At 34.4% G+C, this 144,179-nt stretch overlaps 1 protein-coding gene across 2 annotated transcripts; it reads left to right on the top strand.

The window, feature by feature from the left end:
* Positions 1-31,742: 31,742 nt before the first annotated feature.
* Positions 31,743-89,352, top strand: CDH10 (cadherin 10). Of its 2 annotated transcripts, none has more exons than XM_062499562.1 (11): positions 31,743-31,973; positions 54,864-55,158; positions 65,186-65,305; positions 65,924-66,091; positions 71,024-71,211; positions 74,433-74,686; positions 76,277-76,413; positions 78,724-78,845; positions 85,277-85,385; positions 87,353-87,604; positions 88,474-89,352. In XM_062499562.1, the coding sequence occupies exons 1-11, from the start codon at positions 31,743-31,745 to the stop codon at positions 88,965-88,967; spliced, it is 2,370 nt and encodes a 789-aa protein (XP_062355546.1). In that variant the 3' UTR covers positions 88,968-89,352. The 2 variants fall into 2 exon arrangements, with proteins under 2 accessions (XP_062355546.1, XP_062355557.1); XM_062499573.1 differs by having other exon boundaries at positions 88,480-89,352.
* Positions 89,353-144,179: the final 54,827 nt, after the last annotated feature.

The following is a 144,179-nucleotide window of genomic DNA, read 5'->3' on the forward strand; positions in this document are numbered from 1 at the left end:
ACCAATAAATTTGCTATGGGCTTTTCCCTACCATACTATTTGGTACATTGTTTACTGTAAAGGAGAAAAACTGAAATTAGAAAAGTAAAAACCATCTTCTCATGAGAAGTTTAAATATGCCTGAGTAAAACATTATGAAAGCTGACTTCACTGTGCATAAGGATGCCACACCATAGCACACTTTCATTGGCTCTCAATAGTATGTAACTATCAATGAAAGGTCATAGAAACTAAAGGTACAGTTCACTGAAACATTAGGTGATTAAAAAGCACACATGTTGTACATCCTGCACTTTCAAATCCACTAATGTGAGCACTTGCTTTTTGAGAAAAAAAAAAATTAAAGTTCCTCTACTGTCTAACTTCTGGAAAAACTTAAAAGCAAAAAGAAAGAAGCGAAGCAGCAATGGTATTCTGAGCTCATGTTCTCATATGAGAATGTTCTCCATATCTCTCTTTAGGCCAAAAGGATCTCCTATATCAAAAGTTGATTGTTTTTTGCTCCTGGATGTACATCTCTTCAGCTTTGAATCCTTGGCATGGTGACTTCCCTAACATGGTCATTTGCCTGTTTCTGTGGGTTAATGATTCTACAAGAGAGCAATTACAAAAATAAATCATCATCTCTGGGAGCTGTGCATATTATACTTATCATTGCACACAGGGGAAAAAAAAAATCAGTTGAACCTGAGCACCTTTTTTCTTTTGCTCTGTTTTCATCTGGTGAGAATCCAGAACACTACTCAACGAAAAGCTATTGAGCTTATATGTTCTTTCTACTGGCCTATCAGTCTATGAAGCCTTATACATATTTCTTTTTACATACAGTCTTCCTGATTATTAAATGTCAGAGACAATTACCTCGTGGGGGGGGGGGGGGGGGGGGAAAGGGGGTGTTTACAGTACAGGTAAAACAGGGACAACCTTTATCTGAAACAGGGCTTGCATTCTAGGAAGTGGAATGCTATAAAGTTTCTTCCTTAATTTAATTAAGCCTTTTATTACTTTTTCTGCAAATCCCACTTCCATTTCTTGTCTTTATTAATTTAGACAAAGTAGATTATGTTTGTAATTTTTTTGTTAAATAAGTGTGTCTGTCCAGCAGGAGCCATAAATCTCTAGTAGCATCTCAGAGGTACTTCCTAGCTCGTCACAGGGCATCTGCTCTGGAATATAAACTCAAGTCTGGAAGTGTGCACCATGTACCAAAAGGCTGTATCAGGGAGATACAAAGATTTAGGAAGTTAATTGGATGTAATGAAAAGCAACAATATTCCATCACCTACCACATTACAGATCGGGTTTATTGTGTCACCCTATTGCAAGGTTTTGCTTTACAACATAAAGAACATGACATACCACCACTTATCCAGAGCAAAGCATGATCCTTAAAGATGACTGCAATCCTCATGAACTCTGCAATGCTATAATATCCAGATTTTTTGAACATGAAGAATGTGTACCAATGTGATTTGCAGCACTATTAGCAAGACTCAAAATGCAGTATCCAAGAGGACTGTTAATTTTTCTCCCACAAACTAACATATATTGAATATATATAACTGAACTTTTTATTGCAAGCATCTACCACACTTAAGTGGTTCGAATATTTCCATCTGTTTAATGTGTGCGAAAATCATCTTACTAATTGTCATACTCTCCTAATAACAAGCACAAATAAAACAGACATATACCTGTGTCTAGGAAGCTTAGAAGCTGTGCATTCTGTCATTAGTTCCTCTAAGTATCACAGCCTTTTTCAAGAGAGTTTTGAACTTTCCATATCTTACACAAAAGGCAAAATATATTGAGTAAATATATGAGTTTTTAAATGAGAGTGAGAAAAGATACAAGAATCCAAAGTATGTGTGATTATTTGGAGTTAATATAGAGAATAAAGGGAGGATGGTTAAGTTTATTCTGATTTTAATTCCAAGAAAAACTATCCTGTAAATATATCAGTTCTTTCTCATTGAAGCAGTGATTTGTCATTTCCCTGATGCCTTTTTCATGGTGCATGAAACTGAGAACCATAAACGCACATCCATTTTATCTCTGTGTCGCCAGAAAAGTAGTTAAAAGTAGATATTTATATTAGATATTAGGAAGAAATTCTTTACTCACAGGGGTAGTGAGGCGCTGGAAGAAGCTGCCCAGTGAAGCTGTGGATATCCTATCCACACTATTGGGTGGCATCACTGCTCATGGTAGGAGGGGCTTGGAACTGCGTGATGTTGAAGATCTTTCAGGTCCCTTCCAAGCCCACCTTTCCTATGACTCTATGATAAAATGTCATTGATCCTATACATCATGAACATTATAGGAATACATTTACTAAAAGTTTATATAAGCTAATTAGATTGATAAGATTTACTTCTTAAGCTAATGTTGGGTGTACATTTGCTTGTTTGTTTTTTAAATGTTGAGATAATTCAGAATATTACCTGGACTTTCAGTTTTTAGAAATAATTGCAAAAAAACCCCCAAAAATAAAAAGAATAGAAAGAAAAAAAAAAACAAAACAAAACCCAAATATATTTAGCATAAAAAAATCCAGACATTATGAATTGAAGCAAGCAAATTACAATATTTCAGTTCTTACTTCCTTTCCAACTGTAAGAATAAATTTTTATAACAAATTATTTGAATAAGCTTTTACAAAAGGTTTACATCATGCTATAGATGAAATTTTAATTATGAGTACAGATACCTTCTATTTTTTTTTGTTTCTTTCATTTAGTATGGGAGAGGATTTTTGCATGTCAATGCCATTGCATGGTATATTATTTTTTCACACATTATTATTTTGATTCTGTGGCATAAGATATGAAAAATTACTACCATGCTCTCCTTTCTGCTAAAAAAAAAAACCACTTAATCAGAATAGTCTTGTATTAAATGGTAAGTAATAGTATAGATGTCAATTTATGAATGGGTTAATGGGGTACACCTAATTACTTTGCAGCCAAATCCAAAAATTTCCTTGCTTCTGAGATTACAGTAGTACTACATTTCATTATGACATTTAATTAATTATTTATATATTTTAAGATCTACTTGAGCATATTACATCCACGGTCCCTAAATGTACTTCTGTTTCCAACTTCTCATGGCCAAGTTTTAAATAGTATTTTTGTCTCCTAATTCTATTTCTCTCAGGGACCATTTCCACAGGCTTCTGGCAGAAATTTCTAGAGTCAATAAAAGAGTGGGATGTAGAACGCTATCATGAGAACCATTTTAGGGAAGTGTGATTTTTTCCCCTCTGTTGGACAAAGGTTATTTTCTGACATTAGCTTGCTGAGATGTGCTCTTTCCCTGGAGTGACAGTATGGTGCTCATGGTGAAGATAGTACTGAAGCTGGCATCTTGATTAAAATGGGTGAACAGAATCTCAGGCATGTTAGGTACATTTGGTTCTCTCCAAGACTTGGGGGCGTTTTATTAAGCTTCTGATTAAGAAGTCAAAAGCAATTGTGCTATATTGGAACTACTTTCTTTTCTGGTAGTCACAACTGAATGGAATGTGAACAGAGAGAGGTAGATGGATTTTCCTCTCTAATAGTACTCTTTTATCAAATTGCTTATACTATTACTTCAAATTTCCTTTCTTAAGTGGCTTCAAACCAAATAGTGTCCTGATCTGTCTAATTAATTTGAGAAAACTTTCTTAAGGTGGAAATGTATTATTGTTGTTTGTTTATTGGTTTATATTATTTATAGAGTCTTTAATCATTCTGATCACCAAAATAAACTTATCTCTTCTCTAAAATTTAAGCACCAAACAAAAAACAACCCCCCCCAAAAAAAATCATGATGGCCTGGCATTAAAAAATTAATTCCTGGACAAGTTTAGGAGCTATTTAGATGTCATTATAGTCAGTTAAAGCTGGGCTCATAGTTATGAGGAAAAATGTGATGTCATACCAGTATGATGACAGAAACAAAAGAATACTTTAAAGTATTCAATTCTATCTAAGTATACAGAATTCATCTTAATGATTCTAATGTTTAATCAAGTGCTGACTTCTCAAGGGTAATCCATTAGTGCTTTAAAATATATGAGCTAAAATTAAGTGATGGGCAGGAAAAAACGTTTGAAGGTAGCCTAATATGTTTCATTGCAATCAGAACTACTGGTGTTGAAGATCAGGACAATACTGACACAAACATATTTCTTTTATAAACTTAGCATCTCTTCTTTAGAAGAAAAATCTAAAGTGACTTGAAATTTATGGTGGAATTTGTAGCTTTATTTTCTGAAATAATGGGTTTCTTTATGGTTGGATGTTATAAATCTTTTTTAATTGTAGTTTTGCTGGAAATTTAATAGATAAATGTGTTGCATGAAATAATTGCCAGTGAAGTGATTATGGTTTGAATTTTTTTTGTTCTACATGGGACTGTAGGGTTTGGTTTTAGTTTGGTTTTATGCAGCTTGTGTACTCTAAACTGTTCATGTCATATAGTAGTACTCTTCGTACAGGATGACCTTTTGCTGTGGGAATAAAAAAGCATTCATTTGACAATATGGAGTCCTACAAGGTAGAAACAGGGTTTCTTCACTTTTCACATGCCACACAGATTTGTAGAGAACTCACTGAATTTGAGATCAATTTTTTTTCTCTCTTTTTTTTTTTTTAATTGCATTTAGGAGGGAAAATTGAGTGGAGTGAAGGAATAATTCATAATGCATAAGATGCTGCAGTTTCATAAATTTTCTTTAGAGGAAATGATATACATTGTTGATGGCTTTGGAGTTATTTTCTCTTGTGTCTGTTCAGTTTTTATTAATAGACTGGATATGCTTTTCCTTCCCCATCCTATAGAAGAAATATATAGTTCTAAATGTCCACAGCTAGTCCTTTGAAATTTGTAGGAAACTTAAGCTTTAGTATAACAATTTTTTTTCTCCATTAACTCTGTTAGTTAGTAACTCTGCTCTGTCTGGATTCTGTGGTAAGTCTCTACATCTCAGTAGTTTGTCAAAGTAAGCAGAATGATATTCACAACTTGCTAACCAAATTGAAAGTTAAATATTGAAGACATTTCTTGTGCAATTCCCTGAAAAGTCTTCCTTTTTTTAGATATGAACCTTAGGAATGGGGATATTTTTAATCTTTTGGTGCCATCTCGTGGCAAGAGGATAATTATATGAAAAAAAGAGTCTTTTCAGCACATATTTTCTAAGATCAGCAAAAATGTACCTTGCTTTGGTGATAGATATGTATGTATCAATTTTAATAGTAACTGTAAAATAGCAAACTAATTCATGCATAGGACAAAACTGTCTTTGGTTTTTTGGTTTTCTTCCTTTTTTAAGAGCCTATAAGTATCGATTTGAGAAATCTCATGAAAATTGACTGTCATTACCACACAGAAATAGATTTTTAGTCTGCTGCATTAGATCTCTGTAGCGTACTTAACTGGTTCAAGGCAATTGTCAATATATTTTTATTATTGTAGTGCATTACATCTCTGTAGAATGCTTTAATACTTAGCTAGCTCAAGGCAATATTCACTTCAGCATCCTGTAATGTTTAACAGAAAGCCAGGGTCTGTGATAGCATTCTTGTTTTTCATTTTATATTCTGTTTTTGGCATGGGAAAATTCATATCATCCTGCATCCAAAAAAAGAGCAAGAACAGTGCAGGAATGTTGTATATTTTCCTGGGATTTTCATTTGGATTCAGAATAATGAGTAGTTTTTCATCTGTGCTGAATAAATACTGGCTTAATACGTGGGGGTTTTAAAGATAATGCCTGTAGGTATCTGCAATCAGTACAGATCATGTTCTTGCTCAGTTTCTGAAGGAATTTTCTATGAAATAGTCCATATTTGCTTACTTATCTCTAACTTCTGGTCTGATGAAAGTTTCTAGATGCAAATATACTATTCTCTGTAAAGAGCTGGGAAGAGAATCAAGATGTCTGTCCTGGTTTTACTTAAGCTGGGGGTTCTAATTCTTTCAAAAGTAAGGATATTTTTATTCTTAAAAAAATATAAAATTTTAATCTTGTTCAAATAACATCCAAATACACTCTAGTTATTGAAAATCAATGTCAGATTATTTCCTTGTGAGTTATTATAACATCTTTCCAGCTGAAGGAGGAAATACTGTCAATCAAAATTAGTACCAAATGAGAAAACTGTTTTAAGATCTCATCTTTTCTTTTAACACCAGATGATTCCATTATTATCTGTACACATGACCAATACTGTATGTACTATATACTTTCTATATTTGCACAGAAAGTAAAAAATATCAGAGGGATAAGAATTCAAGATATATTTTCTAGCAACTGTATGGTAAATATCAAAATGTTAGTCACTAGAATTTGATTCTTAATAAGCAATCACTAGCTGAGGTGCCACTGTGATAAGTTCAGTGTACTGTGATAAGTCAGTCAACAGGTGAATCATTCATTTTCATTCGTTAGAGATTGTGTGATTTCTCTGATTAACTAGACATAAAACACCCTATCAGCTAGAATGAAGAGAAAAATCATAACATTAATTTAATAAGATACAGAATTTCAGCAGTTTTATACAGGTAGGTGATAATGTGATTATTTCCTCCTCATGCCAGTAAAACTCTCTTAACAGTTAAGTATTGAATGCTTCTCTCTCTTTCTATATCTGCCTCCTGCAATAGACTACAAAATGAAAGTGATAAGTCAGCCTTTCTTACCAAAAGAAAGAATTGCAATTGCTTATTCCAATGAATTGACAAGATGTGTATTCCTTTACAAGGCTGACAAATCTAAATATGTGTCATAGTTTTGATAAAAATACAGACAGAAAAGTGTGAAGCTTAAGGCCTCACAAACGAAATCTTAAAAAGTTTTCTAGAAAGATATTTATCAACAATAAATCTTCTTAACTTCATATTCTGGATTAATATCCGTTAATTTATGCATGTCAGCATAATTTTTTTTCTGTTCCATTTAATGCAAACTTACTAAAGTAAGTAATGCAAACTTACTATATTTTACAGAATATAAAAGAGGAGGAAACTAGAATTCTGTTATATGTTTTGGAGAGTTTCTTTCTACTTTTGGTTTAAGGCATTTCTAAAATTCACTTTTTTCGAAAAGCTTCAGCTAAGGCAAGCAGTATGCTTCAGCTGAAATGTGGAATGAGACAGGCAAAAAAGCAAGCCAGGAACAGAAAGATGATGCAGCATGTCATAAGTCACCAAAGATAAAGTCTCCAGTGAGAGGAGATTAAGAAAATTTGCAGACAGTGTTATGTGGATAAGAGGGAAGCAAAATCAGTTTAAAGGATGAAAAGAATATTTATATAGTTAGGAAAATGTATTAGAAAGATGAAATAATTCAATCTATCAATATCTTCTTTGAAGTTAGGGAGGGAAGAGGAAACATGGTCAGTTGAAGTGATTCTTCCTATTTGTGGAGCTTCTGGAGATGAAAAGTTAATGATTTTGTGATTTTCTTCAGAAAAGCCTGGATATATGTATAGCACAATTTCAGAATACATTTTTTAAAAAAATTGCTAGACTTTCTTCAAATTGCACCTCTTGAACAGCAGATTTTGCTCTTTCAATCCCAGTGTGCATAATTTCGTTAGAATTTTATGTAGGTAAATACATTATTTATGCTGGAAACTGTTGGATCCTGTGTATAAAGGGGAGACTGAAAAGTGTCTGTCATTGAACTTGTCTAGATAATCAAAAGGAAAAAATGATTTTTAAAACTGTTTCTGGGGTTAGTCTGTCATATGAGGTTGATTGCTGATCTGTGGAACATGTGTATTTAGTGTGTTCGCCTGCCTGTCAAAATTATTTATATCTAGTGTGACGACCAGTTAGTCTAAGCAACACATACCTTAGATGTGGCAGTGAAATAAAAAAAAAAAATCATCCTGCTGTACAACTGCAGTAGCAAATAACTGACATGTTTCATGGACCACAAACCTACAGAAAATTTGAAACAAGACATAAAGGTCACAAAAGCACAGGTTCCTGACAATCACATGTGCTGTTCTTACATGCACAAGGTAGCTGTGCCATCTTTTCAGACTCCTGCAGAAACAGTCCAAATGAGTTTGCAGCTATGGCTTTGTCCTTCGGAGGTCACAATTCTTAGGACAAACAGGGAAGGGCTATTTAAATAGAAAAGAGAGATGCAAAATTAAAAGTAGTGACACTGACGTAATTTTTTGGCATTAGGTTAAACTTATCTTTGCCAAAGTAAACTTGGTTGTTATCTGTGAAGATAAACAGAGAAACCTAGGTATGCATTATCTACAAATAAAACACTTTTTTTTTCCTTCCCTACATTTTACAGTGCAGAAATAATTTAAACTGTCTGAGGTATGAATATAGAAACAAGACCAAAAATTTAAAATATCTCTTATTGGGCAGATGTGATGAAATCAATATGCTTCAGAAATCAAAAAGTGTTTTCCTGCAATGTATTTATATCCATTCACTCTGATGTAAAGCACTATGACAGACTGGCATGGGGATAGCTGTCACTTTTTAGCATTGTTAAGAGAATTCAGGAAGAAAAAGGCAAAAGAAATTGTAGTGCCTTAAAAATGGAACAGAAATTTCCAGCCTTAAGAAATTTTAAAATTTATTTTTCCCATGATGGTTATGATTTAACCATAATTTTTAATAACCTTACAATGTCTTGTGCAGGGTAGAAACATTTTCAGAGAAATTAAACCTTTATGTCTCTAGAAGTGTCTCTCTAATAGCATTCAGTTAAGTTCTCCTTAGCCAAAGGAAAAAAAGACACCTTTATCTCCAGATATTCCAGAAGACTTTATGATAGTTTTAGACCAGCCTGCTGCTCTGTTCTAGCTCCTTAGGTGTTTGTGATATCTGATTTAGGTGGGAAAGGAATGGTGACAATGATTGACTCTCCTGCTTCTGTTTTGTTAGTCCACATTGCTATTCACAAGGACTGTGGATAGCAGTCCACAGTCTGTCTTGCCACTCATTAAAAAAAAAAAAAAAAAAAAGAAATCCTGAAGGAGATTAAAGAGGAGTTAATCTGCCTCTTTCTGTGTGTTTTGGTACTTTTTTGAAAGACATTTTGGTTAACAGCAGCAGTCAGGTGTTGTTGTCAATTAGGCCATGCTTGAAGTACTGGGTGCTTGCTCAGGCAGAAGAGTCCTGGGTGTGAAGAGCCAGGAGACCCAGGGCTGGACAGCACTGCAGAAGCTCCTCATTGTCAGTGGATTTCTGGTGCCCTCTTCATAACAGGGAAGGAGTTTGCCTCCAGGAAGGACTTAAAGCCACGTCCTACTATGTATTGCAAACCTAGAGTTTGTATGCAGGAAACCACAGAAGTTTGGGAGCCAGGTTCTGTGCAGGAGAGACCTCAACAGTTCAAAAATTACTTAAGGCTGTGTTTAATTTTCATTACTGTTGGTAGGATTTGATCAGATATACAAAGTTCAGCACTTCTAAATTTTGTCCAGATATGCACACACCTGTGTAGTGGGCAACTTCATCCTTAAGCAAAGCTGTGCCTTGCTCTGAGACTAATTTTCTAACAGAAAATAATAATAAAACACATCTGTATTTCTGAAATTAACTTTTTCTAACTTCCAGTTAACCCTCAACCTTACATATTTATCTCAGCTAGTGCTTAGTAGTACTATATTCAGAACTTACAATTTTTCAGACACTTCATTGGTTTCCACCTTAATTTTAATAAAAGGGTAATTTGAATTGCTCGCATAATTCCTAGAAGGCAGTGACTTTTTTCACAGCCTTTCAGTGATGTCCAATAAGTATTTGTCAGGAAGTTGATTTAATTGATTTAAGGACCACAATGAGCAGCCTGCTTTAGTAATAAAATGGAGAGGACAGTTGGAATGATTGAATTTTATAGAGAATTCACATGATCAGAGCTTCTCCTGGAAGAGAAGTGCAAAATGAGAACTTGCACTGAGCTGAACATTCTTATTGCCTAGGAAGCGCTTAATTGCACTTTTGCTTCAGGGTACATTGAACAGAAATTTTCACATCCAAAGCAATATACAGAATTATATATTTAATAGATTACTAATAAGTTACCTAACTGAAATACTACAGTGTTGTAAGTCAAACACTGCCAAGTAGTTTAGAATTATTAAATCTTCCACATAGGACTATAATATAAAATTATTAGGGAAATCAAATTACAAGCCTTTTTAATACACATATCATACTCCTAGAATTTTAAACATAGTTGCATTAGCCTTTATATGTTTGTGTTCATAAAGTTTCCAAAATTATAAGCAATGTTTTTGTAATGTTGCTTTTATTCCAATGTGGCTCAGCTTTTATTCAATTCTTGATCACTGGCTTTCTTTCTTGGCTGTGTGGGTACTGGTATTTCAAAGTGTTTATTAGGTGCCTTGTTATTTGCTTAGGACATACTTCTTATGTTCATTGCTTTTCACTTCACATTTCCTGTCAATCACAGATGTTTATCTTTCATCTGTATGATGTAATATAGCAAATTAACAACTGAATGCTTTCAAATTCAATTAAAAATTGGATGCTTTGAAACAATTGCGCTTGTGAACAAATGGTTTACTGCAGCAGGTTAAAAGAAGTCTGGAGTCCTCTGTGAGGAACTTTATTATGTAGCTAAAACACAGAGCACTTGTATTTTAGCATCAAAATATATTAATCTGGGCATACAAAACTGTTGCAGTGGACTGCTGAGTAATGTCATACCTCTTTCAGGGCAACCCTTCCTGGGCTGCATTGCCAGGATCCACAAAAATTGGTTAAACTTGAACAGACCTCATAGGAGCAGAAATGCCCTGAAACCATATAAGAGACCACATGGCACAGTAGCAAGAAGAAACATTAAGAAATTTTTCAGACATCAACAACCGTGTGATCAGTGTCTTTACATCTATCCATAAGAAAAGATTATCTCTAGGTATCAGTACACACATACAGATTATCCTTGGAGACACTATGATACTTTGCATATGCTTACAAATATATTTTTTTCTGATGTTTAGCCATCTGCTAGTTTTTAAACATTGATTTTATGGTGTACTTTGGTGCTTTTAAGAATATTTAATGCTACTAAGGGTGTTCATGATGTACAGCTACAGTTCCTAGATAATTTTCTGTTTATAAAGGCTAGTATTTATGAAGATTTAATTAACAATAAAGAAAAGTCAGGTTTTTATCATGTATCAGTTACCAGTTTCTAATAGGTATGTGAGGTAATGGGGGTTATTGGGCTGCAACAGTGTTTATGCATAGGCACTGCCCTCCTATCTATCTATTTGTGCACTGCCTGGTTGTTTGTAAAACAGCAAAGGCTGTTTGCAAACAGCTTCAGAATTGCTGAAGAGTTTTAGGCTGCTTTTTGTCCACTTAATGTATTATAATTAAAGAATACAACCACAACCCCTAGACTATATCTGCTCTGCTTGCTTTGCAGTCCTATTACCTCCTAGAAATGTGCGTTATATGAATGCTTGGGCAGCCCATGAAGATTATTTAGTGAAATATAAATCAAATAATAATTCCACAACTGGTGTGGCTATTTTTTTGTTATGAACTCAAACAAAACTAACAATCAGTACTTAGCCTAGAGAGAGAGCACTGCAATTATCATTGTATAGCAAATAAAACTTAAGTCTTGATTATTTGGTATTATCAGAAATTATGGAATACAGTTATGAGTATATGGGTATATAGATCCTGTGCTATAATGCTTGTGGAAGTGTTGAGGAAAAAAGTGTTCACTGAGGAGAGAAGAACCAGGATGTCTGAGCTGTGTTTTGAGAGGTGAAACACATAACCCAGGGTACATATGATGCACAGTTTTCTGAAGATGTGCATCTTTACCCGTTTAACACTACACAGGAATGAAAAGCAAACAAAATCTTTGTATAGTGTGTTGGTGTTGGGTTTCCAGCACTAAGTAAGATCTGTGTAAACTGCCAAGTTTAGGTGCTTGGATTTTCTTGTACTTTTGGAAGTCTTTCTGTGGAATTCTTTGTATGGAAATATTGGAAATATGGAATATGGCCTGCTATAGACTGTCACAAAGATAAGACCTTTGTAAAACCAAGACTGGGGAGTAGCTCACAGAGTTTGGAAATAACTTGTCCTAACTGAGGTTCATCCCTGTCCACTGGCTAGGTATTGTATTTGCACGCTTAGGTAAAATAACATGGCAATATATAATAAAATAAATCTGGGAACTTTGAAGTATGATGAAGTAGTTTGCCAGTTTAAGAAAATGTTGGTGGTATTTTTTTTTTTGTCTTTTTTTTAAGAAGTTTTGTGTAAACAATATTGATTTGTTTTCTCTGCTTCTTACCATCATGGTCTCTTAGGAAACATGACATTTTATGTTTGATGCTAAATGACATAGCATATTAGAACTTAGTGTGATTTGAAACAGCTGAAATATCTAAAAGAACCAAATGTTATATTGGAGGCAGGTCATTCTTAACAGCAATGTGATTACAATTTTCATAGGATTTTTCCTCTTTCAGACAGCATTTCTTCTGCATGCTTAGAATCATTCCATCTTTCTTTCCTTGAAGACACAGTGGGTACATAAGCATTAACCATTTTGTGTTCAAGCCCTTGGGCTGTTTCCTGTTTCCAGTGAGTTTATAAAGTACTTCTGAAAATCCAGTAGTATAAAGGCACAACTGTAAAAAAGCAAACATGAGGTGAGATACTAGTAAACAAAATAGAAGCCAGCATTTCATTTTTCAAATTATGTTTAATCCCTAAACAGCTGTGAAAACCACCCTACAAATATTGCCTATTTTACATTGAATCTACATTAATGGAACACTTTATTATTTCTGTTTTCACAAAATAGGGCCAATATGATTAAGATTGGCTCAAAAACTTGGTTCTCCTTCTTTGTTCAGTTGTTTTGCGGATGTGAAACATATCTGAAAGTATATGTTATGTAATAGCCTTTTATAACTTTTTTCAGTCTAAATAAAATGAAGTTCAGGGTTGGTCTTCTGGGTATAGCACTTACAAGATTAAGGATGGATAGAGGTGGAAAAGGAAGTTAATCTGCAAGACAGTCTTAAGAGATTAATTGTACTATGTTAATGTGTGCTAGTTCTGTCTGTAGATGTGATTATCATAAAAATTACAACAACAGCAACCAAAAAAAAAAAAAAAAAAAAAAAGAAAAAAAAAGAAAAAAATCACTGAGCTGGGATTTGTGGTTTGTTTTCTTTCTTCTTCTTCTTCTCACCTACAAATCATTTTAAACATTACTTCCTGCACATTCAGTAGATATGGATAACAGATTAACCCCTGTCCAAGTCGTCCATATTTAAGTTGTAAATTTTTCTCCCCGCTCACATGCCTTTTTTTCTATAATGTAGAAGCACCAGTTTGTTCACTTGTCCATGACAGTCATGAGAGTTCCTCTCCTCCACACCTCTTTTAAACTGTGGCATTCGCAATTAATTTATTATTTTAGCTGAGCCCTTCCCATTGTTGCTTGAGTAAAGAATATATACTTTATTTTTCTTACAGGTAATAATCCTCCTTATATATCAGTTTCTATTTTTTTTTATTATTTAATGCAGATCATGCCTGCCATTAAATCATATTCAGTGATCTTTGCCTCACAAGCATTAAGATGGTTGACATTTAGTAATTTTTCTCTGTCCACCAGGCATGATAATTATTCAATCATAGGAAAAATTAAGAGAGGAACTGGAGTGGAAAATATATACTTTTAATCAGAGAATGACTAATTATTCTGAAGCTGCTTCAGCCAATTCATGTTCTATACTAGTGGTAAATTCATTAGACCCATGCTTTGAAAACCTGTAAATTGCAGTGAACAGTGTGTGGTCCTTGAGAATGCCTGATTCTCATGCTGAGCTGGTTTTATTTTATCAACATGTGAATGTGCTGCTGCTGGGTTGCTGGGTTTTGTAATTGTCTTATCACTGAGTCATCCCATAACTTAACAGTTGCCTTGCTTACAGCTGCACACCTTGTCCAGTGTTGTTCCACTCCCTTCAGGGGGAGTTTCCATCACTTCTCACCTAGAAATTGTTTATGGATTTCTTCAGTATCTTATGTGTCTTGGTTGTAAAACATATTGTAATGCAGATAATGGGATTGCAAAAGGTGGCCATTCACTTTAATTAATCTTTCCTGTTTAATGCAGTTATCATAACATCTTGCTGCCCATATAAACTGTATTTATATATATGTATATATTATTATAGCTGTATTAGCTACCTGTCCTGAATTTATTTGTAAAAAGGAATGGTGCTGTGATCACACACTGCATTCTCCAACTTTGTTCAATTTATGTCTAAAACACTGTTCCTCCACTGAGTATTGAATCAAAACTTTCAATCTTGCTTCTGTTCCCAATTCTCTTACAGAATTAATTAATCCTAGATATCTCAGACTTTTCTTTATTGTGTCGTGACTTTGTCTTCTTTCCCGGTTATTCCTTCATACTCAGATTTGAATATACAATGTATTTTATATTTTTGAGGTGTTTGCTTCACCATGTTTTGAATGAAATTACGGTATCTTAGCCAAAGTCTATTCTTTACTCCATTTTCTATTCTACTTTTGAGGTACAAAAGCTTTTTATTTGTGCCATATATTTTTTTCCAAATATTACTCTTCCTTTGGTCTTCTTGTCTTTCCTGCACATAATATCATAATCTTCCACTCCTTTGGGATACTGCCCTAGCTCTCTTTTGAGCTTTCAAAACAAAAAAAGGTTTGCTCAACTGTGCTTTTTGTATTAATGTACAGATGTCAAAGACATCTGATTAGCTGCCTAATGCAGTACCTTCTTCACCCTGACTTGCTATCACCTGCTCTTTTTATCCTTCTTGAACTTGACTCTTACTTATTCTATCCTATATTTCCTAACCATGCCTAAATAACATGTTTGTGTTAGCATATCCGTGTTCATCTCTAGAATCCTTTTTACTAAAGTAGTAAAAAATTTTTCCTTCCTTATTCCCATCCAGGTCCCCTAAAAGACATCATCTTTATTTAATAACTCAGTGAAAAATTTCTAAGTGAGGTAGGCAAAGAATTCCAGGTGACACAGTCAGCCACAGATTTATTTCTAGAATATTATTCTGTAGATCTGGAGGGTTTTTGAGAAGGTTCCCCGTAAGTTAATGAATAAAAATATTTGTTAATGAAAAGAGTAAGGTGTTTTTTACAGAGGTTGATACAGTGGAAAAAGCTTGCAAACCTTGCAATGGATGAGCATTTGGAGCAAACTTCATTGATTTGCATAGATAAAGCTTTTGGTGGGGAAATTGAACGGGAAAAGTTTATGGAACAGGATTTGGAAAAACCCTGAGGCACAGAGATATTGAGGTAGCTTCTGTCCAGTTTCAGAGCAGAAGGGACTCACATGCAGCACTTGTCAGGGCTGAGGATAGAAATGACAGCAGCAGTGCTGCTGCTGATCTGGTTGCTCTGTGACATGACTCCTTGCTGACCTCATTGTCTGTCAATGGTGTTCGACATCTTACCTCATGGTTGCCAGAAAGTTGCAACATTTTCAGCAGTGTGATAGTGACTTTCCATCATATTCAGGGATGGACATTAAAAAAAAAAAAAAAATCTCAAAACTGGTATACTTTTTGTAGGTTTTGTATTTATTTTCTTCACCGTCATAGAACTGTCTGCCTTAAAGAATTCCACTGAGTAACGTGAAGGAAGGATTGCAAATTGGAAGGTTTGCTTATAGGCACTGGAAGAAATTACACTTGAGTTCTTCAATCCTCACTCATACAACTGTTATTAGAGATGAGATATCTGTTTTACTCTAAAATAATGTTTTAAGAAGAGGGAGAAAATAATTGCTTGACATTTTCACTAAGTTTTGCTAATGTGTATGTATACGTATATTTCATAATATTGTAGTTCTGTGCTTCTCAACACCGAGGAAAAAAATCCGCATAGTTCCTTTCAAAATCATAGTATACACTTTAATACTTATCACATTTTCCTTTGAGTAGCATCACTGAATATCTTTAGCAAGTACACTTTAGTCACTGAAGTAGCTGGCTTTTTGTTGCTAAAACTGAGAACAAATCCTTGACATTCTTATAGTAACATAAGGATAACACTGTCACTGACATTAGATTCTTATGCTACTCAGCCTTTCTCAAACAGGTGTTAGAAAGAGGAGTAAAAGAAACACCAGAGGTAAAAAAGAAGCTGTGGGGAAAAGAAAGGATAGTTGTCAACATGCCAATGAAAATCCATTTTCAAAATATTGGCTAGAGCAAGTAACTTGTGAGTGACACTGGATAGAAATTGGAAAAGTGAACACAATGAGTCATAAGAATAAAAACATTCAGTGGGATGTATTACCATTTAATTTATGTAATCTTTACAGTCTCCTAAGAATAATTTTTGCTTTCCATTTGAAAACATTGATCTATTGGATCTTAGTAAATTGATGCAGGACCTCTAGTAACCTTCCTCCTATATTTGTCTAAAATCCTAAATTTCTTGTAATCGATTTCTTTCCTGTAAAGCAATCTATAAATGAAAATAGGAAATAAAACATTCAGCACTGCTTCTTCCCATGCTCACACTAGCATGGGGTCAATGCCTTTTTTTCTTCTCAGGTGCAACAAATGATGTTTGTAGCAGTATGACAGAGGTCCAGTCTGACATCTACTTTTCAGCAGTCAGAAGCTGGATGCCACCCTGTAAAAGCTATAAAGGCAGATTGGATAAAATAGTAATTCTTTATCTACTACTTAAGTCATGGTATGCATTGGATGGAAATGGGTTTGCTTCTCCTGGAGTAATTTTGATAACACATGGTCAACATTTCCTATATTGACAATTTCTAGAATTTTGTTGTGTAGAAAGTATCTGAATATATATATATATATATATATATATATATATATATATACACATATTGTAGTATGTGTACTCTTGTAGCAGTATCTTTATGGATTTATTTCTTGGCCAGCTTTTAGACATTGGTATTAATAGAAGATGGGTGATTCAGATTTTTCTGATGACTTTGTAACCCAAGAATTGTAAGGGGTGTTTATCACATATAGACATGTCTATCACATTTTGTGATCTTCTATGGCGTTTTCATCCCTGTAAGTGCTTTGAAGAAATCTGCTGATAAAAATGGTTCTTGATATCCAAGAAGAGTAACTTTATTGAAGATAACTTTCTGTGAGGGGAAAAAAAAAAAAGGTATGGCTTTTCTGGCTTAAACCTGGTAGGGAGTAAGCACCACACAGCTGCTCTGTCATTCCCCTTCCTGTGGGATAAGGATGAGAAAGGGAAGGATAAAAGTGAGAAAACTCATAAAGACAGTTTAATAGGGAAAGCAAAAGTTGCTCACACAAGCAAAGCAAATGAAGGTAATTAATTCACAATTTTCCATGGGCAGGCAGTTGTTCATCCATTCCCAGGAAAACAGGGTTCCATCACGTGTGGCAATGATGATGTGAGAAGACAAAGTGTCCCCCACTTCCTTCTTTTCCCCTCAGATATATTGGTGAGCATGATGTTCTGGTTGTGTCCCCCTCCCATCTTCTTGTGCACCCCCAGCCTTCTCACTGGAGGGGTTGGGTAAGGACCAGAAAGTGGCCTGGATGCTCTGCAAGTGCTGCTTAGCACTAAGGAAAATTTATTAGTCCAAAATATAACTTTATAGTGTCGAGAAAATATATGTAAAATATCTCAGGTATATATCTCTATATATTTAAAATTTTCAAATTTTAAATGGTTTGCCTTCAAATACACAGAATTACCAAATTTCTGTTGTCCTAAGAACAGCTTTTTTTCCAGCCAGTTTACTTAGATATCTGGGTGCTATGTACATCATTATCTTTTAGCTTATGAGGCTGGAATGGAAGTATATTTAGAATTGAAAAGACACTTTGAGAACATATTTGATTCTAAGAATTGGAATTAGAGGGTTGTTTGTTTGTTTGTTTGTTTGTTTGTTTTCCAGTCTTCTTGTTTTTACTCATTTGTGATCTAGACATCTGGTAAATTTACAGAAGAATATTCTGTAAAGAAAACTGTGCCGATACTGCCTAGGACAGTGTCACTCATTCAGAAATGTTATCAAAATACTGCATATAATATAGCACAATGTAGGAATAAGTCTCTCTAAAAACATTGTAGCACTTTTAAAAGTCTTTAACTTCAAAGATCAGTATATCATTAATCACTGATAATTCCTTTCAGTTTAAATAAAGACTGATGCTAAAAAAAACCTGAAATTAAATTATTAGCTGTCATATTTTAGTGAAACAGTCCTTTGTTCTAAGGAAACAAAACCACAAAACTCAGAGACCAGATGGTAATTGACAGGCATAAATTATTCCTATACTAAATTCCTTGTATTACTCTTGCACAATGTTTATTCAGTCACATTAAGTACAAATAAACCGGTTTTTTTCACATAGAAATATATTTTGAATTCTAGTTGATTTCAAATTGCAATTAAACTATAAACATTTGGTTTCCAATGAGAATAGTATTTTATTCATCTTAGATCCAAAATAAAAACAAAAAGGAGAGATAATTAGAAAATGCAAGTAATTGTTTTATGAATAACAATTCCAAAACCAAACAAACAAACAAACAAAAACAACAACCATACCAAAACAAAACACAAACCAACCCACCAAACCAAAAATAGTAGAAAATTACTTTTGTTGTTGGTCTGCCATCTATACTACTTAAGGCAATCTCTACGTACAACAATAAAACTATCTCAGATGAATGCCAAGGTCTGGGTAGTTTCCCCGTCATTGTCCCATTTTCTTCCCTTTACAGCTCTTTAAAGAACAAGTTTTTATCTATAATTACATGGGATTATTCTAGGCTTTCTTAAGTCAAATCACTGTGTCCATTCATTTTCAGTTATTCTGGAATATCTCTACTTTCCTAGTTCAAATCAATATATATGCACATACACCACTATGGGCTAATAATTTCTTTTAATTTATATAATGAGTCAGACTTTTTTTGCTTGCTACTTGGTCCCTCTCCTTGCAAATGTCATTACTTTGGAATATCTTCATGTCTTACACCACGGGTGCTGCTACTTCATTACTTTCCATAAGCAAGATTTGGGTGTAGAAAAGGAGATACAGGGTGCTGATTCTCTACAGTCTTTTTTTTCCTTCTTCTTCTTACTCTCCATTTTGTCCTGTTTGTCAGTATGTGCGCTATTAAACTATTGATTTTCCAGACATGGAAACTGCTGAACAGACCTGCAAGTTGCAATCCCTCATGCAGAAGTTACAAATGTCCTCCTGAGTTTGCCTTATTTCTCATACGTTTAAAAAAGAAGGGCTGCTTATGCTTGCCCTGATAACTTCACTCCATACTCTGACACATAGGTTTCTTCATTTGGCGCAGCAAAGCAGATATTTTCCCTATGGACTAAGGAGATTCTACTTGTTATTCCATTTTGTAGTTGCTCATTAGTCCACAATCAATTATGTCAATGTTCTATTACATGAGTTATACAGCTATAATAACTTCAGTGTATTTATAGCTCTCCAGAGCATAGCTTTATCCTACAGGTAGGAGCTTATGATTGTTTTCTTGTCTACCACATGTCCTCCTTACTGAGAAGACAAATGATTTCACTTGACTATAAGTAAATCTATTGCTAGTCATATATTAATGACCTCATCAAGGAGGCTTGGAAAGGGTACACAAGCAGAGGATACAGAATAAAAGCCTCTCAGAAGAAGTTAAATGAAAGGCTGCTCAGTATTATATGCTGAGATTTCAAAAGGTGCAATTTGCCTTCTTGCCTGTCACATACTTTCTCTGCAATCTCAGGTGATCTAGAATAACATAATATTTTATTATTGTGTTCTGTAGAGTCAATAGAAAAGAGCGTATTCATTTTCTGTATCAGAGATGAAGCAGTAATGAATGCCATAAAGATTGATAATGTTATTGTAACTGTAATGATCCAAGATGTTACAGATGAGGTATAACTCTTCTAATAATGTCAAAATATTTTGCTAGCTTATCTGGATATATTTGGAAAAAAAGGAAACCATAATCCAAATTTTTCTTTCAGCCATAGAAAACCTTTCTATCTGAAAAACAAAAGTGGAATTTATACAGAAGTTGAAGAAATTTTAATTAAATAGCTATCAATTGTATTAATTCTGTGAAAAAAATGTATATACATATATATTTGCCACCAGTGAAATAGACTGGTATGAAAATAGTGCTGTAGAGAATAACAAGAGATGCTTATCTCTCAAGGGAAAGAGATATTTAGTTAGTTTATAACCTGCAGACATACAGAGGTTAAAAGGGAAGGGAGAGAGAATATGATGCGCAGTAAAAAGATAAACTCATTCGAGTTCATTGTTTTTGTCTCCTGGATGAGTTTTGAAGTTCTGTTCTGGGTTTATCTTTGAAATGTGTTTTGTTGTTACCCTTGAAAATCAGGAGAGAAAGATCAGAGATGAAATAATTGTTTTTTAATAAAATGTCTCTAGTGGAAACTGGATGTAGCCCTTACCAATTACTCATGCAAGGTCATTTCTAGTGCAGAGTGATTGCTGATTTCCATTCATGTATTTCTCAGAAAAGCACACAGCAAAGAGTGTGAAATGTATAACATTATGGGGAGGGGAAGAAAAAAATAGATCAGTGATTTAGTTCTCCAGAGAAGTGTTCTGGTTGGAAAGAGGTTTTCCTCACATTATTCAGGTGGGTATTACAAGTGTTTTTCAGCACACTGATTTTTTTTCCTGAAATAATTTTTAAGTATTTGTTCTTTTCAGGTAGTGTTCTACATAGATGATATCTGGACAGGAAAAAGTAGGCATGTCCTAATTTGGCTTTTATCACAAATTCAGTGGCTCTCTTCAGTCTGTCTCTGCAACAGTCCAGTATTAACTGTTTCCTCAAATGCTCTGGTCAACATCAAAAAATGACAAGATATAGAAGGCCAGCAAACCAACATATATATATATATATATATATATATATATCTGTATAACCATCAAACATCAAAGATGTATCAAAAGAAGTTGTACAAGGCAAATATGCTCTTAAATGCCATCAGATTTGTCCAGTGAATATTTCTGAAATCCACAGGTTTAACTGACTTTTCTAGCTCAGCTTGGTGGTCCAACAGAATCTTTTGCATTGGCCTGATGTCTTGTACCTTGAAGGCTGAGACATAAACATAGATTGTCTAAAGCTAGAAATATACAGGTACTGCACAAGGCATTCAGAACACATTTGATCCAAGTAATTTATCTCATCAATGTCTACCTGCCGTTTCTCATACAGCAGTTTTACTAGATGTATAAAATATGTTTTCTGAGCATGATAAGCACTCTTGAATGCCAGTGTAACTGTAGTATAGTTTTGCAGTACACAGAAACATTCTTAAGTGAAAATTTGCTTGCCTCCAAGGTTTCTAATTGACCCATGTATTTCATCTGTTTATCATGCCCATGCTCATGTGTTACCTAAAAGCAGATATCCTTTCACAATACCAGTCAAGACACATCCTTTTCATTACTGAGATATGCAAATAAAGGTAAATTTTATTGTATGATTTGCAGGTTTTTACAGTTAATTCTGCTGTAAAACTAATTTTGAAAAATGTCAGATGTAGCTTGCTGTGTACTTTTTTAAAGCAAGAATCATTTGGGAAGAGGAGCTTTTCTTGCATACCTCATACAACAGCTGGTTTCACATTGCATAGGCAACAGTAAATATTATATTGCCTAAATTGAAAACACTTAATCATGCTGCAATGTACAGTAGATTGTCTAATGTGAGGCACAAGAGGTTGCACACTATTATACACTATAAATGCATCTGGTATATTCTTAAGAGATTTCTTGTCATGGTTTGACATTTGTAACAGCTTATGAACACATTTATAAAAAAGGATCTATAATTCTGACTCACTAAAGGTGAAGAAATTATGATCATTTCATCCAATGACTGCAGACTAGTATAAGGAATATTAACACTCCCTATAATTTTTTTCCCATAATATCGGGTCATACTGGTCCAACAAGTTGTTCTTCCCCCATAAGGAGACTTTTGCTTTGCTAGATAAACTGAGAACAATACAAAAAGTCAGCAGAATTTTAGTATGCTAAAATAATTATAAAGGTGAAACTCCAGGCACTCTTAGAAATATTTATAGGAAAAAAATTCAAATGCATTGGAAATGTACCCTCTTGTCATTCAAGATTTTTTTCTTCCAAGTATGAGGGGGTTTTTTTAAATTTGTCAATAATTGAATACATTTTGCAATACTTGCACTTTTATTCAAATAAATGTGAGAAATAAAATAATATTTTTAACTAACTTTCTTAAAATTTGACTCTTTTGTTAATTTAAATTATGATTTTTTTTTTGAGAAATGGTTGCTTCCATTTCTTCCTGACTGCTAAGAAAGAATGTAATCCTTCTGCTATCATCTAATTAGCAAGAATGTGACTATCCATGCTGCAGGCACAGGCACTAACACAAGTTTGAGGAGCCACTGTGTAGACATCAATGAACACTTTATTAAATTACACAGTTTTCTAAGCAGGCACAGTCTCTCAATGCCCCAATTCTTTACGCTTTAGTGAACTGCCTCTGCTCTCTGAAGCTGTAAGGTTTCAGCCTAAGCTGAAGATATAAACTCCTGATGAGATTACAGTGAGTTTTTAGATATTTGGCACACTTCTGTGCTTATTCTATTTCCCTAATAAGGCTTAAAGTTTGCTGGCAGGTGAAAGCATTGGATAGCAAAGGCTAGGAGATTTAAAATTCCACCTTCCCTGAAGGAAAAGAATGTCTTTTTCTTAACTGTTCAGCATTAGTCATTCTAGTTCACCCTGCTCAGGCAGACACTTGAGTACTGGGAGGAGGAATAGTCACCAGGTCTCGATATTCAGTGATCTCTAAGGTTTCACTCTTGGCAAAATTCATAAGGAATTTTCTGCTATTTTATTTCCAGAAAAGCCATGGTCTGTCAAAGATTAAATGTAAGGAATAAGAAAAAGAAAATAGGGCTAGGGCTAGGGCTAGGGCTAGGGGAGGGGAGGGGAGGGGAGGGGAGGGGAGGGGAGGGGAGGGGAGGGGAGGGGAGGGGAGGGGAGGGGAGGGGAGGGGAGGGGAGGGGAGGGGAGGGGAGGGGAGGGGAGGGGAGGGGAGGGGAGGGGAGGGGAGGATCAAATGCTAAAATGCTATAACTGGGTTGTGATTTTAGTTAGGTTTTATAGTATATGAAGTATATTAGGTTTTATAATTATAATATTTTTGTATATTAGGTTCTAATATATGAAGTAGAGGACTACCCTCTTTGTAAAAGATAAAAACTGCTAATGATAAATATGGATGTTTCAGAAGACAGCATGTCTATAGGCTAAACACAACAAGGATAATCATTTAGGAAGATATACATGAACTGCATTCATGTTGGAGGGGGAAAGAGCTAAATTCATTATCTGGGAAGTAAAGAAGACAATGTATGGGATAAAGACAACTACAAAATCTTATGGAGGGAAACTCAGAGGACTGGCAAACGGGAGAGAACCATGTGTCTAGGACTATCATTTGATGTGGAAAAGCATGTTGTGCTGACTGGCAAGCAAGAGAATTTCAGTTCCTTTCAACCTACAAAAGCAAATCTAAAGCCACTTTTGAGATGAAATCAGATAAATGGAAAAGGATGTAGTTGATATGAAATGAACAATCCATACTCATACAGGAGAACAGGGTGACCAGTGGTAGCAGTGGTCACTGGTAGCAGTGGTGCCAGACGCAGAAAGATATAACGAAAAGAAATAATGACATGGAAAAAGAAGGGATAGAGTTCAGTGGGATGAAGTTTGAAAACATCTTGAGAAGTACTGTGGTCATACCAGCTGCAGGCAGCCCATTTCAGAAAGAAGTTTGCTCAGTCTGTTCTTCCAATCATTAAGTCACATCTCATTTCAGCTGCTGACTATCCCTGCAAATACATAGGAATCTTTTGTTAATGCTTAACCTAAATCACCATGGTTGTGAAAGAAATAAATTACTTAGACTATCCACAGATAGTGTGCATTGAAAAGAATTTCTTAATTTTAGTAAGTGGTTCTAAAAACGACAACCACAGCCCTTTTTTCTTGTTGTTTTCTTTCTCTATACTGGGTAATTAGGTGTAGATGTTCTTTCCTCAAAAATACTTTTTTTCCTAAGTGTTTTGTGGCTATCCTGACATCTAATAATGTACATGTTATAAATAATTAGATGTGTGCTCAAACCTGAACACTGAATTTTCAATGAGGCTGAATAGAGAGGAAGGAATATTTAATATTTTTTAAGAAAAATACTCCTGTCCACATATCTTCTTTCCTTTTTTTTTTTTAAGTTAACTGATAAGAAATCCACTATATTGAGATTTTTCAGAACTATTATATTTCTCCATTATTATCTCCAGAACTTTGTCTAGGTAGCTGTTGGGAGTACAGAGTTAGAAGCAGAATGGCAGGGTGGGATGGTAGATTCTCTCATGTGACCTTGCATCTGGGAGTGCCAAGGCCTGGAGAATACCAGTGTGGGAAACCCCAATTATTAAACCTACTGCTGTTAGTCCTCTGTCTGTTTTGTCAAGTAGAATTTCTGTGTGGAGATGTCGGTGTTTTGAGAGATTTGGAGGTGGGCTCGCAGACCTGCTTGAGCTCCCTGGGAGAGAGAGCAAAGCAAAGATCATAAAAAACACAAAAGACATCAGAGCATGGTAGTAAACTGCATGTACGCAGGCTCTTGACAAATGTGTGCAAACAGCAGGGCTGCTGTCCATCAGGATGGACTGAGACTGATAGTGCCTGCATTCCCTCTTGGCTGTCTCTGCTCAGTGTTGCTTCAGGATCCTCTGGTTAGTGAGTAAAGAAGCAATTTTACTCTGCATTTCAGACATGGGTTTGTAGTTGTTCTGTGTCAACTCAACACAGTAGTTTATTGTTGTGCAACCTAATGTGATCTTTCCACTTTTATGATACATCCTCTAAATTTCAAATAGTGTCTTTAATTTTTTTTCATACTTTTTTTTTCCTTGAGTTTAGCATGGATGACTTATACACTCGGTAAATTTAATAAACTAATTCTATACTTGCTCATCTTTATCATGCAGAAAAATATGGGGTAGCTACCTGTGGAACTTTAACTCACTATATATAATCAGATAGGAAAGAGTCATCTCAAAGAGAGAGCAGGGTGCCATATGTAATGAAATGCTCTGGCTACCACAAAAGAAATTATAAAGATTCAAATAAATTTTGCATGTTCACACTTCACCTACCATTTTGTCACTGCTGCATGTATAACTTCTCCCACAAAATTTTAATGACAGTAGTAAGTTTAACTATGTAGAAAACTACTATGATAGTTTGGTACTCTCAATGTCTTACTGTGTGAAAAGGTGTATTCATTGTATGTAGAGAGCTAAGAATTATTGTTGGCTATCCAGGTAATCTAATTAACACACAAAATCTTCATTAATAAACAGTCAAAATTGTTATTCTAGATAGCATACTAATATCTTATCACTTTGGGGGCAGACAAAGATGGATACAACATTTCAAAGTTCATGCAGCAGTAGCCAAACTTTAATGTTCACAGCTTATATTTGCATGTTTTTTTAAAAGCATTGTGTTTAACTTGCTCATTGGTTAGTAGCTGCTTGTGTGCGTACATGCTAACATCTTTCTTCTTTGCAGATGTTTATACTTTTTCTTCACAGATTCTCACAAGTTCAGGCTTCTTCTTTTAACAGGTGTAGAATAGTTTTCACAAGTGATGGCTGACGTACATGCAGATTCTCATGGGACAGGCTGATCGAGTCAAAGTCAAAGTTCTGGTGTGTGTGAAGCTTTCACAGGCCTGCTTTTAGCTGTCACAATAACTTTTGCCTTTTTTCTGGTCTTCTGCTCACCCTTTGAATGTCCCACTCTGTCTTAAACCTGAGAGTTTCAGTCTTCCTTAAGAAGACAAGGGAGAACTTTTGGTGAGGCATCCAGAGAATTTTAGAGGGTGGAGGGCTGTTCTTCACAGCAGGGGAGCTGGGAGGAGTAAGTTTTGATACCTTTTCTCTCTTGAGTTTAGCATTAGCTTGGAGTTATATTTTCCATGTTTCCGATTTCCGTTTGCTTAATTACAGTTATGGATATCCAATTACTAAACTACCAGTAATGGAACACAGATTGCATCCTTAACCTTCCACTTTGAATTTAGTATAGTGCATGTTTACTTTTTTTTTAATAACAGTTAGGTTTTTAAATACATAAATATACTTAAAAATAAGACATAAGACATGGTTATATATAATCTCCTGTATCCCCAAAAAATCAGCTTTTCTAGCAAAAGTTGTAATGTTCAATATTTCATTTTCCTTTGTTTTCTCTGCTTGTTTTTCACTACCTTTCTCCCCATTAATTATGAAAATAACAGACAACACTCCTTTGAATGAAGTAGTTTTGATAATTTGGAAATACTTTTAGAGTTGCAAATAATCATACCTAATCCCTGAAATGTAAGTTGTTGGGTTATTTTGGTTTAGCATTGAAATATGTATATTCAACTCAAATTCTTAAGCAGATTAATGGTTGAAGGACTTCATAAAGAAGACTGAATTTAAAAAGTTCAAAGGTATAACTGACTACTTTTCAAATTCCTGTTACAATTTAATAATTTGAAGTGTGGTCACTGTGGTGTACAACGGTTCTGCTGCAGGCTATGAAATAAGCAGCTTATTGACAATTTACCAATTATCTTCTTAGTTCAGAATCAAGCAATTAAATTATGAGTTACTTCAGTTGACTTCATTGGGATATAATACATGAAGTAAAGAACATAAATTTATAACACAAGGAGTGATGAGATTAAAATCCATTATGAATTGACCATTTGACAGACCTAATTTGTCTGCTTCAAATACTCTTAAAATTCTTCTTAAAAATTTATTCCTTCCCCTTAAGGGATATCTTACACCAATAGGTTACATATACAGAGACAAAGATTTGCTGTGTTTTGAGTTCCAGGCTCTTGCAAAGCTGTCTTTTTAATGTACTTGCTTCATTTCACTATGCTCTAAAGCATTAGAACTTCTGATTTTGATAGAAATGGCAAATAAATTTACAAAACTAAACTCTCTGAGCTGAAGGCTTTTCTGAGGCTCAGTGAAAATACAGCTTTTGCTGTACTTAGCTGTCCTGCTACTTCTACTAGCTTGTTAAATAGTCCCTATTATTTTAAATCCTATCTGGAGGTTTGAATTTCATTTCTGACATCATAAGCCAGGAACCAGAGTTCTAATGAAACAGAGGCACTTTAGCAAGTTGCCTAATTCAAGGAAGAACCAAAATGGTAGGAATTATGCCTCATGGCTGATGGCCATAGGGACTTTGGCCATAGGCTGAAGGCTGTAGGAACTACGATAGAAGGTCTGCAGAATGTGGTGATAACTTTATACCAGTGGCTGCAGAGGGTCCAGAAATTTGGAGAAGTCAGAGAGAAGGCAGAGAAAGTAAGGAAAGTTTCTCACTGTGGCTCTCTGTAAGAATAGCACTATTGGCATCAACTCTGCAGACCAAGAACAGAACAAGAAAAAAATATGCTCTGCTTACTTCCAGTGTAATAAAATTAAATTTTGTTCTCTTCATGAGATTCCAACACAGTTTAATCTAATTTTTCAGAAAGCATCTTCAGTTCCAAAGATACCTTTCTTTTGTATAAACATAGCAAAAACACTTGAAAGACAAGAGTAGAGCTGTGAATGGCTCCCAGCTGAAAGAGAAATGGAGAAAACAGGACCGGTATTGCATAAATATCTTTCCTTAAAAAAGCTTTTTGAAATGTTGCACAATTAAAATTCAGTTCAAGTCTGACCTAGGTCAAATACAGAAGAAAATTCTTAAATAGCATCTATCCCACGGAAATTTTTTGTTGCTCAAATTTGCTCCTCATAAGAGAAAATTTCTAAATTTTTTTTTATTCAAAACAAACTACCATAGTCCTATGATCTGTATTAAAATTTGTATTTTAAATTTGGTTCTGCTGAATTCCAAAAGCAACTATACATGAATGCCAAAAAACAGACAAAAAGAGGACATAATTTAATATAGAAATAACATCTCTGGTGTAAAAGTTCTATCTCCTGAAGAAGTGAGTGGAACTTTGCCATATGCATTAGTTAAAAGCATTCATGGCCCATCTTATACAGATGTCCAATCTTACAAGTGTCAAATGGCATGTAGTATGTTCTAGTATTGGAAAGAGGGGTTGCATGAATGAGAAGCAATATATAGTATTTTTCAGATTTTGCTAGAAGTTGAAAATCACAGTTGAAAATCACATTTTGAGCAGCATTAAAACATTTTCTTCTAAGTTCTGAGATATATAGAAGTGATCAACCTGTGGAAAGTATTGCCTAATGGTTTTAAAACTGTTACCTGAAAGCTAATGGTCATTTAACAGCCTCAGTGATGATTGTTCCATCTCTTGCACACTATAAATTGTTTCAAGAAAACTCATTAAAAAATACTACAGAAACAAGAACCTATATAAACAAGAGTACAGTTGGGCACATTGTTCTTCTGTAGTAATTTTATTGTAATTTAGAAAGATATTACACAGACATATGGGCATTACAAATAAGGATATTACATAAAAAAATGAACATATCTGATAAATTTTAAAAAGCTTTTATTTTTTTGGTTTTTTTTTTTCTATTGTGACAAAAATTCGAGAAGTGATCTTCTGGAAGAAGAGGTAGGGAGACATTTGGTCAGAAAGATTGGTGAAATATTTTCATTTACAGCTATATAAATTTATTTTAAACTCTTTAAAATATATTTTTTAAATAAATGCTTGAAGCCAGCAGAAGCCAACTCTTCTGACTTCTCAAACCCTCCTGTAAGAGAATTTTTTTGCCAAAAGTTTGACAGTTTTCCAAATAGTTTCCCAGGGAATTATAAAGAAAGAAAAAACAACCAAACAACCAACAAACAAGACCACCAAAAAACCCCAAGCACCAAAAAAGTGAACAGATGAAAAATGTTTCTTCCTCCATTGACTCTTCCAGCATGGAATCCAGATATGCAATCTAATACAGAATTCAGATTTCTGTTTACTTTCTTAGTTATATATTAAAAGGTTTCCTTAATCTAATTCTCTTCAAATTTTTCCTTTATACAATTTTTTTTTTTTTTTTTTAGTTTGGTCTATTTTTTCTATTTCACTAGCTTATTTTTAAAGGTAAATGTTATTGCTTTAGAGTAGGTTACTATCAAACTCATCACATTTGAAGCAGGAAACAGAACTCCCAACAGGAATCTCAAAGGAGGGAAAAGGCCTTGCTGGTACGCACGTCCATTAAACAGCTGTGCTTGCCAAGTCCACGTACATTAGCTACTTTTGTGAGTTTAACAAATTTCATCTGAGCTTTCATTCTGCTGACCTAATTTAACAAGAAGGAAATCCAATAACAACCCCTAATATTGAAGCATTATTTCCCAGGAGACATTTAACAACACTTCTACATCAAATAATAATGTGTGGATAATGGAATGCATATACTGATGGAAACAAGAAAGCGAAAAAACTCTCCCTCCCCCCCACCACCCACACAAAAAGAGAGAGTGAGAGAAGGAAATTCTCTATACACTTTTCAAAAAAACTTAATAGTTTTTCAAATTTTAGGGAAACTGAGAGAGAGTATTTCTTACGGTCTTTGAGAAGAAACATTTCTAATTATCTTCTAATAAATCTTAGCCCTCATCTCTCACTCAGTATACTTTTGTCTCAAAAAAACACAAGCGTGAGTTGTGATAAATAATTTCCAAGGTGGAGGACCACTTCTGCAGTTTGTACATGCTGATATAATTCAGCACATGTAGCATATTCAGCAGTAGTGGCTTATATTAGAACAGATTGTTCTGTGTTTAATCAAAGTTTACAAATGAAGTAAATATAAAGTAAATTTTAGGAGAAAGGGAAAAGGGGTAAATGAAACTATACATAATTTGGTGTTTGTTTAGACCGATGGAAATGGGTATCTGTGAGTTACTGAGAACAGAGCTGGGACCAAAATCCTTAATAGCAGTGGCTTTGAGCCGTTGTTTCCCCTCTCTCTGGGAGAGAGGAGAAAATGTTCTCCTTAGTGAATATAACTTGAAGGCAATAACTGGTTCCAGAAAAGAACCTGTTCAGTTATTAACATGACTGCACACAAACATGCAGTTTTTAACTATGTTACTATACTTCATAATGTACCCACTTTAAAAATCCTGAAATTTTATTATAAGCTCTTTTAATCAACACAGACTTACTGGAAATAGTTTGAGTAACACATATCAAATTGAAGTAACATAATATCAAATTGAAGTACGGGAAGAATTTCTGAAATTTTACATAGCTCTACTTTGAAAAATAGAAATATTTAAGATGATAGTGAAATATAGTATAAAGTTATTGAAAGAAGAGCACATGTTGCTTACCTATTGAAATCAGCAAAGAGGAGAAAAAACAACCCAAACTTATTACTACTTGCAGTTTTTGCCACAAGTGGAGGAATAATCAAGGAAATGCAACAACCATCCCTGTTTATTCTGGGTATGCTAGGAAGAATAGCAAAACCACTCTGCTTAAAGTTTGCAGACACTACACCCTATTAAGATGACAAATCAAAGTTTTTTATAATTTACTAGAGGAAACAATTACCAAATGGTATCACTAACAACTGCTATTCTTTAAATGCTGGTATAGAAGTAAAGTGAAGAGAACTTGACTAAATTTCTCTCACTGAAATAACATCTCATGGTTCTGTTCGATGAAGGAAGAAATAAAATAAAGCAAAGAGAAGCAAAAAGTGGAGACAATAAAAGGCCAGCTGGGAGAGGCTTGCCTTCTCCCTGTGATATCATTTCAAAACCACAAGATTAAATTCAGTATTTCAGGACACTTGGAAAACAGGCCTTCCTATTTTTAAAAAAATGTTTCCTACAGTTTAAGGCTAAGCTCACATCGCTCCATATTGCAAGACCATCTCAAGAACTTTTTCTGTTTAAAAGTTTGCTTCTTGTCATGTTGGAGTTCTTCTGATGCATATGATATTCCCTTTTACCATTTAAAATACCTTGGAGAACTGGTGTTTTACCATTTGTAATTTCTAAAAACTACTTTGTGTTAGAGTTTTGTGTCTCCTGATACTAAGATTAATAAAATACTGGGATTCTTGTAAATGAAATCGGGTGGAAAACATTTGAAGCAAAGGCAGCAGTATTTAATGTGTAAGTTTCAGCAATATTAATCCTACAATCTAAGTAAAGAACACTCTTAGAAATTTCTAAATTGATTTTTTTTAAAATGACATTCTTACTTTTTTTTTTTAAGGAAATATTCTTACAACAGCTACCTGATTTATTCAGTGTTTTTTCTCCCCATATGGATTACATTTATATTTCTGACCAGAAGGCTTTCTATGCCAGTATGTTTTCTACATGAAGTGTATGGTAACAGTGATGTTGGACATTAGGGAGTGAATGCATTTCAACTTACATTGCCTCTTCTCTGTTTTCTTTCAGGATTTGCTGATTGTACACAGTTCAGAGATGAGCTGCTGGAAACTGCTTGGCTGCATCAGAAACTAGATACGTAGTAAACAAGCCAAGAAAAACAAAACTTTATGCTCCACTGCCGACCGGCTTGAAGAGCATCAGCAGTGGAGAACTATGACAATACAGCAAGTCCTATTACTTCTGCTGCTCTGGATGTGGCTGCCACATCCCTGCCATACAGAAATGCTCTTCACAAGGACTCCTGATCTCAGACCCAAAAGCTTTGGAGGACGTGCTTTAGGGAATGATGGGAAAGCAATTCACCGCCAGAAGCGAGGCTGGATGTGGAATCAGTTTTTTCTTTTAGAGGAATACACAGGATCTGATTATCAGTATGTAGGCAAGGTAGGTTTCTTATAAGGTTTTCTGTATTATTTTCAAATGCTCTTATCTTTCCACAGAGTCTTACATTCTGTGTTTTATTCTAATTTGTAAAAGCAGATTTCCAAGAAACAGATACACTGTTTCTCCTACTAGAATCACTAACTTAATGTTGCTAGCTAGAGCTACTGAGAAATACTCGAAGGAAAGAAACTAAAATATTTTTGACAGATTTTCTTGTTTCAGCACATCATACCTACCAGCAGTCCACCCAGTATGTCTTCATAATCAAAGCATAACATTACATAAATCATTATAAAATAATTTTCCAAAACTGTCTCTGAATATTTCATGTTTCATACAAGATATTGCTTTCTTTTTCTATGCTAATGTTTGAGGAATTAAACCTATTTTGAATAAAAAATATTCTTCCTCTTTACCTCTTCCTGAAAATCAATTAACTGCAGGGAGCAAAGTTCATTTGCAAGCCATGTGATAGAAATCATGTGGTTAGGAAGTGAACTGCAAGAGAAGGTAGCAGAATGGTGTATGTGACTGTGTAGCATACTAGAGGTACACATAAATGACACTGAAAGTGTCCTTTAAATTCTTTTCTGTTGATGTTTAGGTTTTTTCCCATGCAATTAATTGAAAAATATATCATGTGTAATGCCATAATAATATTCAAACAGGTACAAGATGTTAATTCAAAATAATAATTTTATTGAAAATGAAATTTAGTGTCAGCAGTAATGGGCAAAACCTAGCACCAATGGTTGGTTCTAAACAAAGAAATTAGATATTCTGTAAAGCAGATTTTCAGTATTTACGTGGTTTTGAACCTGAAAAATACCTCAGTGAAATACTGACATTTTGGAAATCATGGAATCACAGAGAAGAGAAGATTGTAAGACAAGTTTGGAAACCATCTAGTCCAAACCACATGGTCAAAGCAGGGAAAGCTTGATCTTCCCCGGGACTATGTCCTGTCAGGTTTTAAATAGCTCCAAAGGTAGAGACTCCACAATCTCACTGGACAAACTATTCAAGTGTTTGACCACCCACTCAGTAAAGGATTTATTCCTACATTTAAAGGGAATCTCTTGTATACCACATTGTGCCTATTGTTTCTTGTCGTGTCACTGAGCACCACTGAAAGGAAACTGGGCCTGTCTCCCTCACTTCTTCTTGGCAAGTATTTATATACATTAATAAGGTCTGTGCTGAGCCTTCTTCAGGCTGAACAATCTCAGCTCTCTCGGCATCTCCTCATATGAAAAATGCCCTAGTTCCCTACTGAACTTTATGGCTATTTCCTGGACTCTCTCCAGTAGTTCTGTACCTCTCTTCACATGGTGAGCCCGGACTTTGATACAGAAGTACAGAAGTATCGCGCTGAGGCAGAGGAGAGAGGAAGGCTCATCTTTCTTGATCACCAGGGGATGCTCTACCAAATGGAGCCCAAGGTGCTGGTGACCTTTGCTTCAAGGGCACATTTCTGGCTCCTGGTCAGCTTGCTGCTCAAAAGGACCCCAAGGTCACACTGCAAGACTGCTATCCAGCCAGGTGGTCCCCAGCATGTACTGGTTTGTGGGAATATTATATTATAAAGCACTTAGTGGAAGAATTAAGGACACTGGAAGATTTGTGAAAGGAAACGCTTATTAAAACTTTAGAAATTTAAACATTAAATAAAAATTTAAGAGTGCAGGCTTAGAAATGAGTAAGCCATATTTAACTTGTTGTTTTGAGTCCTTAATATTAGGTCTAGCATTTAAATACTGCAGCCATTTCCAAAGCATGCTGAGTGTCTTGTAAACTGTCCCTATGTTTATTTCCTACAATTGTCAAGTGTGAAGTCACAACTCCCAAGTGTTCTGAAGCAAGTAGGCCAGTTCTTCAGTCTGGGTCAGGTTGATAGCTTATGGAAATTGACCTTGACCACAAAATAAGAAGAGTCACTATATCAAAACACTATACTATTGTATTGAAAGTACATTGCTTTCAACAATCCTAGGAAATAAATAGCTTTCCAGACCACCCAGAACTTCATATTATTTAAGAACCTTCAGAAGCATGCTGATTTTTTTTCCTATTGTATTATTTTTTAATATGTATGTTTTTAAATCATGAAATGGGAGTGGTATTAACGTAAAATTTTCTTACAGTCATAAATAAGTGAAGGAAGACTCTTTAGAGGGGAAAGGGTTAAAATTGTTAGACTTACTCACCTGCATTACAAAAAAAGCAAGCTGTTGATAAACATTGAACTACCTTGGCTGAGAGAAAATAAGTGTTTTCAAATGTGAAGTGGTGAGTAAAAATAAGTAAAATGATGGATTAAAGAACAGCACTGAGAAGAAACTTGATGAGCAGTTAAGGCAGCCTTTTCATTTAGTTTGCTCTGTTTAGAATGAAACAGTTGTTATTTTGAGAAAGCAAACTTAAAATTAAATAGTATATAAAATTGCTCAGTAGTAATTTTCTGACAAGTTTGGGAAAAGGGTAGAAAGCACATATAAAATGAAGAATATCATAGCATGATATTTGTATAGGGAGAGGTTTGCACAAAGGAAGCTTATGGGATGAAATATAATTATATATGGAATAAAAACGTGATTGTTACATTAATTATTTATTCTGATAGTTCAAAATCTCAAAATTATTAGGTAAATAAATAATTACTAATTACATTTTTTTCTGAATAAATTTTATAATATCTATGTCCTTTCCCTTGTTTTTGCACTTGCCTTTCCAATGGCCATCTCAGTTCTCTACTCAAAATATTTCTGGGTGTTTCCTTTTACCTGATTTAATCCAGAGACAAAATTATTTTGGTAGGTGAGTGACATAAAATACCACTTTCCTGTTAATTTCTCTGCAGCGTGTTTGGAGGTGGAGTTTGGAAATTTTGAGAGATGATAAGAGCAGAAGTTAGAACTCAATGACTCATGGCCAATGACTAAGAGAATTTTTGTGCAATGCCAGTGGAAGAATCAGCAGAACTCCAAAGCTAATTCATCTGTATTTATGCTTCCCATCTTTTGCTGTCTGATGTCATGACTGGTATATTTTTTTTCTGGTTTGTTAACCTGCATCTAAATATATGTCAGAGAAACTTAATAACTGGAAACTTAATAACTGAATATCACAATACTCTTGGAACAAGTACAATTCACAGTGCAATGTATGCACTCATTTATTCATTGTTTGGGTCATCTTGAGAATGTTCAACTAGAATAATATGATGGAAATGGGGTTCAATGAATTAATGAGATACATAATCCCATAGCAACTGAAGCATTTCTTCTTTAAGTCAACTCTCTGTGTGAAAAAGTGGCAGAGTACATATTGACTGGTTTTCAACATTCCCAGGTTTCTTTAGATCAGTATTTGTTATTATCACCAGAAAGAGGATGGTCATCCTTTCCTTCATGTAACACACAGCATCCTTAGAACAGACATCAAAATTATGTAAGTGATTTTTCTATATTTAGAACCTCAAATAATAATTTCAACTGTATTTCTACTAAAGGTTGAAGTAATAAAGAAAACTATGTGAAAAACCAAACATATATATATATATAGTACAATTTGTCTTTGAGGTACCTCTGCAAAAATATACTAGAAGAAAATCTGAATAAAAGTGGTCTTCCTAGTTTCAGCTAAACAATGCAGGAATGTTCTAAAAGAAGTGTAAACCTCATGTCAGAAAACTATTAATAATATGGAAAGTTGATTAATATTTTTTTTCTATTTCTTAGTATAAAGTTTCAAGGTCCATTTATTATTTTTCAAATAAAGTGCTGAAATTAAAAAATATGTATTTTCAAACCTGTTCTGAAAAACTTCAATTTACTTTGAGTATATCCAGAAAAAAATAATTATTTTAAATCTAAACTTTATTTTCTAGTAGTTGTCACCTAAAGGAAGCACTACTGTCTACCAACATCTTAATACAGTCATTCAAAAATTACAAATAAATTCTTTATTCACATCAGAGTTCAGCTCCTCTCTTATCGTTTCAACAGATCCTGTCAACTGTTTAGTTTTGCAGACATTTTCCCAACTTAGCTTTCTGAGATAAATATTGACTTTTTCTAGCAATTTCCATTATAGTAGTTTTATTGCATAAAGGATCAACTGACACAAATATTTCAGCACATTGAGAGACTGAAGTTCTTAGTAACACTGCAGTGCTTTTTAGTATCTCAAGGGATAATTTATCATATATTTGCACATAAATGTATATAACATCTGTGTGTGTCATATTAGAACTCTTACCAGAAAGGATTATCCTGTCAGTATTCACTATCGCATGCTTGTAAGTGTAGTCATTATCTTTGATGGTGTAAAGAGCAGAGCATGCCAACTTCACTTAGTTCTTTTCACTTCGAGAATCCCAGCACAGACGTGATTCTGAGGAAAAGACTTAGCAATCTGTACATGCATGACACGTTTTCAAGAGCAGCAGTTACAGTTTTAGTAACTGTCTACTGACACTGTGGATGATGTACCATGTAACAGTCATCAAGATGTAAGCCAGTGAAGCCTCAGATGTTGCTTATATTTTTCTTTCTGATGAAGCAACTACCAAAAGCACTGGTTTTGGAGAGGGTAGTACAACATACCATGTTTTGATTTCAAAGGTTTCATCATCAGATGTGACACATGCCATAAGAGGTCCCAATGAAGTGGTGCTATTGTAGTGGTAAGGTGAAGACTTAGCAAATCCTTTTAAAAATCCCTGCATTTTGATTCCTGAAGAGGGTTTCTACCATAGTTTCTTCTTTTGTAAAGACCTTTGCTGCTATGAGAGACTAAAAAGTAGGGTTTTGAGTTGCAATTGCTAATGTACAGGCTTAATATTTGATGTGAAGATCTGACTGAGAGATATAAAATGCTTTTCCTTTCAGGTGACAGTAATCAGCTCTGTGGTACTGAAGTTCTGTAGAGGTTGAATTTTCAGCTAGTGCAGATTCTCGTGGCAGAGATCAATAAAAAAGAATCGAAAAGGATGGAAGATATTCTGCAAACTGAATAAATGAATAGTGATCTGTCAAGGTGAAAGAGGGCAGCTAGTCCTTTAACAGTTTCCATGTGAGGTGTTCTTGGTGCAACTCTAATGGAAGCAAACCCCAAGTTATTCACAACTGTCTATCTTCAAAAACCTTATCATACTGAAAATACTGCAGTGTTGTGGAATTGATATTTGAGACACAATAACATTTAGAAATTTATTTCCTTCTCAGCAAGACTTAAAACATAGACTGAGAAGAAGATTATTTAATGCATCAATTCTTTTCAGGCATATGAAAGATTGTTTTTGGGGGCACATATGTGGCCTCCTAGATATTTAAGAACATGTCAACAGTGTCAGAGTAAAATATTGTTTTCCCATAATATCAGGGACATCAGCAGCTTCCTATAAGTTTGTCCTGGAGTCTGATTGATTTTCAATGAGTGCTGAGAAAGATTCATTCACAAAGTCTATTGGGACTCAGCTTAGTAGAAGTTTATGACTGTGCTTAGATTCACCACTTACTCTAAATTGTTAAGTGTACAGAGGGTTGACATTTTCTGTTGGCAAAAGGACTATTCCTTTAGAAACCTCAGTCTATGCTGGAGTCTCTGATTTCTTGTTTTAGGAAATAGCAGCAAAAGGTACTGGTGGCAAAGAGCTAACCAGGCTGAACACTAAGGTTTTATTCTCATAAACAATGAATTGTTTGCTAGCTACTGTTCTGGATGTACCCCTACAAGACATTGGGTTTTGCTGGATGACATGGAATGGAATTGACAGTTTCTGAAGAATGCAAAGGATTTGTAGTGTGCCCAGGTATTTTAGCAATGACCAAAAGGGCCGCAGTTGTGTGCCTGCATTTGAAGCTAGATTTTTGTTCAAGGACTGTGGTTTTAAAGCCCTGGACAGATGTCTGTGTGTGTAAGTTTCTTAAAAGTGTTGTCTGCTCAGAAGGAAAGAGAGGTTAAGTCATTTGAAATGGGCATACTGAGGGCATATTTAACCCAACTGCTTAAGGGGATGATTCCCAGGGTCCAAATTACCTGATGATAATTTTGCTCAGATGTGCCCCACACTTTAAATTAAAGACCTAAGTGAACGCTCCTAATTGTGTCTTAAGACTGGTAAAATTGTGGAAAGTGTGAGGAGGCACAGAAACTCCAGTGTTTTGCAGTGAAATAGTTCTGGAATTTATTACTGTCATTTTGTACTTCATGTATATTATGTTTCATGTGTGCAGACCAAATACAACAGGCCTGAAAGTAGAGGTTCCAAAGCAGTTTTGCCCTTTTGGAGGAGTCAGTATTAATTCTGTCAGTGAGCAATGGTGGATGTGTGAATGTGTCTCTGCTTCAAATTTGTCCTTAAAGATCTAACTGGCAGGTTACTTGAAGTGTGCTTTTTCTCTGAAATGGTAAATTCAATAGGACTGTTCATGCAACCAGAACCAGCTAGCATCACAAGTCATGTTTCATGTTTTTTATTGGAAGCATTGGAGGAGAGGAGGTATGAGAGGAAGGAAGGAAGGAAGGAAGGAAGGAAGGAAGGAAGGAAGGAAGGAAGGAAGGAAGGAAGGAAGGAAGGAAGGCAGGCAAGCTATATGCAAAGGTACCAAAATTAGAATGAAAAGGCCTAAAAAGTTGAAACAATAGGCTTACTAACACTGGTGTCATTTAATTGCTATTACAGCAGAGAAGATTTTGTTTGACAGAACTGAAAGGCAGCATGTCCTATATTTTCTATACTGTACGACTATGACACAAGGGAAAGACCTCAGAGCATGCCAATGCTGGTATGGGTATTAATAGGGAAAAATTTTCTGGGCAACAGTGTTAATCTAGTTTTAATCAAATGGAAATATCTTCTTTGCCAGCTGGTATCATGAGAAGAAGGAAGTTCTGTGGGTTTATGTTGTAGCTGCATCAAATATTCATAGGCAATAAAGTTTGTGCCAGTTTCAGGCTCACATCACATATCCATGTACAGGTAATTGCCAGAGGACCTTGTGTCACACTTGTGGTAAGTGGTTCATTGGTAAATAAAATGAACCATGATCCCAAGATGTAAACCATGCTCTGAGATTCCAAGGCTCCTGTTATGATCTAATTATTGAGAGATACCTCTGGCCAATTTAAGGTACAAAGAGACCATATGCTTAAGTCAACAGTATGGACTTTATTTAATAATATAATGTGAGTTAGAAAGATACAATAAAATAGAAGAAGGAAGGGGAGATGGGAAGAGAGAGAGAGAGAGAGATAAATCAAGAAGATAGCCACCACTCATGGATCCACTGACATCCTCTTGGTCCTTCTTCCTCCATGGGTGGTGGGGTCCCAAGGTCATTCAATACTTCTCAATATCTCTATATGTTAGCAAGCAAATTAATCCATGATCATTGGCAACACAGTTCTCTTTTTCTATTGCTTAAATTATTCCCTCGCTTCTAATGATAATTGCTCCACACGCTTAGTCTTTCCTATTTTTGAGTCAGTGAGTTTTTGAACTGGTGGGTCATGATCTCCCCCGCCAGAATTACCTTTTGACCAATCCACAGTTGCTGCTTTGACTTTCATTGCAATCCATATATTCTGTATTCTTTGTGTCCAATATCAGTGATGTGCTCTTCTCTTTCAGTTTTTTTAACTTCCCCCTGCATCTGAGGTAACACCTACAAAATAGCATGACCTTTATCTTATCCCACATTCCTGCTGTTAGGGCCTTTATTACAGTCCACCTTCTGGGCACCCATAGAAGAATGTTTGGGTGGGACTTGGTGTTCATTGGAGGCCACAGATGCCATCTGTCCCATAACTTGGGGTGGTCCTTATTTGACCAGCAATATGTGTACAAGCAGTTGCTTCCTTACAGCAGTCTGCTATAGGGACAGGATACACTGCCTGGATACATTAACCAGGATGAGCCAACCAGATCTCTGTGAGGCCCGATGTCTGGTTCTGGAGTTCATACCTTCCTGTTTCTCCATTCTGTACTTGTCTCATGGTAAAGTCCTTCTGAGGCCTGACTGGTGTTCAAGACAGGAAACTGTGCTCTTTAGCTCATTGCAATTCCAAAAAGAGAAGCAAGGCAAAGTACATGGAAAAAGAACAGTAAGACAATAAATTGCTTAGGTAGACATATCTATAGCTCAGGTAGACAGACACATGTAAAAGTGCTTACATGAAATAGCACTAAATTAAACAGTAAGCACAGTAGAGGATGTTTTTCACTTCCATGGGTAGTTTTAGGCAAAATTTGCACAATTTCAGAGGTCATGATTACTGAAGAAGTTACAGTCAAAGAAGTGGGAAATCATCCTTAAAGTTATTTTTGCTCAGTTTACAAGCAAATATTAATTATATAATCTGTTCTTATATCTCCTTGGCCTCTACAGGACCATGAGTATCAAGTTGAACATTTTTAATGGTCTTTAATTGGAATTGATCTTTACAAAAATGAGTTGTTGTTTTGTTTGTTTTTTTTTTTCCCTAAGGAAAACAAACTAAAACTGAATGTAGGAGGTTCATAGTAGAGGAAGATATTAATGGAAATTTTATGTTCTGCTAAAAAAGTTAGGAATCAATTGAAAATTAACTTAATCATTCTTCCTGACCAAAATGACCCTTTGCAGGCATTTTAAAACTTTCTGTTTCAAGCACAGCTTTTGCATACTAAACCTGGTATGTTGAACTTTTGAGGTAAAGCACTGAAAAGTATTTATTATTTGCTGTCATATATCAGGGGCACCTTTTTGCCCTCCCTTGCCCAGGCTTTCCCCAGGGCTCTCGCCCTCCCACCCGTGGCTGAGGGGCTCAGCCGTGCCCTGCGCTGGGGCCGGGCAGAGCCACTGGCACCGCCTGGGGCTGGGCAGCCCTGGCCACTCCACACAGGGAATACCCAGCAGAGCTCCCAGTGCTGCCCCTACTCAGGCACCTGCTTAGTTCACATACATTAAAACAGCTTTTTTTATTATTTCCTTGTCCATGTCTCAATAGTTCTCAGTATTGCAGAATTACGTGCTATATTCATACTTAATCTGCTGTGTGTGCTACATAAATACCACTTTCAAAACAGCATGGAGGTTTCAATTCATGTATTTCCAAGTCCATCTATCTAATTGCTTCCAAGTGTTTTGCACTTATGCAAATACTTTGCAAGTCTACTCATAAACTAATGCAAATATGAATAGGGACAAGTAGCTGAACATTGTTTCCTTCTCTTCTGCAAATAAATGGAAGCTACATGTCTAATCGTATTAAGTGCTTCAAGGTAGCACGGTAAATGCAAAACACTGGGAATGTATGAATCATAGAACCACAGAATCTCCTGAGCTGGGAAGGATCTGCAAGATTGAATTCAACTCTTGGCCCTGCACAAACCAACCCCAAGAATTACAGCATGTCCCCAGGAGCACTGTCCAGTGCTTCCTGACTGGCAGAGTAGCTTTACCTAAATAATTTAATGAAAACTATCTATTGTTTTGGTGCAAGACTGAATAATATTATTTGACTTCTCCATTTTTCTTTTGCACATACTTGAGTCCAAGCCATTTATCAATTTGATGAGAAGTGGTAAATGAGACTGAGGGGTCAATACGGTTCTGCTAGTCACAGAGATAGGTCGCCTGCTACTGCTTTTCTCAGTTTCTGAGCAAACTATTTTTAAATGATAGATTTTTTTTTCCTAGTAATTGCAGTAGCAGTAGTCTGCCATTTTGAAAACAATTTCTAAAATAGATAATTCTCATCTGTGTAAGCATGAAATGAAATAACATCTATCAGTTGTCAGGAATATTTAGAAAGAAAATAAGCTAAAATATGGGCATACGTGCATTTTACACCAGCAGGTGTAAAATCACCAATAGGATACATTTTGCTGCCTTTATAAAGAACAGCTATAGCTCTCTTGGGTGGTTTTCATTTAGAGTTTGTATCTGATTATGCATTGTACTTAAAACAGCATCATGCTTCAAAATATTGTAAGAAACTGGGAAGTAGTTTAATCTTAGCTCTCCAGTTCCTTTCAGTTCAATTTATCTTTTGGTTTTAAAATTCTATCTGCTTGTCACAAAAAGATAGTCCAAAAGGGAAACAACTGATAAAACTGAAATGATTTATATTCAAAGCCACAACTCAAGGAAAGTAGAGTCTACTTCATCACAGTGCATTCACTCACTCAAGGAATTAAAAAAACATAAGAGAGCTTTACAAATGTTTGGCCTATGTCTTATTTGAAATTATAAATGTGTAAATAGCCAATAGTTACAGCAGTAATTCAAAGGCTGGTTCTCCTTAGGGGCTTTTTTTTTTTAACTTCTCTTGATTTTTTTTCTTTTTTTTTTTTATTAAATCATATGTAGATGACCTTTCACATGTCGTGTACACATAGATAGCAAGGAATATCTGGGAATAATACTGTGGAAAAATTGATGATTTGCAACAAAATACCCATGAGGGAAGGAGTTCTAAGAAGTCAAAAGTTGATGTTTACCCTTTTAAAATGTCTTCCTGCTGAAAGGTTTCCCTTATATTTATGAGTGTTTTTGTCTTTGAAGATAATTAAAAATAAACTGAAGCAAAAAGATTGTAATGGTAAGTTCTTCCAAAGTCTCTAATATCTTTTGTTTTGAGGCAGTATATGACGTCCCCGAGGACAGAGTACAATTTGCTTCCAGGAGTAAACAAACATCATTGTCTAACTCATCAGGGTTACTTTCTCGAACAATTATTTCTGTTTCCTGAGTTTTTTTCAATAGCTATTTACTTCAGAACATTAGACTATTGAGGGAAACAAATTATCCTTTAATTTTATACTATGCTGGTCTGTAGTAATTTTAAATATATAACCCTAGGTGAGTTCCTAATCTCTTTAATCTTGAGAATAAAAGCTGTCTTGGTTTTGTTTCAAAGATTGAATTCAGAGACCATCCAAATGCTTGAAAGGCAGGTACCAAGTTGCCTTACACATCTGAACATGCTTCAGAACTTCGAAAATTATTAGTGAATAGTTAGGAGGCTTGGTATGCCTAAAAAGTCATGTATGAACAGATTTATGCAAAGAGTTAGATGGAAAATATGGGTTGAACAATGAAAGATAATGTTCTGGGATATTCACAGTACTGTAGTTTTTAAAACTAAGAAGTTGCAAAGGTTGCTGCCTGCACTGTAGACTCAGATGACTGGACATAAAGAAATCTGAAAAAGGATTCTGCATACTTGTAAGGTCATCTAGCAGCTGGAGAAAACCTTGGTGCTCAACAGACATTCTGTTCATCTCTTCTGTTCCCTTTATCAAAGTTGTGGAAAAGCCTTGCTTCTTCATATTGGCTGTGTCTTTCTTCTGTTTCCTGGACCTGTGGTCTACAGTCCAGTTATGCTATCTGGATTTAGAATTATTGTCTTACACACAATGAAGACCTATACCAAATAAACTTTTTTGTTGAAAAGTTTTTCATTTTTCATTTTTATTTAGGCAGTAGTGTAGATGCTTTTCCTGCCTCAGAAATTGTATTCCTTCAGTCCTGCCTTCCTTCCAACTTGCCTAAGCATTGTATCTCAAAGCAGTTGGGATGGAAAGACATAAGCCAATTTACTTACTCTTGTTGTAAAGTTAGGAGTAATCATACTGTCCTTCACTGGCAATGATTTGGTGATCTGAGGGTTTTTTTACGTTCTAGTTGGGACTTATCTTTCATTGAGAATATTTGTCCTTTTTTAAAAATTCTCAAGCAAATGACATTTATTAACGCAGTGGAAACAGAGGTCGGACATGATGATTTGGAATACTTCTGGGTGAAACTGGTGGCAAAAAGAAACACAAAGACAAACAAAAAACTCACAAAAAAACCCTACTCTGTAGAAAACTTCAGAACACTTCATTGTACATTAGAGCTGATCGTATGGAATACTTTGTCTCTTCCACACTCAAGAACAGCTGAGAAAAGATGCAACTACTCTTTCCAACCATTTGGTTTAGAAACTGGTTTAAGCTATAAAAGTGCTTTTCATGGTTTTATTCCTAAAATGCCTTAATAGTTTTCTTAGTAATTATATGTAATTTAGAAGTACATGTGTTACAATAGTTAGGCATTAATAGAATAAGTAGTAATACAGATTTCTTCTTTCTGTATTAAGAACTCTATTTTCTAATGACGTTTGCATATCCATTTTGATATATGACATTTTCTGTGAAGTATGCATAAATTCAGATTTCTGAGTCTCCATGCCAATGATTGCAAATTCCATTATAAATTGTACCTTTAGGAATTAGAAAAATTTAAGAAATATTATTTTAGAGTCAATATAATAATTAACAACTATTACTACCTAGGCAGTCTTGGATAGAAACTATCTATCTTAGTACAAAATTATTAAAATTACATTGATATTTTAAGCTTTGGCAGTGAGAAGATTGATTAATGCAACTGTGAGATGTGAAGTAAATGGGGAGAGAAAAAGAGAGTTCTATTTTTAAAATTTTGTTTTAATGAGTAGGAATTTGAAGAAATGTCATGAAAATCCATTTTGAGAAAGGAAACAGGAAAGATAGATAAAGGCAGTATTCCAAGCCATGTTACTAAAATTTAAGAAAGGTTTTAATGAATTGAAATTATTTGAAAAAAGTGAAAATAATGTGGCAAGTATAATACATGAGCTTCAAGAGAGGCCAGCTGGGTAGAGCCATACGTCAAATAAATACATCTATGAGGAGACTGAAAAAAAACATTACTTTTGTTAATAAATATAGATTTTTTTAATTTAAATATTTTGCAGAACACTCCATTCCACTTGTACTTTTAAAATGTAACTCTCTTGTAAGAACTACTGTGCAGAAATACAGCCATATTTTTAAATATTATTGCTGCTGAAGATACCACAGAGGACTTAGAAATACCTCTAGCAATCAGCAGAATTTCTTAGAACATTCAAAAAAGATAATGAGACTGCTATAAATAGTTGGAATACAAGGGAACTGTTTAATTATCTATTTAGTTAGGTCAGGTTATGTGACAGACCATTCTCTATGTCACAGGAGTAGCATTTCTACTGAAAGCCAAGTAAAATAAATGGAATAGCTTGAGGACTGCTGATGGCTGTGACACTGGAAAGAGCTGCACAGGATTAATCAAGGCTTATCGTTTAAGAATAATGGAAGAGATTTCAGTAATACTGATGTATTTCCTAGGAAAGGATAATGACATGCTGTAGAAAACAAAGTCATTAAAGGAATAAGGAATACTATTTCAAGTGCCATGTAAAAGTCTGTGTATTATAAAAGAGAATTATGAAGTTTTCCAGGGTTAGTTTAGTGTTCTTTTAAATCTTGAAAGAAGAAAGTAGGATCAAATAATCCATGAGGCAACACCTAAACCTTCATGGAAATGAATTAATGCTGGGGGGGGGAAAAAAGAGAATGTAAACGATTTACTTTGTTCTATACACAAAACTTAAAACCCAACACATAGAAAATTAAACACCAGCAGCATAACTAATACAGTATACCTTATTGGTAATTAGGAAAAGGAAGATTAAGTAAAGGGTGTTTTTGATGTTTTACACATGCCAGCAAATATCACAGAAGCTTTATGGAAATACTGGCTAGGCCTATCAGCTGATTACCAGAGCTCACATAATTTAGAAATAGTTTTTCATCAGTGATGTAGTCCACAGAACATATTTTTTGAAATCAGCAGTTAACATTGCAAGGGAGAATAATTACTACAAAATACCGTTCTTAATTTGTATCACTTAAGATCAGGATGGGCTATTTTGTCCCCAGTAAAATATTTGAGGAATAAAGTTCACTGTGGCTGATGATGCATAACATGAAATTCTCTGTATGATTTGTGTCAATTTATAACCAAATCTGGTTATTTTGGTATTTTGTACTGTGATAGTGGAATAAAATATGCTGCTTTGGTAGGAAAATCTTAAATTTTAATTATAGCTATGCACGCAGTACTAAATTAAATTAAATATCAATTAGTATCAATTAAATTTCATTATGTGATTGTAATTCCCAATGTAATTGAGGTTCCCACAAGGTGTCTACAAGGCACTATTGTGGATAAATCCCCAAACTGGCTCCAGGAAATTGACATGTTGGGATTCCACTCTTAAATGCTTGTATAATAAAGCATAAGGTGTGGGTGATAAACACAACGAGTTAAAGACCTGCATACAGCTGCAGTACTCTGATTTTGCTGGGATTATGGATATTTGGTGGAATTACTTCCTTGACTGAAGTGTTGCAACGGAGAGATACATACTCTTTAGGAGGGATAGGAAGGGAAGACAAAGAGAGGGAGGGAGTTGCCCTTAGTTGGAGATAGCAGCTAGAGTACGTGCAGCTCTGCCTGGGGATGGGAGAGGAGCCAATTGGGAGTTTATGGATTAGGATTAAAGGGAGGACAGGCAAAGGTGACATTATAATGGGTGTTTGCTATATGCCACTTGACCAGAACAGGTGGATGAGGCTCTCTAGAAACAGATAGAAGTGGCCTCACATTCACAGCAGGCCGAGAGAGGAGATCCTTCCTCTCTGCTCAACACTGGTAAGGCTGTGCCTTGAGTGCCGTGCCCAGTTCTAGGCATCCCAGCACAAGAGACAGACACACCAGACAGGGTGCAGCAAAGAATGATTAAGACACTGGAGCACCTCACATATGAGGAAAGGCTGAGAGAGCTGAAGCTCATTGCACCAGAGGAGAAAAGGCTCAGGGAGATCTTTTCAATGTACACCAACACTCTAGGAGAGGGTGCAAAGAGAACAGATCCAGGCTCAAAAGAGTTGCTCAGTGACAGGAACAGAGGCAATGGGCACAAACCAAAAAGCAAGAGGCTCTTCTGAATATTAGGAAACACTTCTGTCCTGTGAGGGTAGCAGCACCGACACAATCATTCTGCAATGTAATTTTATGTAAAGATTTAAATTACAAATTATTTGTTTAGTAGCTGTATATTGATAGGCTTTTTCTTGAGAATAGTATTCCCTAGAATAAAAGATTTCAGAAATTACTAAAAGAAGAGACAACCTTGATGGAAAAATTAAAATACAAGTTGCATTTAAGAGTTTATACATATTCCACCTCTCTTCTATCACTGATCCTCATTTAATGCCTTGCCTACCTGTTTAGGGTTATAAGATTTCTCTCCTGTATATGCAGACCTGCTGATTTCTCTATGATATAAATGAGGTCAGGATTGATACAGGACATCTTTACCCTTCATTGTTTCTAAATGTTGTGATTATAGTATCAACTCAGACTCATCAGAAATCTCCTGAAACGTATGAAAAAATATGTCAGCTCTCTCCTTCCTTCTCTTCCCTTCCCTTGGATTGAATTTAATAATAATATTCTCTTACTGTGGATATTAGTGTTTCAGAGATTATTGAAATGGTTTTTATTCCTTAATTCTGATATGAAAACTCCACTTAAGTTGCCATTTTCCACTTCATGGGTTGGCAGATATTGTCATTCATCGTGATAAATAAAGAGTATACATGAAGAGAAAATACACTAATCACAAAGGTAGAAAACCTTCAGAGCTCTTAACCATTGACATATTACAATGATTTCAGACAGAAACAGAGACAATCTTGTGTAACATGTTTTTAAATGGCCTCCAGCAGTAGGCAAAATAAACCAAGCATCAATATTTTAAATGTGTGCTGCTTTGTTTTAAAAAATTCAGTGCTTTATATGTATAATTCAAATTTTTCATTAGAATATATAAAAATCTAACTCTTTTAATGCTTATTTTGTTAATAACTAGAGTACTTTAGGGAAATATATATGAGCATATATATAAAAAATAATTCTTTTTTACTCAAAATACTCCAAACCTACAGTTAATTCTTACAACCACGTTTTTGTGATTAATGTAGACAGCATGAAAATAAGTGGTCACTTTTCCTTAAAAAAAAACCCCTCAAACTAAACAAACAAACCCCTAAGTTTTCAAATATGTTAAGGTATTGTGAATTCAGTGAAAGAAAAGTATGTGCTTTTTAGCATATCTACCTTCCTAGGCTGTTTATTGGTGGAATAGGGAGATTGTTCAGGGAATTACTTAATCCTTTATACAATATTTAGTACAGATTTTTATGGTTAAAACAGCCAAAAAGCATAGCACATAAAAACCATGAATATTAGAAAAACCTCCAAGTCTGAGGAAAATCTTACCAGATATATTTTCATTTTGAGACCACAGGATAGTGTACAGAGACTACTGGTAGAAGTAGGAATGTAGGCTTGTGCGTTATCAATTTCAGTAGAAGAAGAGCCAAACAATGCTTCTTTATTCAGTAGAGCATTTTAATGAATGGGGACCTGAACAACTGCCATGGGTCAGGAATTTTTTTCTGTTTAACACAAGAATTCCCTTCTGCTTGCTTATACCCAGACATGTATTGGAGGTGCCAGGAAGTAAGGGCACTTCAGATCTACAGGCACATCTCTGCTTTCTGTCTTTACTTGATGTACAGACTGTATTTATGACATGAAAATTGGAAGACAGTATGCATATTGGCTTATGCAAGAACTTTTTGGTGTATGAAATTCAATCAGTCTCTGATCTTAGCTCACTGCTTCTATGTTTTCTGGACTGGAAGCTACAACAATCTAATGAAGCTGAAACTTTCTTGTTCTAACTCTCTGAACATCAGCTAAAGACTTTGGCATGAGGAGGGAGATTGGGTATTGGCACATGGACTTAGTGCATCTGTGAAAGAGCTTCTGCTGTTGCTCATAAGATTTGTCTTAAAAAAAAAAATCCTGCCTTTCTCACCTGAAATCCTAGAACATTTTGTCAGTGACAAGACCATTTACCTTCTCTGGACTGTGATTCTTCCCTCAAGAATAATCAACAGTAAGAGGAAAAAGATATAAATCTAGTGTTGAAAAAATATATTTGGTGTATGGTTTCTGGAAATTGAGAATTTTCAAGATATCAGTAGTGAAAACTGTAGGGAGTTGTGAAAATTATAATTCTATTTATGTGATAGATATTTCACTCAAGGATGTGGAAAGAAATAATAAAAAAGTATATGAATTTTAATTTATCTCTTCCCATTTTAACGCATTCGTAAGAGCAATCAAAAATTTTGAACGTCAAGGAACTACTGTGATCTTTAACAATAAAAATGGTGGCAAATACTTGTATCTTCCCTTTTGATAATGAGTCAAGTTAAGCAAATACAGTCTGAAAACAGTCTGTACTGCAGACCAGAATTTTTCATTTCTTTTTCTTGCAAATGAATTTTAGAGTACACCTCATCTTACATTATTTGTACTTCCACTTTAGTTTGCTTATCCTTTATCTTTCCCAGTCTCACAAAGCATTATTTTTGAAATCTGTCTTTTCTCCTTTCTGCCTGCCTCCTGTTAAATAATACACAATAGCACAGTCCTAGCAAACTGACAATATAACTGAGTGAGAAAATTTAGTGTGTGACATGTCTGAATAAAACTTAGTGCAAATTACAGAATCAATGAAAGGAGTTGCTTAAAATGTTGCCTTCTGGATAAATTTAAATAAGTAAACCTCTTTGGTGAGTAAAATGTGGCTCAAAGGCATGACTGTTAAATCTGTCAACTGACAATTCTGCAAAGGATATGACCTGGTCTGAAAATCTTTTACAGCAAGTGAAGCTAATGTTAAACAACTGCATCATTTAATAGTTCAGTTCATGATGCTTAAAATAAATACCTCCATTGTGGGAATTATTCTTTTCTGACTTTGTGTCGAATCTGCCCACCATTGTGATTATGTTTAGAGACACGATCAGTATTATTCAACTAAGTATCCAATCAAGTTGATAATACTAAATGTGCACTAGAACACTGAATGAAAAGGGCAAGTGCTTCTATGGTGTATTTTGGCCCCACATTGCTAATATAATTACTTAGAAAAAAGCTAACAAGTTACAATTTGCCCTGAAATTCGTCCTCAGAATTAGGAGACACTCGGGACTTATTTGTATAAGATCTAAAAGATAGAGTAATTCAAGAGTGTACTAAGGTCTTGTTGTTACTATGATGCTAGGATTAAATTGATATGTTGACACATTGCCGAAGAAAGTAGAACAATTGCTGCATTATACAATTAAAAATGACTACTATAATGTAAGAGAGTATGAGTCCATTTAGTAAGTTAATATTAAAATAGTCTGTCATTTTGCAAGGACTGCAAGAACTTTAAACTATATTGGAAAGTGTCTTATACATCATAGTATATTAAATGAAGATTAAAAATAACTTGAACTGTATTAATGCCTACAGTAAGTTTTCAAACTAGAATGCAATTTCTTAATGCAGTCATACCTGGTGTCTAGTTATTTGAATAACAATCACTGAAAAATCATAGAGGGACTTCTGAATCTGAAATTCAAATAGAAATAGGTGTGACAAATCTTAAAGTCTTTATCTGGCATCGTCATAAATCATTTTGAATTTCAGAAGTAGCTTGTATGATAAAATAGATCTGAATAGCCAAATCTTCTCTCTGTTTTTCACTATAGTGTTTTATCACTTTTTGGCAAAAATAAGATTAACACTTTGTATGCTATTAGAAAAAAAGTCCACCTACTTTATACTCACTTTAGGAGATTTCAGAATTGATCAGATTTCATGGGGAAAGGTGGGGAGAAATCCCAGAATCCTGAGTGGACAGGTTTGATTTGGATCACTGGATGTTAATTAACACTGATTTCCTGTGTTGCAATTTTCGAAGCAGAATTATGTTGTTCAACTAAAGGCTTCTGAAAGTATTTTTGCTAAGGTCTTTTACAGATCTAAAAAGTTATTGAGCTGAATTTTATTAAGGCATCTTTTAATGAACTAATTTTATTTATGGTTGCATTTACCCTAAAGAAGGATGTAGTATGTTAACTCTAACTCTGGGGTTTTTCCCACAACTGAACAAAAAAAAAATAAATCTGTCTCTTAAAACCTGTTTTGTCTCTGTCTTGGATTGATAATTCAGTTTCATTTTTAAGTATTCACATAACACTCTGTTTCATGACCAGCTGTAAATATTATCTTTTGTTTAACAAGGCCTTCCTTTTTTATTTATGTATTTATTATAAATCCTTCTGTATTAAAATAGTTTGTTCAACCAATTTAGATAGAAGATATGAATACATTTTTTTCATGGTAATTGTAATTATTGTATGATGAAACAGGGCTATATAAAATAATACCAACTGACTTTCTGATTTCCTATAAAGTGAGAAAAAATAAAATAAAATAAAATAAAATAAAATAAAATAAAATAAAATAAAATAAAATAAAATAAAATAAAATAAAATAATAAAATAAATAACATACATATACCAGTGCAGCTGAAAAGGGAAATATTTCTGTGGAAGAGCAGCAAGAAATTCACTGAAACAGGAGTTTGCAAAATATCACTGACAGATATGAAAACAAAACCACATCTTCACAGCTGATCATTTTGTGTGATTAAATTGCTAAATGAAACAGATGTCTTTCCATTTCTTGGCTTGGCTGACATGAATCACAGATGCCCATTAGCTAAAATAACTATAGGAAACACTTCATACTAAAAGTAGCAGAGATATATTTCACAGAATATTTTTTTAGTACTTGAGTAAAATGAAAAAGTCTCTGCAGCACTGTTTGACAAACTGCTCATGCATTTCAGAGTTGGGTAATGGTTCACCATACAGGGCTGTGAATTACCTTGGGCAGTCTTTAGTCACCTTGATTCCTCTAGTAACATCTGGATTGAATTAGGAGCTAAAAAAAAAAAAAGAGAGAGGTATTCACCTTAGTGTTTATATGTACTACACATTTTCACCCCTTGAATTATGTCTGGAAGACTTGCTCATTTTATCTGTAGCTGTGTGTTTCCTGATAACCCAAAAAGACCTGAAAAGTTATTCTGAATTTGAAGGTTTTCTAAAATAGCTCTGGACTCTTCTGTATATGCATATTATTTAAATTACCAAACCAAAGGCATTATTAACATTTTTTAAGAGACCATAGTGTTATAGCTTAAAGTGTTCTTCTAAATATGTAAGGTGGTATTCCTTTTAAACATGTTACTGTGAAGTGCAGCTCTCAGCTCACTAGAAATCTTTATGTGGGTGTCTCAAAGTGGTATATTCAGCTCCCTTTACAGAATTTTGGCTAATATATGTGTGGGGAAAAACAAATAAACAAACAAAAAATCCCCAAACCATACAAACAAAGAACACAAACAAGTAGAAAGTTTGAACTTGGCAGAGGCAATAGCTTAATTATTTTGTGGACATCAGACTCATTTTCAAATCACTTTACTAAGATTTACACATAGCTACAGGAAAGGTTATGAAAAATCAATAATGATAGTAACTTACCTATCAGACAAATAACTATGTTAGAAGATCTTTACATGCTAAATTGGTTCTAAATATAGTTTTTCATATTTTTTAGTGTAGGGATTTTCTTAGTTTTCTGATTTAGCTCTCTTCACCGCAGTGTTCAGGCTTCTAGTGCCAGGCAATATTTTAAGGTGACAGAATATTATTATTTGGATTGCTAAATTTTACAAGTTCCTGGTATGGCTTTGCTAAATATCACCCTCCAAAAACAATTTCCATGCATCATTTTTATGTTAAATTTGGCCAGATACTCTTGCTGGAAACTGTTTGCGTGGAGTTATACTGTTCTGGTGATAATGCATTAGAATGGATTTTGCCAGGTTGCTTACTGGTTTCCAAGTCAAAGAACAGGCCCTGCATCACCAATATACTATTGTTAACTTTTGCGAGGATCAATAATACCAGAGCTGGCTTTGGAAAGCATCTTGGAAAGGTTCAATGTGCCCATTTAAAGATCCCTCTCAAACAGAACCTTATTTTATATTTCTGCCACAGGTCTGAGGAAGAGCAACCTCTTATCATGCTCTTCATCATTCTGCTGTGAAAATATTTCAGAGTGGTTATGGACCAGCAGTGAGCTCCTAAGACCAAAATGTTTTTGAAGTGAAATTATATTCTAGGAAAACATGGAGAAGAAAATACTCAAAGACTACCTACACTAAATGATGTTTTAAAATGGAACACAGCTTGGAAGATAATGGCGAGTCCCTTAAAAAGAAGGGTGAAAGGGTTTAATAGGAGGTGTGAAAAGTCACAATTTTTATGTACCATCAAGGGAGGAGCATGAAGGATTGAACTTCATTGTAAGCATTCATTCCTCAAAAGAGGTGTGAGAGTGGTTTGAAATCCTAAGTTTGAAGTCATTAAGAGAAACAGAAGGGGAAAAAATTATTTGCAAAGGATTTTTCTTAACATTTACATTCTTATTCTTTATGTTTGGCGAAATCTCCTATTTTTTTATTTACTGTAGAATGAAAGGACACAGTAAGAAAATACTCGCTTTATAAACATGTATGTATGCAGTGTAAACAGAGTTTAATAGGTCTGAATACTTTTATGCAGAAAATCAAAGTTCAGAAAATGATAGTATTCAAATTTCTACCATGAAGTCTTTGATCCAAGATGCCTGGTGAGTTCTGTCTGTTACACATATATAAACTCTGTGGGAAATATTAAGTGTTTGAAAATTTTTCACAACATAGGCATTTACTGTTTGACTTCGGCTTATCCCACCAGTCATTTTTGGTTTCAGCACAAAAGACAAGGAAAGACACATTCAAAACCATAATAATTGAATATTTTTACATCTAATATTTAAAAGAGATGCTATGGAAGATAATATGAGGTCATCATAGATGAAAAGAGAAATATTTTCATGGCTGCATAGCAAGAGGGATATTGATGCTATGCTACATGTATAACATTTTTCAGGATCTGAAATGTAAGCTTAAATTAATAAAATATATTCACATGACTGAATATAATCTTACTGCAGATTCAATCAATGCTGTTATTAAGAGTGCAGATACCTATTTTTAGAAAGAAAAACTGTACTAGTTCTTAAACTGGAATATTCTGATATTTCTTGGGTGTGATTAAAAATATATATATATATTCACTTCATTTTTGTAATAAAAGCTACTTTATTTGATCTTTCTGCTGAACACAAAAGTAAATTTACAAAAAAGAATGTATTTAATGGTGAAAATAAATCAGAGTGCCAGATTCTTTCAATTAATTATGGTATCAATGAGATTGAAAGAACCTTTCCATCATGGTGTTGAGAGAAATTATGCTAAATGTATCCAAAAGATCAAATGAGCCATCATCCACACTACTGCATTGAACAATAAAACATAACTGAATAATTTTTTCATATAAAGGCAGTCAGGACTGCAAGTTATATATGTGAAGTTAAGCTTTATACAACTTAAACACTGGGTGTTAATACTAAATGCTTAATAAATTTGGGTGTTTTTCCTTTAGTCTATTTGCATTAGCTGATGGAGTGCAAGAGATAATGACTTAAAATGAAATGTTCCCCAATTTTGGAGATATATAAATAATATTATATGAAATTTATATATATATTATTTCATTAAACCAGTGGTTCTCTTTTCCTTAACTGTCTTGTATTTAACCATGTTCTTTATCTGCTGAGTGAATTTACAACTAACACAGCAGCTGTGAGTTTTTAATAGGATCTCTTCAAGGAAAGAAAAGGTCAGTATTAACATAAAAATGTTCTTTAAGAATGTGGTGCAGAAGTTTCTTAGCATAGAACAGATGTTGCTGCAAAAGCAAAATCTTCCAGAAACAGTCAAGTTGAAAAATTCTTGGATCTAAGTTAGAAAACTGGCTGCCATTCAGTGGTGAATAAAAATTGTTTTCTTAATGGTATCTACCACATTTGTTGCATACAGAATAACGTAAACTAAAATAATAATGTTTAAAACCCTCCATTCTTCTGCTTCTAAACAAAATACTGTCTTCTTCCATTTCAGCTTCATTCTGACCAGGATAAGGGAGATGGTTCCCTCAAATACATTTTGTCAGGAGATGGGGCTGGTACTCTTTTTATAATTGATGAGAAAACAGGAGATATTCATGCAACTCGGAGAATTGACAGGGAAGAGAAAGCCTTCTATACCCTGCGTGCCCAGGCTATCAATAGAAGAACTCTGAGACCAGTGGAACCTGAATCTGAGTTTGTCATCAAGATCCATGACATTAATGACAATGAACCAACATTTCCAGAAGAAATTTACACTGCCAGTGTTCCTGAAATGTCAGTAGTAGGTGAGTTCTCTAAACTGAGGCACAAATGCCTTTTCTTCATTACCTGACAGATTATTTCCCCATTTTCTGAAATGTCAGTCATGTGCAGAATTCTACCTGATGAGCTAAGTATTATTCATTTTGGCATATTTGTTCAAATATTGCAATGGCATTCAGAACCAGATTTTTAGGATCTGAGATCTATTTCTACTTGGAATATCTAAATTATTGGCTTCACAGTTCTTAGGAATATAAACATTTTAGATAGCAGGCAATGGTGAATCATCCTCCTACTTAGGAACTGTTAGAATAAAATTACTAAGTCAGTTTGTTGAATGCTCCATTTTTTTTTCTTTCCTTTTCACTGGAAGTTCCCAGTGGTGATAAACATTGAATGGAAAGCTGTCTCTACTCTCTCTGTGGGTGAGGAAAATTATATATTGACTCATGTATTGTTGATGCACTGTCTGAAGGCAGACACCCTCTTTCTTCTCTTTTCTTTTCTTTTCTTTTCTTTTCTTTTCTTTTCTTTTCTTTTCTTTTCTTTTCTTTTCTTTTCTTTTCTTTTCTTTTCTTTTCTTTTCTTTTCTTTTCTTTTCTTTTCTTTTCTTTTCTTTTCTTTTCTTTTCTTTTCTTTTCTTTTCTTTTCTTTTCTTTCCTTTCCTTTCCTTTCCTTTTCTTTCCTTTCCTTTCCTTTTCTTTTCTTTTCTTTCCTTTCCTTTCCTTTCCTTTTCACTTTTTTACTATATAGACAAATCCTCTTGTGCTTTCACTTTCTCCCTTAACTCCATCCGTGAATGACACCTTCATGAATATTGGACAGCTGTTTGAGTTAATCTTGCTTCTTTTTGCAATGTATTTTCAGTTCCTATCTTAACTACAAAGTTGTGACCTGGATCATGCCAGCTGGTGAATGTTATAAACAATAAGATCTTGGATGATGACCCATTATTGATATTAGTGCTTACAATTCATTAGGAATAATTTTGGAAATCTGAAAAAGATATTTAGTTTCTTTTAAAAAATAATAATAATTTATTCAGTGTATAACGGTAGCTACTATAATATTAAATTTTTAAAATTCAGGGAAAAATTATTTCATTATAATTTTTTACTATTAGTAGCATTTTATTTTTAATTCCACTACCTGAATAGGTCAAACAGGTGTTTTAGATGACTAGATTAGCCAGCTGAGATGATAAGTTTTTAAGATGTTTTATATATTCCAGTATTGATGATTTAGTGCTTACATTCCGAGGCCTTGAAAAATGCTAAAAGAGAAAAAAAAAAATCACCACCACCACCAAAAAACCACAAAAACAAACAAAAAAAAACCAAAAAAACCCCCACAACATAAAACACAACATAAACACAACATAATTATTGAAAGAGAATGGCCTCAGCAAATCTGTGCAGCACTGCATGGAAGCATAATAGCAATAGTTTTTTATTCTTAATATTTCAATCTGCTTTCAGTTTCTGATTGAATCGGTTTTTAAAACTTGAACATTCAGCAAGTGGTTTTTATGATAAAGGAAAAAAGATTTTAAAAAAAGATGAAGAAATCTGACAGTTGAATGTGTAGGCCTGTACTGAAATCTCATCAAATCAGCTCACGTAAAGAGGAGAACTGAAAAGTCTTCCACGTTTACTGTTCCAAAATCTAACAAAATGTAATACCAATGTACTAATGTACTGGTCAGATTTATAAATTTCCATAAACATACACAGCTTTAGGCAGAGCATCTTGAAAGTGCATCCAGAAAGAACATTGCTGCATTTTCTAGAGAAGCATATGACAAGACTACAGAAGGGTTGAAAAAGTATGTCTCAGAGTTTCCATTTTATTTCTCATGTTTTTGTATAAATTTCAAAATACATTGTTTAAAATATGATTGGAAGGATATAACAAAATTACTCAGTGTTTTCATTTAATAGTATGCTATTACATAATACTAAGTTATAAGCTATTGATTCTTCATTTTATCAGTCTCAATTCCATAAATAACATCTTTTTATTTTTTTCTCAAACATTCATGGCATTATTTCAATGCTTCTGAAGTATTCATATTCCAAGGTTCCAGTGTATCTGTGCAGCTGTACACAGATCATAAAATTTTGAAATTGCAAAATGTCAGCATTAAAACAGCAAAAAATGAGATAAGATGATCAGAAAAAATATTTGGAAAACAATAATTTATAGAAGAACCAAGAGCAACAAAAAAAAACAGCTTGAGTGTACTTAGTGTGTTAACATGTATCTTGCATAAATATCTGTGCTGAAACAAATGAACTTTATTTTGTCAATAAAATTAGAATAATTAAAATAATTTTAACTCAGTTCCAATCTGTCATGTTCCTGAATTTTATAAATGCAGCCATTCAGCTGCTAGAGTGACTGACTGACTCAAGTCAGGTGATGGGTAGCATTTTCTTGTAGTTTTAATGCTTTTAGCTTTATGGCTTATCTGCAAAGGTATATGTTCATTTATGGTCCATGAGATAATTATGTGATTTTATAAAGTATTTATCAAAGTTGATTAATTTCTTCATAAGACTAATATAATTCTCCAACTTAAAAAAATCTACTCAGTAATTTGAAAACTAGAGGCTGTATGAAGGAGAGAAATCTTCTAAAAGAATAAGCTGTGTAAAACTTCTGAGGCAAATAGAATTAACCAGAAATTGTGAAGTCATTATGTCAAAACTCTTCACATTTTGATATAATAATATTACCACATCATTATTGCAAAACATTTTAAAGCAGTATTTTTTCTGACATCATACAATTGCAGCATTTTTAGTACAGCAACTTACATGAGACATTTATTAAAAAAGGAACAGTTATATTGTTTATTATGCATTTTTATGGGGAATGTTTCACTTCACCGTTCAAAGGAAAATAGGAAGGAATTCCTACATTTCTCTATTTTTCTCTCTCTGGATTATTTTTCACTGTTTTTTAGTTATGGTACTGTGAGCAGCCTAGTACTTGCCCAGTACTGCTGTCCATGGGCTATGAAATTGTCAGGCTTGATGTAAGGAATGCAGATTGAAATTGCAGTCTTGGATGTAATTGCACTGTTCCATTGAATGTCCGCTGTAGTACTCACTTCTGTGACAATGTAGAAATAGTTAATATTTCTATAAATGTCTGCAAATATCAAGAGGAGTTTAGGCTATAAATATTTTCTCAGTGATTGGTACCAGGACAAGAAATTATAAAGCTAAATTTCTATGGCACTTACCTGAGTAGAGATGAGTTATATAGTTCTAGAAAAAAAGTACAGTACTATCAGGACTGTAATATTTTCATTATCTATATCTATTATCTATCATCTATCATCTACAACACTGTATGGCACTATGCTATATATTGGGACTCTGAGAAAAAGAGGTATTGACGGAACTACACCCTGCCTTTCCTGGGTCAGACCTGCCAGTCAAACAGAATATCATGCAAAGGATTCCCTGTTCCTCTATTCCACTTCTCCAAATGCAGTCACTTAAGGGACAGGGGAGAATGGTGACAAGTTCCTGCACAGTCCTGCAGGTGCTTCTGTTCTGTGACTTGCATAACAGGCAGGGAAGTGCTGATCTTCCCTTTCTGCTGACTTGCAATAAAACACAAGAAAATGGAAAGAAACTGTGCCAAGAGAAACTCAGATTAGACATTAGGAAAAGGTTGTTCATTGAGAGATCAGTCAGCCACTGGAACAGGCTCCCCAGGAAAGTGTCAGTGTCCTGAATGCTTCTCTTAGTCATATGGTTTAGTTTTAGATAGTTCTATGAGAAGTAGGAAGTTGGACTTGATGATCCTTATGGGTCCTTTACAACCCAGTATTTGTATGACTCTATGATCGAATTATCCACTAAAAATACATCAATATTTTCATAGAATCCCTTACTCTCCTGCTACTATTGGTATATCCAAGTTAGATAGTTTGCTATCAATCAGGTGTGAAGGCTGGACCACTAGACAGATGCATAAACATAACCACACAGTGTTTTTGTTTTGTTTTTTTTTAAAAAAACCAACAGTTTATTCAAATAGAGAAAGATCCTTTTATGTATAGATAGGGTTGGTGAGTGGCAATAGTAAAATGGGGTGAAAAGCAAAATAAAAGACATGCCACTTTCACTATCACAGGTGAAAGAGGACCTGGTGCATAGAGATGGTAGCAGACATCAGATGCTTCTTAGTGGAGGACACAACACCAGAACAATTCTCTTTGTTCATTGTTTCCAGTTCCTGTCGAGGTTTTATATGCATTAGCACCATACAAGTGATGTTTTATATATAATAAATATTTGTTGGGTTTTTTTCTTTGTTATACTTCAACTCCATATCAGTCTTTAATATGACTATTAACTGACAACTTGTATGTGTGCTTTGTATTTATGTTATGCTGTGACTGAGTTCTCAAAACCTTGGCCATCATCTGGTGACTGCATTCTCTGTCCTGGCACTGAATATCAGTGTTTCAAATGGGTTTAAATCTTATCTCTACTTTAAAAAGTGTCAAAAAATCCTAAAAGTCAACTCTTCTGCAGTTTCGCTACTGTGTTGTCTATTTCTACACATCTGTACCGCAGTTACAGTGGTGAGGTGTTCCTATGAGCCCTGCAAACAGTTATTTGAATACCAGAAAGACAAACATGACACAATACAAAGGAAAGAATGAAATGCTCATGTACCAAATTTGAAATGGTCGAAATCTGTTCACCCTCGGAATTCAGGGTTTGCTCCAACTTGAAGTTCCCTGTACTAGAAGGAACAATACGGTGATCGGGAAATCAGAAAAAACACTATTTAGTCTTTATCTACTCCATGCGCCTCTATCCGTAAGATACCAACTCATGATGTAGCCATACCACCAGCCTCTTTCAGACCCTAAACAGCTTGATTTCTTCCTCCAGCTGTGGTACTAACCAGATGGACACCTGAGAATATGCCTATTTCTGTTATCAAATAGAGTGTCTTGACAAAGGCCCATAACTTTTTTTTTGTCTTGTTCGTCTTTCTTTTGTTGCTCATTTAACAAAGAAAAGGCAGACACAAATGGGCCAACTTCAGGATCTTGCAGCTAGGTAGATATCCTAGAAGACAACTTATTCTCCTGAAGTCTTTGTACTGATTACTGCATATTTCATCTTCTTTCACTCTTTCCTTTCTTCGCTTTCAGAGTTTATGACCCAGAATATTCTTATGGTTTCGATGACATTCTTCTGATCTGTCCATCATATTTTTTACCTACCTCTTTCTGCTCACTTGGAGATTTCTTTTCAGAACTGCAGATAGTCTATTTTCCTGCAGATGGATTTTTCTGTGGATTTTGCCTATTAGTGTATTTTAGAAAAGTTTTCAGAACTTCCTACTGAGACATCTTTTTATATATTTCTATATTTTCACAGCCCATATATTCTCTAATCATTCCATTTCTTTATTGCATCTTGCAACTTTTCTGCTTATAAATTAGGGATATCAATATATGCTTCAGAAGATGTAACCTCCTTCTGGGTTTACATGTGATGTACAGGGTGGTCTGTTGGCCTGTCATCTCTTCCTTTTATTATATATTTATCTTTCTCTTTCGAGAGCAGTTAGAGCTGCTTAACTTTCTACCTTCCTTGTCTTCTTATATACTCCCTCATTAATGTTGTTCACCAATTCCCAATGTTTGGTCCTCTCTGCCAAGGAATTCATCTTACAACACTTCCTTCTGGTTTCCTACTAAGAAAGATATTTTAGAATCCTTTTTTCATATAAAGTTCTCTCAACAAACCCTTTTGCATCTTCTGACAATACATTTCAAAAACCCAAATTATGATATTTTGGATTTTTTTTATAAAGCTTGATTTTGCTCTGCGAACAAATCTTGCCATAAGGAGATGGAACAAAAAGTTAAAAGAACAACACATGTAGTCAAAGATCTTTCTGACATTGAGTTCTCTGAACATACAGTTCAGTTCTTTTCTGTATTCTGCAGCTTGAAATAGATAATTTCAGAGGGAAACATGTCCTTATTTCTGGGCAAAATAGATGTCATAATTTCCTATCTTTTCCACTAGAAAGAGCAGAAAATTTCTATTAATTTGGCTTGTTATTTGTACGGATAATTTTCATGTGGAGGGTATTTGCTCTAGTTAAATATCACATAACTCAGCTGGGTGTAAAGAAAACAAAATCTAAGTTTAGAATCCAGCTTTACAGTGGATATTTTGTGGATTCCATTTCCTAGGTGACTATTTCCAGTGATTTTTATCTCATATGTATGCCTCATAAACAAATCGTGAGGTCAAAGTCATTAATACTTGTGTTTGAAGATGCATGCAGAAAACATCAGCAAGGGCCAAATATATTAATTACTGTTATACTCCTAGACCCTAGGGAGAGTCAAACACTATAATTAAAGTTATGTTAAAATATGCCTTCTGAGAACTGCAGCAATCTGTCTCTGGGCCAAGTTTACCTCTGTTGAATTCTCATTCATGGTGCAGTAAAATAGGCAGTTATGCAAGCAGGAAAATAACAGAATTCACTAGTGTGTTATTAATAACATAGATGGTGCCATATTCATAGATTCATATGATGGTTTGAGTTGGAAGAAACCTTAAAGATCTTCCAATTTCAACCCCCCTGCCATGGCAGGGATGCCACCCACTGATCACGTTGTTCAGAACCCATCCAACCAGGCCTTGAACACTGCCAAGGATGGGACATGTACAGCTTCTCCGGGAAACTTCTCAGTGTCTCTCACCACCCTCACAGTAAAGAATTTTTCTTTATATCTAATTTAAACCTGGTCTCTTTCAGTTTGAAGCCTTTCCCCCTTGTCCTATCACTACATGCCCTTATAAAATATCTGTCTCCATCTCTCCAGTATGTTATCCCTGTCTCCTTTATGCACTCTTATAGAGTTCAGATTAGGCTTCAAATTCTGAAGGTCAAAGACCAGCTTCATCAGAAGCAACCTGTGACTATGTAAAAGATAGAGAAAGACCTAGATCAAGTGATGATCACTAAGTGATCCCTATACTGTAGTTTATAAGCCCTGGCACAACTGATCATCCTCAATGCCTTTGGATTTCTGGTCCATGTTTCAAAACAGAACAACCAATACATTTGCTTTATTGAACATCATTAGTCTTCACCGTACTGAAGCAAAGCAAAACTAGGTGGTGTAACTGATACACTGACAGCACTACTTCTGTTCACTTTTTGACATGACTGCTGTCAGGTTTTTAATAGGAATTGCTGATCCCCCTGTGGAAACCTAGAGAACACATCTCTTTTACTCTCATAGCAAGGGCTGAGGTCAAAGGGGAGTTTTGCATCCTGATGGTCACTTGGGAGTGTAGTAGAGCCCTTGCTGCACTTCTCCTGCTAGTTACCTGATCCATAAAAGGCCAAGTGCTGATTTAACATTAAAATGTAAAGTTCATTACTGCAATTGGGCTATGGAGTGTGCATTGTTGTGGTCATAACCCACCAATTACACTGGGTGACAGTGGTGAAATTAAGGATCACAAGTCTCTTTCCACAGACTTTAAAGGGAATAAGTGCAAATCTACAGTTTCCAGAATTTTCTTTTTTGGGGGTGTGTATATATGCAGCCATGTTCGTTCCAGCTGGAGAGAAGTATTGATGATATGATTTCCTCTGTTTCATGAGCATGTGCACTGAAATAGTGCTAATTAATATATATTCATTATGACACTCAAATAAAGCAGCAGTAACTGTTAGACACAGTTACACGTTATTGCATTTAAAATTTGAATTGTTATAATATATTTTAAACTTATTAAACATGTTTTTCAGTTCTTTCCAAATTATTCTTCAAAGTTGATTCTCATATATTTTTAAACTAAAATGAAATAGAAGTCACATACAATTGACCCATTAATAGGTATGTCTAGTTTCACAAATGAAGGAAATGTGAAAACTAGAAAAAAGAAATTATTCAGTTACATGTAATAGAGACAAAGTAATTACTTTTATGGATTTACAATGTAGAAGTTTCTGATTAATACATCATGTTGTTGTGACAGATGTCTTGATTATGACTGTTCTGTGTTTTTATGGATATGAAATGGACGAGTTGAAAGCATTAATTGTACAATTCCATGTTGGTCAGTGTACTCAGCAGCTTGTTGTTTCTTTGCCTGTTTTTTTCTAACTTGCAGCACTTCAGCTACTGAACATGATTTGTCTTATCCTTCTTTTGCACAACTGCTATTTGAGACAAGGTGTTCTTTAGGACCAAGTATACATTCTAGCATTGCAGTTTCTCTATAGTAGGATGTTCCAGAAGTGTGTTTAAGAATCAAGACAACACTCTTCAGAAATTAAATATATTAAACAGAAAGGTCTAGTCACCTTTTAATAGACTAGCTATATAGACTGATTATCTACACGTGGATTTCAGTGTGGCTAAAGACAAGACATTTGTGAATAATAAAGAAACAATGATTTTGGAACAGACTTATCATTCCTACATTCTTATTTTTTAAAAAACTTTCAGATATTTCAGATTCAGCCATATTCTAGATGGTTAATAAAGCAATCTTTAATATAATAGAAATTTCTTTTATTTTTTTATAGTTGTGTAGCAATTTTTATATTTTAAAATTTTATTTTGTGCTTGGGTCTTTTCTAAGTAAAATTTGTGATTCACTCGATTTTAATATGGAATAATATAACCAGAAATAGGCCCATTTTGCCTTCTTTATGAGATGCCAATACTTTTAGAAACTTACTGAAACTAGTATTTCTTTTCTCTAGCAGTCGAAAACTGAACATTTCTGAGAACTCATCTCTGTTTCAACAGTTGGGCACATGCTCATTCCCTTGATATTGGTGCTATGATTAAAAAATTTACTTGTGAAAAGCAGATTTTTCATCATGTCATGAAATCCCAAATAAATGAAGAAATAGCATGTACTTTTATTTGTTGTTATAGAAATGTTAGAATAAATATGTAGCATAGACAGACGATGTGAGGAAGTGAATAGTTATGCCAAGGGTCTTGGATGTTCAGGTGCTTTTTTTCATATTTGGCAGTATTTGGTGGGGAAAAGAATTTTGAAAGAATTGGGATAAAAAGGAGAAATAAGTTTTAAAGTCTTCTGATCCTCAGATTAGCCCATGGTTAGCCAGTCATGTGCATATGATGATTTTTTCTTGTTTGTTTTTGTTTTGTTTTGTTTTCCAATTCTTTCCTATATGCTTTAAATAGTATCTGCACTTTATGGATGAAAAGTGGGGGGTCCTTGTTAATGCTTTATTTCTGTGATGGAAGAGTTGAACAGGATGTAGAAAATATTCTGATTGAGGAAAAACTGTAAGTGATAATGGTAAACAGTCATGTCTTGAAGGACTGGTATATGCTACTAAAATTTAGCAAAGACCTTTAAAGTTAGGAAATTTTCTGAAATCTAAATAATCAGATTTCAAAGTTCATATGACAATGTTTCTTCTGGTAGTATCTATCTATAGTACCACTTAGACATCAGGGAGAACTGCTGACTTGTTGTTCACAAGTTCCATTGACCTGTTTAATAATATTTTTCTATCATGTTCCTACACGTGTAGATTCATATCATCCTGATATCATTGAACAAAAGAAAAGAAAAGAAACAGGAAAAAAAACCAAAAACCACAAAACACCTCAAACCCATTCTAGGCAATGGAAACACGTATTTCTTGAAATAAAAACTAATGTCTTCTGCAAAGAGGATGTGAATACATGAATTTATTGCAGCAAGTTAAGGACAAGAATTCAGCTCAGACATAGCTATTGTTTACATTTTCTAATTAAATCTTAATCACACCTGTGGGATTAGGGAAATTTATTTTCAATTTATGTAGCAGGAGACATGAAATAAGGAAGAATGTACTTAATGTTGACTATAAGACCACAAATATATTTGGAAAATCCAATCGATATTAGCTGAAATTTTCTTGGGTGCCTGTTGGAATGGAAATTGATGCTCTGAGACCTCCACATGATGTCATGTGCAACTAAGTTGTCTTTGGATGTTTCAGGTACTTCTGTGGTCCAAGTTACAGCTACTGATGCTGATGACCCTTCATATGGAAACAGTGCCAGAATAATTTACAGCATACTTCAAGGGCAGCCATATTTCTCTGTGGAACCAGAAACAGGTCATGAAAATTTTCATAATTTTCTTTTGCCATAAACTTTTAAACTTTTTCTTTCATTTAAAAGGCCTTAGATCACCTAGAGAATGTAATTAAAAACTAACTGAAATGAAAGATCATTTCTTGCTTTTTTCTCATGATTTATAACTTTTATAATACATATAAAAACTCAAGACATCTGAAATGTATAAGTAATAAGTAATAAGTAATTCTACAGTGGTACTGTATTTATTATAACTTAAGATTTAAATAACAGTTTTGATAAAGGCAAGAATAAAGGTTTCTTTCTTAGAAAATATTGTTCTTTTTTTTTCCTAATGATTCTACTTGGATTAATAAAAGGTGTTCTTTCTCCTAAACCTTGTGCATAAATATCTTGAATCCTTTTTAGCATGAAACTGGAAAGGGTCCTGTGGTGTAGAACAAGTATTCAACCAAGATATAAAGACTACTATAAGACTACAATAAAACTTATGGACAGAAATTTGTACTTTGAAACACTAAATTAATATTTTAGAGACGTATTTCAAGACTAATATAAAAAAAGGACACATCAGATTTCTGCACATAAGTAGCAAATATATCATCAGCGATTTTGATTCCCAATTTTTTTTCTTTTAGGCATCATCAGGACTGCATTGCCGAACATGAACAGAGAAAACAGGGAGCAATACCAAGTAGTTATCCAGGCAAAGGACATGGGAGGCCAGATGGGTGGATTATCAGGGACCACCACCGTGAACATCACTTTGACTGATGTCAATGACAATCCACCTCGCTTTCCCCAGAGTAAGCTGCATTTAATAGTTCACTTGTGCTGTAAGAGTTAAGCAATCACCATCTGGTTTAATTTAGAGCAAATCTAGATTATGTGGCACACATAAACAAAAGGCTTATGTGCTGATTATTATTATTATTAAAGCAGTATATTAAATGCTACAGCATTTTTTTTGTTAGAGAACCGTTCCATGATCAAATATAACTGCAGTAAACCTGCAATTCCTCCCAGTAATGTGGGGAACAATAGTAGGTGAACTCATAAGAGCATTAGAGCAATGTTTTTGCTTTCCTTACCTATTGCTTAAATCCTGCATTCTCTCCCACTGGAGAATAAAACATGTTGTAATTCTAGATATGCAGAAATGTTTGAATTTAAGTATATGCTTAAATATTTAATCATCAAGAATATGGAAATCATTCAAAGGGAATCAGACAGATTTGTACTTTTTCAGCTACAGAGCTACAAAACATAGAAAATTTCCCAAATCAACGTAAATGACATTTAACATTTTTAGGGTTTTTTACGGCTTCAGTAAAAGCTTTTATAATGCTTTCTGCCTTTCGATAATACAGCTGTCAAGACTTTGTATCCTCAAACCAAAATGTAAGAATGTTCTTGGTCTCTATCTGATATGGAATTATTAAACTGTACAACATCAAACTTTTAACAGTTAAGCATTTTAAATACATTTGAAGCCTTTTGCATAAATTGAAGTTGCAATATTTGCAGGATGAATTAGTTTACTTAATATGTAAAGGATTTAGAGTATCCTTACCACACATTTTATGCACTCTACAATTCCTACTCAATCCAGTAGTTACTGATGCACTCTTCTTGATCAAAGTAACAGAATGAGCTTCAAATTATGCTCTTTATGGCACAACTGGAGTACATAATTATGTTCAATTTATTATTGCAGTTAATATATATGTGTTTAGCTCAGATATGTACCAACATGTCATTTCATATACACACTTGAAAAAAAAAGTAATGCACCATTAAGTAGAATTTGTGAGTTTTCACAAAGGTCATATTCTGAATTTATTGTTAATTTACAATTTTCTTTTCTTTTTTCCCACAAAATTTTATTTATTATTTTTATTGTTACCATTTTTATATAGAAGATTATAGTATTTCCATTGTTTTGTAGGAGAGGAATGCTATATTACTCCTCTCTGGCCACACTGAAGAAGACTGTTCAAAGAGGTGTCACGTTCAAAGCCTTACAGAAAAAAAAAATTAACAGTTAAATGTAAGACAGCATAAAAGCTTCAAAAGTGTTTCTTTTTCTCTTTTTTTCTTGTTTCTTAAACAGAGTGTTAAAATAGAAGTTAGAATGATGGAATCAACTTTCTAGACCATTTTAACATGTCTTATCTGGGAGTTCAAAATACCATTTGAGAGAGAGAAGGATTTGATGCAACATCCTGCATTTTTATTTAATTTCAGTTTAAATCAGATGTGTCATTTACTTTAAAATTATTTTACTCTCATGGGTTTTTGTTGTTTGATTTTTATCTCTACTTTCTCTATGCCAATTTCTTTGTTAGATATAAATGCATTTTTCATTGGAGATGAAAACTAAAACATTTATAAAGATGACACATTTAACTAGATATATGAAAGCAAAAATAGCTATTGACTTTTTAAAAAATTATATTTAATCTCAAAATGGAAATACACATTATAATGATTCATGATTTTAACAGAGTTCAATGAGACTGTTGGAATTGAAACTGATTAAGTTGAATTATTCTTAGTCTATTCCATTAATAAAAACCCCATATGTATTAGGTTAATGAAACAATAATATTCATATCAGATTTATAAATTACCAGGCTAAGTATTAGAATGCCCATTATGCTTCCATAGGACTCAGCATATTACAGCTATATGTTTCAATAAAATGTTTAATATCAGCTTAAATGTCTCCCACAAGAAACTCATATTAAAATTGTGGAAAATTCAACATAATATATTGTATCATACTTTCTTTAAAAATACACATATATAGAAGAACCCTTAATACCTCTGTTGTTTACATTATGAAGCAAGGATTTTTCAGAATATTTTTCTCTTCTTAAAAATATGCTGAAACCCACACAGATAACAGTGGTGATGAGACCGAAAACTTTTTCAAGGTGATACAGAAAGGTCTTCACAAACTTCAGACACTGGATCTCTGTTTACACAAAACTGTAATATTTCCAAGTGTTCTCAGAAGTAAGGAGATAGAGTTGATCAGTGATAAACAGAAAATGCAATTTATGGACTTAGAAGCCTGAGTCTGAATGAAACTCAGTGCACCTGAATTATGGCAGCCCATGTCTTTGATGTAGTACTTTATAATATTTACCTTTACATTATATGCCTATTCAAGAGTGAATGGGAAGAAGGGTAAATGGAAAAATAAGATTGGTTTTTCATTCTTTATGAGTGACTAAAGTATTTGCAATCCCAAGTGTGTAGACTGTAATCCTCGTGCTGATTTGTGCTCTCCTTAGTATATAGAAACGTTTTCCTTTCCTTGATCTTCCCATTTCTTTTCCTGACAGACAAATGAAAGGACATCATTCACTGGAGTAAATGCAGAGTAAACTACTTTCCTCGAAAAGAGTGAAATAAGATTGACAGCAGAATTTTGCAAGGATGATTCTACTTTGATGTACTCTGTATTCTGACACAGTGCCTAAAGCCGCACTGCATCCCATAGTTAGTCAATGCATTAAATGTCTTCAGTGACAAAAATAATAAAATTAAATGTCTCGTACTATGGTGGAGATTTCTAGAAATGGAGAGGTTAGACTAAAAAATTATCTTTTAGATTAAAAGTTTCTGGTTATTTTCCCCTCTTTGTTTTCACTACCTTATTAGTAATTCATTATATGAGCTCTAAATTAGACTAAACTAATGACTTTGGTATTGCACTGGGAGTCAAAGTAGTGCCCACAAGGCATAGCTTAGAGATGTAGTTTTAGGGGACAAAGAAAAAAAAAATGTGAGGAGTGTTTGACACCTCATAAAAATAATTATAACATGTAAATTTTAATTGAGGATAAAAAAGAGAGCAGTCTTTCAGCATAGTTTCGTATAGTATTGCTTAAGTACTAAACCTGGGGAAATGTTTCTTTTGATCTTTTTTTTTTTAACTATTAGATGATTACAGAGAGATTCTCTACTAGTGAAGTTTACAGATTTATATATTACAGAGGTAATGAAAATATTAGAGAAAATGCAGGATAAAGTACACAGCTGAACATCAAAATGTGACTGACCAAAAAGAAACACATATAAATAGAATGTGGGGTGTGCATGGCCATAAAGAAATCATTCTGCTGCTATATGTCAGCTTCATATTAACATAGCTTAAGTAAAATTGTGTGAAGTAATTAAAGTATTTCAATGTTTTTCATTCAACATTTAATTGCAAACTAAATATGAATATATTTATTTTTTAATTTTTGGGGTTTTTTTAGCTTTGTCAAGTGGGAACATCGTAATGTAATAGAACAGAAAAGAATAACTCTGTAGAAGCAGGAAAAAAAATCTCAAATTACCCAGTGAATAATAAGGGTTTATTTTTGTAGGGAGTGTCACTCTGTAGCTGGCTTGTATACACAAATAATCCTCAATGATTCATGCTTTCCTGAGATATGATAAAACCATCTTGCCAGTGACCTTCCCATACAGCCTTGCCAATTTCTCCCCACGGTTCTTCTTGATGGCACAAAACTAATACTCCCGTTATGGACTCTTCTGTGCTACCTGTTTTGTGGCAAAATAAGTATGTGTTGCTTTTTGTGTAGCCTGTTCAACTTTTTATTCTTGTGGTTGCTGCCTTTTACCATTTCCACTTTTGTGTTATTTCAAGCATACTTCTAACTCCTTTAACTTAAGTAGTCCCTAAGTAGAACAAAAAAATCTTGGAAAATTTAACTAAGGCCATAGAAGAAAATGTTTTCCCAAGAGACATTTGAGGAATTCACTTTCATCTTTGGAATGACAACTGTAGATGCATTAATTTTAAAATATTTATTTCTGAGAATTCTTCATAGCGCATTATGTCCCCCAGATGTTTTTCTAGCATATGTTCCAACAGATGGGATCAGCTATCTCAACCCTTATTTACAGTTTTCACACTAAGGCTAGGACATAGAAGGCTAAAATATATGGTAAGATACTTATTTCAATTTACTGCAGCATGTCTGAATGATGACAGTTTTATTCCTATGTATTTTATCAGCTGTATGACACTACCATAAAGGGATATAACTGAGATAAGAAAAGTAGCACAAACCAAGAACTGCAATATTCATAAGCCTGTTTAAGTATGAATTAACTGCTTTAACAAGTGTAGACACAATTTCTGCTTGTAGATTTTTAAAATACCTCCCCCTGCATTAATGCGTTATTCAAATTTATTTAATATGATATCTTACTATTTGAATTTGAAAGCTGAAATGTTGGTCTCTCGCACAGAATTGGCCAGCAAAATGAAGGAATTCTATTCTTGTTATTGCTTCCATGATAAAATACATGTAAAATATATCTCAAAGATTGCCTTAGATATTAAGGGGTAAAAGAGAAGAGTGAAACCTGGCAAGAACACAAAGCAGTCTTTCCAGATGATATTTCAGGAATGAAAGGAAAATGAGGACAAGAAAATTACAAGGAAAAGAAAGACAAGAGTGCAGATATAGTTGATTCTTCTCTGAGATAGAATGAAGGTTTTTCTCAATCGTACTTTTCTATGATTTTTTTTCTACAGTTTTGTTTTCATTCTTCTATATAAAGTTTTCATGCGGATAGTTCTCTGCCTCAAGTTCTCCAGAATAAAAAATACACAAAATTATGTTATCACATATTTTGTCACACAGTGTTACTTCATGCACAAGTACCAGCTTGTGGGGGTCCTGAATGGCTCTTTGTCTCTTTGACAGGTACCATCCATCTCCGCATTCCTGAGTCCTCCCCAGTTGGGACAGCCATTGGCAGCGTTAAAGCCACAGATGCAGACACTGGAAAAAATGCAGAAGTAGAGTACAGAATTATAGATGGCGATGGGACCGATATGTTTGATATTGTGACACAGAAGGACACACAGGAAGGCATCATCACAGTGCGAAAGGTGTCTATTAACAGCATTCACTAAATTATTTAGATGTTAATGTCACAAACATTCTTTGTTTGCATCATGTGATAACACGAGCTAACTGCTTAACATTTGCAAGCTTCCCCCGTCAGTGGCTGGAAAAGTATTATTTCCTTTTGAGAGGAGCAGGGAATAAAAGGTGGTGACCCTATCTAAGATGCAGCATAGGTTTAAAGCATTGTTGCCAGCAAAGTATGAAAAAGTGGACCAGCCCCAGTGTGTTAGCACTATATCTGTGATTTCAAATGCAGATTTCTTAGGTATTTCTGTAACCTGTTTTCTTCAGCAAGCAATCAGCAGCTCACTTGCTAATGAGAGACATAGATTTTGCTTCTCTGCAAGGTTCTCATCCACTTGGGTGAGATGAGATCTGTATGCCAGAACACAGACATGAGTTTCAAGTTATATGGTTTTGTTCTTGTTTCCAATGTATGAGAGGGCTGCAACATTGATACTTGGGGAGGCTACCTGGAACAGAGGCTAGACAGTGTTAAAGGAATAAAGTAGGCATTTATTACAATACCATAAATTACCAGATTATTAAAAGGCCTTCAAAGGCATTCCAGATGCCTTGGGCAATGCAAGAGCCCAGCCATAGCTCCAGCCAGGATGGACAACACTCCTCAATTCACTGTTGTTTATACTTTTTGGGCTGAAGCTGCACTGGTGTCCTTGGTTCTCAGGCTGGAAAATAATTATTTTGTGTAACTAAACTGTGAAGAGAACTTGCTAACACTGTAGGTGAAGTTCAGAGTCACACACAAATGCAGTACAGAATCTGAAAAATATAAAAACTAAAACTTAAGGCATCAACATGAGCACTGTGTATGTCATGAAGGTGTTCCTGTTCTAGAGCTAGCTTTAGTTCTGCCCTCTGTCTTGCATTGTCAGAGCAATTTCCAGATGTTTGTCTTCTAAGATCTCACAAGTAGAAATGCCTCTCTCCTACTCCTCAAAAATTTCACCTTAAGAAAGTCCCTTGGTCCTTGTCTTTAGGACTTTGATATGAACTCCAAAGAGTTCAGGCACCATTTTAAAAATAAAGCATTGTTTATACTAGCTTTACAAAAAAATGTCCTTAAGCATAGAATAATTAGATAAATAGTGTTATAAAAGATACTCCACATCTCTTGATAACGGCAAACAAGGGAGAATTTCTGCAAAGAGTGTTCCTTTTTAATTTCTGTGTTTTATTGTGTTCATAGTCAGAGTAGTTGTTTACCTGGGGAAAAAAGGAACAAAAACCCCAAAGTTTGAGGTCATATATTTTTCCTTTTCCTAGTTTGTGAAGGCTTCTCTTGAGATGCTCTTTTCTTGCTTGTTTCAGATTTTCACACAGATATTAAATCAATAGCATCTTGAAAAAAAGTCTAGCAGCTGAATCAAGCACAAGAAATGTCCTAAATTATAATACAGCAGTTGCAAAAATGTCAGTAAATACTAATGAACAAGATCTTCTGATTTTGTCATTAACAGTCTGACAGAATTTGCATTTTTCAGGATGCTTTCACAGTTATGAATAAGTAGCTTATTCAGTACCACAGACAACAGCACTAACAAGTAAGGAAGGAGATGAGAATTCTCAGTTCATTGATTCATTAAAATAGTCTCTTTTTTATTATTATTTATCCACTTTGATTGTAATTTTTGTTTTCAGTGGTGAATAACTACAAATAACTTGTGTTCCTTTACAAAGTCTGTAAATAATTAAGTCTGAACTTATTATGTGCTGTAAAAGAAATTTTTCTATACACATTTTTCTAACAATTTCTCACAGACAAAATAATTGATTTTCCACAATTTCATATATTTGGGCAAAAGTTTTTTCATTGCTGTTGATGTGCTGAAATGTCTGTATAATCCACAGGTTTCATATCCATGTTTTGCACTGTAGCTGGACAAGATGTCCAAATTGGATGTGAATGTTGTAGTAGTAAGTTTACATATTCATGGTGCACATCCTGCCATATTAAACCAATTAGAATAAATCAGGACTAGCATGTCTTCTTTGCTTTTGGGATTGAAGACAGTGTCCCTTTACAGCTGAATGATACACTTTACAGACACAGCAATAGCCTCAGATCTAGGTTAAATAGTTGGATTTCTTGACTGTATTCATAGATATTCTCCCATCTGCTCCGACTACCTTTTTTAAAACAAGTCTGGGGCAGTGGGGAAACTCATTCTTTCACTGGACTTCATCTTTCTGTTTTTGAATAGCATATTTAAATATCTAACTTGTCACTTTCGCATCTTTAGTGAACACTAATTCGTATTTAAAAGAAGCTAGGCAGAAAAAAAATAAGTCATCAGGCACACATTTTGATGAATGAAAACCACCATTTCTATATCTCTCTGAGAATCTGTGAGAGTTAATAAAGTCTTCTTTGTGCCAGAAAGTTAAATTTTCAGTTTGCTCGTTTCCTTAGAATAATTAAATAGCTAACACTTTTCATCTATGACAGCTAGAAAAATATGAAGGAATAGAATTCTTTTCTATCCAAAATGATTTCTAATTATAACCATGAACTGCTCCTCCTTCCATTTTAAAAAGGAACTGCTGACAAAAATGTCAAATATATATTCAAAAAAACCTCCTTCTGATGTTGGATTCATTAAATTAAATGAAAAGGAACAAGATTAAACTCTACTGTTTCTCTAGATATAGAGAGCTTTGACACACGTACCTTCCTCAAAGGACACCTAAAACATTCCTGATAATTAAGGCCTGGACAATAAGAATACTCTGGTCATTTAGATTATCCAGGAGTTTACAGAATCTCCTTTGGAATATTAGTATTGAATAATTTGTTCTGGAATGTTTCTATTTCCAGTCAGTAACTCAAGCATCTTAAATGGTTACATGATTGTTTCAAATCCATGTTCTTGTGAAACAGCTGCAAAATTCCCTGAATAATTGGTTAACTTGCACTGAAAATCTTTTTGTCATTCATGCTGAGATAATTTTGCTACTATATAGGAAAATACACTTCTTCTAAAAACAAAGGTAATTTCTTATTAGACAAAGTGACCCCTGTGATGGGGAAAATATTATATTTTGGTCTTCCCACAATGTAGGGCAGGATCTGATAAGGCATGAGCCCTCTTCAGTTTCCATTATGTACATAGGTAAACATCTGTCATCTGTCAATATGTAAATCTAATTTAATAAAATTTATCACAATTTTCATTTTTAGCCACTGGACTATGAGACAAGACGACTTTATACTTTGAAAGTAGAAGCTGAAAATACCCATGTGGATCCCCGTTTCTATTACCTCGGGCCTTTCAAAGACACAATTATTGTGAAAATCTCTGTAGAAGATGTAGATGAACCTCCTGTTTTCAGCAGGTCTTCTTACCTTTTTGAGGTGCATGAAGATATTGAGTTGGGGACAATAATAGGAACGGTAATGGCACGGGATCCTGATTCTGCCTCAAGTCCAATAAGGTAATACTTCTGTGTCTGTAAGCACACTATTCACTAAAGAAATTAAGAAAAATAGTAATACAACATTAATTTCACAGAGAGGTTTTTTCTATTATTTATTGGTATCCCAGAGATAGACTGAATTGAGAACGGTGTTATCTGTAAACCTACAAACAAGTCAGGCAACAGCAATTTTCTTGCACACAAGAGACACACAAAATATTCTCCAGTGCCTCAATTCATAGAAAACTTGATTTCAAGTAGGCCCATCAGGATTGCTTCTTGCTTCATGCTGTGAAAAGCTTTTAGAGTGATGATGAAACAAGTCTCTTCTCATCTTCAATAAAACTAACATCATGTATGAAGTAAAATAAAATGGGTATCATATAAGCTAAGCAGTTTTATGTATAATTTCTCTAGAAAATAGCAAGTTTTTGTTTTATTCTAGTTAAGAAATTAAAAAAAATCTTATTAGAGTTAGCTAGTTGAGTTATTAGTGCAAACTAATTAGTAGTAAAAAAATAGTAAATTCAAGCAAGTCTTTATTGCACTATTGGAAGTTTTCATTAACTGTTCTAATTTCCTTTTTTGATGTTTTTATATTAATTTTGTTGTTGACTTGTTTGTTGGGCTTTTATTTGTTTGTGTTTTGTAGTTACTGCAACTGTGTATGGTGGAGTAAGCAAACAACAGTCAAAACTGTATAGATACTACTTTCATATAACAGAATTATTTCATTTGGCTCAATTTAATTAAGTACTGTAAGTGAAATACAGATACACTTCATGAACAGTTTAGAACACTCATAAATTTTCATAGAAATATAAACATTTTTTTCTATTGAACTATACAAGTGTACTATATTACTTTTTGAAAAAAAATGGCCCGATTCTGACACATATTCTTATAACTGTTCTGTATTTTGCAAAATCCTACATTCAATTCCAAAAGTTCAATTCTAATTTGAACGCAATGTTAAACATTAAAAAACAAAAAAGGGAGGAAAGAAAAATTTTCTGATACTAGTTTGACACCACCATATCATGTTGGTGGACATCTTGCCATCAACAAGAAGTATAGCAACGACAGAAATATAGAAGGTCCTTTAACATCTATGTATGAAAGTGAAAGTTCTGCATGTGGACTTATTTTTATACAGATTTTTTAATTTGATCTCTAGTGAGTTATTACTTCCTAAATAGTAGAATCTGAGCTCATAGCAATGTTTTTGATCAACTTGTAAATTAGCTGTCAGTCTCCTTCTGAAGAAACATTATGGCAAAGAACATTTTCTTTTCAGGGTTAAATTAATTATTTAATTAATATATTGAAATTCTGATTTTTCTAAATAATTCTCCTCTATTCTTGTAATAGCTCCAATTATCAAATATTACACTATTTTATCAGGTTTTTAAAATCCAAATTTCAATTCCTTATTCTATTGAGCTTACCTTCAGAAATTTCAGAAGTATTTATAGAAACTAAATATATGTATTTTCAAAACTAACCTTTGTAATGTAGAGCATAAAAGCTGTACTGACTTGTGGAATACATGTTTTCTTTGACTTTCTATAATTTTGACGATACTTTTCATTTCATTATTATATTTAGGTTTTCTCTGGATCGTCACACTGACCTTGACAGGATATTTAACATTCATTCTGGAAATGGGTCCATCTATACTTCTAAGCCACTTGACCGTGAGATATCCCAATGGCACAATCTTAGTGTTATAGCAGCTGAGATTAGTAAGCTAATTTGGTTTTTATTTTTCCTTTCAGTTTTCCTTAGCCTGTAAAGTTACAGCTGCAAATTTGTGATGAAAATACCCCTGCTTTATTTGCTCCCTGCCCCGTTCTACTAGATGTTCTAGAAAAATGAATTGTGGGGTAGCTAACAGCATGTCTCCTCATTGCTCTTTTCTTCACCTATGTCCATGACTGACCTTTAATATCCAAGTTACTTCTGAAATGTTAGCCAATTAAATATTAAGACAGAAGTAATTATATTTTTTCCTTTTTTTGCAGGATAATAACATGATTTTGCCAATAAAATAGCTGAGTTTAGCATAGTAATCTATGTTTTTGTCTCTATTATTTTCTTTGTTTCCTTAGAAATACTTCCATTATCTCTTCCTATAGTATCTGCACCTACAGTTCTTAGAATCAGTATGTCTTAAAAGTTCCATTCAGCTTGATCCCAAAGCTGTAGCATTTCTTGGACCATTTCAAACATCTCTCTGTGGATATTTTCATGTTAAGAGTATAAAGAGAAGAGCAAATATCTTCCTAAACCTACTACATTACTGAGAATGGCTTTAACCAACGGACAGAACATTTTCTAAGGGACTAAAGTCTCATGTTTGAAATCAGCTGCCAAGAATCACTTCTTCTCAAAGTCACTATATTTTTTTTACAGCTAATTCTGTATCAGTAAAAAAAAAAAAAAAAGGAAAAAGAGAAATACTGATCAACAGTGAAACGTGGCTGGCAAGAGCTACACTGCAGAGGGCTAAATGGAGCATTGTGTCCTGCTAATTAAGCATTCTGGGCGTGGGGAGGGGGTGGGGGGGACAAAAAAAAAAGAAAATACCAACCTGTAGTTTTGGGGTTTTTTTCAAAAACCTTTTTATTTTTTCTTGTGATGCATTGTCCTGAGCTTGCAACCATTCTGAGTGCTGTCCAATGTTGTAAAAATTATTTTCAGATTTATATAATGATGAAACTTAGCATCCTTGTATAACTAGATCTTAGTGCTAAACTTATCCCCTTGTCAGGAAACTTGGAGCAAATTTACACTCTGGGCATATCTGGAGTAGCTAGCATTCTCCACAGAGATATGTTAATTTTGGAGGAAGAAATGAAGAGGGAGATTTAGATCTTTAAATATTTTAAAATGTTACCTGTGAAGCATGACAGAATGTGAAAGCACTGTTAGAACTGATTTGTAAAGTTAGTAAAAACATACAGAAGGCTGTGAAAAACTGTGTCCTAAACCCGGAAATTCAAACAATTCAGGTTGTCAAAAAAGATCCATATCACGCTCCTTAGCAAAGGTGTTACTAAGAACAAACCAATGTAATTCCAGCTGCTCCTACATGTCTTTTGTTTTATTTGAAGCAGAAGAAAAGGGGGAAAATCAGTAATTTGGAACAATCTGTTACTGTTGTTACTTATCCAATTCCATAAGTGTTGAAAAATCACAAAGTGCTTAGCTACCATACAGCAAAATTCAAAAAAACAGCTGCACTTTTTTACACCCAAGCATTATTTAATATTTTTTGGTATGACAACAAGATCAGCAAGTGAGAACAGGGACACTTGTATTCCCCAATTAACCTATGCTAACAAAAGAGCGCTTTAAATAATAGTAGGATCTTGGCATTTGGCAAGGGGAAGGTTATTCTTGTTTCTGAACCAAAGGTCTTAAAATCTACATTCATATTTTTACAGGCAATTTAAACATAAAAAATTCTTATTGTAATAAATTATTTGACAAGTTTTGGAAGGGTACTTTCATTTGTTTTGTTGGAATTTCTTTGAGGGGCAAGAGAGGAAAGTAACACTTGAAATTTTTTGAAAATATGTATGCATGTCATTGGCTGAATTAACTCTATCCCAGCTAAAACCAACACAATGCACAAAATCAGTGATGTCTTTTCTCTGTAAAACTAACCAGATCACAAAGAATTTTAAAATTAAAAAAACAAACCTTTACAAAACATTGAGCTCACCAAGTGATCAAATTTGTTATTGAAATAGTGGGCATACATTTAATACATAATATTTGAATATATTATTAGCATTTTCAGCCCCCTATCTTCATGAAAAACTTAACTGCTTACTAGATCCCAGTACTTTTTTTTTTTTTTTTTTTTTTACTCTATACAAATAATTTCCTTATTTCTCAGAAGGTCTGATTCTGATTTGTTACTGGTTTGTACACTAAATATTGATTCAAACTTCATCTTGCATGTGTATTGCTCATGAAATTTGGAAGGAAACAGAAAACTCTTAATAAGAAAATAATCTCATTTTTCTTCTCTCTTCTGCTGTCAGACAATCCCAAAGATACTACTCGTGTTCCTGTCTATGTAAGAATTTTGGATGTTAATGACAATGCCCCACAGTTTGCTGTATTCTACGACACTTTTGTCTGTGAAAATGCAAGAGCTGGACAGGTATGCCTTTGATAAACACTTCCCACCCCCCAGTTTTCCTACAGCAGACAGTTGTAGATCATTCTTGCCTATTGCTTAGGAAAAATCATATCAAAATTGGCTTTTGAAATGTTAAAAATGAAAGTAAAGAAACTGTAAATGAGGCTTAGAGTGAAATCTGAGTATGTTGCAAGTGCAGCAGTGTTTCAATCACCATTTTTCCTTACCTAACCTTCTACTGCTGTTAAATCCTGACGAGATAAGTCCATGACATGGTCATGATACACTTTGCCCTTAATTTCATAAAGTAGATCACTATATGAACTAAAAGGTTTGAGCTATATTTTCAATAATTCTCCAGTAGCAAAATTCAGATATATTTCAATCCATGCTGACAGTGATTACAAAGAAAAAAGTCAAACTATTTTTTTCTATTGTTAGATTCATCTTTCATTATCACACCAAAAATTTCTGAAAAGAAAACATACATTTTTTACATGGTAACATAATATTTTCTTTTGCTTCTTAGGGGCTACACAATGTGTGCTTCAATTTAAGTGAAATGACTGCACTGCTTAATACCTAGTTCCCAACAGGCAATTGCTGCGTAGAGCTCTTTAAAAAAATGTTTTCCTATTACACATTGCAGAGCACAATCAACCAAAAATGGTAGGCAGTAGAACCTCAGTGCAACTCTTTCAGTATGTTTGAAGAGAATGTGGTGGAAGTGCCAGCTTGTCTTAGCTGGTTGAGTCCCACAAGTATTGCATTCAGGTTGTATTGAAAATTTCACATTCAGGATGCCATTCTTCCTAAAGTGACATCAGTTGGAACTTAGAAAAAAGAATTTGAGGCCCAAATTTATAATGGATAAAATATGTAAAGGTACTGAGCAAGTGCATTTGTCTGCTGTGACAATCACAAGAGAATGCCACCTGTTAGATGAAGAGAAATCACTGGCTAAAAATGTAGAATTTTGGACAGTTGAAGTGACTTTTATAAATGCTAAAACAATACTTTAATAATTTTCAATATGATATATGGATTAAGGAATTTAAAAGAAGAACATTGAATTTTCCTCTTCCAGTTTTACAAAAAAAACTTCCTGTGTAAAAAAAATATATAAATGCATGAATCCACAATTTTACTCATCTGGGGTTTCAGATTTTTTTCTGTGCAGTTTACTAGTTCTAGAGCATACAGAAAATGTTACTAGAACAGTTAAATTTCCATGTAAATGTATTTTACAGAACAGATTTTTTTCTGCACAATCTAAACTATTTACATCAGTATAACTTAAAAGTAAATATAAGAGTTATTTCTACATTGCATTGTTTTATTGCTTACAATCAGAATAGGCTGTCAGTTAAAAAGTTTAATAAAAAAGCATTAATTTCTTATAACTAATGATTGAGACACTAAATGTTTGCACTTTCACAAATGCTTATTTTATATTGTTATAGGGCTCAATAGTGTCTTTATCAGAAAAACAAAAAAACCTGCCAAAGTTCTTGAGAGGGACATAAATACAAATATTTTTTAAGAAATCTGAGTTGCAAATGATTGCTTAAAGAAAACAAATCACAGGAAGAGAATAAATGTAATGCAGGATAACATGAATAATCTATTTGAATGTAATTATATTCTTCTTGTTCACTGGCAGCTCATAAATAAGGCTTTTTATTTTTCGAATTCAATCTGTCCTGAGAGAATCTAATCAATCCAACAAAACATGGTTCTCTGAGCTTGATTCCTCCCACATTTCTGCTATTTTTCTTTCCTTTCAGATTTGCATAATTATATTTGATCCATGAAGTTTATATCTTCTATTAGGTCACTGAAACTAATGACGCTTCATCAGTCACAGATTCTGTGTTATTCATTTCAGTATTTACCATCTACTAAAGACAGATATTGTAATGAATACTGTACTTTCACTTACTTTGTACAGAAGCCTATATTTTATACATACATATATATAGACACACACATATTATATGTGATACCTAGGGAGGTGCACATAAATCCATGTATACAAACATAGATAAAGATGCAAATATATAGGGAGAGAGAAATGTCACTTTTGAAGTCTGAATGACTCAAAGGGCCTGTGATTGTTTTCCTGCTTGCTATTACGCTGATGCCAGATCATACCGAGAGCTTAAAAATTATGAAAATATCCTATCTCAAAAAGCTCAAGCTATACAGAAGCAGCACCTCTGGCAGAATGTTATTTTGGTGATTACTGTTCTTTTTGACCCCCCCCCCCCCAAAAAAAAAAAAATGTGGACAGTCTTAGTGTGATGGCATAAAGAGGACACAGGCATTCACACGACATACACAAAGCTGACTCACTTGGAGTTCAGGGAAATAAAGCAGCAAAATGCTCAGACTGCTGCAGCCCTGCAACCAAAGAAGTTCAGCTGTCCTCCGCCCCCAGGTGAGAAGAGCCACGAGCTGGGCATCTGGACAGATGGAATCCCACTGGTTTTGTCAGCTCCCAGCTGTCACATGTCTGGCAGCTCAGCTGCCAGCCTCCAAAGATCCTCTAATGTAAAAGATAAGAATCAGTTTAGAAAGCAGAAGTCAGTCTCCTGCTTTGGAGAGATCTTGCGTGGAAGCCGGGTATAACTTTTCTATGTATTAATTTTCCCTATAGTGGATGTCAGAAGAGAGGCCCTTCTCTATCTGTAAATGATCTGCCAGTAGAAAAGAGGGCAGAAGTTGACCTTGGTCAGCAGCCAGGTGTCCACCCAGCCACTTCCTCCCCCCTCAACAGTACAGGGGGAGGAAAGATGAAAAAGAACATGGCTTGAGACAAACTTACAAATTACCATCACTGGCAACACTGACTCAATTTGGGGAAAATGAATTTAATATGCTGTCTATTATACATGGAATAGGATAGTGAGAAACAATGAGAAAAGAACTATAACAACTTCCCTTCTTCCCAGGTTCGCCTTCACCCTCTCACTACTGACTTTCTTTTCTTGGACACCCCTTTCTCCTCACACTTCTTTCTCCCTGCCCCAGTGTGAGCATTTCCCATGGACTGCATTCCTTTAGGATAAATCTGCTGCAACGTGGGATCGTGTTCAGGTCCGCAGGGAAAGCCGTGTCCCGCCGGGATGTCTCCCTGTCCGCAGGGCCATCATCCCTGCCGGGTCTCTCCTGCCCCCGTCCCTCTCCCGCTGTCCCCTCGGGGCTCCCAGGGCTGTTTCTCGCTCCCTGCCTTCCCCTGGCTCAGCCCTGGCTGCCGGGCAGCGTTTTGCCCTCCCTTGCCCAGGCTTTGCCCGGGGCTGAGGGGCTCAGCCGTGCCCTGTGCTGGGGCCGGGCAGAGCCGGGACAGAGCCGGGACAGCCCCGGGACAGAGCCGGGACAGCACCGGGACAGAGCCGGGACAGAGCAGGGACAGAGCCGGGACAGAGCCGGGACAGCGCCGGGACAGCCCCGGCCCCAGCACTGGGACACCCCCACCTGACTCAAGTACCCCGTGATGTTTAAATGACATGCTATTATCTTGCTGTTACTAGCCTTAATTTTACCTTATCCATACATGCCCACTCCCTTTTCACATGGCCAAATGTTATGTAAATAGGTCTAGCTCATAACAGATTCTCTTTCAAAGGCATTTTAAAATATGAGTGATGGAGTCTATTTTCCTTTTTCTATTAGCTTAATTCAGTATAGATTATATAAACGCACTAGGTTTCTTGAACCAACTCTTTTTATGGTGCTTCTTATGTTATCAGCTCATTTCACCCATATAACTATCCTTATCAGGGATGCTTTTCTCACCATAATCTTGTTTAAACATAGCTTTTTGGGATCTTCATATTTCAGAGATTTCCTTGTTATATTCACCAAGTGTCTTCCTAAAAATAGCTAAAATTCGTATTTATTGAAAAACTGAAATCCTTGAAGTTTTTTCTAGCATTCAGCTTTCCCTTCCTATTTTCAGATATTTCTATAAAAATTTCTTAAATCCTTTAATCCTGAAGTGTTATTTTATCTTTGTTTATTGCATCTTTCATTTCTTTTGACAAATGACAATTTGTGATCAATTTACTTGAAATTTGGTTTTCTTTCCTCCCCAGTTCCCCTGATTCAGTCTTACTTTAGTTTCTTCACTACACAGCCATAGATCCTGTACCTTCCAGTGATTTTAAAAATGTAAGAATTTTGTCATGGCCTTGCAATTTTCAAAAACTCTCAAAGGTTTACTTTTTTTTTCACATGGGCAAGAAAAAGTTTTTGAACTGCAAATTGATGTAGGGTTTCTAAAGAGTCCTGATTTCTTTTTCTTAATAGCACATTATATTTTCTTTTTTCATCCTAAATTTAAAAGCAAAGGTATAGTATATTTTAGAAAAAAGCATCTACCTAAACAGTTGATAGAACTGATGTTTGCAGAGGTCCTGCCAAGCGGAAATATGGATTTTGTTGGAATAAGCAGACCATAGAGCAAACCTTTTTCCACAGTTTTATCAGTTTTTTAGCGGCTAATGACCCTTATGACTGCTACTGGGCCCTTAATTTCCCGACTGTTAACATAACAGAGTAACATCCTTGGCTTCCTTGCAGTAACTGCTTTGTGGCATTTCTAGAAAGAAGCAACTTAGAGTGCTATGCCCCTATTTAGATGGTAATTGGGGTTTCCCATGGCTGGCAGGTCTAAGAGAAAAAAAACAAAACAAAAAACAACTGTTTGAAACCACATGTAAAACAGGATTTATCACATTAAAATAGCAATCAATTTTATCGGGAAACAGTCTTCAAACTATAATATAATGCTTTCAGTTCTACACACTCTTTTTAAACTATGAGTCTGAACACTCAGCAAATCAATTGATTTTCATCAGCCTAACACCTACAAGTGACCATATTCATGGTCTCTAGTTGTGAAGTAAAATAAACTAGTGTGTTTTTCACTTCATTTTGGAAGTATCTATGAAAATTCATATGCTAATTGCTTATTAAATAATTGAAATATTAATTATTCAAACCCAAATAATATTCTATGCTTGTTTTATCAGTTTTATTCATTTAGAAAGTTATTGGAGGATTATGTAAGAAAAAAAGATTTAGAGAAACACAAAACTCCTGTCGAAAAAGCAAGGAAGATACTATATTAAAAGATATAGCACCCTTGCCTCATCAAGAAATTTACTGCTGTTTTCTGGATGGACAAGAGAGAAGTTGGGAGATAGTCATGTGTTTTTGAAGGCAAATAGGAGGGCATTGCAGTTGTTGATGTTAAAGATGATCAGACCTGACAAAAGCTGTGATATAAAGAGAAATGTCTTATTTGGAAGAACTGGAAGAGGAAAAACAAACAGGGCTTAACAAGTACACCACAGGGAAGGAATAGTGTTAAAAATGAGATGTAATTCCATGGTTGAAAGAGCAGTGCAATTTAAAATTATGGATAAGAAATGAAGAATAAAAATTATCTATGGACTAAGGATTAATCTATATTTGGCAGTTAACTTAAGAACATAACTGAACCTTCAAGCATGCTTGCACAAAAATCCAGACTTAAATACATTTTGTATGCCATGGCATAAAGCAAGCGTTGGAAATTAGGCAATAAAGTAAAAAATAAAAGTAAAAAACCCTACTTTTGCTTGGGAAACAATATTTTACCATTCTTAGGTATAGATTTTTTAGTGAGAAAGCCACATATTCATTACCCGACAGGTAAATAAGTTCTGATAAAGGACTTGCCATTACTTTCCCCAAAAATACTCAATATTTTTTTGTAGGCATTGCAGAAAGCTCTGTGTCTGAGTATGGAACTGACCTGGTACAGCTTACTCTGGGAATTTTGACACCAGAATTTCATCCCACTCTTAAATTGTTCATCTATAGGGTGTGCTGCAATGTTTTACAATAGTTGAAATATGTATAAAAACTAACTGCCATTTTTCATCTCAGGAATCATATGCGCTATACTAATAAATAGAAAAATCATATTTAAGAAAAAATGCTTTAATATTGATATGTAATTTGAAATGTTAACTTCCCTTTCAAAAATATCGGTTTCATAAAATGCCATTTTCATCACGAAAATAGAAAATAGAAAATTTAATGTGAATTGCTGTCTTAGGTGTTGAATTGAATTTAAAAGGATGAACCAAAGATGAAGTATGAAAACCACTTGCAACAGCTAAAACTACTTCTGGCAAGTTTCATCCACTCCGTAGCTACAAAAAACATTAAGTGCCCATGTACTATCACATAAAAAATACAGATGTTCTTGTTCAAAAACTTATATGAGAGACTTGTTGAACATGTTTAATTTTTATATTTTACAGAAAAACAAGTCAATATGTGTGAATGCTGAGTTATTCTAATGTTTTTCATCTTCTTTGATCAGACAGCTCTATCAAAAACCTAGGTGTATTTGGTTTTTTTTTTGTTGTTTGTTTGCTTGCTTTTTTTTCCTGCAGCTTATTCAAACCATAAGTGCAGTAGACAAAGATGACCCTCTTGGTGGACAAAAATTTTTCTTCAGCTTAGCTGCTGTTAACCCTAACTTCACTGTTCAGGATAATGAAGGTAAATTCATGCCTGTTCCAAGGAAGGAGTTTTATCTTTTCTGTCTGACCACTTTCTTGAAATATATTTGCTTTTGATGTCTATCAATATGTAGAGAAGCTGTGAAGGTTGCTACTATCAAGAGTACTTTACCTGACTAAGGTTTAGGACTTCTACATTTTCATCTGTGTAAGTGAGGCAAAAATGTGGTAAAAAAAATTAGAAACAAAATCAGAAAAGTGTTAGCTTGGGGTAAGAGACAGATGAAATACGTGACTGCAAAAGAAAAAAAGCTTTCAAAAAAGCCTTCAGCTGACAAGTTGAGATTTTTCACTTTAGCTTTTTGTCACATAGTTCTGATTCCCCTGGCCTTCTGTTTTGCTTCTTTCTGACCATTAATGAAAATAATGGTTCTGAGAGCCACTTTGGTTTTTCTTTTGATCCTTTCTCCATCTGTCTTTATCAGAGAAAAATTTCAGAAGCTTCTGTTGGGGAAGTGAGACTATAAATTTTGGCCTTCATTATTACTAATATGTATTAGTCATATTAGTATGACTAATTGAAAGGACTCTAGATTACAGAAGAAATAAATGAGAGGGGACATGATATCAGCTTTCAAATGTGTCAAAGGCATAAAAGCAATGGAAATAAACCTCTGTTCCTGATGAATATTTCAGGATATAGTAGACTACAAGCAGCAGAAAAAAAATTTGTAATGGTAGGGAAAGTGAAGCAATTAAATCAAATAGTTTGGGCACCTTGTAAAATCCCTTGCAGAAGAGGTATTTAAAGATCCATCATACGTGTAATTTTTGATGTTGAGTGAAAGCAAAGACACAAAAACACACAAAAACCCCACACAAAAACAGTGGAAGGAAGCAATTTCCCAAAATTGCTGATTTCCCAGATTGCAATTTCCCAAATTCCCAAACCAAAGTTTTTCACATCTTGAAGTCTGTGAAAAAAATATATTATTTAAGTTAAACAAAGTTTATGTCTTGCTGACTAGGTCCTGAGTACAGAGAGGTATCTTGATATTTCATTGCTATCTGTAATTATTTTCTTTCTTTTTGCACATGGGATATTTTAGTTGTGCCTGAAGGTGGCTGTCAAAATAGCTAAACACATAGCTCAAGCAACCCACAGATATGATGAAAATTAAATTTTCCTTTTAGTGCACACTAAACCTGTATTTTCTATCTTATGGACAAAAAAGTTATCAAGTCTGGTGTTGGCTGCCCCTCTAGTGTTGTGGCTCTAACAGTAGAAGAAATAGTCTCTCCATGTTATTCATTCTTTCTTTTCCTTCCTTCCTTCCCTCAGTGGACAGCTTTTGATGCTGAAGTATCCTGCACACAATTAGGATTTGTCTGCTAGAGATACAGTTTCTTAAATTCAGGTCTCAGAAATGTGCAGGAATTCCTACCATCTTTCACATTTTCTGAATTCCTAAGACAATTTCTATTAAAAAAAAAAGTATTACTTCATGTGCTAAGGTACATAATTCATTGTTCTACAGTGTGTTGAAAGTGGTTTGGTGTAGCAAATCTCATACTGAGTTGACAGCATTCCTGTGGGTGTTGCCACAGATGGTCCATAGAAAGAATCTTCCAGAACGGAGTACTTGTTGAACTGCACAAAGTGGAAGGTTATTTTTCCTCAGTTGGTCACTGCATTTCAGGGTTGAGCCCTGAACTGTAACTGTGTCACACACTGCATGTATTAATCTATAAAACGTTTTAAGCTTTGAGAAATCCTCTTTTCAAATTGCACGCAAAAGTGGTGCAGAGGCTCAGAGAAGCAGGCCAGATGTACCTAAAAACTTGTAAATAGCTTTCTGATCAAATGGGAATGTTGTTAGAAAAACAGATATCACTGTGATAACAGGAACTATTTTTAAGTCATATCAAATATGATGATTTGCATCTAATATAAGTGATACGGTTTCAGTTCATATCGCCTACAACAGTGTCCTTTAATCGATCTAGATAACACTGCCAGGATTTTGACGAGAAGGAATGGCTTTAGTCGACATGAAATAAGTACTTACCTTCTCCCCGTGGTGATATCGGACAACGACTACCCGATCCAGAGCAGCACGGGCACGCTGACCATCCGGGTGTGTGCCTGTGACAGCCGGGGGAACATGCAGTCCTGCAGTGCCGAGGCCTTGCTCCTCCCTGCCGGCCTCAGCACCGGGGCACTGGTGGCCATTCTCCTCTGCATCATTATCCTGCTAGGTAAGAAGAGAAACACGCCTTCCCCTACCCAGGAACAAATATTTAAGGCCTGACTCATTTCACAGAATTATGTGGGTTGATAGAACTAATGATCCTGGAGTTTGCAGGAAGAATAAAAACTGCAGCTTAAAATAAAAAGGAAAAAAAAAAACAAAGACAAACCCTCATTATCTGGTAATTTAACACTGTAAATAAGAATTCAAGTCCCCGACTGTTAAAACTATCACTGTGCAACCAGAAGCTCATTTATGTTCTTTCGTTAAGTTGTCCAAAAAAAGAAAGTTCAGACAAGATGAATAGCATAATCAAAAAATTCTTTCATGTTTTAATTTCAATTTTTTTTTAGAAAAAGTCTCTTTTTCATTTAAATAACTACTAAAATCAACATGCAATATATATTTCACATATAATATAACAGTAGGCAGTAATTTTACTACATCAAAACCCTGCCTATCCAGTGGTTTCAGTGCTGTAATGAAAAGAAAGGAAAATTTTGTAAAACCTCCATTTTGTGGTTTTCAGAATGGCACTTAATGACCTATAATTCAACTCAAACCCACTTTTTAACAATATCCTTTGAGCTTGGAAAAGGAAAAATATCTTCAGAATAGACCTGGGTATTTTAAAGCTTATTACAGCTACAGAAGGAGCATGCAGACAAGCTCATGGTCCTGTAAAGCAGAGGACACAAATAGGTTTTTGATGTGGACTTTATTGTGCTACCATTACACAGATAGAGGTGTTTATTCAGTTATCAAATAAATGAGTTTGTGAAATGTAGCTGAAATGTAGTTCTTGTACCTAGTGGATTTGCTGCTAGGAAATTGTTGAATAGAGCTCTTTACCCATTCTTTGTTTTCCTCTTTAAGTTATAGTGGTGCTATTTGCTGCTCTGAAGAGGCAACGAAAGAAGGAGCCTTTGATCCTCTCTAAAGAGGACATCAGAGACAACATTGTGAGTTACAATGACGAAGGCGGTGGAGAGGAGGACACCCAAGCCTTTGATATCGGCACACTGAGGAATCCTGCAGCTATTGAAGATAAGAAGCTTCGACGAGACATTATCCCTGAAACGTTATTTGTGCCACGGAGGACTCCTTCAGCACCAGACAACACGGATGTTCGGGATTTCATTAACCAAAGGCTAAAAGAGCATGACACCGATCCCTCTGCGCCACCGTATGACTCGCTTGCAACCTATGCCTATGAAGGAAACGATTCCATAGCTGAATCCTTGAGCTCCTTGGAGTCAGGTACTACCGAAGGAGACCAAAACTATGATTACCTCCGAGAGTGGGGGCCTCGGTTTAATAAGCTAGCTGAGATGTACGGTGGAGGAGAAAGTGACAAAGACACTTCTTAACCTACAGTAGGCTACTTTTTTTTTTTCTTTTCCTTTGAGCGGAAGTAATTTTACAGACACCTTCTGCACTCAACAGTATTTAACATTCACGAAAACTTTCCTGCCACTCAGCACAATGGTTTCCTTTAAAATTTGTTTTAAATTTGTCCATTAATGTCATTCATTCTTTCTAGTAGGATGCCACTTGGAATATATACAGCATTTTATTTAATCTACTTCCAAGAGCCAAAGCTATGGAAATTCAGTGTTGTACATTTTAGTAAGTAAAATTAAAAATATCTCACCTTCAGAAATTTGAACAGGGTGATAATCCCTTAAGCAACCTCATGTACAAACCGCTTCTGTTAGGTACATGTCCTATTCCTGCAAGTGCAGCTTTTCAGATGGCAAAGAAGAAAAAAATCCAATATGTCTTTTTCTGTACATTAAAATAAAACAAAATGTACACGTGGTGTTAATAAGTGTAATATGCAGCTGGTTTAAAAAAAAAAAGTTTGTGCAACTTCATTTCATCAAATTCTATCTGCCAATGTTTTATATTTATATTTTTGTATTTATTTTTAAAAAATAAACCAGTTTTTACAGCTATGTTAATGCTTGCCTGCCTGTTCTGGCCATGAGTTTCAAGCTTGAAGAGAATATGGAATTTCTCCAGTAACATCACAACCAACTACTAATACATCTATGCTGAAGTATTCTACATACATACAACACAGTCTGAAGTTCTTGTGCTCACTGAGACAAGAACAAGTTGCACGCTTGCTCCAAAGTTCTACTTTCTACAGTCCAGTATTTAAGAGAATTTTTTTGTTTTATTTTTTAACTAAACTAATCACATTCTAGTCTAGAAAGATGAATCACTATTTTGTGTTGACTCGAACAGCGTTATTCTAAAAACATGCTGGCACAATTTATCTATCAAAACGCATAACATTAGTTTCAAAATCTCAGTTTATTTGTTCTATAGTTCTCCATTTTGAATCGTACTTACACGATCAGAAGTGATCAGTGAATACAACAGATAAAGTGTAAAAAGATGCCCAATCATTTTTAAGCAGTTTTTCCTAAGACAGATAATTTGCTTACAAACGCTACCTGTTGTGTTTCAACCATCTTTAAAGCTGACAATCTGAAGACAGAGAAAGTGTCACAAAAATTAGCATCTCTTCCCCTCAATTTACTGAGTTTTCTCAAGTCTAGTAAAAAAAGAAACCTGAGCAACTAGTCAACTGCAACCAAAAATTTACTTTACCTATCACGAAAAAAGTAGGTATCCAAAACCATTTTGAAAAGTCTCTTCCTTTACTCTAGGTTACACAAGTTTTGTACTAGACAAGCAGTGCAATTTTGAAATGCTGCTGAAATTAAATAATTTCGGAGCCAAAGCAGTACATTACAAGGGCTGTATTAGCTACTGTGGGAGAAACACACCTGAAGGTTTATTCCTCCTCTTTCTCTTAGCTAATTATTGGCATAAAACCAAGAGATATTGGAAATATATTAGTCCTTTGAAAAGTGGAATGCTGCATTCTCTTTTAGTTGGGTATTTCTTCTCCTTAATGGACTGATAAAGCCCAGTGAAGCTGAAAGCTGAATACAGTACTATTAAGCAATCTAGTTTGGTGCAATGGAGACCAAATTTTTATTCATTTGATACCAAGTTAAACTATTTGATCTACTAAGAAACTGTCAATATTATGGATTTTTCTTCATTTCAATCAATAATACTTTTATTAACTAAGGATTTTTTATATATTCCTTAATAGAATTTGAATCTGCAAAAACCAAGAAATGTCTTACATAATCAGCATTACAAAGCTTTTTAAAAGCCTTAAAGGTGATGCAAACAGTAGAACTTCTTTCTAATCTCTTATTGAACAGGCTCTAATTTTTTTCTTCCAAATCCCTATTAGTCCTTCAACAGCATGCGATAAGAGGAAACAAACAAATAATACCTATCCACTAAATACATAAATAGGCAAAAGACACTCTTCCAAAACTAATTTTGTATACAGCAACACTGAGATCAGTGACACCTTAGAGTGACACCAGTATTTAACTGAATAGGTATTAAGATAGAAGATAAAATAGGCTGTAAAATATCTGGGGTTTTACCTCTTTACTTAAAAAAAAAATTAAAAATTTGGTTAAACAGGTCCAGCTAACACGTTTACATATAACTCAGTAAAAATCTCTGGTTTGTTTCCAGAAGGAAAAAAAAAACACAAATACAACATCTCCCTCACTATTTGTCTATATCAGAAAATATCACATGAGACTATATGACTTTGATTTGCAATATTACCACAATACTAATTTCTAAGTAATAACTATAAAGAAATATTTTTTTCTGTCATTGTATTGAAGGAAGTTATTTTATAACTTCAGCAGAAGCTGAAACTGATGCTTAAAATTTAATCCTGTATGTGTTATTAAATAAAATTTTAGTATACATTGTGAAAGTATATAACAATATATAAATATACTACTAACATATTAATAGTATAAATGATTTTTCTAAATTTGTTGCCATATTCTTGGACATTTATTTCTTAGTATATTTTAGGAAATTTTAGGAATCAAGGTCACTATTATAATGTCTTCTTGCAGTCTTAAAATAATGAGGAATTGGAAAGTGAAAGCCCTAGAAAACTCACAGTAGGAAAAAATGTGAAACAGGATACCTGCTTCTCAAGTGCCGCCTCCTAAGCTTAGCCACATGAAATCAGATAAAAATTAACAAAACACACCAACATATAGAAAAAAAATCATGGCATTGTTTAATCTGAATGAATTTGCTAGTTGTTCTTAAGACAACAATGCCACAGGATGACAGAAACAAAGAAAATACAATAACATTACCTTTCAGTTGGAACTTGCAAGTTATTTACAACAAGACACCTCATGAATGTTTAAAAAGTCAGATGCATATTGCAGCCACGGACATGCAGCAGACAGTGATTTCTTAGAGTCTGTTGCAAAAAAATATGTATTTAGAGGGATTCTATGGGAGGAGATGTTCACAAGATCTTATGTTAGTGACAACAATGTAAAGAGTAATATTGCATAGGGCCTTCAGGAAAGTGGTTGATAGTAGGAACAGCCTAAGGAGACCAAAAAAAAAAAAAAAAAATAAAAATACCCAGAGAACAAAACAAGCACTTAAACCAACAAGATCCTCATGTTGCAAAGAACAGATCAATATCCACCAGCTTCCATCTCTGAATATGCAGATGTTTTTTCACTCATTCACTCTTACAATATATCATATTGCCATCATTTCTCCTTCAATCTATGTAATACTATTCACAGGCCAAACTATTTATCAATTGCATTACTGTCTGTCAAGAGGTCACCCTTCATTCCTGTCACTTGTTGTCCAATGTGACTCTGTTGCCTTTGAAACATATGTTCCTATGACTTCTTAAATCCTTCCTGTGCTACCTGTCACTCAAAGTTGGAAGAAAAAAGACCTGATTTCCTACATTATTTCTCTTTTGGCACATCACTCACTACTCAAATAAAAAAAGAAAAAATGAACGTTTCAGGAAGCCAGTTAGTAACATACATCTTTTATAAGAATATGGAGAGTTTAGGTTTCCTTACATTTTGTCAAATAAGTTGAACTAGAGACCGGACAATAGAAGTTACCAGAAGCCTTCAAACACTGTGTTATCATTATCAGGCTCTCCTGAACAGCACAGAAATCACTCAGCTGTAATCTGTTCATAGCAAGATGCACAAATAGATGTTCAAGCTAAAACAATTTCACTTACTCCTAACAGTGTTATCTATTATGTTCAAAGCCATCCTATAAATAGTAAACATAAGGAGGTAATTGGAAATGTAAGGAGACACGTGAATACAACTTTTGTTTTTCCAACAAAATATTCTGGGCTTCTCTATTGTTGCTCCAGTTTTTCAGAGGCTTTAAACTCTATTCTAATATGGTTAAGCTGGATGAAAAGTCACTTTCTACATGACAGAAGACAGAACTAACAACATGGGAATCGACAAATATAATAAACCAGACAGAATTTTAAAAATTATTTTGTTTTCTTTTCCTCACAGCTATTTTTTCCCCTTTTAAAATAATATAGTCAACCCTGAAATTAAAATAACCATTTATAAACCAATATTTTTTTTCTGAATGTCAGCTTCTCTTGGGTTCTCCCCCCCAATAAAAAAAAAAATCAAAACAAGCATTTAATTTTTGAAAAAAATTAATTTTCTTTACACTGATGAAAACCGTAGTCAACAAGGAAAAAAATAAAAATATATTGAAAATAAATATGAAATATTCCTTTGTTTTTTATTACAAACAAGAAATCATATGGATTTTGAACTTATATTTGGCAAAATAATTTTGTACATTAATGTTTGCAAAATGGTATTTTGTTTATTGATTAAGTTTTGGAAGGTAACCATTTTATAAATATTTCTGCACCCATGTCTAGGTACTGTGTGTGGAAACTACTAGCAAAACTTTTTGAGGGAAGCAAAACAAAAGCAAATTTCTTTTATGCACTAAAAGGTCAGAGGAAAGTCAGCAGCTGAATCTAGAAAGTATCTTTTATGTTCCAAACAGGTAGCAAGATTTGCAACTTTTCAGTCACAGAAAGTACAGCAAATAGAAATTAATTAATCAGTAACACCTGAAAAGATTTAGAAGTCAGGACACTGTTTAAAAACTTTAATTTACAGAGGAACTTTGGTGTATTTACATAGATGCAGAAGAAATATCTCCATCATATTGCAGGTTGATATTGTGTATCTCATCCTATTAACTTCAGAACTGTAAAAAAATTGCAGAAACTTTTTAAATTTTGGCTGGTTTCTGGATAGTATGGTAACCTGCTTGTTCACAAGGACAGAAATTAAGATTTGGCCACCCACAGGAATTGTATTTGCATGCTATGAATCAAGGCAGTCACACCTTTTACATATAGTGGAGAGAACTTCAGATTTCATAGTCCACTTTGCTCTCTGAAAGGTACTTGACAAGGTCTATCATCAACATTCCTAAAAAAAATTAGCTAGAAAATTTTCTCCTCAACAAGATACAGAAAAATCAATTAAATTAAATATTCAAAAATCCCAATAGAGTATGAACAAAAATGGAATTCTTCTAGATCTGATCTTTTGATCTAGCAAAGGAAATGAATAATGGGTATGACACCTTATTTGAGATTGTTACTAGGACCAGTAAATAAAAAGGCCATTCAAAAGCACGTGAACTGATGAAGTGGTACAACATGGTCATTCACAAATGAGACCTTGTAGTTCTAATAGCTATATATAATATAATATAATATAATATAATATAATATAATATAATATAATATAATATAATATAATATAATATAATATAATAGTATTTAATAGTATATAATAGTATATAATAGTATATAATAGTATATATTATATATAATAGTATATAATTATATATTATATATAATATATAATTGAGGGAAAGTCTTAGCTCAGTATTAAGTAAAGGAAATAATATATTAAGAATTATTAGGAAAAGAAGAAAAAAATGTTGTGCTACTGACTGTCCTTATATTGAAGGTTTTCTTTATAAAGAAGAACAAGGCAGGCTGGGATTTTCCAGCTGATAGGAGACAGATGTCTATTTAAGCATGAATTATATTCAGGATCTAATATTCACTGTTTTTCAATAACAGAAACAGGAATATTCAAATAAAAAAAAAATCAAGTTCAAAAAGTGAAAGATGCTATTTTTCAGACACAAAGCACACTTAAGACAGTGGAGTTCCTCGCTGCAAGATTTTGTAGATGCCAATTGCTTAATAGATTGCATAATTGTTGAAGAAAATGTTTCAAAAGCCCTTCCATGTAAGTAATAAGCAATTAAGAAACCTCACAATTTTACATTGTCTGTGGTCATAGAAGAAACTTCTGTATTTAATTATCACAACATCCTTATTTTATGATTTCACTTTTCCTAACTACCCACAGCTGGCCACCATCAAAGACAGGCTTTGACAATTTAGACATTTAGATTTCTGTTACAATGATAATTATATTCTCATTTTTATGACCTTCCCTCTGCCCCCAGAAACAAACCCCACCATATAATTCTCAATGCAAGTGGATCAAAAATCCTTGACATCCTTTCAATACATCTCTAACTGCTGCTGAATTGTCATGCCAGAAAATGTTTTAACAGTATTCAGAGGAGAAGTAGACCAGGAAATTGTTAGATGGTATTGACAGAAAAGCTCTATCTTGCTTTTACTCCGTTAAACTCCCCTTCACTAAAGTTGCACTTTAATATAAAATATAAATTTATATTAAGAAAATTTAGTGGGTACTTTTCCTTTAAGATACGGCTGGCATAACAGCTAACAAACACTAGGTTTAATGAGGTGATATATAAATTTCAATTTAAAATATTTCCTTCTACATGAAAATCCATCAGACATAGTAAAGGATATTATAGTTAATTTAGCTTCCTTAAGCATCACTTTATTTAGTAATGAAAGTTGGGAAAACTTGCTAATAACTCAGAGAAGGCTGAAAATTAATATTGGAAGGAAACTGTTGCCCAACTTCTTTCTTTTATCCAAATTATTCGTGTTTGAGAAGTAGTTCTACTTACTACTCTTTAAGTTACATTCAGAGAAAAATATAATCCAAAGAAAATACTGTTTCTAACATCAATATTCCATATAAATATATACAAGTATGTATAAAGTATATATACAACTATATATACAAGTATGTTCTAGATAAACCTATCACAGTATATATAAATGTGTACACAATATTGATGCATGAAAAGTGAAACAAACATGTTTCATGCATATTAATAAGACACAATTTTGGAAATGTCACAGTAACCTTTCTGGATGACACTCCCAGCAAAGAAACTTTAGGAAACTGCTATGCACAATTATACCAAAGATATATAAACCTTCCTGTATCACCAACTCAAAACAGTGACCTGAGCAGCCTTGGTACAAATGAGGCTGGAAGACAGAAAAAAGAAAATCATGAAGGTTGTCATCTGACCTTTAATTATATAATCTGAGAAACAGCTCTTGTAAAAAAGTGTTCCTTTGTAGCTAAGGGTTGTAGCTCAGTCTGGTCCTCTTCCATACTGTTGCACTAGAGAGAGACAGAAAAATCTTCTTCCTTAGTGCAAATTTCCATATATTCCAAGTATTACAGTAACTCTTATGCTCCCTTATTTTAGTTCTTCTTGCTCTATTTTCCTGAGTTCCACACTGGGTAGACTTGTTTTGGGAATAGTTAGAGGTTACTGTATAGTGACTATTTTTTGTAGAGATTGCCTCATTTCATACAGAGATTGTCATTTGCAGTAAAAATATTCCAACAAAATACCACTTCCCAAGGAAGCAGTTCTCTATTTCTACTTCTACTAGAGAGTCTTAAAATAAAATAAATATTTGGAACCATGACCTATATAGTCATGAATTTCTGAGCTCCAAGCTTGTGGCAAAACCATCACTCCTTCAAACCAAGAATTCAGGGCTACATATCTCAGCTAGAAGGTATTTTCTTAATTTAGCAGCTATTTCTGTTCTTATTTGTAAAAGAAATATAAATAAACCTTTTAGACCATGAGGATTTTTATTGCTCAATTAATTGCCAAATACTGATCTTCTATAGTGGCAAGCACAACAGGAGTGCCAGGGGAGGGGAAAAAAAATAAATAAAAGCAAAATACTTGATAGTCTCTTCAAGGAGAACAATGCAAATTAAATATTTGGATACCCATTGGACAGAGCCAAAAGTTACCTATGAAGTGCAGGCCTTCTTTCCTTCAGCAGACAAAAAAAATTGAAAAAATCACCACATGATTAAAACAGCTATAACACATATAAAATAAAGAAATAAGTACAGCCTCAATAAGAGCATTTTCTGAGTTGCCTTTAGAACCTTAATTTTGTTAACTAATATTAAGTTTGAATATTTTTCCCATTAATATATGGTAAAGTCAATCAGATCTTTTCCTTACAAATTCAGTTATACCTCTATTGTAATGTGTAAGGAAACATTTCATACATAAAATCTGAAAACATGACTGGTCTAAGATTCCCTTGTAGTTTTAGCTTATTTAAAATGTAAGGAAAACTTGGGTTTTTTTGTTTGTTTACCATAAATAAAGGCATGCATGATTATTGTTTCCTGAAAAAAATAGAATCTTCTGTTACTATCAATGCTAGTAAAACTTCAGTGTTCTTATCTGTTGTATAGGAAAACAGAAAATAATACCCCAAACTTTCAACTGTAAAGCATTAAAAAAGGCCTTTTTATCAGCAGAGACATAAAACCAAATTCTATTTCCTTAAAATTCCAGTTCATAGGGTAAAAACGTTATTGAATAATAAATTATAAACATTCTTAAAAGTAGATTTAGCAATTTTTCAGTATTTATTCCTTTTTGATAACACATTAAGAAACCCTCAAATAAGAATATGACTTACTGCTGTCATTTTATTCACAGGCAGGTTCTGACTAATACCGTAGGCCTTACCCCTACTCCTAAGAACTGTCAGAATAAAATCAAACATCTAATGTGAAATTGCTCTCATGAAGTGTTCTAGTCTTGAACATTTGGTTCAGTACACATTTTTGGAGATATAAATCATGCTTGCAAACTGGAACTGTTTTTTTTTACTAAGAGTGAGCAAACAGTCCTGTGTATCTGCTTTCTAAATTCAAATCTTTGTAGTTCTAGAGCTACAAAGCTGCCTGATTATACTCATTACAGAAGGATGCTATTTCTTTCAGCATCAAGTACATCATGCTACAAACCACACAAAGTATGTCTTGACACTGTTTAATGAATGTCAGTAAGCTTCATTGAAGGTGCCTAAAACCAGAATTGAGAGGAAGTTTGAAGACCTGTAACTGAAAAACAGAGGAAACTTTTCTCAAAGTTTTTAGGTAAGGAAAAACAAATCAACATACAGAGCTTACAGGAATCTGCACAGTTAAGATACAGCTTTGTAGGTATTTTTCAGGTCTGGCAATTTCAATGAAAACAAAATATTTCTGTGATTACATCCCTTAATTTAATTAATGTAAGTAAAAGCAATGGTAATCAACATTCATATGGGCAGATAAAATCTCTTTAAGCCCACTGAAAATAACTACTGGCCACTGTCAGCTATTTATATATATCTAAGCCATTTAATGCACAAAAAATTATCTTACATAACATATTAAAGGAAAAACATTTTATGTTTAAAAAGAAAATGTCAGGAGAGGGGAGCAGTCTAGTTTTTGTCTAGCACCCAAATGCTGCAAAATGAATTAACAGCAATTCATGCTGCCACTGGAAGTTGAATATAAATTATTTTTTAAAGTAGTGAAAGCTGAGTAACGTTGGGGGGGTGTGTTGCAGTTTTATTACAGGAAAAAATATTAAAATAATGTAGTAATAAAATATTTTTTTATTACTTGAAAAAATGGTCAATGTTCCCTCTATCATTAGTTCATCTTTATTTCTTCCAGTGGATGGACCTCAAACAGGTTCAATTCAGTTGAAATAAGCAGAGCTTGACTGAATATTTTTAGGCCCTTGTCCCTCTTGGCACCTTGATATTCCTCTGCTGATGTTATAGAAAGTAGAACCCTAAAGTCATAAAACAACTTTAAGGTAATTTCAGCAGCATCCAATTTGAGTTAATCAGGACCATTTACTTCTTGACTTTTGAGTGTTTCGTCTCTTTCATAACTATAGTGATGTTTGTATGCACAATCAAGGAAGCAGAACTTGCAAAGATAAAAACATACGAATAAATAAAACCTTTTGTTAAAATAAATTTGTTTTGAGAAACCAGTATGTACAAGGTAAAATCAGCTTGTTTATTCATTCTGAAAGTCCACCTTACCTTCATTAGTTCTTCAGTACAGAAGAAGAGTCACAGGTTTTTAAAAATAAAAACAATGGGCTATGGATTTTTTCTCTCTCTTCTTCATTAGAGATGGGCATACACTAAGCTGTGTACTGAGCATGAGGGGGATTACCTTTGAAAAGAAGCTGTAATAGATTCTACTACTATATGCTGGTGCAGTTCCAGAGAGAAACACTATTCATTTCCTGAAATGGCATCAGTTCCAGATGGATAAGGAGCAAAATGTGACTAGAGAAAAGACAAGTTCAAGTCCAAAGTCTGTGACCTTTCCCCGATTCACAAAAAAAACCCCTGAAGGATTATAAAGACTTTTTTTTTTTTTACTTATTACTTTCAGAAAACTAAGACCATATATTGTCTATATCTCTGCCTGGCATTACTGTGACTGAAGATGGCCCATATCTCTTCCTATTATTACTATATTTCAGGGCAATTCCACTGTTAAAATTGTTAAAATTTCACTATTACTTTGAGAATCATATATGTATGTTAATAGCAGAGCACAAATATTGCTTGATTCTAATGTATTTGATTACAGCTCCTTCTTAACCAGAAGACTTACAAAGAATAGCAAAAATTATACAAACCTGGTCCATTTTTTGATCTTTGCTGGTGCTCCTCCTGAAATGTATACATTTCAAAAATATCACATAAGCCATTCAGGAGGGAATCAAGATACAGCTGTCTAAAACACATTCTATACAACCAAATATTTCTGACTTTCAGTGAGAAGCTCTATATTTATAATGTCTCTGCAAGATATCATCTGTTTTCTTGATGACATGCAAATATCAGCATATTTCAGTTATATCATCTTGAGTATACTTAAATAGAAAGCCAAATATTCAGAAAGCAACATTTTTACAGCATGAAGAAAAAAAAAATAAAAGAAAGCTACTTAAAATTAGATCTTATGATATTGCCAAGAACTTGTATAAAACTGAACTCCTGGATCCCAGGTTAACTGCATATTGTGTTTTAGAAAGATATATTTTAAAGTGTACAGGAATATGAGAAATTGTTTTTCACTAGTATTAGCATATTTCATAATATTTTCACAATAAAGGTATATCATCCCTCTCTTATCAGAGAGCTCTGATTATGTCTCTCTATTGAAACATACCTGACACATTTCACCACATCATTAGAAGTATCAATTCACAGGGATGGAACAGCTCAAGAAATATGTCAGTTTCTGACTGCACAGGACATATATATAATCTGACTAAGAGATATATAGCAAATGGCTCACGAACTGCAAATTAGAGCATTTGAAATCTCTTTTCTAGAAAAACTCATTTTACAAAGACAAAATTAACCATTATTTGAATTAGTTACAGCTAATCCTCATGCCCAAGTGAACAACTTCCCATATAATTTTAGCTCATCACTGTTTCATGTGAGAAATGAGTTACCTTGAGAATTAAAATATGTCTGTTACCATATTTGAAACTGTTATTGTACGTTTTATTAAATTAGTGAAGTTTTGCTTTAGGATAATGCATCAGTACACAATGAAACATTTCTAGTCCTTTGCAGTATAATTGATGTACCAACTGAAAAGAAGTAAAATCACAACCAAATCTGATGCTCTATATTTGGAAATTAAAAGCGTGCTTTTTTTTTCCCATAATGGGCTTCAAATCCTCCTATTTATGATTTATGTGTCTTTCATCTGCCTTCCCCTATTTTCCCCCTTCAAACATTGTATTTTTTCAACTGGACCAATGCTTCAAGAAGAGTCATATTATGCAATAATGCTGCCAAACTGCTTTCACCATAATGTTTTGGACTCAATCACATAATGATGGCATTAACTGACTCTGCATGAAAGATTATATTGCCATAATAATTGTTGTTTCAACTCCATTATTTCAAGACTTATTTAAAATATACTCAAGACTAGGTGTTCTGTAGTAATGTTATCAATCCAATAGCTAGGAAGAATTACAAAAAGGACCAAATCCAGGTGTTTACTTAGTGGCTTTACATACTGAAGAAATATCTGTTTGAATGCTTTTCTTTTTTGCTGTTTGTTTTGGTTTTTTTTGTTTGTTTTGTTGTTTTTGTTGTTGTTGTTGTTCATATTACATAATTCTATCTAGGTAGAAAAGAAATCTCATGTCACAACCCCATACTACAACTTTGAGTGACATTCTATTAGGAACCTCTCAATATATTTTACATAAATTGTAAATATGTAATTTTAAAAATGGTAAAAAAAAATCCTGTGGCTCTCTAGCATCTCTTCTGGGTTGCAGTCTCAGAACAGTTCTGGCTCTTTTTCAGCCAGCCATGTTATCCTGCTCAAGGCTTGGCTGCTCTTTCTTGGTCAGCCAAATCCAAGGTCTGATGCCAGAGGCTATGACTGTTCATTCTTTCATGGAAAGCCTTTGGGAAGGTTCACTTAATATATAAAGGATATGTACTTTTTTTTTTTAAACAACAAAGTATGAAGTTGCAATGGTGTTCAAAGCTTTTCTGAAATTTTATCCCTTTCTCATTCAATGGGAGGCATTCTTTACTATGGCACTTGCAGTACTAAAGGCAGAATATATTATTTCTCTAAGGGAGCTACATCAGCTGTTGCAGGCTATGGAACACATTTTTCAGGCTGAGAAAAAAAAAATTTGTATAGCATCTCATCTTTTGTGAAATGCTTTCTAAAACATGGCAATAAAACACCTGATTTAGACAGTTCAGCTTCTGCTTTCATAATATTTACAGCAGTGAAACTGATCTCATTTATTTCCATGCAAATTTTGAAGTAAAGCAAGCACATTTCACTTAATTTCTTTGGGCTTTTAACAGAAAATAATCAATTTTTTTTTTTTCAGATAAACATTGAGTGTGGGGTTTTTTTTCTTTTTTTTCTGTTTTTCTTTTCTTAAAACAACCTTTGTTGGAAAAATTCAGTGTAGGGGGGAAATAGCCAGTAATTTTCTTTGAAAACCACTGACTGTTATTTCATTTAACCCTTGTGAAACAGTGTTTCATACCTTATTTCTACAGACGTTATGCCTTCTGAACTTCTCCTTATTTTCATGCTAATTAGTTATTTCACACATTTTTCACAGGTCTCTATTTGTCAGGGACTGTGAGAGGGTTTGCACTATAAAGGGAATGGCATAATTTTGTGAGGTGGGACTCCTCTTTGAAAGTCAAAACCTGAATTCTGACTCTCTGAAACACCCACTGCTGTGCATGCTGTCATGCAGGTCTTGACAGTCTGCATGCTGTTTTCTTTTCTCTAGGTAATTTCAGAGATTTTGGCTAAGAATTGGATCAACTGCACGTGGAATCTACTAACATACAATAGAGTAATAGAAAATGCTGATACAAAATGTTTCCTGCGAACTTGTTTTTGCCAGAATTGTACTTACCTATTTAAGGCTAGAAGTAATGGCAAACTGCCATGTGGTGATGGTATTCCCATTAGATATAGCAAGTTAATGTGCATGCGCCACTTCATGCATGCATTTTTCATAGATTGAAAAAGAAATTATGGTGATAACTTGCAACCCTCTGAATATCTCTTCAGCAATTAGAAGAATTGTCTTAGCTCATTTTCAGCTGACAATATCTTACTCAAGGGTTCTAGAGACAATCCTGACATTCCCTATGAATTTTCTTAGCTCCTTATACATTGCTTCTATTGTCAACTTTATCAGCTTTCATGTTTACCCTTGGAAAGTACCTACCCCCTTAATGAGAGACATACAAAAAGTATCCTCAAAATTGTCCAAATGCCAACTTAACACCCTTAAAAATGTGAAATGAAGCATTAATAGATATTTTAAACTTGGAAATAATGTGTCAGTCCAAAGCCTTGTGGATGATGGGCATTATTACCTTGACTGTTGGGACTGCCTAAAATTTTATTGCCTACTTTTACACTTCTCTTCATATATACATACATATACATATATATATATATATATATATACACACACACACATATATATATATAAATTATTTACACTAGACATGAACTAGATAAGGCAGCTGTACATGATGGATGATGAACACATTTTTTTTTGTACATTCTTTGTTGTATCTTTTTGACAAATGAATAACTGGACCAGAAGAGTCCTTAGGGTGTTGAATTAAAGCATACAGCTTCAGCTGCCACAATCAGAATATCCTCTTAAGCACTTAAGTTACAGCTTTTATTTAAACAATATTTTACCCACGTTTACTTATGATCTGGAACCCTGTAAGCATATTCATGTTTGGATTTTGGAGAGGATAGCTTCTACTCCTCTTTCTCCATCACCACTGCCTACTCCCTTAACATGTCTGCTTTTATTCTCACTCTGGATAAGATGGCCAGACACAAATAGAAATTAGAAGTCTGATAAACAACGGAAATGAGTTTCAGATTTTTGGTTGTTTTTTCTGAGTTTCAGTTTGTTGAGTTGTTTTCTTTTTTAATCACAGACTTCATAATTTGAAGTATATTATGATTTAATTTCATTGCACAGATGGAAGAGAAAAAAATGCTTTTTTTGTGGGTGTTAAATGAGTCCTAATGAGTTTGTGAAGATAACCTTCCAGAAAAATGATGGTGATAATGAACATAAGGAAAGGTGTTAATATAAATATTTTCATTGTGTTATCAAGATAGGCAAAGCACTGAATTGTTTGGTGTGTGGCTTTCTTCTGTCTGATGAAATTATAGATGTATTTATGAGACCATTTTAAACTCACAGGTAGAACAAAAAAGAAGCCTGAACCACACTACAAATGTTTATGCAACACTAATGAAATCATTGTCTAGAAAACAGGGCAATGGATCATGGCTAAAAAATAGAGGTGAGTCCATTTAGTAGCTTCCTGACACCAAAACCAGAGGTTTTATTCTTTGCAAGGTTCTCTTGTGCATTTTCTAAAATTCTGCAGCATTCTGACACCTACATGCCAGCTCTGACAATTAAATTTGACTCTTGAGGAATGGAACAAAACACGGAGTAAATTAACTGCAGCAACTCAGCAGAACCTTTTTTTTTCCTATTTGGATCAGAAAAAAATATCATAGGATCAACAGAACAATTTGAAATGTAGCAATCTGAAGCAATCATGCTTTGCTTTTCTTGGAAGGGAAGTATAATGGCCACAAACTTGTATCTGAGAACAGTTATATGAAGATTAAGATTAACTCAGGACCTGATCTGTTAGCTCAGATCAGATGCAATGCAATGCAAAAATATCCAGTTAGGGTTTGAGGTATGTGCAATAGAAAGAGACTTACTTGGAGAAGAAGCTGGGCTTTTCAAGAGGAATCTCAAAATGAGTCTTGAGGTTGATGTATGCTTTTGAGTATTTAATTTTTCTCTCCAAGCATAGATAAAGCAAAACTTTGCAGAAATATTTAAGCATGAAGAAACTGGGTGAATTGAAATTACAACAGGAAAAGGTGACAGACAGGATTAGGATGCTCTGACTTAGACCAAGGACCACCAGAAGAATTAATAGAAATTTTTAGATGATTACTATATCTGCATCAACCATTAGAAAACAAGTCACTACCCATTTTAAGTCTGTCAGGGACAGCTCTCATTTTACTATGTAGAAAAATATCACATGTTAGCTATTTGGATATAATTTATTTTAAACATCGCTTAATGAGGAGCTATATTCTATTTTTCAACTCCATTTTTATATTTGTGCATTCACAATATTTTGGGTTTTGTATGTTTGTATGTATAAGATGCACAAGAGGCATTCAAATACTCTGCTGTATATAATATTTATACTTTTTGTGTTGATGGCACAATTCCTTTAGAGGCTACTATTTCTGGTCTAATGCACTTTCCTTTCCACTCCACTGACTGCAGGTTTTTGCTAAACCATATCACTCCTTCCTAAGATGTGTAGATACAAGAATAACAATGAGATTATTATATGGGAAAGAACCTTCAGTTTTTCACTTAAATCCAGTAGTTTAAAATTAGAAGCATCAAAATATTTCCTTTAAGCATTAATATGAATAGGAATGGCATATGTAATTAGAACAATCTAAAGAGTTTTGAATTTTCATGTGATTGGTACACATTATTTGAATAAGAAGGATTTTAATTTCCCTGTTAAATCAATGTATATTTTAAAATAATTTGATACTTTCCAAATATTTAAATGCTTGAAGCTAAGAGTGCCAGCGTATAGAATAGCCTTTATAAGACTGTTCTTTGAAATGATATCTTGGGAGGTGGTTTTTGCTTACCTTTAAATTGCCACATACCACAATTAATTCTGATAAAGCTATTAAAAATAAAAACAAAACAAAACAAAAAAACGCACACACAAAAAAAATAACAACCAACCCACATCAAAATAGTAATATAAACGTGTTGCAAGGGAAATCAGTTTTTTGTTTCCTTCAGTTTTTTCTACTTGCTTCATTCTTGTGAAATAGGTCCTGACTTTTCTTCTTTACCAAGATTTTTCTATCACTGTACAAAGGAATTTCTAGAACTACAATACTGAAGGTTTCTTTTGATTTATAATTTTCTGCAATAAGTACACATTATTCTGATCAATAAACACATAAGTAAGAGAAGGAGGGTTACAGAACAAAGTAAGATATAAGTTCATGTAATTTGATTTTCATATCCCATTTAAAGGAAAAAGAATGTTAAAATCAGACTCTAGATTAATCTGTACTCAGTTTTCCAATGTTACTGAGAATTAGATGGAATAATAGAAATGGATGGCAAATTTATTGAGTTGTATGTCTTTAAAAAGAACACATTTAGAAACAATAAATTGTACTAGAAGAACAAAATAAATATACAACCTTCAGAAGGGGTCAGAACACTGTTCTAGCCCATGAAAATCACATCACATCAAATCATATTTTGTCAGGCACTAAAAAGAGTAATATTGACCTAGAATTGATATGAACAAGGCCACAACTTTTCATCTGGCAATACCCTGGGAAATACCACATACTTACATTTTTTATTGTGAATAATAAGTAAATGGAGCAAACAGTCAAACAAGCCAAATATCAAAACACCACTAAAATTTGAGTTCCACGTATTATTTCAAGCTAGGTTTTTAATTTTGACACACTGTAGTTGAGGAATTGTTTTAATGGTTTTTGACCCATTCCGTATATAGGGGGGAAGAGATTATAAAAACAAAATGCATTAAAATACTAAATGGATATCCAGGTAGTGAAAACCTTTTGTTGTTAACCTTAGTGAGTAAATATAATCCCTCTCACATGCCTCTTCTTCACAAAAAGACATCAAGTGGGAAAATGAAAAACAACAGTTATTTATAGGAACTGCTTGATGATAATGAAAGAAAGAAAAAGAAAGAAAGAGAGAAAGAGAAATAAATGAAGAAAGAAAGAAAGAAAGAAAGAAAGAAAGAAAGAAAGAAAGAAAGAAAGAAAGAAAGAAAGAAAGAAAGAGAGAGAAAGAAAGAAGGAAAGAAAGAGAGAAAGAGAGAAAGAGAGAGAGAAAGAGAGAGAGAAAGAAAGAAAGAAAGAAAGAAAGAAAGAAAGAAAGAAAGAAAGAAAGAGAGAGAGAAAGAAAGAAGGAAAGAAAGAGAGAAAGAAAGAGAGAAAGAGAGAAAGAAAGAGAGAAAGAGAGAAAGAGAGAGAGAAAGAAAGAAAAAAGAAAGAAAGAAAGAAAGAAAGAAAGAAAGAAAGAAAGAAAGAAAGAAAGAAAGAAAGAAAGAAAGAAAGAAAGAAAGAAAGAAAGAAAGAAAGAAAGAAAGAAAAAGAAATGTCCCTAACTTATAATTTCTGACATAGGGTAGAAATATGACAGTTCCTGCTCAAATGAGAGTTCTCCATGTTTTTCCACCCTTCCAGAGACATTTACTTTAAAGTCATAATTTTTCCTCTCTTTCTGCCTCCATTCTACACTCCCTGCATCAGTGAGAAGGAGCAAGCTCACAGAATTGATTAGTCTGCCACATGTTCATGGGGTAGCTCCAGGTGACATTACACACACTGTAGGAATACAGATATCTTAAGGCAGTTCTGCACCAGTTCTGTCACAATAAGATAAATGTAACAGTACTGCCCCTAGGGCTTGTACGTATTTCATGGTACCTGAATGATTAATATCAGTTGATTAGCTAGCACAAAGCATTCTAAATAAAATGTGAGAGAATAAGTAGGCTAAGCTTGTACCTTAGGATCATCTCAGCATCTCTTTAAAATTAGATTCATTTATTATCTTCTAAGGCGGTTTCTGCAACTATCCATTCATAGAATCTCCATTATCCATTGTCCAACAAAAATATATTTCACACAGTTTGCCAGCATCAGAATATTAGTATATATGAGTGGGAAGATACAGTTTCCTTAGTATTATTACAAAAATTTGTATTATAGATTAAAAATCAAATATTCTCTGACTTAATCTCCCCAGTACTGTCAGGTGGTTCTCAATTACTTGTAAGCACTTTTCAATACATCTTTATATTCTGTCAACCTGTAGAAGTACAAAATGTGAAGTCAGGACAAAATATTACTTTTTCCTCTGTGTAGGATATACGTTTCCACTTATCAGCTCTTCAGTGCATGTTGAAAAACTTTACATCAAGGAAATCCTTTGAATTGACAGTCCATGTGCAAAAAAATTGTCCTACAGAAGGTGTTGGATATGTAACAGCTACTAAAGTTATGCTAATTATATGACACCTGAACAGATGCCAAAGTCTTCTTAGCAACTATCTTCTAGGAGAAGGATTGTCCATGGCCAAAGGTGCTGCTTCAGGAAGGTTACATGTTACCTTGGCTTCTGGATAAGCATCACTGGAGGGCCATCCAAATTGGTAAAAAAATGGCACTTTATCCATAAAAATTGCCACCAATCAACAAAATTTGGCTAGTTAAAGTGTTTCTCTCTGCTGGATATTTTGGGCTTGCCTAGATTGGAGAAAAGGAGGCTGAAAGCTGACATCAATGCTCTCTACAGGTTCCTGAGAAGTGGAAATGGAGAGGAAGGAAAATGCTGATTGATCTCTTCTCTCTGATCTAGTGATCGGATGTGCAAGAAATAAAGATGCACCAGGGGACATTTAGACTGGATATTAGGAAGCATTTCTTTACCATGAGGGTGGTCAAACACTTAAATGCTTTCTAGAGATGTGGTTGATGCACCAATGTTTAGGAAGCATGTGGACACTGTCTTCAGTAGCATGCTTTAGCTTATGGTAAGCCCTGAAGTGGTCAGGCAGTTTTACTAGATGATCATTGCAGGTTCCTTCCAATTGTAATAATTTATTCTATTCCAGTATTCCAGTTTTCACATTCCATATTTCCTTTCATGTTTTTTTTTAAATTGTTTAAAACTAGAATTTTTACTCTAGAATCTTCACGTTATATAAAGTCAGGATATTACCAGTTCCTTCATGTCTGTGAAATATTTTTACATACTGGATGTCCAGTTATGGGTCTCCCCTTCCTCAAAGGGTAGAGGGATATGTTGCTAGTGAGGGCTGTCAGCCTACTGCTCTGAGCCATGCTGGGTACATTGGAGCACACTTGACATCTTACACAGATGGGCAAGGGTCTCATGTAGTAATAGAAACCAGCATGGAAATACTGGTGAAATACCTCAAAGTAATTAAGGTGAATCTCTCTAAGAAGGTGGCAGCTAAAGTGCCTCCAGAATTATGCGTGCAGCATCATCAGCAAACAGGAATTGGAAGCCACAGTGCTGCTAGAAAGCTATGACCTAGTTATCGCAATTGAAACTTGAAGATATGAATAGAAAAATGAGAGCCTGGCTATCAGTGGCTACACGCTATTCAGAAGAGACAAGAGAGGAAGGAAAGGTGGAAGGGTTGTCCTCTACATCAAAGAATGAACAGAAATACAAAAAGCTGTCTCTGAACAGCCTTAGCAGGTTGAAAGTTTATGGAGAAGAACCAGAGACTGAAGCAAGACAGAGAACATAGTTGTTTGTGTCTACTAAAGGCCACCTGGTCAAGAAAAGCCTATTAACAAGGCCTTCTTGCTCCAGCTGTAGGAGGCATCACATTCGCAGCCTCTTGTCCTGGTGAGGGACTTCAGCCATCCTGACATCTGCTAGGAAAATAGCACAAAAAGCTGTAGGCAACCCAAGAGAATCCTGAAGTGAATTGAAGATAGCTTCTTATGCCAAGTAGTAGACAGCCCTACAAGAGTGGATGCAATACTGGACCTGATGGTCACAAATGCAAGTGAGTTGATCAATGACGTCAAGATTTGAGGGAGCTTGAGCTGCATTGATCATGCACTGGTGGAGTTCACAGACCTGTGAGTTATAGGATGGGAAAAGGGTAAAGTGAGGACTCTGAATTCTAGGAAAGCAAACTTTCAGCTATTCAAACAGTTAGTCAATGGTACTCCCAGGGAAAATGCCCTGAGAGACTAGGGAGAAGAACAGGAGATGGCAGATATTTAAGGATCCTTTCCATAGTGTTCAAGAACTCTTGATGCCCAGGTGCAGGAAATCAGAAAGGTAAGGCAAGACACTGGCATGGCTGATTAAAGTCAGGAAGTCCAAGGCATGGCAAGAACTCAGGAAAGGACACTACTACTACTACTTCTACTACTACTACTACTACTACTACTACTACTACTAAAGGATTCAACAGGTATGTCAGCCACAAAATAAAGGTCAATGACAATGGACAAGGAGAAGGCTGAGATACTCAGCAACATTTTCCCTCATTCTTCATTGGCAACATCTCTTCCCACACCTATTGAGTGGATGGTCCTCAAGGCAGGGACTGGAGATGCAAAGGCATTTAAAAGATATAGTGATGTGACACCCAAGGACGTGGTTTAGTGGTGGACATGTCAGTGCCGGCTTAACTGTTGAACATGATGGTCTTAAAGATCTTTTCCAAACTAAACAAATCTATCAATCTAGGAAATTTTCTCACTGATTAAGAAATCCAGATGTATATGTACCTAAATATAGCATAGATATTTAAACAAGGAATTTTTAAACTTTATTTGCCAGTAGAAATTCTTTCAAATTGTTCTTCATTTTACATAAAAATATGTGTGATGTATTTATGGACCCAAATATTATTTTTATTTTTACATTGTAGTTATTATAATATATGTATATAATATATACACATATTATGTGTATGCAAGGACTTGATGCTAGGAGCATATATTACAATGGCATCTTTGTGCACTTTTCTTAATATTAAAATATTTTAATTATTATGGAGACACTAATTATATATCTATAATAGAAATAATAATTTTAATTATTTTTCACAATATTAATATATATGTAGAACATTTGTGTAATGGTTACTACATTTAAACAAGATATATAGAAAGTGTTTAAATGATGGAAAGGTAGTATGAACTTTTCTGACTACATAATAGGCTGTTACAATGAACACTGTATAGTACAGCAGAGATGTTAGCAATTATGTGTAATGAAGGAAAGCCATACAGCATCCTTACAGTTGTTTAACATTTGTACTACAAGACAGCTTAGGTTATTAATTTTTAAATAATTTTCTTCATGCATGTTTTATTCGTTTTAATAAGAAAATAATTTAACATTTTCTCCAGTCTCAAATACAGTTCTAACTTCCTTTCTATGAAAAAGTAATATGATAGAGTATGCCTTTAATTTAAAAAAAGGAAAAAAAACCCCCAGACTTAATAATAATAATAATAATAATAAAAACAAGAAAGAAAGCGGGCTTTTATAAACAAGACTCATGGAGAGCAATGAACTAGAATAGGAGCAACAAAATCTCGTTATAAAGTATGAGCAATCAAAAACTAAAATGTTGAGAAACATTTCACAGTTATATAAAGCCTATGAGTTCATTACAGATTAGAAGTATTTTGATTCCAGGTTTATAAGAATTAGGCCAATCTTTTGCAATATTTCTTTGTAGAAAATGATAATACAGTGTCATATAGTGCAGGAGTCTTCCTGACAACCTTATCATTCCTTAATGGATCTGTAGGAGCCCATTTCTTGCACCTCTAGAGGCAAAAAAGGGTGATTGAATAATGGGTACACAATTACAAGGCTTGTTGTTAAACAGATTTCCACATCACACATTGTGATGTGGAAAGATTAATTTTATAAAAGTGGGAACAGAAGGTAGAAGGTTTCCCCTAAGAATTGCACATATCCTTCACTTAGTTTGGCCAAAAGACTTGATCTGTATACAGGGTAAACTTCCATTAAAAGCTATCTTCGAAAAGAACCCTTTTCTCCAGTAATTATTTACGAAACCAGATTGTTAATGGTAAATAAATTTATTTCCATTACACGCATTCAACAAATATTCTACAATGACATACTGAAATGAAATTACTTGAAAATTAAAGCACAATCACAAAATTAAGAACGAAATATTCAGAACATCCTGAAATATGAGTATACCTTCTTCAACAGCATATACGGAATGGTTTGGCTTCATCATAATTATGATCAAAGTCTTTATAACTAATAAAAGTACAATCAGTCTAAGCATCTTAATGATTTTTAAAAAAATAATTTCCCTTTATACCTATTTATACAGTATTTTACTTCTCTCTGCATTAGCCTGTAAGTATGCTGAAATAAAATATATACATATAACATATGAAATATTATACAAAATAATACACAACACTCAGTCTACAGAAATACTGAAGTTTTGTGAGAACTTTTTCTGACCCTTAAAGAAGACAAGTGGGTGAGACTAGACAGCAGCACCATGTTTTAGCAACTTACCTCATTATTTATTACTAGAGACACAAAGACATTCTAGAAAACAGTAGAAATTAACTTTAGACTTCCAGTACTTGTAAGACAACACATTCAGTGTTTGTACTTGTCATGGTTCAGGAAGGGCACTTTGCATGTTAGTGCCCCTTGCAATTGAGGCTCTCCCAAACCAGATGCTGCTTGCCTGTTCCCCACCCATTCTCGTCTGCCTTCCCACTCCAGGAATGGAGTTGACAGCTGAAGGCTCTAATATGTGAAAATTAGGGGTTGAGATAGGAACAATATACTTGAAACAGCAATGAGATAAGATAAAAAACAGCAACAGTATTAATAATAGGTATAAGAGTGAGAAACTATTTATACAGAAAAACCATGACAAAATACTGGCTGGCTCTTCCCCACCACTCTCTGCCTTCTTCCACCTGGAGTGAGTTCCTTACTCCTGTCCCTTGTATCTCATACCATGAGATGGCATTAAATAATGTTTTGTCTGGCCACACCTCCTTCCTGGCTACTGAAAACATTGACCCTGTTCTGGCAGAAACTAGGACAGTACTGCACTTCATTTAATATCGTATTACTTTTGGTATGACTTTTTTGGTTTGTTTTCTTCATGAGATTTATGAAAGTTATGATGCAGCTTTATAGACTGATAGATAATTGACTAGACATGATTACACTAGTAATGTTTTCAGTCTTTGTTAATTTTCTACTTATTGAAATCCCAGGTAATTTATTTTCTCATCCCATTTATATTGCAAACAGCATTTCAAGTTTATATCTTCTAGCTTATACTGTTAAGTCCCTGCACTGGCAACCTGAGCACTACTTAATTATTTATTATAGAAATTAAAAATAAATAATCAGGAAGAAAACATAGGGAAGATAACTGTTAAGTACAGCTGTAGGTAGTATAAGGTACAACCATGTCTCCTGGGAATATTTCACCAATTCTTCAATTAAAGAATCCTAAACAAGACAGTTATAGAATGAACATAAAAGCATAACATTGTGCATCTGACAGCAACCAGCCTTTTTAATTTCCTCAGTACAATGGCTGAAAGGAAGAAGCATTCTACCTATAATCTCTCTGTTAAAAAAAAAAAAAAATCCTACATTTGAAAAGCTGTGTTGCTTAGTAATTGCTGACGATTAGGTTCTGTGTATCTCGTATTGGCTATTAGAAGAATAAAGATCATAACATGAATAATCACTGCTGAAAATCATAGTTGGATGCACAGGGTCATAAAATGGTTCTCATGAATGGAAGATACCTGTCTTATTAAATCTTTCTTGTAACTGACTTCACTTTTCAGACCAACTCCTGTACATTTTTTCCCTAACAATAAAGAAGCTGTTGCAAGGGCATATGAAATAATTAAACTTAATTTCCTAGCGATGACAAAATTACTCATAGTTCTCATTTTCATTTTTACAGGGACCTTGTCCGTCCTACTTATATTTTCTGTATTTCTTCCAAAACCTCTTCCACTCATTTCTATCAAAGTATCCATATTTTATTTCCTGATCAACAGACACGTAATAACAGGCCAGGGATTGTTCTGGAGGTCACAGAAGCTCTCTCCTTTTTTGTCTTCCAATTTTCTAACTTACATTAAGTTAATTCTATGACTTTTACATCTTTGAGAAATTTTGTTCTAGGTGTTCATGGGTTCAAAAGTTATAATGGGAAGTGAAAGGTAGAAGGCTAACACTGATCTTGCTGCTTTAGAAAGTCACAAAAAATCTCTCATAACAGAGGTCTCTCACCAAAAGTTACTTTGAAACCATTCTAAACAGAACTTAGAACAAATATTAATCACCTCTAAACTTTAAATATCCATTTTCTGGATTCCAGTTGCTCTGCTTATCTTTCAGAGAGTATTTCACAAAGACCATTCTTCTACCTTATTTTATTTTAAAATTTTAATTGTGGTTTCCTAAGTAAAATATCAAAAAGTCCCAGAAGTATCTTTATTAAGAGAGCTATTGGCCTTGTGGCTTGTTTGGTGGAAGGGTTCACTCAATTTGAATTGCACATGATGACAGGAATTCCCTTCGCCATCAAGAGGGCAACAGGAAATATCACAAGTTTCTAGAGAACTTTGGCATTGTTAATCATCATTCAGTGTAACAAGCAGTAAGATTTACAGAAATAAATCAGTCCATGGATTTCCAGGCATTTGAAATTTCCACCTGTTTCTTACCTTCAGAGTTATTCCTGAAAAAAATAAGTTTAACTGAAACAAGATCTGCATGAAATTGGTTCCACTGTACATTTCCCAATAGGAACAGTTGTGACAATCTGACTGTAACTCATTTGCAGCATCCTTTTAATCAAACTTTTCAGAGAAAAACATATGAAAACCCCATACCAAATTGAAGTAGGAAGTATTAATGTTCTAGCATGTACTAAATGAGGAAATAGGCTTATGCCTCTAAAATTAGTCTTTATGCCTCTAAAATTATGTCTTTTTCTCCTATTTACATATCCAAGCAGGAAAATAAGTAACTTTTTTGAATCATATTAGCAGCATCCACACTGATCTACAACCTCAATTTTGTGTTTCCGAACTAGCCTTATATCATTTATGTCCTACATTGGGCTAAAAATATTACTGTTCCCCCAAAATTCTTCTTAATATTTTAGAAGGAGAACAAGTGATGAAAATCTTACTGTTCTCACTGTTACGACCAATGTCCAACTACTTGTAATGATTTCCCAAATTCTTTCATCCTTCACAGGGACAATAAAACAAACAGAAATAAAGACTTTGGCATTCATCTTTAGGAAAAAAAATACATTACTAAAATTAAAAACAGTGTTGCTGAAAAGATACTTATATAAATTGCTTCAAGCAATGAGCACCATTACAGCAAAGAATTTAATGTCACAGCAGAAATATGAAGTAATCTGAATGTAATGGACTGGGTTTAAACTAGAAAACAAATTCAAACCTATCATATTCAAATCCAGGCACAAATGCTTTGCAGAGTAAGAAGTACTCTGGGTTCAAATTTAGTTGCAAGACCAATTCCTTAAATACTAAATGGTATTATAGTAAGAATGTTTTAAAAGGTAACAGACTGTGAAGAAAACAGCAAGCAAAATGAATTACATACCAAAATGAAGTCTGGAATTTACTCTAAAACTTTAGAGTAGATCAATTGTGAAATACAAATTTAAAAAACAAAAGTATCCTTATTTCATCCATCTTCCATAGATACACAGTTTCCTTTTTTTTTCCTTTGCAGCAGTTTTATTTTTACTGTGCTATACACAGAACTGAATAATTAAAGGCATTCACATATTAGAGCAAGAAATAGAAAAGTATATGGCAGAAGAAAAGAGACATTTAAAAAAGCAAGAAGTTATTCATACTCCTGCAAAGATCCTGGACAATGGCTACATTGAAGAAATGAATCATGAACTAACAGTAGTATCCTAAAAGAACATGAAATTAACATTTGAGATTATAAAATTGCCCTGACTTTTATATGAATGCTATTTAAAATAATTTAAAAAGTTGTTAGGAATTTAATAAAAAAACACAAGCCAAAAAATTGAATATTAAATAATTATTTGGAACTATTTAATGCCAATCATTACCTTTATAAACTTGCTGACATTCTAGCTTATATCAGCATTAATATGTCTTTTCAGACATGAACATATCTGATAGTTTTCATTATTCAACTGCCCTACATTTTGTGCAAAGAAAATTGAAATTGTTATTGTTTTGCAAAAATATTAAGTAATATATTAACATTTTTAAGTTTCCTTTTTTTTTAGTTTCTAAAAAAAACCCTACTTTCAACATGGCAGAAAGGATGCAGATTGATCCATTTTAAGATCCATGTGTTTATTTTGGAAATAATGTTATAGGAGCCTTTCAGCCTTTCTGAAGAAGCAGCATAAATAGTGCCATAGGGCTGGGCAACCTTTAGATACCGTCACTGAAATACATAATTTGAAGCCTCCAAACAAAATTGAGTTGATTTTTGAGCTTCAAGCAGTGACTTATTTTAATTATCTTTCCTGTTATAAAGAAATAGCAATAATATATCTTAGAACTATAACAAGTCCTCAACACTGAGTGAATTTTCTCAGCATACATAAAGTATTCAAAATGCAAATGTAAAAAAAAAAAAATACATTGATTGCACTGCCTGTCTAGGAAATAAGACCAGACTTGATTTGGTTTGGAGCCAGTCAGAAATGAAATCCCTTCTTCTCCTTGCCTAGGGAAACTTGATCATGGTACAGAGAGATATGCAAGATCTGTGTGATTTAAAATAAAGTATTTTAGTTTACAACTAACTGATCACCTTGAGGGGAAGACCTAGATTTTTGACCCTGATCCCAGGGATTTTTTTCCAGTTTTCAAATAAAAATTGCATGCATTTCCTAACTTCTGTGCAGATACCAAGGAACTGAATCTATGATTCTAAGTTTTCAGCAGTAAGATTCTTCCTCCTAGTATGGGCAGTGACCACCTTCTAGCCTTCATGTTCAAACAGACCTTTGACTAACTACTTGACAGGGTTCTAAGTCCACCTGTGTCTTCACTTCAGTGGACATTTGAGACTCCTGAGACTGTAGCATTTCCCAGGATAGCCTGCCTCTGTCTCACTCATTCCCATGAATGCTTTGCAGCCTGCTCACTTCCTTCTGTAACTCTTTCACCTGACAGCACAGCTCAGCAACAACAGCACACCTTCTGCGAAAGGAATGACTGTCAGCCCAGAGAGACATCAGGCATGTGGACAACCTGAGATCTAGAGAGCTACATCTACCATCAGAAGATGTGGCTGGAGGCCTCTGACAGGGCTGGTGCAGTGGGCAGGAGAATGAACTCTGCAGCCTGCCAAAACCATAGCTGAGAAAGTGTACAGTAATGAGACTGGAGATGAAAAGATCTCTTTGTGCCATTTGTCACAAAATTCTGGTTACTGCCTCTGTTAGGTGCTCCCAGATGGTGAGAGATGAGCCCTCCCTGTTGCACAAACTTGTGCAAGCTTCTGTGCCGTGCCATGCTTACCTGCTCTGCTCATCACATTCCTGGTCACTCACACTCCCTTATGGGCTCCGTATGAGAGAGTGGGAGCAGCCACTGTCAGTGTTGGCTCCGCTCATGATCCTAGGGCAAGCTGCCCATGGGAGTCTCGGTGCTCTTCTGCAGTTTCCCTGGCTCTAGACATTGATTGAGCACCCTTTCACCAGAATACAGGAGTGACAGAAGCACCTTTGCAAGATCTCTGTTTCATGTTTTACTCTTTTAATGTATTGGTGTCTGCAGTTGTTTTTCTCACATATTCCCTTCCTCTCTGGCTCCAGTTGTTCTCATACAATAACAATTTTCCTTCTTAAAGGTGTTACCACAGAGGGGCTGCCACTGCCGGTGATCAGGTCTGCCTTGGCCAGTGTCAGGTCTGCCCTGGAGCCATCCGGCTTTACCTCTACTGGACACAAGGAAACTTCTGGCAGCTTCTCAGAGAAGCTGCCCCTGCTGTCCCGCCACTACCAAAATCCACCACACAAACCCAAATATACACACATAAGGTACTTGCTGGTTTCTTGAACAGACTGCAAAGAATAACTTAGCCCTGTCATATGAAGAGGCCAGATGAGTGGCAGTAGAGAAATAAAATGCACCTACTATAGTTTTTGGAACAAAAAACAAAAACAAAAACAAAAACAAAAAACTGTGAAATCTTTCAGAGTAACTTTTCATTAATTAGAAGCACACGCAGATAAACTCTAATTTTGTTGGTTTTTTTTCCTGGCTTGTTTTTGTTTGTTTGTGGTTTGTTGTTATTGTTGTTTTGTTTGTGTTTTTGTTGGCTAGAATTTTGTTGTTTGGGTTTTTTTTTTTTTATCTTCCCAGATATAACTAAAATACATTTTTAAGATATATTACTGGGCATAAGTTTACAAATTATTGTATGCCTGCACTTTCTACCTTCTTCATTGAGTGAATGTTTTTATTGCACCATTCTGCACCATTTAACAGAAATTAAGTACACTATATGAGATACATAAATCTAATAAACCAGGGCTTCACTGCTACATCCAGTTTATTTTCAAATTCCTTTACAATTTTATTATTATTATTGTTACTATTGCAGTTTAAATATTATGTCTGATTGGAGCTGGAAGCATAGGAAGTCATGGTTTCATAATTTCAAAAAAGTTTGCAGAATGCAGACATCCTACTTGTTTCCTGATAATGCATGCCATTCAGACTTGGAATCAAGATGTAGAACCATAATGCTGCATTAATATTCCTTCTCAAGGGCTATTCATGTTGTGTATCTTGTTACACATACATATTATTATTCAGTGTGATGAAATACTCAGTACTTAAAAGCATACATTTATAAAAAAGATCTGTCACAAAGTATAAAGTACCTGATTTTTTGCCTCTAATTTTCTTGCAAACTGGACTCCAAACCATTATTGATTTTTGATTTGCAAAATGAATAATTTCAGTGACATTTTAAATCCATTAGAATCATGGTGGAAAGCAATTATAAAGTGGCACTTCAGAATAAGTACCATTATTTTCTATCTTTCTTGTCAGGATTATTTTAGAATGGATTTATATTTATTTAGAAATAGTACATCTGATATTGATGATAAAACTATTTTAAGTAATAAAAAAAATATGAGGAAAAAACCTGGAGAAATTTAAACTAAAACCAGCCAATTTTTAACTTTTTAAAAGATTTTAACAAATTGAAATAGAGTTTGCAAAATAAGTACAGGACATTTTCTAAAACATTGGATAATCCCATGAATGTGCATTCTTTAAGGATGTTGGTATGAAGTTTTAGGGACTGTGTTACTACTGAGATTATTTTTTCTGGCCTTCTGAATATCTTTCTAAATTGAGCAAATTTTTTTTAAAGATCATTAAATGGGAGGGATTGCAAATTTACGTTAATTAAAATATAATCTAATTGACATACATTTAGTTATAAAGACTAGATTTAATTTAATATAAAGACACTGTCTTCAGTTATACAATGTTTTCTTATTCTACACGTTCCTGAAGTCTATTGGAATATTTATATGTTAAGGTTACATAAATTCAGCAATATATTCAGTACTTAGAGAGCACTCAGTGATCATTATATAATATTTTTTTCTGTGATTCTTCTGGCCATCCTATGAAACTTGTATTCATTCACATTTGACCATGGGAATCCCACGACCAACTCATTAATGCCCGTATACTAAACCCCGTCATAAGTAATCTGCAAGGTTTTCTTATTTGTCACACAAGAACTAATCATTGCCCACCTCATAAGAAATCCATAAATATATTTCCATGTCTTTAAGTAGGATAGCATTCTACACATTTTTTCACTCACAGTAGAGGGGATTTAAAATAGTCTACAGCAGTTCTATATCGACCTATTAAAATCCAGTGGTTTAGCTCATTATTTGAAGAACCTATGACTTTATATACATATATATATATGTATATATATATATATATATATATATATATTCTTTCCTCCCCTGCCCCTAACACATAGTAAAATCTTTTTGATTCATTCAGGGTAAAAAATTAGGAAGATGTAAATTTAAGCCTGATTATGGGTACAAATCACCTTCCTATCAGTGTAAAGATTTTATAGCAGCATTTCCAATCTAAAAAGCCTGATATTTATACAATAATATATGCATAATTTCCTACTTGTATGTCACGTGCTTGAGATGAAAATAATTTTAAAGCACAAGGGTAGAGAAATATCTGCCAATGTCACTAAAAAACTAGAGGAAAAAAGACATATAAAGCAATTTAGAATTTTCTAGTGTGCATAACATTCAGTAACTAATGTTAGTTTTCACATGGAATGGGGGCAGGAGGTAACAATTCCTTTTGAAAGATAGAGGCATATTCTAGGTAAGGAAACTTTTTCACTGACTTAGTGGCTACCATTGCTCACTGACCAACAGAACAGTTGTAGCTGTTCTCGCAGGACCACAATGTCCTGTATATCTGATAGATGGTACGACCAGAACAAGCTCAGACACAGCAGGAAAGACATTGAACAAATTGTCAGCACACTTTACATACAGTATGCTTGTCAACAGCATCTGGGCTGCTGAGCAGAAGAATGATGGACAACAGATGTTTTTAGAAATGTTCCCATCTGCCCGATCTGAGTATACATCCCCTGTGGAACGGTGGGTTACAATGGCTTACAAGAGCTCACCCTGTTTTGATTTTTGAACTTTGATCCTCCTGTCTGTGAAATAAAATCTCTCCCAAAGTATAACTTAACCAACATAGAATTACTTACTAAATTATTACCGAGTAATGTTCTGTCTTACTGGTACTGTTACTGCAGAAAATTGGCATAAATATCCAGAGAAGGCTGAATCAAAATGGTGAGAAGTGATTATGGTACTTTCAAGTATCCAAACCATATTTCAGGGATAACTGTGCTTTTGAACTTTTAAACAAATCCTGCCTAAACTAATAAATGCATAGCAAATAGTTAGTGTCCTTATCAACTCTCTAATTTTAATTAAAAATAAAGATAGAAAAAATAATTTTAATTTTGCTCTCTTCATATATATATATACACACAGACATATAGATATATATACACACACAAATATATATACATATATTTACTTATAAATAGATTTTTGTGAATTTGTACTCATATAAGCATATGCATATATGTATATGTATATGTATATGTATATGTATATGTATATGTATATGGACACGAGCCTATAAATGAAAAAAATCCAATTTAAAAAACCTGTATTGTTTCTATACTTGGAGCCATAGAGAGAATGGTGAAAAGTAAATGATAGTGAAAAAATAAACAAACATCAACATTTTTCTGAATATGGCCTGTTATGGCCTTATCACAGTTGCCATGATTGCCTAAAGTTTGTCTAAGCTGATTAATATTGTTTTCTGTCATGTAACAGATATATAGCACATATATATACCCGATATATTTTTTATGTATATAAAAAATTAAAATGTCATGTAATAAAAAATACTAGGTATTCAGGAAAGAAAGAACTGAAATTAAGCATTTTCTGGAGATAATAGTTCTATGTAACTAGCAAAATTACATGTTTTCTTTGGCAACAGAGTTGATGTGGAATATTGCCTTCACCTGCTATCTGTTCCTGTTCAATCAGGTCTGGTTTTAGACAGCTTATGAAGACCATTCCATAAAGCACTGGCAAACATGAAGGGGAAGGAGGGACAATAGTATGTTATTGAAAGCTATTGTGTGTAAAAACTGAATATCTTTAATATCAGTAAAACTTGAAAAAGGTAAAAAAGCATCACAAGAGCTAGCTGTGGGTGATTATCGCTGACTTAAAAAAAAAAAATAGAGTATTTTTTTGGCTAAAGTGATCCCAATAGTCCACAGAATAAATTAAAATTAGACTGTGTCTCTGTAATACTGCTCCACTTAAAGAGTTTCTTTTCTTAATATGGCTATTTTTACTTGCAATGGAAGTACAAATTTAAGAAACCTTCCCTCCTTCTACAGAACACAAGAACAATATTCAGTACACGATTTTTCTTAGAGAAACAAATTTGCACTCACAAGTTTACAGAAACAACAGAGAAGTAAAAAAAACATTTCTGTTGAATAATACTGATATTTACTAGGCTGCTTTTAGAATATGATTGCAAAATAGGTGCAGTTTCAAATGAGGGAATGTTAATGTAAAAAAAAAGGTGTCAATTTATTATGGGGATTACTCTCATAGAGCATTATCTAAATAGTTATGGTCTTTAAGAAAATATGTCAAAATGTTGCTTCTCATATATTTGAAACAGAGAACAAGTGATAAATAATAATTGGAAATCAAGAATGTAAGACAAATGCTTTTGTCTCAGGACAGAAATAAATTCCTAAGCAATTTGTATGTTAGCTGGTAGGCAAATAATAACATACCTAGCAAGGTCAAACGAACATAGCATGCATTATAAAGCTATGCAGTAAATGACACTGTTATTTACAAAATGTAATCCTGCACTGCAAACCACAAAGCAAGAGTATGATTAATACATTCAAAACAAATTTACATAAAATTACTGAATACTTTACTAGGAAGGAGCAAATTTGCACTTGTCCCCACTGCCTTTAAAAACCACCCTCTTGTTTTTGTCTTTATGGACACAGACTACAAAGTAAATAGCTACAGCCTTTCAGCAAAAACCATGCTCTGTAGTGGGCTGTGATGCACATCTCTGGCTGTGATGGAGTTAAGTTTCTTCATATCGTGCTTTGTGGGTAAAACTGTTGATAACAAATCGGTATTTTGGCTTAACAGTCTCTACACAGCATCAAGGCTTTCTGTCTTCCCACTTTTTGACCCAAAGGAGGCACACTTGGGCACAAGAGGTCAGGAAGGGACATAGACATGAGAGTTGATTTAAATTGTATAAAGGGGTATTCCAAGCCATAAAATGTTGTGCTCAGCAGCAAAAGCTCAGGGAAAATGGAAGGAAGGCAGAACTTCCAAAGCTCTGCTCTTTTCCCAAGAAACATTTACAGGTGCAGAGTCCAGGCTTCCCAGAAGTGACTGGACATCTGCCTGCTGATGAGAAATAGTGAATCAATTCCTTATTTTGTGTTGCTGGCAAAAACAGCATTTTCATTCTTTATTAAACTGTCATTTTCTGAATCCATGACCTATCACTTTCCTTTGATTTTCATCCCAGCCCAATGGAGAAGAAAGTGACCAGAAGGTGGTAAAGGTGTTTGGCCACTGGCCAGGTTCAACTCACTACTCAGATAAGAATCAGGAAAAATCAGAACTTATACTTTTATCACTCTATTTTTGTACATATTTACTGTACATTCAACTTCAACAAAAAAAAAAAATTTGTAGGGTTTAAATCTACAATCATAAATGGCAAGTGCTTTTCTTTATTATATCTAAAAATTTCTCTCTGGAATTAAACTAAATTAAACAACTCATGTACATAGAAGCAACGTGCTACATCTGTACATTAAAAAGAAGAAGAAGAAAAAAGGCTTGGGGATCAGTGTAGAAAAAAATTGACGGTTTCATATTTTTATGGGTCCACGAAACATTTGCATTCAATGTTGGTCTAATATAGCAGCCAAGAAAAAAATAGAAATTGCTTATTTTTATAGTAAAACTTGGATGGCAAGCAGTAATGTCATCTATAAATTGGATCCTAGAGTTGCAGATGATGGAAAAATGGAGATAAGTGTGTAAAAAATTAGCACTTCCTTCCGAAGATTATTTCACCTCTTCCTGTCAGCTGCGTTTCCTGAGAAAACATCTCTTGGTCACTTATTATACACTCAGTTTAACTACTCACTATATGAAAAATCAAGGAAAATTGCACTTTTTTCTGGCAATATCATATTTATGACCCATCAGAATATTATTCCAGGATTGACACTACTGTTGCACTCATTCCGTTGATGTCATGTTTGGTGCATACTGGTCTACAGATCCTAGACTTGCAGGAAGTCTATCAAGGAGAGAGAGAGGGAGAGCTGACAACTAAAGGAGTTGCATGATGGGATAGGAGATGTATGTGGGAAAATGTAAGCCTTGTGTAAGAATTAGAACAATGAAGACAGCAGCTTAAGACAGCCAGAAATGGACATAGTTATAAAATATTTCCAACTGCACCTAGCACCCACTGTCTCTGATCCAAACCAAACAACTACCTAGTATTACCTGGAAGCCTCATGAATAAAGATACAGGACTAGCAGGGTAAAAGTGGTGGTAACCATTTGAAGGGTAGCTAGTGAAAGACACATTCATTCTGTTTCACCTGATGGCAAAAATGCAAGACCCTTCTAGGACAAAAGGCTTCATGCTCAACTGTGTGTTCACTCGTGTTGTGACTGTTCCAGGGATCCTTCCCCCACTCTCTTCTGGATGCAGATAACGTTCCTCGGCCTTGACTGCTGAACATGACTGACAATCAAACAGATCCATTTCCAGTCTTTTTTGTCATTCCTCTTCCTCTGCTTGATTGGCAACCTGATGTGAATCACTAGTAGATTTAATCAATTTGTTGAGAGTATCCTCTTGGCAAAACAGTTTTCACTTAAATGGAGACAGCATGTTTGTTAGAATGGAGGTCAGCAATGGAGCCTTTACAGCAATAGCTCTCTTCTATCTCTGAACTGTCCCTTCACTGACCTGCTTCTAAAGACTTGGCTGAAGGAAAAAAAAAAACCAACAAACCAAAACAAACAAACCAACAAACAAAAAAAAAAACCCCACCACCACCACCAAAAAAAACCAACCAAAACCAACAAAAGAAAAAAGCCAAAAAAAACCAAACAAACAAACAAAAAACTGAAACAACAAAGAAGCAAAAAGGCTCCATGTAATAACTGCAAATACCATCTTGGTACATATCCATATCAAACATTGCTGACAGTGGCTCAGAGTCCAGATGTATATCAGGATATCAGTGACGGGTGTCCCTCAGGAGCGTGTGTTGGGACCAATGGTATTTAATATCTCCATCGATGACACAGGCAAAGGCAAAAATGCACCCTCAGCAAATCTGCAGATGACCCTAAGTTGAGGGGTGCAGTTGACATACCTTAAGCATGGGATGGCCATACAGAGGGATCTGGCCAATCGTGAGAATTGCACCCTGCTATACCTGGGCCAGGGCAACCTGCAGTGTCAGCACAGGCAGGGGATGAATGAATCCAGAGCAGCCCTGCGAGGACTTGGTGGTGCTGGTGGATGAGAGGCTGGGCAAAAACTGGCACTGCCACCTCAGAAAGCAAATTGTATCCTGGGCTGCATCCAGAGAGGGGATTCTGCCCCTCTGCTCTGCTTTGCTGAGACCCCAACTGGAGTGTTCCAGTCTGGGGTCCCCAGTAAGGGCCTAAAAGAAATTTGTAGAGGAATGGTTTATAATGGCATGTAGTGATAAATCAAGGGACAATGGCTTAAAACTGAGAATCGGTTTAGATTAGATATTTAAAAGAAACTCTGCATTGTGAGGGTAGTGAGACACTGGCACAGGTTTCCCAGAGTAGTTGTCAGTGTCCCATTCCTGGAAGTGGTCAAGGCCAGGTTAGATGGGGCTTTGAACAACGTGGGTGCCTGCTCTCAGCAGGGGAATTGAAATTAGATGGTCTCAAATGTTCCTTCAAACCCAACCCATTCTATGATTAATAATATTAATCAGAGTTCATAAAGAGAATTCTGCAGTTTTTCACAATATATTAAGCTGATATGAATAAAGATATAAAATAAAGCAGGAAAGACACAGAAGATAGCAAAGATCTGCCAGATCCATGAAACTACTGATACAGCTTAAACAGACATTTTGCTGCATCTTCGTATGTCTCAGAAATATATTGTTGATTTTTAGCTTTTAAAGAAGAGCTAAAATAAATCACTTCTGACTGCTGAAAATGTGGAGTAGAAACATCTCTGACATTTCAATTTACAGATGAAGTAAACCATTATGCACAAAATATTTCCATATATTGTTAAATTGCTAATTTATGTCCATTTGCTAGAACACAACAAAAGCATTTAAAATGATAAAGCAGCATGCAACTTTATTAGATCAAAAATCATATTTTTCTAGATTGCATTTTACATGCAGTTTTAAAATCTGTCATGCCTTAATTATCAGTGACCTATCCAATAGCCTGAAAAATTACATGACTGAGGTGGGCATAGAAAGCTGCACTTCTGCATATCTAGATAATTATGTCTTTTGATCACTACACTGAACAGTGCAATAAAATTTATTTACTTTTATTTACAATCAGTTTACCTCAAGTTTGACTGGTGAACTTGAAACTAAAAAGAAGTACATGGTCCATTTGCATTTCAATCCAAAGCAGGGGTAGGATGGCTGGAGTAAATAATCTTTCAGGAAAGATAATATTGAGTGACAGTGCACAGAAATTAGATAAATAAGGCAGAGACTAGGGGAAAAAAATAAAGTACATGCTATGGCTTAATTCTGCAAAAATTGTGATCCTTTTATTGAATCCAAGTGTCAAATGTCAGTCTTTCATCACAACTAACAATTTATTTTCATGTACCACTATCTTGCAGTAAAATTTCTAATTTTAAATATTTTTTTCTGCAAACTCCAGCTGCATCCCACCTCAAAGTATTTTAGAATTTCTCCATTTGCTTATTTGATCTTTTAATACAATTGACTTTTTAAAATAATTTTGCATTAAGCACTTAAGATTGAGATAGATGATCTTATTATTCAGACTACCTGCTACAATGTACTTAAACTTACTATTAAATAAGAGCATTAAATAATAATGTTCCTCAACACTAGAAACTTTTACCAGATCATTGTGAAACCATTCTCTAAAATCTTCACGTACAATGCCTCTAGGAAAAAGCTTCTGCAGTAAGACTATGTCTTTACAGTTCGTATTCCTAGAGTGCTTATTGTATTCCAAGTTCAAACACTGAAGTATTCTCTTTTCTAGCCCTAATGTTATTTTGAACTGATATGAGCAGGATACAGTCCTGCTGTGTGAATTTCAGTGTCAGCTAAATTTCAGCATCAGCTGAATTTCAGCTTTTTGTGTTTTGCCATTCTATTATATTATCCAATAACTCCTTTTATTCCTGAAAAATATTATAAATTATTAATATTCCTGTTGCTGAGATCTTCAACTAGTGCTCCATTTTCTTTTTCTGATGTCAGAGACTTGAGGTTTCCATACTGAATTTCAACAATTATTTCATTAGTTTTCACAGGAATAACATTATGAAAATCCCTCTTGTACTCTTTTAGGGTTTTTTTTTTCTTCCTAGCTTACAAAAGATGTGCTCTAAGTAACATGACAGAAACAAACAATTCTTCCTCTGCATGTCTTTTCTTAAAAATTCCTTTTAATTCTGCTGATTATTTCTATAAAGGAGCAGAAAAGAGCACCCCAACACTTGAGAGCAGTGAGGCATCAGTTACTAATTTACAGTCATACCAAACAGTATTTAACTTTTTATTTGCTTCAACAGATTGTCATACATTGCACAGGCTGGTTTCAGGTTTGCTTTCAATAACGTGCTATAATGTGAAATAAAATCTCTCTGACCAAATAAAATTGAGCTGAGTAGCTCTTTTTCCTACTGTACCACTGTGGAATTAAAACCTATATTCCCTGAAAGATCTTAACATTTTGCTCGTATTCCAGTCAGCTGCTGTCATTTCAACAATATTCGTTAAGCATAATATTTAGCTTGTGTAAAAGTTTTCTTGTGTAGTCCCATCAGATAATGCACAGTATTTTGTCATGTGCAAATTCAATTCTAAGAGCAGAATCATTCCAGCTTTAGTTGGAAGTGTTCTTCTGCAATTTATTGTATGAAAAACTTCGCTGATTGTATGCTCTCTTTATGTTCTATGGTATATTTTAACACCTTCAAAGAAGGAAAAAACACTTTAACACTATCAATTAGTGCTACACAGAAGTCTCTTTTCTTGTACTGTATTCAGGTTTAAAGAAAAGAAGAAATTCTTGTGTTTGATAGTTAATCTCTAAGAAGTGGTAGAAAACAGGATTAGCCATAAGAGTCATCACCTATTTCTGGGCAGAAACATGAATTTTAAACATTTTTTTTGAGAAACTACTGCATTCTATTACATAAACATTTAGTTTTAATAATTTCTGTTTGTGTCAAGCAGTTTCCTGAAAAAATGAGTTTCAAATATTAATGATATACACATCATGTCTATTTTCCCATTGTTTAACGTGGTCTTTAAGTAGTTTTTACAGGATTTTAAAGGAAGTGTGTCCAGCAGTAAATCTTGGAGTTTTCCTAGGTCCCAAATTAAAATCTTAAATGCAAGATACAGTATACTATGGTATTTTTTTTCATTTTTCTTTGAAACTAATTTCTTCAACGTCCTACTTGATAGGGGAGTAGAAACTGAAAAAGCAAACCTTTCCACCCAACAATTTCATGCATTTAAAATCTTGCTATTCTCTTCCTGATCAAAACTTCTGCTCTTTAGGCTAAAGAACTTAAATTAGTGCATGCCTACATCAGTTGTCAGACTTTCTAACTTCCTCCTTTTTTTCCTTATTTCCCAATGGATCTGTATACTTTGTCAAAAACATGTGAGGCTATAAATGTATGTCACATTCTGACAGAACAAGATGAAGTTGACTCTGGAATAAGATTTGAAATTGAATACTAAAAAGATACTAAAGTAATCTCTGTTGAATAAAATTACCTCATTGGTCAACATCCTTTTCATCTGGGAAGAGGTAACTTCATAAATAATTTAATAATGAATTACATAAGGATGTATCTAATTCTGATTTATTAAAAAGAATCCCCACCTTATTTTTTTGGGGCTTAAAATTTGTCTAATAGAATTATTTAATATTTTCTACATCAACATTTTAGTCTCAGCATAATTAATGAATGCATCTTTATCATGTAGGTATATTAGTTGCATTATAATTTAATTACAATAAATTATGTCTGATTCCTTATATCAAGACAAAACTGTTGTATGTTACATGGTGGAGAAATCTTATAACCACCATATTAAAAAGTAATTGTTTACTGGACCTGGATATTCATGAGTTAATTATCAGGCTAGTATTTATTCAGAACATATAATGTAAATGGTACTTTCTGTACTGCTCTAAGCCTTATTGTGAGCCCAATTGTGTCCTAAAGACTTAAAAAGTAATTAATGTTTCAGTTTTATTTGCACATATATCTCAGAGTGCTCCTGAGTAAAAAGTTGCAGATATTTGGAGATATTTTCAAATATTTATCATGAAGCATATTCTACATTTGTACTTCTGCAAGTATGAATATCAAAGGGATTTAGTAGAAAGGGTACTCACACCCTTTCTATTAAAAATGATGATTGTTTTTAACCAATAATTTTCATATTTTCAGGGCATGTAATTTGTTTTTATTAGAAGTTTTGTCTTGTTTAATATTGACAATTTGTGGGTTATCATTTAATCTACAAATAAAATCTTCTCTCTCACACATCACATCTAAACTTGTACCAAACCATGTAGGAAGTGCTATAGTAATTTCAATTTTTTCTTAGCTATGTTGTATTAATTTCCCCAGTAAACCACATCCCATCTTTTGTAACTGTTCCTTTTTCTGAAATGCCATTGGAGAAATGGTAAGAATATGTTTTCAGGTATTCTTCCAGAGCACTATAAATTTTTTCATGCAATAAAAAAAATTTCCTACTTTTTGTGCAAGGTCAACAAGCCTTTAGCTAGTGTCTGTAAAACTAGTTCTTCAATGTGACCTTACTAGTGTTACGTGCTTTGTTTAGCAACTTTATGAAGGATCATAGACCAAGATCAAAAGAAAAAAAAATGGTTTTCCAACAAGGAATGCATAAAAACAAAAGCTTTAAACCTACACAGAACTGAGGGTTTAATTTTGAAATGCCAACACTATTAGAAGAAAACATTTTGTGATAAATAATTGTATTTCCCTCCTTCTCACTCAAAAACACTTGGCTTTGTCAAAACAAGAGTTAATAATACGGTATATATTTGCACTCCCTGAAATTTTTTTCTTCTGCAGCTGATCTGACTGCCTTCTGTGATATATTTGTTTTGTAAAAAATACATTTCACATGAAAGTTAGAGCGAAGGAAGGATATCAGCATTACATCAAGTTGGCTTGACATAAGAAATGCAGAATTCATGCCATTTCATTAGCAATCATGAGACTGAAGCAGATATCATTAAGTTCTGCTGAGAGCTAAAAACCTGCCAGCTAAGAGGGAGCACAGGTGTGTGAGTGATGCATTTTGCTCACATCTCAACTGAAGGAGCACAAATAGTGTGGTATATTATTAGTGTGCAGTAGACATTGTAATAAACACATTCTTGCTGAGAGGAGAAGATTCAGAGAAAAATAAGTCGTCACAGCTCAAGTAAATGGATTAACTCTAATAGCAGATACTTAAAGCATTATTTTCTCTTAAATATTCCAGAGGAAAAGCTTTTGAGTATCAAGAATCATTAAATCAAATTAAAATTACTTATCTCATACAAACTGACCTCTAAACCATTATACTAGTTAAAAAAAATAAAAAATAGGTAAAAATCTTAGTGTTCGCTTCGCCCTTTGACTAAGCAGCAATTCAACAAGCCTCAAAAGGCTGTCTTCAGCATCTTTATCATGTAATTGGGAGATGAGGATAGAATCTTTACCTTTTTCTTTCCTCCTGCCAGTAACAAGGAAACATAACTACAAGCTTAAATGTATCAAGGAAATATTTATTCTTTCTTCAAATTTCCAACTGCAAAGATATTTGCAAGTTCTTCATTACAGTCTTGATAGTAGGATATATTATAGTTATCCTTATCTGCTGATCTTTTTTCTCAATACGGTAATGCAGATAATAAAATATTAAATAAAAATGTCTATGTAGAAGTGACAGTTGGAGGAGGAACATTTAAAGAGGAACTTTTAAAAGGCTCTGAGGTCTTTTTTAAACTACACCACAAATGACATTTTAGAAGACCTCTTTCAAGAGTAATAATTGTGGGATGCATAATCGTTGAGATTTAAGCTGCCATTGCTTAAATTGCTGAAAATCTTTAAGGTAAAGTTGCATGTTTTTTAACATCTCCAAATTTCAAGGAGAAATAAACACCACATAAAACTAGCAAACTGGGATTTGGAAGCATGACAGAGTGGCAGGGCACTGGATGCATATAATTACTAGTAAGAAAACACCTTTGCCATCTGAGATGGAAAAATCTACAGTTTAAAACATTTTATTCATTGAAAGCTGTGCCATATCCTATATCAGAACTTAAGTTCTACCTACATTTCAGTAATACAATACTGAAGTAGATTTCTTAAGGTCTAGACTCACTTTTTTTTAAACCAAAATTCATTTATTTAACTTTCATATAAAGTTTTATTTCCACATGGTCCAGAAGAGTTAAAATCAGTGTTTAACCTGGGCTAGTTTGCTGCTTAAGAAATTACTAGATCAAATGTATGCCAAAAAAAGGTTTTAATCTTTGGACAGAATAAAAAATCATATTGTACATGATGCATTATTGTATGCAAAATTGACATGGGATTTTTTTTTTCTTATCCATGAATTAAAGCCACAGTAGCAATTAGTCACTTAACAGTACATGTCATGCAGACTGGATACAGCATCTGCATTAACTTGTTAGATTGTGTAATTTCTGCCAGTGTACTTTTCAATCACCAAAATATATTTGAATACCTTAGTCCATTAGAATGAAATTTTATTTTCATTTAATCATTCAAGAGCAATTCCAATGTAACTGACACTTTAATAACCAAGAGCTGAAAAGTGTATTCTATTATGATTAACACAAGTAAGATAAAAAAGAACATACCACTGAAAATTCTCAGACATTTTGCCACTTTGGCAACATTTTTGAATTTTAAGTAAAGCAACCAAATACAATGGCAACAAAAATTACTAGCATAGAATCTAAAACACTGATCTGAATTTTAACAAATGCAGATTCTGTCCAGTTTGTTAAACTACTACCTGGAATATCTGTCATGAAACTCATGAGGACTGGATTACTGGATTCAAATAAGTAGTTATTGTGTCTGTATAACCTCTGCATATTTGATTGGAAACATTCTTTTTCCTGTTTCATTCTGAAATCATTAACATCTAACAGCAAAATAAATAAATGCTACCTTAACTTTTAATTTTTAACTGCTGACAAGTGATGAGCAGCTGATTCAATGAATTGTAACAGGCTAGACTATAATTCAGAATTATTTTATCAGTCACAGAAGAAAAATGTGGGTTTTTTGTTGTTTATCTTGAACTTGTCTACAACCCTATAGAATGTTGCTTGTTCAAGGAAGAGTGGTATCCCTTTGCTTTGTTTGTAAATCTGGGAGGATCACAATACTGATGAAAGTGCTCACTAGAGCATATATATGATCCTTAATAAAATACAGCAGGATGGAACAATTTTACGATAAAATACAGCAGCATAGAACAATTTTGCTTATTACACTGTATAAGAGATTTCATTATAACTCTAGAAGCTCATGTATTTCATTTTCCAGCTCCTCAAGTACAAATACACTTTGCTTCATTTCTCTCCTACTGTGACATGCAGCAGACTCAGGCTGTGACCCAACATCACTAATAACTTCTTCCCTCTAGACATTTCTCCCAGGCTACTTCACTTCCATGCATATGTTTCCATTAGCTCTTTCTGCTATAACAAACTTCCAATCATCCACTTGTCTTAAATTTCAGTTTCCAATATCCAAATTATTTTTACCTTTTTACTCCTCTCCTTAAAACATAGACTATTTTTTTCCTCTTTTCTTTCCCCTTAAAAGTCGCACCCCTATTTATTTCCTCAAATGTCTCAATTTCATCTCCTTCCTGTGGTTTTCCCTAAAGATTCAGACCTCTGCTTCTTTACACGGACACTTCTCATGACTTTTTGTTTTTAATTAAAAAAAAGGAGACTTTTTTCTCTCACTCCACAGACTTTTAGTAATTTTAAGCAAGACCTAAGCTAGAAAGGCAGTGAACAGGTTGGTCCTGTCAGAAGAGAGAAGAAAGGAATAAAGTGACGCTCTTTACAAAAGATGTCAAAAAAACACAAAAAAAACCCAAAAAAAACAAAAAAAAAAAAAAAAAGGAAAATCCCCAAATAATTATGGTACTGAAGTACTGAAGACTTGTACTAGTTTAGCGTAGCTAAGCACTACACAACCACTCACTCACTCCCCATCTGGAGGGAGAGAATTGGAAGGGAAAAAGTGAGAAAACTCATGGGTTGAGATAAGGACAGTTTAACAGGGAAAGCAAGTCATACACACAAGCAAAGCAAAACAAGGAATTAATACCTCCCACAGGCAGGCAGGTGTTCAGCCACCCCTAGGAAAACATGGTTCCATCATACATAACAGTTATTTGGAAAAACAAAGACAATTGTTTTATACCACCACTTTCCTTTTTATTCCTCCAGCTCTATATGCTGAAATTGATCTCATATGGTCTGGAGTATCCCCTGGGTAAGTTGGAGTCAGCTGACCCTGTTGTGACACCTCCCAAAGTCTTACCTGCTCAACAGCCTGCTCACTTGTGGGTATGGTAAGAGACAGAAAAGGCCTTAACTCATATAGAGTTTAGTTGCTGTTCAACAACTTTGTAATCAACTGTGTAATCCCTGTGTAATCAACAGTTTTCAGAATTAATAAAAAATATAGCCCCATGCTATAAATTGAGTCTATCCCAGCCAAAGGCATCACGAGAACCTAGAATCTTTCTGTTCCTTTGTCCAGTCCTCTTTATGACCATAAATACCTACTGACTTAGAAGAGGAAAAATATCCAACTTTTCCCCCTGCAACTGGATCCATAGTCTAATGGTTTCCCTTATTTAGTTTTTACAAGGAAAAGAAACATTTAGAATCACACTAAGAAAATACATACTGACGAATTCTAAGTAGCAAATATTTTTTTCAAGAATTATAACATTAAGAATGCAACAGACAAATAAAACCCGAGAAGTACTTTGTCTCATTCTGTAAAGGACATAAAACCAAGAAATTATAATTTTATCTCTTAGATGCCCTGAAAATGAGTCAGCTGTTATAAGCAAGTTTTTCAGGATCTGCAGATGCTCATCAGAGATTTAGGCATTGACCTGGGTAAAGCAAAAAAAATGGGGTGGAGTTTCTGGGACTGTTTAATTCCACACTGGCTGAGTCATTGCAGGGCGTGTGTTTGGAAGGACGTTGCTGGTGTTGGGAAAAGGGAGATGCCAGAGCTGAAAGGACCTGCACAGTTTTTGCCTGGCTTGGTGGAGAGGATCCAGGACCATGCCGCTGCTGCCACACCAGAGAGCAGCATTGGGGGCTGAGCCCTGCTGGAATGCACTTCACCAGAATGACTCATTCTACAGACAAACTGGCTTCCAGGTTTGGGGTTGTTCCTGCTTCCTGCGGTATTTGGACAGGCAGGGGGGAAAGTTAAATTGCTGAAGCTTCTCTTTTGCCATATTGCCTTTGCTGGAGACCACACTGAGTGTTGTCTGGGGGAACATGCAGTGGTGAATACCCTTTTGTGGGTAAACAACCCTTTGTCTCTTCTGTACAATAAATTGTTACTCCAATTTATTATCTCTCCTAGTGTCCCTCCATTACTGGAAGGGGTGGGGGAAAGGGAACATCTTGAGTGGGCTTAATTTTCCAGATAGCTTTTAAACCACCACAGGCAACTACTGTTTCCTATTTTCCATCATTGAATTGCATCATCTTTCTCTTTTAAATGGATTTATGAAAACAACCTTAATTACAAAGCCTGTATCACAGGTGAGACAACAGTTCACCTGACAGCTACACTGAGGCCAAATTAAATAATTTTGTTTGTTTTTCATATGCAAACCTTTGAAAAGATGAGCAACAAAAGAAATACAGGATGATTATATTCATTGGGACTTCTGTGCGTATGCCCACATTGTGGATTCTGTGTCCAAAAATTCCTTTGAAGTATCTAAACCAAAAAAAAAAAAAAAAAAAAAGGAACAGGCACCTGAATAAGAGCAATTATGCTGCCTTATCAAGCACCACTTATCAAAAATTTATTTAATTGCATCTTGTATTTACTGCCAACTACTTATCTGTATTCAGGACTGCCTCTCACAGTGTGTTGAACAAAAAAATCTAACCAGAGATGGAGCAGTAAGCAGGTGAAAAATGCCTTTCAGCCATACAACTCCTTCCCTCCTCCTTTTCAAAATTATCATATTTCAATAACATTTTAAGAACAGTTAAAAACAATTTCCTGAAGAATAAATATTTTTATGACTTTATAGCACAATGTATACACATAGCACTTACACAGCACTAAAATGTCAAGAAACTGAAAAACAGCTAATCAAGTGTTATGATGTCATTCATAGGTACAGGTCTGCTGACATTCAGCAAACTAGTCATAGGATTAAAGATATGTTGGATTTGGTGCCACATTAAGACGTAAAATTGCTAAAGTTCAATGTGCAAGGACATCAGCTGAGGTAAAGAAAGTACTAAACCTTATGTGCTTTAATTTACACTTCCAGATTCATAAATATTTTATTCTAATTTCATGAAATTGGCTGTGATTCTGAAAGACCTTAAATTTGGCAAAGATACATATGTCACATTATGTATCTTTGCCTAGCGAAGATATATGATGTTCTACTGCACTTCTTGCCTCTGTACTTGGCACATTAAAAAAGATCTGCACTCTCCTTCTCACCTGAGACAAATAGGAAATTCTTACAAGCAAGGAAGACCTAACATCATTGATTCCTGAAATGTCTTTTTTTTTCCCCTAAAAAATAAAAAAAAAGAAGAAGAAAAAAAGAGTTTCGAAGATCTATGATGTTCTACTGCACTTCTTGCCTCTGTACTTGGCACATTAAAAAAGATCTGCACTCTCCTTCTCACCTGAGACAAATAGGAAATTCTTACAAGCAAGGAAGACCTAACATCACTGATTTCTGAAATGTCTTTTTTTTCCTAAAAAAAAAAGAAAAAAAGAGTTTCTATTCATAGTGGTTGTAAAGAAACTCTGTAAAGTCATGAAATGAGCTGTTATTGCTGCAGCTGCTGTGCTGCTGTCAAAACTTGAAAGCCGTGGAATCACTGCATAATTTTACTGTTTGTAGGAATTGTGATTTGGCTTACATTGAAGAAATGAAGATCTCTAATGATTGTCACAGAACCCACAGAACCTAAGGACTTCTTAGTTACTCTGGATTCAGCCCCTCTCTGAGTTCATGGCAGGGGCATGCTTATTCCTCGTGATGAGGCTGAGGGAGCCAGGCACAAGAAATCTTCTCACCTGAGGGTACCACTTCTGTCCCCAAAAAACAGAAAGCTAAAATATCAAGCTGAATTGGCTGTGCATCTGAACAGGTTTCTATGGGAACTGAAGAACCACAGTAGACAAAAAACAAAGAAAACAGCATCTGTCAGAGTGAGATGAGTTAATGAGGCAACTGCTGTGACCATGTAGAGATTTAGCCCAGGGACAGAGTCCAAGAAGGATCAGGGAGGGGAGAAATTCTTGGGAGACATACATGTTCAAATAATCATTGCCAAGAAGTCATAAAATATTCTAGGGCATGAAAATAAATTACTGCAATTACTGAAACTGTGGAAAGCAGAGGCTGAGCAGAAAAACTATTTGCTTAAAGAAGAGATTAATTACAAGTTAGGATGCACAGTCTGTGTAAAATTCAGGTTAGGGGAGATGATAATGTTGAGGATAGCAGGGGGAGAAGAATTAAAATAGAATAAATATAGCCAATTCAGAAAGATTGTGTAGTGAACTAATGGGAAGATGCACAATATGAAGAATGTATTACTCAAAAGACATGAATTGCAAAGAGGAACCAGAGTATTTCATTAGGTATTGTATATTTTTTTATTACGACTGCCTTGATGGCAGTCATAGACTGGACCACAGAAGAAAAAATATCTAAGGACTAAAAAAAGTTATATACCAATATTTCAAATGAGTGAAAAGACATTCAGGGTATTTTTTTCCCAAGGCAGGGAAAAATCAACAAAATCTTTATTTTTAAAAATTTCATATATCTGGAAAAATTCTTAACTCCTTCTAAATATCATCATTTTCAAATATGATCATGCATTTGTCTAGTTAAAAAATTGTCTCCTAGACTAATTCCCTTTGCTATTCTCAGCCTCAGCTTTTGTTAAGAGACAAAAATCAGTCAATCAGTCAAATTGTCAAAACAGTCAAAATCAGTCCAAAAACAGCCAATGAAAGGCATTGCCCAAGGAAATTGGGCTTTATACCAATACAAGAAATTAATTTATCTCACCAGTGACAGCTGGTAAAAGCAAAGGAAACAATCAACAAAAGTCACCACAAGATTTCAAAAGAAAGAAGTCACATCACATCTCTGGAGAGGGAAAGGATAAGGGAATTGGGTTTGTCCAGCACAGAAAAGAGAAGTCTTCAGGATTACCTAATAGTGGCCTTCCAGTAACTGAAGGCAGCCTACAAAGAAGATGGAGAGCGACTTTTTGCAAGGGCAAGTTGTCATAGGATGAAGGAAGTGGTTTCAAACTGAAAGAGGTCAAGTTTTAACTAGATATTAGATTAGATATTTCCTAAAGCTTAAAAAAAAAATAAAAATATTTTTAAAAAATCCAATTCTTTACTGTGAAGGCAGCGAGAAACTGAAACACTTTGCCCAGGGAAGCTGTGGATGACCCATTCTTAAATATGTTGAAGACCAGGATGTCTGTAGCTCTGAGCAACCTAGACTAGTGAAAATTTCCCCTGTCTGTGGCAGGGGGATCGGGTCTAGATGATTTTAACATTCTTACTAACCCAAACCATTCTAGGATTATGTAATTTTTAGGGTCCTTTTCTATAAAGATTTAGCATTGCAGACTAACCAGTGTGAAGAAGTATGATTTCTGCTTGAATATGTTTACTCTTTCATTAGCCTTCCCTCACTGAAATGCAGCAATGTGTTTTCCTTTTAACACCAATACGTCTTTGCAGATATAATTCCTGCAGCACAGGAAAACAGTTTTTAATATATAAGAACGACACACTACATCACCAGATATTTAAACCAGAAAATACTTTTTTGTTTCTTCTCTTCTCTCTAGATTTAAAGCAGATTAGTAAAATAAAAGCTTGCCACTATTCCTTTACTACATAAATCTCACATATATCTGATACTCAGGATGTTTTCCCAACATGATAGGGCCATTTTTGTTGTCTTCTTTTTTCCTATGTTAGTACTTTAACTTCAATGCACCTGCCACTTTTCTTGAACAAGAAGAGAGGGAAGTGGAAGATTCCTTCCAAGATGGTAGCCAAGAGTTCTGATGCAGTTTTTAAATGAAGGAAAGTGTTATTGAAAGAGCACTATACGACCAGTTGTCATTACACGGCAAAGTTATTCTTTCAATTGATGATGACGGGCTTTAACCATTGCTCTAATGTTAATTACATTGTTTCTGATGAAATGTAAAAAAAAAACAAAAAAAAATTCTAAAGGACATGTTGCTAGCAAACAGCTCAAAATCTATTTCTGCTGCTGAAATGTCAATAACTTTTCAGGTTTGCATTATTTTTAGAGAAACAGAGGTGGCATCGCTTTTGAAGGAACTGCTGCTTGATATGTCAATCAAACTATCCTCTGTTATTGTGTATTGCAAAAAAAAGTCAAAAAATTATGAGCTAGTTGTGGTTTTGCATTCTAATTCAGTCAAACTTGTTATGAAATTAAAGGGAAAAACGTTGAAGGTTTCCATAAGGTTTTTGCTGTATATTCCAGGATATCTCTTAAAATAACAGTTCTAAATCTGAAAAGAAAGTGACATTTCTAGCATGAGAAAAAGAAAAGGAGAAACAATCTGGCACAGACTGACTTTTGAAAAAGGAAATAATTACAACTGTGCTAGTGAAATAAAAATGGGATATTAATATTAAAACTTGGGTCTAACCATTTCTTTGCAATAAAATATAGGTTATTTAGCAAAAGAACTTCTACAGTGGAATGCAACCCCATACATTGGAGAAAAGCAAATGGATTGCAAGTTTAGTAATGGGATTTGGAGCTCATGGGTTATGAGATCATGAGTTCACATTGAGTCCAATATAGAATTGGCCAAGTACAGGCCTTTTTAAACTCGTGTACAAAATTATATAACAATGTCATAACACTTTGTACTGGAGATTATACTTTAAAAAACTACACACACACAAAATAAACCCCAAACCAACCAAAACCACAAAGCCCAAAACTGATATACTGTAGATGTCTCACTCAAAGATTTACGAAATATATAAAACAAGCAGCCTTCTTGGAGACTGCATGGTCTAGCTACACTGTAATTCTCATTTTGTTTTCAAAAGATCTGCTTTTGGAAAAAACCTGTAGACATTATTGCTTTAGAGACAGCGTTGCATTAATACTTAGTCCCAATGTTTCACCATGTGATCACCAGCCTTCCTGTGATGTTAAATTTAATGCATTAGTCACTGGTGGATTTAAGATCATTGTTGGTGAAATGAGATAAGCAAGACAGGATGACTGCAAGGGGGTTAAAAAAAATCCAAACTTTGTCCAGGCATTGGTCAAAACAGAATTTTATGAATACGCAGATTGTAATTCTTATTTTTGAAAAGTAAGGTTATTTTTAATATAGAAAGGGAAGAGAGAAATCCCAGTATTATACTGCAATAAAAATTCACTGGAATCGAGCTGTGAAATAATTAATTTTTTGGAGTTGCCTGTCTTTATCCATTGGTTATGATATGGCCCAAAGACAGCATTACTCCTGTTTTACTCTCTTAGAAGTTTTCCTGGAAAAGTGAATAGGTCTTATGTATAATTTTAGAGTCTAGATCTCAAGTGCGAGCAATCAGTAGCATTATTTTCAATAATAACTATGTTTTTATTATTCAAATTAAGTACTGAATAGATTGCTTTTTCAGAGACCTTTTAACATTTAACATTAAGTCTGCTAGGTAAAGAGCAGATGCAGCCACTGCAAAATTACAGGGGTTTGAATGTTTTCTGAGATTCTGGTTAACTTGAGCCTTTGTATGTGAAGTTCTTACATGCTCAGAAGGAAAATGCACCTTAAATTATCAATGCAATTTTCACTCAATCTGTCAGTTGTGGATCTTTTTTCCTTTAATAAGTTGTCTAAAATATCTTGCAGGCTGTGTTATTCCTCTTTGATGTTACTTCAAGTGAGGAAGATTAAAGTCTAGCTTGAATTTATCACCGATGACATTTCTGTGACTTTGGTCCCTCAATCCTTGATGATGGGAAAATGTCAGAACAAAGTCATCACAAATTATGTAATGTCACTCCACCTAAGCCACACTGCCAAATAAGCTGATGAAGCACACTGTTGTGGAGTCTATATCCTTCCATACTGCACATTTATAGCTACATGCCTTTGATTTATAATTCTCCTGAGATGATGAAATTCAGAAATACCAAACCATTTTGGATTGATCATTCTATATACTGAGTGATATCTTGATCCTTTAATATGGTGGATAACCTCACTTTCTGAAGTGTAATTCCCTTCTTTGGTCTTCCAGGATTCATTAAGTTGTAGAAACAGGGCAGAATCCAGCAGGAATTAAGGAATAAGTGTTCTCTGTTTGTAAATTTTGTGGGGATGCAGTTAAAATTTTAGCTGTCACTTATCATAGTCAACAGAGGGCAGTTTATCATCCAAATGGTGAAGAAGGCAGACAAATTTCTACATTCAGTTTCAAAACCATCACTAGGGACACAACTGTAGATGGATGGCTACAGGGGATGGCTACAAGAGAGGTAAAATTATTATTTTCCACTAACACATTGCACATTAAATCTAATGCCATAACCTGACTCTGTTCAACTCCTCATCAAAGAAGCCCATGTTTTCTCTGAGTGATAGAGGATGGTTTTGTGACTCTTCTGCCTAAATGAGTTTTGGAGAATGTATACTTTTCTGCTGTATTTCTAAACATTACTGGAAGTAGTTCTCTGAGAGTAGCAGCACGGCAGTAGTTTTCTAGAGATGCAATGTGGCAGAATGCCGCAATACACCGTTGGAAGAAGGTTCTGGAACACAAATCAACTAGGGATAGATCAGAAAAACAAAACCAGAAATAAAGCTAAAGATGCTCATGTGTGCAGGCATGAAGAAGAGAGAGATTATTAGAGACTACTGGAGATTAAAAAAAATTGCAACATGGAAGTTCCCCTGACATTCTGGTTGCCTCAGAATGATTTATGACAGATTTATATAAACTGGTCATACACAGCTCCTGATTCCTTAAGCTATCATTAAGGAAGAATACTGGGTCCTTTTCCAGCAAAAATATGGAATCAGCAACAGAAGGATGTGAAAAGAGAGTTTGGCAGAGAAAATTTTGTAAGTCATTATTCATTTCCTCTTTTTCATGAAGCAAACTACCTATCAGAGCTGCCAATATAAAGAAAAACCTTCTGGGGACAGGGAGAACTTCTATTTCAAAATGAGCAATCAAATTATCAGAGTGTCTCCACTGTAAAGCTTTAGTGGATGACTAACTGCAGCCTTCTGCTCATTACTTCTCTCAAAAGATGAATTGAGGTCCTTTGTATTTTCTGGTAAGTGAAGTTTCCGTTTTGCCTTTTCTATTTTTAAAAAGTAGTTACAGATGAAGAGAAAATATGCTGTAGTAATAGAACCACATCAGGAAATATCCTCCTCAGCTGCTGTTCAGAAACATTTGAAATGCCTTCTAATAGAATGCTGCTTGTCCCAAAACATTTGTGACTGTGCTTCAAATGCAAATTTCTTCATTACATTGAATTGCATTAAATTTTATAAGTGCTCTCTGCACATATCCCCTAGAAACAATTTGCTGAGAAAATAAGATGCTGTGCTACGACGATATGCATGCATTAGATAATACCTGAAAATAGCTTTATAAACATATTTCATTTTAGTTGCTACTTAATGATTTCGTTTTAGTGGGTAGCTTATGGATTCAGCCATTCCAGTGCAATGAACTAGAATCATCTTCAGAGCTAGAAACTTTATTAGTTTGATTGTTATGCCAAATATGATGAGAACATGTAGATTTATAAAACCAGAAAAAAGTTACAGTCCATTGACTATGCCCCTTTTCAGCCTTTAAAAGCATTAATCAGGACATCTCAGCACTGTTAATAGCAGTGCTCTTCCCACAGAATACCTTAGTAATATTTGAGGTAGCATATAATACTATGCAGATACTTTCTGACAATATTCAGGTTCTAACTTGGGGATGTGACAACAAAATTCAGACTGAAAACACTCATGGTCATTAAAGATTCCTTTACAACCTACTCAAAAAACAGAGGTGTTAGAATGGATTATAAAAATCCCAATACCCCTAATTACATCGTAGCTGTCTGAATTCACTAGAAATGCAAACAGATAAAGTTGCCTTCATGGATTGCTTAGAGCTATAGTGCATTTCTGCTCATGCCAGCAACTAAACTGCACCTCACACACAACTTTACATAAGGCTACTGGTGAGAAATGTATTATTAAACTTAATTCTAGGCTGCATTATTTTTTTCTTAGACAAGCCTCTACAACAACATTGCCTTTGAGTTCAAAACGAATTCTCAGTTCAACTAGTCAGCCATTATATGTATACAAGAAAAGTTGGATAGCCATTGCATACTCAGACTGCTTGGCAGAGATTGTGGTAATCCAATAATAAGAAAAATGATATGGGATTAAAATTACAGTTTGACCAAAAAATACTACAGTGGCAGACTATTTTCCTGTGTTTGCCTAAATCTTGTTTTATTTTATTTACAAGTACCTATACAAGAACTGGCCAATCACACTCTTTTTTCTGTTGCAAAAGGGTTTTAAGAGTCCTCAGTATTTGTCCTCAAAAGCATATTTTTGTTCAATTTGAAATAAACTAAAAAAAATTATCGCTCAAACCACCAGCATATTAATATTGCTATGATAATAATGACAAAATCCCCCATTCATCTTCTCATTTGTGCAGACTTCGGGGAATTGCCGTACTTTTGCTATGACAACAGTGGTATTTCAACAAGATTTGGAGTACCCATATGTGTGGCAATGGGCAAAGATGCCATTTCTTTCAGAGATGCAAGACAACAGGCCTTTCTTAATTCCATGCTCACTGTCTTCCAGAATGCACTTTCCTCACCGTCCTCCTGTGCCCTAATTCCTAGTTCATCTTGTTCAGTGGCCAAATGCTTGAAAGCACTGTGAAACAGGCAATAGAACTGAAGTTGAGCCAGAAACTGCAAAGAAACAGCACTATTGCAGATTAGCTGCTAACATTGGTTAACATATGGACTTTCTTCTAGACACCTGACTTGTTTCCATGCAGCACAGGAACTTCTGTGAACTTGCTAATGCAATTTTTGCTCATGCGGTCTTCTGGAACTGACTCATTTTCCCATGTGTGCACGATAAAAACATTTTAGATCAGTTTTCTTAGAAACTCTTCCCCCATGATTTTAATAAATATAATGTTTTGTATACTGACTGACTCAGTATATACTGTAGAATAGAAGAGTTATTTCACATGCAAATGTTTTATCTAGTTACCTTGAGACATAATGTCTTAAAATAATTGAATAAAACCTTGGTTGCTGGGGAGCAATCACTCTGCTTCAGAGTGAGTGGCAATTTCTCAAATACCAAGAGAAAAGCTGCAGCAAATAGCATATGATAAACAGGTAGAAGTAAGAAATTGTTAAGAGGAGAGATCTCCTGGATGAGGCTTTAAATTTTTGTGATAGACAGATGACAGGTAATGCCTTTTTTGAGCCACTAAAATATTGTCATCATGAATGCAGGCTAAAGTATTGCTCCTTGATGGCATAGAAGTAAAGGATTATAAAGTGGATGATGTGAAAAGCTTCAATGACTCCATGCCTTGAACTATTCAGAAATACTGTTTTATATGCAGGACAATGGTGAATATTTAATTATTTAAGTGTTTTTATAATTTTTCAAATATATATATATATTTTCAAATCAGAGTTTAGTAAGTCAACAAACCCCAGAGAAATCTTTATAGTATTTTAAAGTAAAAATAGACTGTGTACATAAACTCAGTATACAGGGATACATACCTGTGTTGAACATTTACCCTGTATTAGTAGCAGGGATATCTTGTTGAACATTTGAGTGTTTCTTGGCATACACTTGGGTGTTCTGAAACTTTCTTGATTTACCCTCAGGGTCAGGAAATAATTCTGACAGAAAAGAGATCAAAGACGTGGTTGCAGTTACATGGAGGTTGAATGTTTCACACCAGTAAACAATAGACATAACTCTTCTTTTTATCTTTCTTTTTTTCATTTAGGATAGTGTTTGTTTTGAATAAGCCAAAGAACATATGATACAAGACAGCATATAAAAGCAGTCTTTAAAAAGATCTCTTGCTAAACAAAAATATTGTTATTATGTTATTTGTAGTTCTGGGTTGTTTTGTTTGCTCCTCCCTCCCCCCCTCCCTCCCCCATTCAGGCATTATCATCACACATAGAAATCTTGTCTGAGAAGAAAATTTTAGTGGACAGGCTGAGAATCCATGAGCATTTAATTTTTGGTTTTTTAACTTCCTAATTTTCATCACATTTTAAAGGGACAAAACAAGGTACTGTTAGAAAAAAATCTTTTACTTTCCACACCATTTTCGACAACATGCTTTTTGGTAATTGCACTTATGGACCCTGGGTTTACAGAAAAAGCTGGAGAAGCAGAGAAGACTTTACTAAAAACTAACTTTGAGAAAAGGCAGTTTTGCCTGCACAGGCAATATAAAAAACGGAATGATGCAAAGATATTATGAAAATATTTAGTTCCCTGAAAACTGTTAAGCATTTTGTCTGAATATTTTGGTGGGTTTTTTTGTCTGCCCTCTACAAAGTGGTCTGTAATTCTTCATGACTATGATAACTTTGCACAAAAACCTGTCAATACTTCAAAACACATTCTTTAGGCTCCTCACATTTATTCTTGGGGAGCT

This window comes from Cinclus cinclus, chromosome 1 (genome assembly GCF_963662255.1).
Source record: "Cinclus cinclus chromosome 1, bCinCin1.1, whole genome shotgun sequence".
Lineage (NCBI taxonomy): Eukaryota > Metazoa > Chordata > Aves > Passeriformes > Cinclidae > Cinclus > Cinclus cinclus.

Coding starts and splice junctions, on each gene's coding strand:
- CDH10 (XM_062499562.1), top strand. CDS start 31,743: ATGACAATACAGCAAGTCCTATTACTTCTGCTGCTCTGGATGTGGCTG. Junction 74,687..76,276: donor TCTGCCTCAAGTCCAATAAG/GTAATACTTCTG, acceptor TATTATATTTAG/GTTTTCTCTGGATCGTCACA. Junction 87,605..88,473: donor CTGCATCATTATCCTGCTAG/GTAAGAAGAGAA, acceptor TTCCTCTTTAAG/TTATAGTGGTGCTATTTGCT.